Raw genomic sequence first — 107093 nt, 5'->3', positions numbered from 1 at the left:
GGGTGAGATGAGGAATGGGCTGTATGTCTTAATGGTTCAACTATTACTGGAACAGCAGCAGTATCCTTAACCCAAAAGTCTAATAGACAACCTTATGGCATAGGAGATTAGGGAACATTAGTGAAAAAGGTTTAGTTGCTGGGTAAGCAAAAGGCTCTTGGAGGAGATAAAATAGAAGTTGGCTTTCTGTGATCACTGTATTATGGGAAGATGAACAGAATCAGATTTATGTGGGAACCACTTTCTAAGTCTATTTAGACTATATCCATTCAGATGTTTGGGGACCTACTAAACACCCATCTTTGGGAGGTTTAGATATTTCATCAGCATAATAGATGACTATTCTAGGAGGGTCTGGTGTCTATTCTTGAAAGCTAGGGGAGAAGCATTTAGAAATTCAGAGATTGGAAAGTCATGATTGAAAACCAAACTGGAAGAAAATTAGGAAACTTAGAACTGATAATGGCTTAGAATTCATAAATGAAGATTTTGATAATCTGTGTAGGGAAGTGGGATTCTGAGCATAGGACTGTAAGGCACACACCCCACAGAATGGTTTAGCTGAAAGGATGAATAGGACTATCCTAGAAAGGTTAGAAGCCTATTATCCTGTTCCAAGTTACCCACCAAGTTCTGGGCAGAGGCTGCCCACACTGCAGTTTACCTTATTAATAGAATACCCTCATCTGCTATTAGTTTAAAAACACCCATGGAAAATGGTCTGGGCATCCTGCAAACTATGTAACCTTAGGTTTTTTGGCTGCACAGTTTTTGTTCATGAAAAAACTATAAGTTACAACCAAGGGCTATTAGATGCATTTTTCTGGGATATCCTGATGGCATTAAGGTTTAAATGTTGGGATATTGGAGGGAAAAAGTGTATCATTAGTAGAGATATGTCGATTTAATGAAGATTGTTGGTATTTTGGGTCAGGAAAGAGTAACAATGCAACAGACAGAGGTCTTAATCTGGATCTAGGTGGAGAATTTTCAAGTCTGAACAATCCTGTTTCAGATTCCCATACCCAGAGGAAGAGTCTAGCTTAGGTGAAAATGGTGATAATGATGCTGATGGACATGACTTGCAAAATTATCAACTAGCTAGAGATAGGGAAAGAAGGGAAATTAGACCACCTGGAGTACTCACATGCTGACATGGTAGCATTTGCTCTTCAAATTGCTGAAGAGATTGATGATGAGCCTAGGACTGTTAAGGAAGCCATGATTAGTAAGAGTCTAGGGAATGGAAACTTGCCATGCAGGAGAATATGATTCTTTATCAAAAATCAGCCCTGGATCCTAGTTAACAAACCTGAAGGCAGTAGAGTGTTTTAAGTGTAAATGGGTTTTCAAAAGGAAAGAGGGAATACCAGGGGTAGAAGCACCTAGGTTTAAAGCTAGTTTGGTAGCCAAGGTTTTACACAGGTTGAAGGATTGTTATAATGAAATTTTCTCACCAGTTGTGAGACATACCACTATCAAATTCTCCTAGCCTTAGTAGCTCAGTTTGATTTAGAATTGGAACAATTAGACATCAAAACTGCCTTCTTGAAGGTGATTTAGAAGAAAGAATTCTGATGGAGCAGCCTGAATTGTTTGAAAAGGGTCTACAAACCGGTTTGTTTGTTGAAAAAAATCGCTGTATGGTTTAAAGCAGTCACCTAGGCAGTGGTAAAATAAAATTGACTGGTTATGGTGAATGCTGGATTTATTCGAAGTAGCTTTGATGGTTGTTTTATTTAATTGTTTGTATGGGAGTGCTACATTTATCTACTTTGTATGTAGATGATGCTTGTTGCTTGTAAGATCTTTCTGAAATTGCTAAGTTTAAGGAAGAGATGAGTAGACATTTGAAATAAAGACTTAGGGCACTAAGAAAATCCTAGAATGAATATTGAAAGGGATAGAAAGATTGGAAAATTGATCTTGTCACAAAAGGAATATGCTGGAAAGTTATCAGGAAGTTTAATATGAGCAATTCCAAACCTGTCAAAACACCCTTAGGACAGCACTTTAACTCAGTTCAGTTCAATGCCCAGAAACGAAAAAAGGCGGAAAGAACTGTATTCCGTATGCAAATGCAATAGGGAGCTTGATGTATTGTGATGGGTTGTACTAGACCTGATTTAGCCTTTGCAGTTAGTTCTGTAAGTAGTTTATGAGTAATCCTGGGAAGAATCATTGGGAAGCGTGTAAAATGGTTGCTTAGGTATGGGGGGGTACAATACTACTGGTATTGTTTACAGTAGGGAGCAAAATCAGGGAAATATCATGTAGGATATGTGGATGCTGATTATGCAGGAAATATTGACAATAGAAATCCATGACTGGTTTCTGTTTTTCTCTTTGGAATAATCTGGTTTCTTGGAAAGCTAACCTGCAGGCAATTGTTACTTTGTCAACTACGGAAGCAATAAACGTTCCATTACAGAGGCTGTTAAAGAGGCAATGTGGCTCAAGGAATGCTTGAAGAAATGGGTTTGAACCAGCAGCAGTTCCAATCAAGAGTGACAGCCAAAGTGCAATATTCTTATGTAAAAATCAGTGTTTCATGAGAGATCAAACACATTGATGTCAGGTTGCATTTTATAAATTTGATTGAAGATAAAGCATCAGGTGGAGAAGTTCCTGTCGTGAAAACCCTGCAACAGTTTTACCAAGTCTGTTGTTTTGGAAAAGTTAAGGCTCTTTAAGAGCCATCTTCACATTGAAGAAAAGTAGAAGGAATTTCCAGGGCAGTAAGTGAGGGCAATAATCAAGTGCCAAGGTGGAATTTGTTGTTGAGGTGGCATTGATTTATGCCATGTGGAACAAAGTTTGAAAAGGGCAGTCAAAGGTGTTTTGCCAAAAGCTAAGGGCAGTTCCGTAAAACTCCAGCCTTCAATAAACCTAATTTCTTAGTTTTTTTGTGTTCATTTCGTTTGGTCTGGAACTTTCTCTCTTGGTTAACAGAGAGAGAAAGTTTGTTGCAAGATGAGGATGCGCTGAGGTTTCGAACAGCGTTGATTGAATCTACGGTTGTGGTAGGTCTTAGCTGGTTTTTTTTTTCTGGTTCTTTGTTCTTCTGTATAAATAGTTTTACTAATGCTTGTTATTGGGTGTGTTTATGAGGGTGTACGAGATCTGGGTTTCAGAGGGGTATACACTGTGTAAAGGGTGAGCGTATCTCTGTAAGAATCTCTTTATTCTCATAGTGAAAACTTTCTTACTGCCCTGAAGAGTGGACGTAGTAATCTATAAGATTACCGAACCACTATAAATCTCTGTCTCTCTTTTTTCATCTTTATTTTGCTTCATATTATGTGGTTTAAAACTGCTGTTTATGTTCTATTATCTGCTGCTTGAATCTGGTTTTTTTTGCCTTATACTGGTTCTGTGATTGGTCTCTTGTTTCAACAGTCTTTGGTTTGTGTTTTTTTATTCGAGTGGCTTTATTTAAAACTGGGTTGATATACGTTACCAAGAAATGGTGGAGAGTGATCGAAGATTGTTTTCATGTTTATCAATTCTTCAAGGTTCCAGAATTCAACGAAAACATGCAAGAGAATCAGCTGTATCGCAAAGTCTATGTTTATTTAAATTCTTTAACATCCATTGAAGACTCAGATTTCACCAACCTTTTCACCGGAAAAAAGTCCAACGAAATCATCCTCGGCCTCGATCCTAACCAAATCATCGAAGATGATTTTCTTGGAGCTCGGGTTTTTTGGATAAACCAAGAAAAGAATGATACAAATGCTTGCAGAACCTTCGTCTTGAAGGTAAGAAAAGCTGATAAACGAAGAATTCTGCGTCCCTATCTCCAACACATACACACTGTATCCGATGAGCTCGACCAGAAGAAGAAGGATTTGAGACTCTACGTAAATATCCAAAATCATCATAGCCAAGAGGGACGGTGGAGATCTATCCCCTTCACTCACCCTTCAACTTTCGAGACGATTGCCATGGAGTCTGATCTCAAAAACAAGGTAAAATCTGATCTTGAGTCATTCCTTAAAGCCAAACAATTCTATCATCGACTAGGCCGTGTTTGGAAACGAAGTTTCCTGTTATACGGTCCTTCAGGTACAGGAAAATCAAGCTTTGTGGCAGCCATGGCTAAATTTTTATGCTACGATGTGTACGACATCGATCTTTCAAGAGTCTCAGATGATTCAGATCTCAAAATGCTTTTGTTGCAAACAAAAAGCAAGTCTGTGATCCTAATCGAGGATCTTGATCGGTTTTTGGCTAATAAATCAACGGCGGTGAGCTTATCTGGGGTATTAAACTTTATGGACGGAATATTAAATTCTTGCTGTCTGGAAGAAAGAGTTATGGTCTTTACAATGAACGGTAAAGAGCTTATCGACCCGGCTATGCTTCGGCCTGGACGCATAGATGTTCACATTCATTTTCCATTATGTGATTTCTCAGCTTTTAAAACATTAGCAAATAGTTATTTGGGACTTAAAGATCATAAATTGTTTCCCCAAGTAGAGGAGGTTTTTCAAAGTGGGGCAAGTTTAAGTCCAGCAGAGATTGGTGAGTTGATGATAGCCAACAGAAACTCGCCTAGTCGAGCCCTGAAATCGGTAATCACGGCTTTGCAAACAGACGGTGATGGCAGGGGGTCTTCCAATATCGGACGGCGATTGTATGATAGTTGGTCGAGGAAATCATTGGATGAAACGGGTGATTCTAGTTCGATGTTTAGGGAAAATACTGTGAAGGAATTTAAAAAGTTGTACGGTTTGTTAAGGATTAAGAGCAGTAGAAAAGCTCAATCGTGTGATTTGTCTGATGGGCAAAAGGAAGGCTGATCATGCGGTGGATATTTGGGGTCACGTGTTTCAATTGTCAATTGTAAATCGAGAAATGTGGATGAAATGTATCCAATGATGCTCTGGCAAAAGGGGGAGAATTATACAGGGCAAAAGTTTAGCATATAGTTGATATTCTGTCCTTGTTGCTTTAATGTTTTGTTGGTAGCTAATATTCAGAAATAGATTTTGTTGTAATTATTATTCTGTATTCAATTTTTTTGGCCTTAACAGCGTAACATTAATGGTTTATGCTTAATATGGAAAGCACTTCCAAAAAAGCAGTTTCTTTTTGACGAGTTTTTGGTTGTAGAATTAGCCTTATATTACATGTAAATTTTACATTAACACTGAATTTGATTATGTAAAAGTGAGATTGAAAAGAAATAAAATCTTCATGGAGATACGCTGGGACTGGGATATCTTAAAAAGATGGAACTGGGTAATTTTGTTTTGTTGTTAGATGGCGATACTGACGGGCCTGAAAATAGAGAACTGTGCTGGCTTTTTGCAAATGAGGACTCGGCAGAGGCACGTATCAACAAAAACAGAACTGTGATTTAAGTATGGAAATGGGTGTTTTTTCCTCATTTATGGTGTGATGCTCGACCTTTTCTGATGTGAAATGTAAAGAAGATCCAACATTTTTCTTCATCTCATCATTATTGATGATCATTTCACTCCTCTTGTTTTGGTCACGTTTCTTTAGTCTTTGGAGTTTAGGCGTTTAGAATCAACCCCCCGTCGGCAAATGAAATAACCCAACCTTGTGAGAGACGCTCATTTAATTGTAAAATAAATACGGGATTAGCGTTTCATAAATTCTGGTTTTTGGATGTTACTAGCTGTCGATGGATAATTTTATTACCTGTCAAAAATGGCAGAGACATTACCTGACCTTCATAATGTCCCACTATCAACAACATTTGGGAGATTGTATTGGACAAATATGGTCAATTTACTTACTAAAATTAAATTATGAAAAAGGCCTATATTTTGATTATGAATGAAATTGGTTGGTCCAGTTGATATACTGGATCAAGTTGGTGTTAGAAAAGAGATTGAGCAAGTTGTACAAGCGTATAGCTAGCAATAGCATGAATAACTGAATTTTTCTGCCACTCTAGACATGCCCCACCACCTCACGAGCTCAAAGCCAGCAGCCTGTGGGTTCCCAACTGCACTGCCTTAATAATGACCCCTAACGCACATACCTGCCTGAAATGAGTCATTATATATAAATTAATCTATAAAGTAATCTCAATTACTATACTTGTGAACATGAATGATGAAATCAATCCCAGAACATGTTCGGAACCGTGCATAATAATTCGATACACGTAAGCACGAATGAGAAGGTTCCCTAATCCCTACCCAATGGGGAACCTTCGACTCCACTCTATACGTACTTACAAGAAACCTTCTCTTTTTTTTGTCATTGAAAAAAATAAAAATAATTCAATTATATAAATAATAATTGTTGGTTTGGTTTGAAGGACGAGAGACAGAGCACTACTCCAACAAACATCATAGTTGTATCAGTTAACAAGATATAATTGAAGTGAAGAAAATGATTTAAGAATATAATTTTTTTTTTTTCTTCATTTTTCGGTTTGAAAAAGCTGTCTTGAGTTAGGTTGTCTGATGGTATCGCTTCTTTCATGATGGAAACACTTTGCATTTTATATTTGTTTTGATAAGAAAGAAGCGAAAGAGAACCAATCATTATTTACAGACCTAACGACTCCTTCATCAATGCATTATAAGTTACTCAAGTGGGGTATTCTGTCCATTTATCAAGATTACGCGGTAATTAATCAAAAAAGCGAAACATATAAAGCAGAAAGCACCCCCCCATTACTTTAGAGAGACAACTAGGCCCCAAAGCTTTAACATGAAACAGATAAAGCTAATCAATTTTGATTTTTATTCGTTTCAATGATGTCGATGACTTAAATTACATCCTTGTTAGGCCTATTCTACCCCAAATTATGCTCTTGACTTGACACCCTTTTTAAACTTCATTCTCATCATTAAAAATTATATCTTCACATTTTAAAGATAATCCAACGTAATCAACACACACTTGACTTGGCACCCTTTTTAAACTTCATTCTCATTATTAAAAATTATATCTTCACATTTGAAAGACAATCCAACGTAATCAACACACACTTTGTATCAAATTTTAAAAAATAAAAAAATGAAATAATACTCGATAGGCTGTCAGCTCAAACTTTGGGCTGAATTGGTGTCATGCTAAACAGAATTGGGCCAAGAATGTCCAAGACCCACTTGGTTACTCCTACTACCAAACTCAAAACGTTTGTATAAATGTGAAGACAAGCACAAGACATTTAAAAGACAAGCAAAAAAGAAAAATATACAGTGAAGCTGACTCATACATTGCCACTGGGACGCCTCGAAATTAAAATCCACAAGAACAAGTGGATAATTTCTTCATCTCACTAATTTCTAATTCAGGCCCAGATATAACATCAATCTTGGAACCTTTAAGCATGGCTGCATCAGTTTTGTCATTGCTACATTCCAATTCCTTCTTAGAAACCACGCTATAAATTTCTTCTAGTAGTCTAAGGAAAGCAGTTTCAACATTGTCCCCATTAAGTGCAGATGTCTCTGAGAAAAACAACCCTTGATCCTCAGCAAATTCAACTGCATCTTCTGTTGGAACTGCTCGAAGGTCTACAAGATCTGACTTGTTTCCAATGAGTATGATTCTAATGGAATTATCAGCATGGGCTCGGAGTTCCTCCACCCACCGAGCAACATGATCAAATGACTGCCTTTTTGTTATATCATAAACTAGCATTGCTCCTAGTGCACCTCTGTAGTATGCACTTGTCACAGCCCGGTATCTATTACACACAAACTATGCAATTAAATTCGATATTGAAACCAAATGTCAAATATTTATCTAATACAGAAATTTATATTGACAATATACTAACAAAGGCGAAAAAACAAAAAAATAAAGATATAAAAATATAAAAATATTTTCTTATTTTCTTAATAATTAATCTAATTGATGATTTTTTTAATGACTTTTATACATTGGTTTTGACTTGTTATGCTGGCATCTCTGATCTCTGATAAGATTAAGCTGTGTTAGGAAAAATGTTAAAAAGATGGTCAATTTCACAGAAATGTCTTTGGTTTATTGGTAATTGGCCAGATGAATTCCACAACAATTCGACTCCATTTTCTGTTAAACTGATTACTTCCTGTTAAGACCTTAGAATCACTCACATTTAAAATCTAAGCAATAGTTGAGGATTCAAGGAAAAATAATAATAACAATAATAAAAAAAAATACTCAGGAATTTAGGGGAAGAGACAGAGAAGGATGGAAGAAAAAACCTTTCCTGGCCAGCAGTGTCCCAGATCTGAGCTTTGATGAGCTTCCCTTTGATAGTGACAGTCCTAGTTTGGAACTCAACACCAATTGTTGATTTAGAGTCGAAGCTAAACTCATTCTTGGTAAACCTTGACAGTATCTGAGTCTTTCCCACCGCCGAGTCTCNTTGGCCAGATGAATTCCACAACAATTCGACTCCATTTTCTGTTAAACTGATTACTTCCTGTTAAGACCTTAGAATCACTCACATTTAAAATCTAAGCAATAGTTGAGGATTCAAGGAAAAATAATAATAACAATAATAAAAAAAATACTCAGGAATTTAGGGGAAGAGACAGAGAAGGATGGAAGGAAAAACCTTTCCTGGCCAGCAGTGTCCCAGATCTGAGCTTTGATGAGCTTCCCTTTAATAGTGACAGTCCTAGTTTGGAACTCAACACCAATTGTTGATTTAGAGTCGAAGCTAAACTCATTCTTGGTAAACCTTGACAGTATCTGAGTCTTTCCCACCGCCGAGTCTCCGATTACCACCACCTTAAACACATAGTCTATTTTCTCATGAAGAATATTATTCTGTTGATGATGGTGATTCTCAGTCCCATGATCACCATTCATCTCTTGATTCATTTTCACTGCACAAACTCAGAGTTAACCTAGAACACGAAGCAAGCTACCTGAACTCTCTTGAATCTACTTTCTTTTCTTCCACTCTACTGTCTTGGCCTTTAGTGTTAGCTTGGTGGTAAGTGGGAGTAAGTAAAGGGTCAGAAGAAAGATTGAAAAAGGATTGGCAGACAAAATTTGTTTCAAGGGTGGTCTCTACTTTCTGAGCAGTAAATGCGAGAAAAATATACCATAGTAACATTAATTTATAGTAATTGTTAATCTACAATAAAAAGAAAAAAAATGTAAAATATATAAAGTTAAATAAAATTATAATAAGGAAAATGTTTCCTATTTCATTTCAGTGACCGGTGAATGGTGAAAAAGAGAGGTTGTGGTTCAGTCCTTTTCCTATTTCAAAGCATTATCATGGAGGTTACCATGCAATGATAATTTATTAATTTATAAATTAACTTTTTAGTTCAAAAAAAATTGGGGGGCCTCAGTCCGAGCATTTTTGGTTAGTGGGAATTAATTTGGATTTGGAATTACGCGGAAAAAAATACTCGTGTCTTAATTCATGGCTTAATCAAAGGTTTAAAGCGGTTTTAAAAGTAATAAAGTAACAAGAGTTGGTACTTAATCATGGGATCAGCATCCTACTTTCCAGAATAGTAGAATTTTGTCATGCCGTTGAGGAGTATGGACATTTCAAGTTTCAAGACCTTCCTATTTTTATTTCTTAAATAATATTTAAATATTTTATCAGTAACATATTTTCTAGTTATTTAATAGGGGGAACGACTTACACATATCCAAAGTTTGTTGTATAGACAAAGTGATATCCAAAAGGTTTGGAAATGACAAACACTTACTTTCCGTCATGTTCTGTTAGGAATTTATATCTACTAAAAGACAAAAATAGTGAAAAGACTGAAATACCCACTGATCTCCATTCCCAACACGCGCCAGCAAGAGCTAGTGCCACTGTTTATCAACGAACTTAGCAGAAAAATACTAAATCCGATCAAAAAATCAATCGATGATGCAAGAGGGCTGTGCAAACGGGCTTGGGGTGAGAATGAATACGGAGAAAAAGATTTAAAATTTAAAAATTTTGTGATTGTAGATGAAATTACTATATTATCTTTTAGCAGACATAAATCTCTAACAGAATATGACAGAAAGTATTTGTTTATTATTTTTAAACCTGGGTATCAATTTATCTCTATGTCAAACTTTGGGTAGGTGGAAGTCGTTCGGCCATTTTAATATGGTTTATGTTATATCAATCTTATCTATATTGTATTTGTATTTGTATCCATTACATGTTATCATATCATGTATGATAATAAAATATTAGAGCGACTGGTAGATAGCTGATTGGTCCAGCGACTTGCCCATACTAATCAATCAAGTTGGCATTAAAAGAGGAATAATACTTTGGGTACTAACATATGGGTACTAATCTGTGTACTAACTAAAACATAGTACGAGTACTATGCATAAGTTAGTACACAGATTAGTACCCATCCATTAGTACCCATAGCATCACTCTTAAAAGAGAGGTAAGAGACAGCCATTATATTCTCTTAATCAGTAAGTCTCAATGTTCAGAGATAGCCATTTTACGAAAGGAATGTAAAGCAACAATTTATTCCCATGACCAATATATGAATTATGAAATACAAATCACATTCAAAATTTATTAGTTTTCCTTTTCTATTAATATTTGTTATAACGATGGGTTCCAGCTATTAGCTTTAATGTCAAACATGGTGGCTGCAAGTTCTATGATTGTTCAACAGAAGAGGGGGAGAGAACCCATAACATAAACAACATTTGAAACTTCTAAAGCTTTATTTAATTTATCTTTAGATGGGAAAAGTGGACCTTCTAATGTTTGCACCGACAGAATTTGTTACAGTGAATCACCAGGGACCCTACACCGTTGCAGGAAAGTAAAATGTAGAAAATTATACTTCAACTCGCAATGCCATTCACATTCAGCCATTTTCTTTTCTTTTTCTTTTTAAACACTTCATTTGACAGAAAGAGAAAGGAATGCTTCTGATATTGCCAAATGGGAGCCACCGTGCAATTGACCTTTGCTGGCTCTGCAAATCTCTATGTGGATTTCCATCATGGTCCAGTCTGGCTCCATGTAAACCACCTGAACCCAAAACACACACAAAATGAACCTAGCAGTGGCACGATTCATGAACATCGGCATACCATTTACATTATTTGCTCATGTCAATGATTGAGGTGAATCTTATTGCTGTTGCTTAACTGCTGACAGATTAGATTAACACGCTGACCCAAATCCATTTGGAGTGAGGCCGGAAAACTTTCATTGGGCTTCGGTTGTAGGCCTGCCTAAATTATAACAAAGAGGAGGGATTATCTTTTTTTATTATTCGTCAATTTTTATTTATTTTTAATGGTTAAGTAATTGTAATACAAATTATTTAAACTATCTCTGACTGAATTGAATAGTTCGATAGAGATTTTTGAATGTATTATTTAAGAGGTCTTAAGTTTGAATCCTTCTTCAAATGTTAATAAGAATAGATATTGAAGTTTTTATTCAACTAATAGTTTTAGGGTCTCGAAAGATTAATTGAAGTGCGCTTAAGTTGGTTTGGGCACTTTCTGTCATTAAAAAAAAAATAAAATTATTTGTCTTTAATTCAATAAAATTAAATGGATTTGGATAAAAAGTTAGAACTAATTATTTTTAAGATCAATAAGTTATTTTAATCTAAGCAAAAATTTATGCTATAATAGCTTGAGTCTAAATTAATTACTATTTTGCTATTGTGTATTAAAATTACCAAATTACTGTATATGAAATAAATCTTTTTTAAATTTTAATATGTTTATTTAAAGAGTAATGCTATGGTTACTCACCATCTTATTATCTTTTGTAAATATCGTATAGTATAGATATTATAAGTATAGTATCAATATTATGTATAATTTTAACAAAGATAATATACCGATCAGTAAAACTCGTGAGTAAGTATAGTATTTCTGTTATTTAAAAAAGGTTTCTCATTTTTTCCTTCAATATTAAATCAAGATTTCTAATGATGTATACTTCGGTTCGCTGGCTGGAATTCAACCACATCTTTCCGTGCTGCAAAAAACAAAAAAAACAAAATTCCAGATTTTCTCCCCCAAGCAAAAAGATTGGTTTTCTGTATGTGCTCTGATAATCTCCATGGATACTCTTTCAAGCTCTGTTTCAACTCTCAAAGTCCCGGTTCTGCACGCAACACCTCGTGAATTATATCACTTCAAAGCTCCCCCCGTATCTCACCAACTCCATCAACACCATTCCCACATCTCTTCAACAACTAAACCCAACAAAACCACCAGTTCCTTCCCTCACAAGAACCTTACTTTTCCATTAATCAGTTCCTCCGGGACCTCCTTCCCCAAGTCAGTATCTCCTAATATCTATCGAAGACCCGCCAGCGGTTATGCCGCCGCTCTTCTTGACAAAGCTCTATGCCACGGTTCACTTGAAGCAGTTCAGAAAGACGTACAAAGATTATTAAGGTTGTTCAAGAATGAGAAAATTCAAGCTATCTTAATTGAACCGCTTATGGGTGACAAAGAGAAGGGAGAAATTGTGAAGGAAGTGGTCAATACAGGGAAGATTAATAGATACTTGGCGGGTGTATTGAGGATGCTTATTGAGAGGAATAAAGCAGGGATGGTGAGTGAGGTTTTGGAGGAATTTGGGAGGATTTGCAATGAGTTAATTGGGACTAGAGTTGTTTTTGTATCATCGGTGAAGAAGATGGAGGAAGATGAACTGTTTTTGATTGCTAAGAGAGTGTAGAGGTTTAGTGGGGCTGCAAAGGTGAAGATAAAGAATTTGGTTGACCAGAGAGTTCCATCTTCTGTTGTTTAAAACAAATGCAACATATAAGTTGCTGCAAAAATTTGTAATTGATGTCGTTACTGCTGAATGAGAATTTCTGATATAGCTAGTTGAATTTGTATATCCTGTTAGATGAATCAAAGTTAGGTATCTAATTCAAAGCTCAATCTGACTTTTAGAGCCGCATGTCCTTCTATCTGATCAACAATTAAATCAATCTTTCTTATAATCCAACTGACTCGTTAGCTCATTCTTAAAATATAAATTTAAGTAATAAAATAATATTTTTAAAAGCTCATGAGTGTGAAAATGTCATTAAGTTTTGTATAGTCGTATATATTAACTCTATCCTATGCTACAAGTCTCCTTTCCCCTTTACGTCTTCTTAATAACCCCTTAAATTCAGTAACTTGAGAAGTAACCACATCTCCCAAAAGTGGTGGTGAGATGTTGCGTAACCACTTCTTCAAGATCACAATCACCTCCCCCGTCCACTCCATGCGGACCGCTCGTCATTCGCTTTCCACCGTGACACCACCAATCAAACCCTGGCCTCAACGCCTCTACCCCAAACGCCTAGTCTCCATGATCTCCCGACAACAAAATCTCGATCTTGCCCTACAAATATTCGTCTACGCCGGCAAATTCCATCCCAACTTTTCCCATACTTACGATACATACCACTCAATCATATACAAACTCTCTCGTGCTCGTGCCTTTGACGCCGTCGAATCTCTCCTCTCAGAATTACAACAAAAACCAGAAATTAAATGCGGTGAAAATTTATTCATCGATGTAATTCGTAGTTACGGACTAGCTTCCCGTCCTGAATTAGCTGTAAAAGCATTCTTACGCATAAAAAAGTTTAACGTCCAACGTTCGGTGAGGTCGTTAAATACATTGTTAAACGCTTTAGTGCAAAATAAGCGGTACGATTTGGTTCATTTAATGTTCAAGAATTGTAAGAACAAGTTTAACGTTGTTCCCAACGTGTTTACTTGTAACATTCTGATTAAAGCGCTTTGTAAGAAAAATGACGTTGAGGGCGCGATTAAGGTTTTAGATGAAATGCCATCAATGGGGATGGTACCTAATGTGGTGACATATACCACGATTTTAGGAGGGTTTGTTTGGAGAGGAGATATTGATGGTGCTAAGGGAGTTTTTGCCGAGATTTTGGATCGTGGGTGGGCACCTGATGCGACGACTTATACAGTTTTAATGGATGGATATATTAAGCAAGAGCGATTAATTGATGCTGTTAAGGTAATGGATGATATGGAAGATAACGGTGTTGAGCCTAATGATGTTACTTATGGGGTTATGATTGAAGGTCTCTGTAAGGGAAAAAAATCCGGTGAAGCACGTAACTTGCTTGATGATATGCTTGAGAGAAAGTATGTGCCGAGTTCATCCCTCTGTTGTAAGGTAATTGATTTGCTGTGTGAGGAGAGGAAGGTTGAAGATGCTTGTGAGTTGTGGAAAAGGCTTTTAAAGAAGAACTGTATGCCGGATAATGCCATTTCAAGTACACTTATTCATTGGCTTTGTAAAGAAGGGAAAATTTGGGAGGCCAAGAAGTTATTCGATGAGTTTGAAAGAGGTTCGATTCCGAGTTTGTTAACGTATAATACGTTGATTGCAGGATTGTGTGAGAATGGGGAATTGACCGAGGCAGGCAGGCTGTGGGATGACATGGAGGAGAAAGGGCACGAGCCGAACGCTTTTACTTACAACATTTTGATAAAAGGGTTTTGTAAGATCGGTAATGCAAAGGAGGGGATTAGGGTTTTAGAGGAAATGTTGGATAAAAAATGCTTACCCAATAAATCGACTTTTTCTTTATTGATCGAGGGTCTTTTTGAGTCAGGAAAGGAAGGAGAGGTTAGTAAGGTTGTGTCTATGGCAATGGCTAGTGGAGACGTTGACAGTGATTCTTGGGATTTTTTCTTGACTAGGATCATTGGTACTCTGGATAATGGGGTTGATACTCTGGATAGATTATTGGTAGAGAATGCTACTTAGACATAAGCTTTGGGCTCATGGTAAATTGCACATCTGGAGAAAGTTGGAAAATGCCTACACCCGGCCCTCAATTTCGGCATTTGGAACGACATTCAAAGAAAGACTTCTAAGACGATTTGGATTGATGACTGAGCATTTAGATCCAAATTATGTGAAGTAATTGAGTGCAGACTTGAATTGTGTGGACATTCGAATTGCCCTTTTTGAGGTGTCAAGATTTCGTCATGAGGGACTTAATCAACGAACCAAGAGGAGAAGTGGTGAGTAGTGGTAGCTCACCGTAGTTTGACGGAGACGTATTTAGAAGGGAGATTCTGTTGGAGATATATTATTGCAGACACACAGCAGACGTTTTGCTGACAATGGAAAGTTGATTGGCATTGACTGCAGCAGTGGTTTATTAGATTTTCTGAAGCTTTTGCCAACTTACATAAAACGCGTCATTGTTTCTCCAAAATTAAGTTGCTTTATTTTTATTTAGTGGGAACGGCTATGATTGTTCACAATGCAACTGTTTGAATTGCTGAAAATTATGATTAAAACGAAATGGAGCAAAGGACAATTTTGCTGTGGATTCAGGTAACCTCCAAGTAAACACTCGACTTCATGCATTTGTCCATATCAGATTGTTGGTTCTTTTTGCAGTTATGAACATTCCTAGGAAATGTTTGACCGACTTTACCTCAGAAACAATGGATTGCCGCAATTGTGGCCATAGACTAATTTCTGAAACTAAGTCATTGTTTCCTAAAATTATTCAACAGTCCAACTGGCTATTCATTTTTATGGGGGATACGATGCCTTATGATCTCAAAACCGTTTAGATATCTAATTTATCAAATTCAACTATACTGTTGGTTAGGATATTTTTTTTTGGGTATCCGAATGTGTCTGAATCAATTTATACGTATTTTAACTAATCCTAAAATTGTTGATCAGGACTTGCCTGTTGAACATTTGAAAGAGTAAACACGTTAATAATAAATTGTTACAAGTAAACTTTTCATTTCATTATTATCTGAGGAATGATACATGTACCTTTTGATTAGCTGTCCTCCCTTAACATCAATGTACACGTATACCATGATACCATCTTTCTTGTCTTGTCTTGTGAAATAGGACTAAATTTTAATAACGAAATGTTACTGATATTATATATGATGAAACAGACTTGAGTTGAGACTTTCATTTCCACGTTGAACAAGTCAATTCGCTTGTGGAATATAGTGAAGACTCAGCCATCTTGGATACTATTTTTCCAGTCCGCGTGTTTCTGTTCTGGGGCATTTTGACCTGTGTCAATTGTTCTAAAATTTCAACCTAAGGCCCTCCTTCAAATTAGTAACCCACCCAGTCATTTCTGGGCGCCTGGCCCAGTGGCCCTGCACTGCACTGCACTGCACTGTAACGTTCATTCACTATCTGACATGTATACAGTCTACGATAAACGTGTAAAGTCACTGCTGGAAAGAGCCGCATAAAAAATTAAACAGATACCCTTTTACCGCTCTTGCTTCGTGGTACACGAACAATTTAATTTCCATATGGACAGCTGTATTAATTTTTGGATAAAAAGAGTTTGTATAAAATAACTTTGAGATATCAGTATCATATAAGGGTCTACATATAACATTAAATTATGTAAATTCTAATACTATATAACATATTTTGTGATATATCATATTAGTTTGTATAAACTCTCTTTATTTATATAGATAACATTACCCTTAATTTTTTATAATAAGAGATTCTACCATAATAATGCAAAATATTGATTAAGGAGATTAGGTATATATTAATGATGTTTATGTCGCAAACTTAAATGCCTCACTAATAAAAAATAGCAATAGTACCACTTCACATAAAGACTAATTTACAATAATGCAAGTCAATTTAAGAAGTCCCTACTTCATCTTGTTTACCCTGAATAAAATTTCAACATTCGGCATTTGGTTGTTGAAAGCTTTAAAGAATGAAGGATGCACACCATCACACAAACTGACAACACACTGCAGACAATATATATATATATATATAAATAAAAAATAAAAGAAAGAGCCAGTTACAAAATTTGTGCTCCTGCTTCTTTCAGGACAAGGTAGTTATTTATACAAGATCCATTGGTTTTTTTATATGTATTTTTGTAAGGGGAAGTCACTTATGTTATCTATTACACAGGTCAAAAAAGGGACATGAAAAAATCCCTTTGAACAGCGCAGGGCCAAGACTTGGGAAAGAGTCTTTACTGTCTTAAGACAAGTTGTGCAGAATCAACAAATAAATTAAATTTAGTTGAAAAACATTAAATACTTTTATGTCAATTTTATATTTCTTCCTAGACTTCTAGTTTAGTTTAGTTTATTCGGGTCTCTCTGGTCCGGCGATTGCTCAAAGGCTCGTGCTGATCGGGATATTTTTTTTTTTCCCGGAAAAACAATTTGGTATATCATCTGAAGCGGGCGGTCGTACAGGGATTTTTCACGGACATTAACTCATTGTTTCAGGTATCCCTCTTTCTCCTATATTGTCAGAAGCTCTTGTTTTAATACAATTCAACTTATTGGGACTCTGTTGACCATTTTGGTCTTCGCTTCTGTTCTGGTTTGGTTTTGCAAGTTGCATTTTGAAGAAAGAAAATTGGAACTTTTGATTTTATGATCTCATATGTTGAATTTAGATTCAAATTGACCGTTTATACACTGTTTGTGTTGTTGGACTCTATTGAAGCTACCGATGCTGCTTAGCTGAGGAGAAAATACAGGAAAAGAACAACAATTTTTACTTGATGTTAGATTTGGATTTTATTTTATTTAAAAAAAAAAAAAAACAACATAAAAGATTATCTGGGCACGGCTGATTTGAATTTTTAAATTTTTTAGAAATTTGATTCAGATGTCTTTTGTACTGTCAGATAGTCTTTTGTACTGTCAGATAGTTCTGGAAAAGAAAAAGCTAATATTTTTTTGCTTTGGGTTTTTATTTTTATTTTTTATTAAAATGAATAATTAGGCCCAAAACAGTATTCGGCATAGCGGGTTACCAGTTTTAATGGTTATCAAATAATGTAGAATCTTAGACTCTTAATTTTTTTTGTCTTCAACATTTAATGTCTTGACATTCAGTTATTTGTTTTCCCTATTCCACCATGTTCTTTGCAACTAATTGATGGCGTAGTTCCATTAGTATATGAGTTTAATTTTGAATATATAATTAGCATGAAGTTGAAAGTTATAAGCTCATAGCTGACAGTTTTATTTCAAATTGGAAATCAGTGTAGGCATATTTTGTGAAAAGCTTGAAGGTGGTTTAGGCATCTAAGCTGTTCTCAGTAAAAATGCTCAGACTATTGCCTTGCATCCTTTCTAGTCAGTTATAAATGGGAAAAGAGCGTTTTGCTTCCTAGACTTAGTTGGGTTGTAACATTATGGCACTAGATGTGGTTACTAGTGCCTCCGCTGTTCCAGCTTCAGAAGTCCTTTCTCAGATTATAGAGGCCATCCTTGAGATGGTGGTTGCTGCCAACAATGTCTTCGTTAACAAGGAGAGTTTTATTGAAGTTTCGACTTATTTAAAAAGGATTGTCCCAGTCTTGAAAGAGCTGAATAAAAAAGATCTTGGTAATTCTGAGAGCTTAAACAATGCGATAGAGATTCTTAATCGAGAAATAAAAGCTGCAAAACAACTTACGATGGAATGCAGCAAGAAAAACAAAGTGTATCAATTGATGAATTGTCGAGCAATAGTTAAGCGCTTAGAGGATGCAACTAGAGAAATCAGCCGTGCACTCAGTCTTATTCCTTTAGCCTCTCTAGATCTTTCAACAGGTATAATTGTAGAAATTGGAAAGCTCTGTGAGAATATGCAGACAGCTGAGTTTAGGGCAGCTATAGCAGAAGAAGAAATTCTGGAGAAAGTTGAATCAGGAATACAGGACAGGAACATTGATCGTTCTTATGCCAATCATTTACTGTCTCTCATAGCAGATGCTGTTGGTATCTCAACTGAGAGGTCAGCATTGAAGAAGGAGCTCAATGAATTTAAGAGTGAGATTGAAAATGCCCGACTGAGGAAGGATCAAGCTGAGGCTATACAAATGGATCAGATTATTGCTTTGTTAGAAAGAGCAGATGCTGCTTCATCCCCAAGGGAGAAAGAGATAAAGTATTTTTCCAAGCGGAAGTCTTTGGGTAGTCAGCCTTTAGAACCTCTCCAATCTTTTTATTGCCCAATCACTCGGGATGTTATGGTGGACCCTGTGGAGACTTCGTCAGGACAGACATTTGAGAGAAGAGCAATAGAAAAATGGTTTTCAGATGGGAACAAATTGTGCCCCCTAACCATGACCGTTCTAGATACATCAATTCTTCGGCCAAACAAAACTTTGAGGCAGTCAATTGAAGAATGGAAGGATAGAAACACCATGATTACAATCGCTTCTATGAAATCAAAACTGATGTCCGAAGAAGTGGGAGAAGTGCTTCATTGCCTGGAACAGCTACAGGATCTCTGTCAACAAAGAGACCAGCATCGGGAATGGATAATTTTGGAGAACTACATACCAAGTCTTATTAATTTACTTGGTTCTAAAGATCGTGATGTAAGGAATCAAACTCTTGTCATCCTTCGCATTTTAGCAAAGTATAGTGATGATGCAAAGGTACCTAACTTAAACTACTCTTTTTTTTTTTTTTTTGTTTCTGTGGTTTGACTTTGTAACAAGGAGTGAGAATGTTGCTTTGCAAAACTTTGTTTAGTGTCAAGGTCAATATGTCATTAAGTGTTTTCACGAGTTTTTTTTAAATTTGTTAGATAGTCTGGACATGTTTACTTAGAATATCTTTATCTTTGCATTGATACAAATGTTTGTATTTTCTTGCTCTCTCCTCACATGTGAATTTATCTGTCTAATGGGTAACGTGAGGTAGGTATACTAATTTGTACAATTTATGTTACAATTGTTAATAGAAACTTAGAAGAAAAAAAAAATGACTGAATTTTATTTTTCTAGGATCATACTTTATTTCAATGCTCATCATACTGACAATGCTAATTTTGTCTACTTTGGTCTAGGATACTCCTGATATACAGGCTGCTTTTGCTAACTGTGATAATTTGCAATTCTGATGTGTATATGATTGTACTTAGCAAAAGTGCTGATCACTTTCTTAGATTTTATTTTCTCTAATAACTGAAAACATGCTGCAGGAAAGACTAGCAAAAGCTGATAATGCAATTGAATGTATTGTTCGATCTCTTGGACGCCGTATTGAGGAAAGAAAATTAGCAGTTGCATTATTATTGGAATTATCACATTATGATGCGTTACGAGACTGCATTGGCAAAGTTCAGGGCTGCATTCTTCTCCTGGTGACAATGTCAAGTAGTGATGATAGTCAAGCTTCCAGAGATGCACAGGAGCTATTGGAGAATCTCTCATTCTCTGACCAAAATGTGGTTCAGATGGCAAAGGCAAATTATTTTAAACATTTGCTGCAGCGACTCTCAACAGGTCTTTTTTTTTTTTTTTTTCACATGACCTTTTAGCTTCTTTGTCAACTTCAGTCAATTTAGTTTTTCATGAGTGGCCTTTGTACTGTTATTTTCTTTTGAATAGTTTTTTATTTATTTTCTGTTGGAAATTAGGCAAGTCCCCAGTGCAAATTTAATAGCTGCTTAGGGTAGGTAACCACTTATGTTTTCTGAGGTTTTTGCAACCAAATGTAACATTAGCCTGCAAAATATGTGGGATTGTTCAACTTTGAACTTTTAAGATTGAAAGTTTCTTTCCACTTGAATAATGGTAGTCTAGATTATAAGATGGATTTAGTGCTGAAGCATTTGCCTCCAATTAAATCATCACTTGTAATCTTTTTAGAGTATAATGACAAACGATTTAAAGGTTGAGGGTAATCTAATGACTTAATTGTCAGATCAATTTCATACGCAAAAATTTTTTACTCATGTTTCAATGTCACTGGTTCATTGTTTGTGCAGGTCCTGAAGATGTTAAAATGCTCATGGCAACAACGTTAGCTGAAATGGAGTTGACTGATCACCATAAAACATCTTTGCTTGAAGGAGAAGTACTGGGTCCACTTCTTCAGTTGGTCTCTCATGGTGACATTCAAATGAAAAAAGGGGCTGTTAGAGCTCTTCGGAACCTTTCAAGTGTACCTAAAAATGGATTGAAGATGATAAAAGAAGGTGCAGTGGGCCCATTGCTTGATCTCCTTCTCCGTCACAGCTCATCATCCTCAAGCTTGCGTGAGCACGCAGCGGCCACTATTATGCACCTTGCTGTATCAACAATGTCTCAAGAATCCAGCCAGACACCTGTGTCACTATTGGAATCCAATGAAGATACTTTTATGCTATTCTCTTTGATAAATTTGACAGGGCCTGATGTGCAACAAAGGATTCTCCAAACCTTCAATGCCTTGTGTCAGTCTCCCTCTGCAAGAAATATCAAGACCATGTTAATACAGGTATCTCTTATGGTGGAAGATGTGTGTGTGCATAGGTGCTTGTGAGCTCTGTGTTTGTGTATGTGTTCCATATCCAGAAGGAAATAACTGTTGTCTCTTGTTGGGCGCAATTGTTATATACTGACAAATGTTAATTGCTCTAATTTATGGATTGCAAGTTGAAGTTAGATGGAGTAAAGTTTGTATTGAAGTATTATTTGTTAGTCTACAGACTACTTATTTTAGACCAAATGTATGTTCTGTGGTTCCTGGTATAATCAATTAAAGCTTTTTTATACTTATCCGAAATCTGGCTCCTGAAGATTTTAATCTAGTGATAGGGTGTTAGCATTTCCCACTACTCTTAAGATTGCGGATAGATCTTCAGGAAAAGACAGAGGGAGAAGCTAGAAGGGCCAGTTTCATACATAAGCACCATTTCATTGGGCATCTTTCTTTTTTACTTTACAAACTGGAATACTGCATATGTCAAGTCCTTCTATCTTCTCAATACTAAAAAGAATTATGAATATTGGCAGTGTTTTGTATTGTAGGGATCCTTATTGACTACTTTTGATGACTCCTAGTAATATATTATCATTTTATTTTTTGTTTTGAGCCCCATACCGCATCTGAATATCTTCTACGTGCTTTAACTTTCTTTATATGATCAGTTCTGTAGAATATCATTGGATAAATACTAACTGGTTTTAATGGCATGAAGCAGTGTTCAGCTATTCAAATACTAGTTCAGCTATGTGAGCATGATGACCAAAATATCCGACCAAATGCTGTGAAATTGTTCTGCTGCTTGGTAGATGATGGTGATGAAGCTATAATCCTGGAGCATGTTGGTCAGAAATGCATCGAGTCCTTAGTCAAGATCATACAATCTTCGGACAATGAGGAAGAGATTGCCTTTGCAATGGGAATTATCTCTAACCTTCCAGAAGTGTCCCAGTTCACTCAGTGGCTTTTGGACGTGAAGGCACTTTCAATAATTGTGAATTCTTTGAAAAATGGCAGGCAAATTGATCCAAATAAAAGTCAGTTAGTTGAAAATGCTGTTGGAGCCATACGGCATTTCACTTCTCCGACAAACTTGGAGTGGCAAAAGAGAGCAGCCGAAGCTGGTGTTATTCCCATATTGGTTCAGTTGCTGGAATTTGGAACCAGCGTGACAAAAAAACATGCAGCCATTTCTCTTGCTCGGTTTTCAGAAAATTCACTTCGGCTGACCCGTTCAATACCAAAGCGCCAGGGTTTCTGGTGTTTCTCGGCTCCACCAGAAACTGGCTGCAGGGTTCATGGAGGATTCTGTGCCGTTGAAACATCCTTTTGCCTTTTGGAGGCTGGTGCAGTTGCACCACTTGTGAGGGTTCTTGAAGAATCAGATCCTGGAGCCTGTGAGGCTTCTTTAGATGCAGTACTGACTTTAATTGAAGGTACAAAACTTCAAAGTGGCAGTAAGGTGCTTGAAGAAGCTAATGCCATAGACCGGATGATAAGATTTCTGAGTTCCTCTTCTCCCAGACTGCAGGAAAAGGCTCTGCATGCTATAGAAAGGATTTTCCGACTACCAGAGTTCAAACAAAAGTATGGGAAATCTGCTCAGATGCCTTTGGTTGACTTAACACAGCGGGGCAACAGTAGTATGAAGTCTCTTTCAGCCAGGGTACTTGCTCACTTGGATGTGCTTCACGATCAGTCTTCTTATTTTTGAAGAAATTTAAAGTGGCTTTCAGCTATATGAATTACATAGTTATAATAGGGCTGAGGAAACAGATGATGGTGCAAAAGTCTCCTTGATGCTCTAGCTGCGCCAGAATTATGGACCAATTGGCGGATGAGTATGCACGAAAAAGCACGAGAGTTTGCACTTCCCCATGGATGGTGATAGTTCATCTCAAAGCCCAAATGAAGTTTGCTGAACCATATTTCTGTTCAAAGCACTGCATATGCAGTCTGTGCACTGTGGTTTTCGGCCGTTGGAAACTTGTACCCAAGGTGACCTGGACATATTTTCATGCTTTGGTTGTAAAGAAAAGGTTTGTTAGAAGGGAAGTTTAATCTGTCTGTACAGTTGAAGCTCAATTGCTGATGGATTTCTTAGAAGATGACGAGAAATCACTGGAGGCCACCACTAGCAGAAGCAGAGTAGTCACTCATAGTTTATTTTTTTCCTTTTTTAATTTCGTAAAATATTGTTTATTTATTTATTTTCTTCTCTTGCTTTTTGTTTTATAAAGTCTTAAGTCTTGAATGTATCCAATCTCTATTAGAATTGAACTTGAGTTCATCAAAGCATTTTTACAATAGTAAGTTACAATTTTACCTGCCGTGGTTTCAGGCTTCTGAGTTCTGAAGTATCTAAAGCTCTTAAACGTCTTATCGTTCTTCTGTTTTGACCCAATCATACCTCTTGATTTTTGTAAGCCCAGTCTATTTTCTAGTCTTCCAAACACGGCGACGACGTTTTATTTGGGAAGAAATGCCCATCTAGAAATGATTAACGATCAACAAAACTATGGACATTCCTGTTGCCTCAGTTCCTATCACATTACTGGTTATGTACTAACAAGTTTTTCAGTGATGCACAAAAGAGAACTTGGTATGAACCAATTGAAACAAATCCATGCCTACACCCTAAGAAATGGCATTGACCATAACAGGTTCCTCATAATTGAGCTCCTTCGAATCCCAAACATCCCTTACGCGCACAACTTGTTCAATCAAATTTCAAACCCAAATGTCTTTCTTTACAACAAGCTCATTCAAGCCTACTCTTCTCAGAACCAACCTCACCAATGTCTTTCCCTCTACACCCAAATGTGCAGCAAAAAATGCTCCCCGAATCAGCACTCTTACACCTTCCTCTTCACCGTTTGTGCTTCACTAAACTCCCTTCCTCATGCCCAAATCCTCCATTCCCATTTTCTTAAATCCGGATTTCAAAGCGATGTTTTCACCTTGACTGCTTTGGTTGGTATGTATGCGAACCTACGCTGTATAGAATTAGCACGCAAGATGTTTGATGAAATGCTAGTTAGAGAAGTACCCACTTGGAATTCAATAATTGCGGGCTATGCAAAATGTGGTGATATGGAGGGAGCATTAGAATTATTTAGGTTAATGCCAACTAGGAATGTGGTTTCATGGACAGCAATTATATCCGGTTTTGCCCAAAATGGGCAGTATGCTAAGGCCTTATCGATGTTTTTGAAAATGGAGGCTGAGAAAGATATTAGGCCTAATGAAGTTACCATAGCTAGTGTAATACCAGCTTGCGCAAACCTTGGTGCATTAGAGATTGGAGAGAGGATTGAAAAATATGCAAGAGAGAATGGTTTTTTCAAGAATATATACGTCAGCAATGCTGTATTGGAAATGTATGCTAGGTGTGGAAAAATTGATGTGGCAAAGAAGTTGTTCAATGAGATTGGTAAGAGGAGAAATTTGTGCTCTTGGAATTCTATGATCATGGGTTTGGCTGTCCATGGAAAATGTAATGACGCTCTTGAGCTCTATGAGCAAATGCTGGTACAGTCTTTTTGGTTACTGTGATATTTCTTTTCTTTTATTGTATTTTGAAATTTAGTTTTTTAACATGTTTGTATTGTACCTTTATGTTTTTGGTGGGTGGTAGCAGAGGGAAGGACCTGCACCTGATGATGTTACATTTGTCGGACTTTTCTTAGCATGCACTCATGGAGGCATGGTAAGAAAAGGAAGAGAACTTTTTGGATCAATGGAGAAAAGGTTTAATATTACTCCCAAACTGGAACACTATGGATGCATGGTTGATCTCCTGGGTCGTGCAGGCCAATTACAAGAAGCTTATGATCTTATACAAACTATGCCTATGAAACCAGATTCTGCGATATGGGGTGCTCTTTTAGGAGCTTGCAGTTTTCATGTTAATGTTGAGTTGGGTGAAATAGCGGCTGAGTCTCTCTTTAAGCTAGATCCCTGGAATCCAGGGAACTTTGTTATTCTTTCCAATATATATGCATCAGCAGGACGGTGGGATGGGGTTGCAAGGTTAAGGAAGGTAATGAAACGTTGTCAGATTACAAAGGGAGCGGGATATAGTCTCATTGAAGAGGGAGGTGATATTCATAAATTCATTGTAGAGGATAAAACGCATCCTAAATGTGATGAGATATATGCCCTACTGAATGAAGTTTCAGCAAAAATGAAACTACCAAGATATGTAACTTACTTTAAAACTGAACTTGAAGAGCTATACCCGCTGGAGTAGAAATCCCCTTTGTATTATGACGCCTTGGAAGTTTTAACCCTATATTTTTTTATGACTTTTTGATTTTACACTCTTTATTAAAGGGGGTTCGTGTATCCATGAGGGTGTAATGAATACTCCTATATTTTTCAAGCCTTGGTTAAATCTGACTCTAAATATGATACCTTTTCGTGCTTTACACCTGTATTGTTACTTTTCCTCATGGTTAACACAGAATGTGGCACAGGATTAAAGAAATTTGATTTTTATAAACCCAAACCAAACTTGAATGTTATATAGTAATTCTGGAAAAGGAACTGAATATGGTAAATCCACATTAATCTGCTGAATTGAGCAGTGATGTCTGTCGAACACTTTAACTAACCATTTCTTCTACGGATCTAGTAAACAAAGGTCAATGGTATCTTTGTTCTTCAAAATAAAAACATATGCTTTACATGAAAATATAAATAAATAATTTATCAAAGAATTTAAATTAACAAAACGCTGAAAGATATATCTTCTGATCTGTCAGTGTCAATTCTGAAAATTCTCCCAAGCCGTTCACAGACTATTCCCAATCATGATGTCTTCTCTTTCTTTGCCCCACGTCTTCTACTCCTTCCCACAAACTTAAGAAGCTCGTCTATAAGAATGACAGGTGCCGAGACTAAAATGACCAGAAACCATTCATTCAGACTTAATGGAACAATACCAAAGACGTCTGCAAGGAGGGGAACATAGAGTATGAGGCAATGGAGTCCAAATGAGAATGACATGGCAAATAAAAGCCATGGATTCCTCCAAGGTGGCATCGTCACCAAGCTGTTATCTTCAGAGACGGCATTCAGGGAATTGAACATCTCAATTGCCACCAATACAGAAAGTGACAGAGTCATTGCCTTAACTTTACCAACGGTAAAATAATCACAAGGGTTAGAGAAAGTAATCACCCGTCCCCCACCAACCATGTAGGGAGACACAGTGAAATTGGACCATGTAGAGCACTCCCCCCAATTCCGGAGCTGAAATAATGAAACAAGTGTATGTCCATCGTCAACAAGACTGATACCCATTAATGAACCCTGAGTATACCACAAGATGAATACACCAACGGTTGCTATTCCCACATAACTACCAATTACCTGCGATTGACCACTCAAAATATTAAAAAATATTCAAAGTAATCAGAACACATAAACATCCCGTACATTATATTCGAACATTATAAAACTCAGCATGATATGCAAATACAGAAGATATTCTAATCAAAATACACTCCTTTAATACATAAATAGATAGAAAAACAATATTTTAATACGATTATGAAAATTCAAAGGCTAAATTACTTTACCAAATACTTCTCTGGTCCTTCATTTCTCCAAAGCCATATTATAAGCTGATTAGTCAATCCTACATATCTACATTTTACTATTATTAAATCTTCATTGTTTCATTGTTTCTGAATAATCCATGAAAAGAACAATTTCAATTGGCAAAATTAAAAATCAAAAACAGTGTTCCATTTGTCAGCATTAAGAGGTTCAAATTCCAGTTTGTTCAAGTAAATGCCAAATGCTATTATGAAGTTCTTATCAAGAATAAGGATTTTGATTATACTAACCAAGTAGCGCAATAGAACCCATGAATTTATTAGAGCATCATCACTTCTGCGGGGTGGTTTCCGCATTATATCAACATCAGGAGGGTTAAAACCAAGAGCAGTTGCAGGAGGACCATCAGTAACCAAATTTACCCACAGAAGCTGCACAGGTATCATACATTCTGGAATCCCCAAAGCAGCAGTCAAGAATATGGATATCACTTCTCCAACATTGGATGATATCATATACCTACAGATTGACGAGATGAATATGCATTTGTAGACCACTCAAAGGAAGACGATAAGAGAATAAAGATTTACCTGATAAAAGCTTTCATGTTATTATAAATTGAGCGACCCTCAGCGATAGCTGAAACAATGGTGCTAAAATTATCATCTGCCAAAACCATATCTGAAGCTTCTTTTGCAACCTGGAATATTAAACACAAAGAGTTCCCAAATTAGGAAAAAAAATCAAGTTATTAATTCTACAGTAACTAGACATTCAATGTCCATCCTTTGGGCAAAAAGTACAAAAGTGCAACAAAATAGAAACGTTAAAGAACTACGTTACCTCAGTTCCTGTGATGCCCATAGCAATTCCAATGTCTGCCAATTTGAGTGCNGATAAGAGAATAAAGATTTACCTGATAAAAGCTTTCATGTTATTATAAATTGAGCGACCCTCAGCGATAGCTGAAACAATGGTGCTAAAATTATCATCTGCCAAAACCATATCTGAAGCTTCTTTTGCAACCTGGAATATTAAACACAAAGAGTTCCCAAATTAGGAAAAAAAATCAAGTTATTAATTCTACAGTAACTAGACATTCAATGTCCTTCCTTTGGGCAAAAAGTACAAAAGTGCAACAAAATAGAAACGTTAAAGAGCTACGTTACCTCAGTTCCTGTGATGCCCATAGCAATTCCAATGTCTGCCAATTTGAGTGCAGGTGCATCATTCACACCATCTCCAGTCATTGCAACAACTTCCCCCATCTCCTTTAGCATCCTCACAATTTCTTGCTTGTGCCTAGGCTCAGCACGAGAGAAAACCTTCCCTCCGGGTTTTGACAAAATTTCAACTTGTTGTGTGGGTGAAAGAGCCATGAACTCTTTACCTGTAAAACTTCTTCCTCTAAGATCCTCACCTCCAGAAAATAATTTAATTTCCTGACAGATAGCCTCAGCTGTGGATTTATTATCCCCAGTTATCACCATAACTTTTATCCCAGCTGCTCTACAGTCCTCAATTGCTTTGTCAACTTCATCACGAGGAGGGTCCTGTCAAGATGTGTTTAATAAGCAAGAATCTTTGAAATTCACAAGTCAAACAATATTAGTTGATGTGAAACACAAAAACAGTGACATGTACTCACCCTTAGACCAACAACCCCAACAAAAACTAAGTCACTTTCAATAGCGGAGTAGCATGCTGGATCAAGCAACTTCTTGTGGGCGGGATGATTCTCGGCATAATAGTCTGAAAACTCTCCCAGCTCATCCTTATATGCCAACCCTAAGCATCGCAATCCCTTTGAACTCATCTCCAAGTTTCTTGTAAGCAAGAGTTGCCTACAAGGTTCATCTATAGGAATAAGAGATCCATCTGCAAGTTGCACATGTGAACTGCGCTCGAGTAAACTCTCCACAGCACCCTGCAAATTCAATCATTAAATCAAGTGTAGAAGAAGGCATTTTGGTTTTGATTGTTTTACTACAAAGCATACAGTCAATTGAAACTACTTAATCTCATGTTTCACACAGAACAACATTTTAGGATGCCCAAAAAATCATTGTTTCAGCCTTTTAAAAAGTTTACTCAAAAGTGAAAGCTTACAAAAGACAAGTCAACGTTGTCAACTTTCAGCTAAATGTAACTAGCACCTAGAACAGGCATCACTTGTCCAGGTGAACAAATTTCAGATGCTTTGTCTACTCAAGTTAGCAAGCTCTAGCTGCAGAAAATGACAAAACTTTGGAGCTTAACTACTTCCATTTAATATTTTCACTGTCTTAACAGTTGCAATAAAACAATGTCAACATAAAATATGTTAAGTTTGTTACTTCCAGTTCATTAAATTTTCAACTTACAAAAGAAAACGTTGACAAGTAAAATATCTGCATTTTTGTCATCACTCATTTAACCACCAGCAACCTTAAATAAAGATACAAATAAAAATTCGGATACCAACTCTATAATAGCCACTTCTCTTACAGCAAAGCTAGCATAAAGATAAAAGTGCAAATCACCTTGACAAGTAGTCGATTATGCCCAGTAGACTCCCGGACAATAACGCTCATTGATTTTCGGATGCGATCAAACTCCAATGTAGCTATCCTTTTTGATCTTTTTGTCCACCATTCACAGCAGCCTTACATAGAAATATCATTTCAGGAAATTTAAATAAAAAAAATAGCAGAAAATGCAGAATTTAATCTCAAATAAAAAAATTTCCACTCACCTAATTTAACCGTGCTGTGGTCAATCAAATAGTTCGCAGCAAGCTGTATGTCACGGATCTTGTTTCTTACCTTAACATCTGGAACTCCCATCTTTTCAACTAAAACCTTTAAAGCTGCTTCAGTGGGTAAACCAGTAGCTCGAAAGAGACGGCCATCGCAATGGATCCCAGCATCGTTACAAACAGCACATATTTCTGCCATGGCTTGCAAGTTAGCATCCATATTGTAACATGTCCAATCAACAATTCCACCATCCTTGGGATCATAAGTTGTTCCTTCAACGTGGAAAATCCTGGAAGAAGTAGTTTTTCCACCCAAAGTGAAGAATTCTGACACAGACATCTGATTTGTGGTCAGTGTCCCAGTTTTATCTGAACAAATCACAGTTGTACATCCCAAGGTTTCCACACTGGGAAGTTTTCGCACAATAGCATTCTTTTGTGCCATTTTCCTGGTACCCAGAGCTAAGCAAGTCGTAATTACAGCAGGAAGGCCTTCTGGAATTGCAGCTACAGCCAGGGCAACAGCAATTTTGAAATAATAGGTGCACTTCTCAAAAGAAAATCGGATGTTTGCAGGCCATCCATCCACAACATCCCATGAAAGAAAATTCTTGTAATTTATGATCCAAACAACAAGGCAAATAAACCCAATTGCAGTAGTAAGTCTGCTGCCAAATTCATCTAGCTTCTTCTTCAAAGGGGTTTCACTCTCTTCCAAAGATGCCTCATGTATTTGCTTCTGTATCTTCCCAATCTCAGTGTTCATACCCGTGCTAATAACAATACAAACACAACTCCCATTCACAACTGTCGTGCCAGCAAAAACCATATTTTCTTTAGCCTGCAACTCACAGTCATCAAGGAATACAGGACTAGTACCTTTCAGAATGGGCATTGCCTCCCCAGTCAATGAGCTCTGCTCAACTCTCAAAGTTGAGGTTTTCAAAGCTGCAATTCTCATGTCAGCAGGCACTTTGTCCCCAACCCTCAGTTCCACTATATCCCCTGGAACAAGTTCTTTTGCAGGCAAGTCTGGCACAAGATACCCATCTCGCAAAACCTTCCCAGATTCACATTGCATCTCTTTGAGGGCTTCAAGAGCCTTCTCAGCATTGCTCTCTTGCCACACCCCAACAATGGCATTAAGAACTAAAATCAGCACTATCACAAATGGTTCAACATAGGCCTCAAATCCAGACTCCCCAGATTCACTACCATGTAAATAAGCTAAAATGAAGGATATAAAAGCTGCAACCAAAAGTATCTTCACAAGCGTATCATCAAATTGATCTAAAACTAGCTGCCACAGAGGCTTCCCCTTCTCCTTGGCAAGCTCATTCCATCCGTATCTCTGACGCTGCTTTTCAACATCATAAGAACTCAGTCCCTTATCCATTTTCACATTGTACTCTTTCAAACACTGCTCTACTGACCAAGACCAAGCAGGGAATGGTTTTTCCTCCATTATGATTCCAATTGGAGTTCAAATAATCCCTCCAAACAAAAAATTAGCAAATATTCCGAAGAATCACATCAAATTCCTACAAAACCTTCAAACACGTGAAGCAAAAATTTCAGCAAAAGCACGAACGACACATACTCAAAATATAATTTCAAAACTACTATGAATAAAGGAGAACGAAAATGCATATAGTTCACCAGGAAATTTTAAGTTGAATATAAAAGTTATAATTATGAAGTATAAGCACAATTATGCACTGCTTCTTTAATATAGAAACCAACCACCCTACTAAAGCACGATAATGGCTAATCTTAGAGTTAAGCCCATCCACCCACCCACAAAACCAAAATAAATAAATATAAAGGTGGTTTAACGAAATTAAAGGGCCAACAAACCAGACAAAACTAGTCTGCAAAACAACCAACAAAGTAAAAACCAGAAAATAACTGAAAACATAACCACTTACCAACTTTGAAGTAACCACTGTTATGAAGCATAAATCTTGTATAAACGTTTCCACACAATACAACTAAATACTCCAAACTTAAGCGTAAACAGAGCAAAACGAAAAAATAAGAATAGAACATTTAAAGAAGATGAAGAATAAATAACTTACAAGTAAGATAGTGGCTTGGAGAGAAAGCAAAAAGAGAAAAAAAAAATCTTGTTGAATTGTCATCTACGACTAAAATTTAGCCTGAGAAAGTAAGAGGAATATATACATAATTAAATAAATGTAGAATTCTCTTGCAGGCTTTTGAACTTGTATGGCTCCAGTCTTCTTTTTTTCAAAAAAAAAAATAATAATGTAGTGGAATTCGAATTTGAGACCTTTGCTTTGGAATTTTCTTTGCCAGTCGGTTTTTTTTTTTTTTGAAAAGTACCTTACGAAACAACCCTGGTGAATTCAGAGTATTTACATATTCGGACCCTCGTGGCGCGGTTTACTTGTAGGCTGTAGCCGTAAAGAAATTGTGACCGCAAGCTGGTTCGGAAATCTATATGTATAGTGTATGTAGGAAACACTAAACAGACAGCTCTGTTCCTGTTCTGTTTTGTTTTTTTAATTCAATAATTGGTGAGAAACTTAAGACCTTTTTTTTATATATATAATAATCTTAAATATTTGGTTCATACTAGAGGGCCAACTAGAGAAGAGATCTTGCTTCTATTTCGCATTCCGAGAAAAGATTTTTCTCAAATGGGTGATCAATTTTTTTTATGTGGTTGTCGGAGTTCTAAACACTTTTTCCTGTTAGATATTTTATCCTTTTTAGGTGATTGAAAGGCCAATTTCATATAAATAGAAGAGGTTTCAAGGCCAAAGCACTTGTATAATAAGAAATTAAGAATAGTATATATATATAGAGTATTTTAAAATCTTTAAAATATTAGGTATAAAATGAACTTTTTAGTTTAATATGTATGCATTAGAAAGTAATTGCAATGAACATTTTATTAAACAAAGGTAATGGAGAACGGTGGCAAGCTGGATAGAATGTGAATTAATAAATTAAATTAGCAATTGTTTAAGAGGAACCAGGCTTCCAGGAAAGTTCTGTGTGTTTACTTAATGCCTGCAAATATTTAAGAAATGGAATGAGATTATTATATAATGCAAATGTCAATGGCATGGGCCTCGTTAAGCCATTAGTCTACTTTGTTAGGTACTTTATTTTTAAAAGAAGTGTGTAATGCAAGTAAATTAATATATAACGCCTAAGCTACCCAACTTTTTCGGGTTGGTAGTGTTGGATACATTTCATATCAATTTTAATCTTTTTCTTTAGTTATAATGTCTTAATTATTGACGGAATACATTAATTATTTATAATAAATAAAGAAATGTATGTGCAGATTGAGTGTATTCCAATTTCCATATTATGATTATACGTTGTGATTGAGATTATTTATACATCATACGCATACATGAAGAAGATGAACCACCATCTCATTACAACTCAAAAACTCTAATAAATCTATCAATAACATATTCTCTATTGTTACTTAGTTTCTATTTATATTGAAATTAAATTGGTTGTTCCATCACATAGAATATATCTTTTACAATTTGATTTTAATATTTTATCGATAAGATTCGATTAAAAGAAGAGGGGCCAACGTTTTCCTTATGTAATGGGTTAGGTACATTTCTTTTATTTTCCTTTGATTCAACTCAATCTCAACGTCATTGTAATTTTCTTAGAAAGAATGAGAAAAAGGAGTCAGAGACTTGAATTATTTTATATATTTTTTTTTATTTACATTATCCTTTAAGAATACCTAAGTTGGGGCAGTTTGGTCATGTAATTATCAAGTCCAGAAGAAAAACGACAACGAGGGACCAGCGTTTGACGGTAACTGTGCATAAGGAAACATGTGGCCACTTTATTTTTGTTGACGAGGGTGAGAAGATTACTCACACTGTGCCGAGTTTGACGTTTGAATTTGAAAGTGGTCATCATATAAATGTGCATTTGGGGAACCAGACAAGCCCAACTAAGGTTTAGGATTGGCTGCTTCAAAAGGTAATTATCATCTTCTCATTAACTCATTTCTTCCTCAAACCGTAATGGTCGTGACTTCCTTTATTGCTACATTGACTTTACAGTCACGTTATTCTTAGTATGTTCAATATTATGAATAATGTGAATAAAGAAAGCAACACTTACCACCCAAGGTTTGATGAATCTATAGTTCTCACCCATGGTTTCATAAATTCCATATTTTTACCCTTAAATCAACAGAAAATTATTTAATTTAATGGTTAAAGAGTAAAATGGTCAGCACACAACTGTCTCACGTCTATTTCTCCCTCCTTTCTCTCCTTCCTTACTCTTCGGGATTTTAGTTGGATCTTGCACCAAAATCGGTAGAAATCATCTCCTCATCACCGATTGCACCTTTCCGCAAACTTAAATGGTTTGTTTTCAGATTGATCTTGCATCGTTTTTGCATTGTTTGTACGACCCTCAGCCTTGCTCGATCGATTGTGCTTATGCTCGATCTGGACGGTTTCCAACGTCAATTAAACCACTTGACTCCATCCTCATCTTCCCCTCACCGTCCTCTTTAAAACACCCACTAGCACTACCACCAATAGCTATCGTTTCCACCTTCCCCGACTGCATCTCTCCATCGCGACGCGCGCTTGAGTTTGTTGCGTTTGCGTTGAGTCCGCCATTCACCGCCAACATCAACTCCTCTCTTCTCCCCTGACACATCGATTACCATCTCAGGTCACACTGGTTGCCATTTCCTACTCGTGATTGTCATTCATTTTCCAGATTGTGAGTGGGTGTTGGGTTTAGGTGGTAGTTTGTGGTTGAATTTGTGAGTAAATTTGGTGGTGGTGAGGTTGACTTTGGGGTTAATAAGGATTGCAATGGTGGTGGAGGTGGTGACTTTGGGGTTTCAGTTGTGATGGTGTTGAAAGGTGGTGGTGGCAGTGTAATAAAAAAATTAAGGACAGTATGGTAATAGCATTGTGTGAAACTATGTCATAAGTAAAAATGCATTAACAATGTTAATTTAAGGATAAAAATCTAGAATTTATAAAACTTTGGAAACTTTCAGATTCGCCAAATCTTGGGTGGGTATATGTCTTTTACTCATGTGAAAAAGGAAAATAAAATTAAAGCATTTCTCCCCATATATTACATTGGGTGTTATGTGCCCTCTAATTTACTTTAATAATCAATTAAGATAGAAAGAAAAAACATATATGCGTATTAGGTTAACATAAAAGTAGCTTATATATTCTTTATTTGCTTACTCATCACGGTGTTAAAGGAAAAAAAAAAAATCATTGACCAACCCAAAGCCTCCTTGACTGATAAAAGTAGATTCATGACTCATGACTCATGAGGCTGGTTAAAGACCCTAATCAGAAGCTTCTTGACCTATTAAAAGAAATGTCTCCGGTCTAAGCCCAACAAATAAAGCCCAAACAAAACATCATGCTTTACCAATTTTATCAGGGTCAAGCGATAAAATCCAACGGCTTATACTGCGTCACCTGGATCAAGAAACGACTCGGATCATCGTACGGACACGGAAAACTTTTGCTAGCGTCAAATTAGGGCTGCGGTTATAAATAAGCACACAACAAACTGTTGCTTCACCAACTTGCCCTTAAGTTAGGGTTTTCTTTCTGTCGATTAGAAATATAGCTTTTTAGGTAAAATTATTTCCTGACCACTACTTTATAGGCTAATTTTTTCTACTCATTCTGGAATCTTTAGCGAGTAGTGAAAGATTATCAAAATAATATTATTCTATTGTTCGCTTTGATTTTTAATATTATTTGCGCTGATTGTAGACTTTTGCTCGGGTGAAGTTGTTGTTGCTGCTGAAATCGCGATGTCGAGACCCATTTTCGTTGGAAACTTCGAGTACGAGACTCGCCAATCTGAGCTAGAGCGCGTCTTCTCCAAACACGGAAGGGTGGAGCGAGTTGACATGAAATCTGGTAAACTTTTGTCCATTATACGTGTTTCAAGTTGTAAACGGTTTTGTATACTCCAGTCACGAACTAGGTTTTACTCGAAGTAGTTTCTCAATAAAAAAACTCGTTGCACTCATAATGACTTTTGCAGTATACTTTACTATGACGATGGAACTGTGGAACCAACTCAACAGCCCCCTTTAAGGAAAAGAAAAAAAAAAAAAAAAAATTAACAGCCCCTCCACGGGTGCAGATTTAATTGAGAGACAAATTATTTTCAGCAAAGAGTTACAATTCCAGCGTAGTCAGGGGACTNCCATTATACGTGTTTCAAGTTTGTAAACGGTTTTGTATACTCCAGTCACGAACTAGGTTTTACTCGAAGTAGTTTCTCAATAGAAAAACTCGTTGCACTCATAATGACTTTTGCAGTATACTTTACTATGACGATGGAACTGTGGAACCAACTCAACAGCCCCCTTTAAGGAAAAGAAAAAAAAAAAAAAAAAATTAACAGCCCCTCCACGGGTGCAGATTTAATTGAGAGACAAATTATTTTCAGCAAAGAGTTACAATTCCAGCGTAGTCAGGGGACTATATTTCTGCATTTAAAAGCCTATAGCGGCAGAGAAGCTAAAGAAACTGAATCTTGATGATCAAGTTACGGCTTGTAGGTTTTGCACTATTTAGTTGAATCGTTTCGAAACTAAAGTTGAGCAGGACTTCTTTTTTATAGTTCGAAGCTTGGAATACTGAATTACTGTAGTTTAAAAGGTGGATTTGTGTCTGACTATTAGGTGCGCCTTGTTTGCTATGCTTATGCGGAGTTTTCAACTTCTTTTCTTTACAGTCCATGTAGAGTTTCTGTTCTTGACCCATTCTTATTATTTTTTCTTCACTCTTTTTTTTTTTTTTCCCCTGTTTGTGGATAATTTTTTTTGTTGGGTCGAAGTTAGCATCCCTCATTTTGTTTTGTCAGGGCCTTGCATTGTTGTTAATTGTCCCGATCTTTTGAGTGACCTATGGCTTATACCACGCTGTTGACAAGTATCTTATATTCCTTGCACCAGGATAGTTGTTAATTGATATTTGAATAGATAGGGATTGTTGTGATTTTATCACCTTATTGGACTGCGATATGTCACTACTGTTGTAGCGATAATATCAGGGCCACTTTTCTTATGAAAAAAAACCTCTACTGCATCCTGGCAGAAATGAAAATGGAAACCTGAAATTTTGAATTTATTTGGAGAAAATCTCCATATTAAGTGTTTGTTTTGACGCAGGAACTTCTACTAAAGGAAATTGAGCTTCTTTCTGGGCTCGCCAACTTCTCTACAAAATATTCTTATTGCAATGGAAACTTCCCTGACTGCTCTCCTTCCATTTACTGATGGCATCATCCTGCATTTTCATCACACGATCATCTGTCACTCACCCACCTCACCGCCCAAGTTTCCATTTCACAAGAATGGTCGTGGTGGGGAGCAATCAAATCATATGTCATACCTACCACCTTTCACTATAGTGGGATCAATGAAATCTTTCATGCCATGCCTTCCATTACTGAATTCGTGCTGTCTGAATGGTGAAGCATGCTTAGCAATGACGTCTCAGACCTGAAACCTTGGATTTTAAATCTTTAATAGGCCATCATCTTGATTTAGTTCATCATGCAACGCTTCTACATCCTTATGTGCATCAGCCTTCACGTATTTGCAGGTGTCGTATATTTTTGGTCCATTCAGGGGAAGAAACCCTGATTTGGCTGATGTACCACAGGTTGTGTGGATGTAGTACTAATGTCCTGCATTATTACTTCTGCCTCTGATGTTGGTCACGCTATTGCAGGCTTTGCTTTTGTTTATTTTGAGGATGATCGAGATGCTGCAGATGCCATCCGTGGACTTGATAATCAACCATTTGGTTACAACCGACGGAGGCTGTCGGTTGAGTGGGCTAGGGTGCGTTATGGTTCTTTCTGGCTATGTGGTTCCTTTAGGTTTCACATTTTTCTGTATGTATGGCCTCACAGTTATTGGCCTACCTGTTGTTGTAATCAATTATTTGTATGGCTTATTTCAAGATCAACTCCATTTTAACTGTCAAGTGATAAATCTCTCTTTCATCAGGGTGAGCGTGGTCGGCATCGTGAAGGGTCTAGGTCAATGGCAAATCAGAGGCCCACTAAAACCTTGTTTGTGATTAACTTTGATCCTATTCGAACAAAGGAGCGGGATATAAAAAGACACTTCGAGCCCTATGGAAATGTCCTTCATGTTCGGATTCGACGAAACTTTGCATTTGTGCAGTTTGAGACACAAGAAGATGCAACCAAGGCCCTTGATGCTACAAATAGAAGGTTCTTATCATATGCTTGGTTGTTTCATTGCTTATCACTTATTGTGTTCATGGTTTTTGCTCCTAACAAAACCACTATGCACTGTGCAGTAAGTTATTGGACAGGGTTATTTCTGTTGAGTATGCTTTAAAAGATGATAGTGAGAGGGATGACAGATATGATAGCCCTAGAAGAGGTAGTTATGGTAGGCGTGGGGATAGTCCATATGGGAGATCACCAAGTCCTGCTTATCGTAGGAGACCAAGTCCAGATTATGGCCGAGCCCGCAGCCCAGTTTATGATCGGTACAATGGGACAGTGTATGACAGGCGCAGAAGTCCTGATTATGGGAGGAACAGGAGTCCAGTGTATTACAAGCGGAGAAGTCCTGATTATGGGCGGAATAGGAGCCCTGAGTATGACAGATACCGCAGGTACGTAGTCACTTGTCAGTAACCTAGTGGTGAGCTTGTTTGCTTATTATTTATTGACATATACATATTCATATACGTCTTATAATCTTTTTTATTTTTTGCCTTGAATCTCCTTATAACAGCCGATCACCAGTTAGAAGGTCAAGAACGTGAAAAATGTGCATTCTGGGGAAAGAAGTGTGCTCTCGTACCATTTTATTGTCTGGCCGTCCGCGGTAGTTCTGAATAGTTGTAGAATTAGCATTTTCTCAGTTTGAGATATCAATTACTGATTGTATTTGTATGTTTGGTTACTGGTTTTCCTGGATTTGAAGACATTAGTAATAGAACCTATATATATATATATGTGTGTGTGTGTGTGTGTTTTGATTGTTATCTTGTCTTTCGTTGGCTTAATACTTGATTGGGGATATTGACCTGCCTTTAAATCCTGTGGAACTCTAACCCTAATTCCTGCTATTCAAGTTATTTACTCTTTTATCCTTTTATGTTAAAATTTTAAATTGTGAATTTAGTAATTGAAAAAATAAAGTCAAGCTATTAGCTCGGGATTGACGGTAAAAATAAAATAATAAATGTATTTCAGCCCAATCAAGGCGGGTTTGGGTTAATTATCCCTCATTAATTTACTGGTGGATCCGTTCGATGAAAGTTTTTCAGTTTGCTTGATAAAGTTATGGTTTGATAATTGATGAAATTCAATATCTGCATCAGCTCTTCATGCTTGCTGTGAAGTCTGGTATCATGTAAACCCCTCTTATTGTTCCCATTAATTCAAACAACTTTGACAGCATATGAATTCCAGCAAATGCTGTAAATGACTTGCTGATTGTCAAATCATAGATGGCTTGACGTGGAATTTTTTAACCCCAATAATTGGGTGAAGATTGCGGTTTCGGAACGTCTCCCTAACATTTTTGTTTGATAACTGTTTAATCTCTTTGCTACAGGGTGTTGTGATAATGGGGTAACGACTTTGGATGGAGGATTTTCATGAAGGCCGTCTGTTTCGGTTTTTGCTTTATTGAGTGGGTGTATGGAAAAGTCTTTAGTCAAGTCATCTCTTGGCGTAGTTGTGTTGTTTGGTATAATAAGAAGTCTATATATATCACCCAAAGAATAACGCTGTCAATGCCCTTTTAACGTATTTCTTTTCTAAGATGCAGTTTTAATTATCTAAGAAGTTGAAAGGGAAGCTGTTAACCTTAGAAAAATCTACAAACATAGTTCCTGGTGATATTCATTTACTCCCTATAGCAACTTTGTTAGAATTTCACCCTTACCTTTTTCAAACAACAGAAAATTGTAACTGAATCTGAAAGCAGCGACTCTTGTTGGTTGTGTGTAGCTAAAGCTAAGATTGGATTTGGTAATTAGGGTGCAATATTCACAAGACAGCGCAATGCATTTTATGAATTTGATTATTCATTACGAACAACCTCTTCTTACAATTACAACCAGATTGATGTTGAAACCAACAGAAATTATCAATCACTCACCAAATAATAACACTTAAAAGAGAAAAAGAATCAAGATGAAGGTTTGGTTAAATCTTGTTGAAGTGCCTTGTCTAGCCAGGCCTCAGCATCCTCCATCATTCCAGGGCTAAGTCTAACCATTAAGATGCAGAACTCAGTCTCGTTGAGTGCTCCATCTCCATCAAGATCTCCTTCTTTTACCATGGCCTCTGCGTCCTCTTTTGTCATCCCCTCCATCCCCAGATATGCTGAATTTTCCCTTAGACTCTCCGGCGTTATCAGCCCCCTATTCAGGTCCGACAGAAGTCGAAATCCCCCACATAATTCTGACACAAACGTCTCTACGTCAAGCTTCTCAGCCATCACTGGTAATAAATCTTCATACTCGCTTGTCATGGATGTTGCTTTCGTCGATGTTTCCTTCTTTTCCATAACTTTTTTTTTTTTGGTGGTCAAACAGCTCCCCTGCTTTCTACTGTATCAAAAACTCAGAATGGTTTGCCTACAATAAAGAATTAAAAAACAAAAGAAAATGTTATGATATGACAAACGGAGTTAATAATGGAAGATACACATTGGAGTTCGAGCAGCCTTTATAAGCATAGAAAGTTTCTATTGCGCCACATTCTTGATGTGAGTTGAGCTTGACTTGTATTGTGTCATTCATCTCAACCGTCCATTTTAGATACTTGCTTAAATGACAAATATAATCCGAATATTTAATCCTAAAATATTTGCATTAAATCATAAATCTATTAATTTATTGAATTTGATAAAATTACAACTTTACACGTCTAGGATCATTTGAAATTGGACGGTTCGATCCATAGAGAACAAGACACATGTATGGCTCATGATACAATAAAATTATGTGTTTGTGGTGGTGCCACCACTTAATAAACATTCTTGAAAATTGAAATGAATTTTATTTTCCAATTGAAGGGTTTCGAGGAAAGTGCAGGGAGAGAGAATAAGGGATAGGGATAGGTAATGTTGATGGAGGAGTTGAAGGAATTGCTTAAATTGTCCGATGTTCTGCTTCTATGAAGGTTCCTTTCTGTTCAATTTGATTTTTGGATTCTTCATTTATGTCAATTATTATTTGCCGCCTTATTTTTAATTTCATAATAAAAAGACAAACAATAAAGCCAGACTTTGGACATGGCCTTGGCGTCCCCTTTTCTATCACATGGTGCATTATAACTTCATGTGTTCTGCATGCATCTAATAGATGCTTATCGAGAATTTCAAAAAAAAAAAACACTTTCTATTTGACTAATGATCGTCAATTCATGAATTTGAGAAATGTCCATCAAGCCCTACCAATTTCCATGTAATTTAAATTATTTGGATTGATGATTCGTCAAATAAAATTTCTTCATTGAATAAAGTGATCACCGTAGTAGACCTTTTATCATATACTATGTGTATTGTGATGTACGTGGTCAGTGCGATGGGATGGGCCTTGGAATTGAAAGAGGAAATTAATTTCCATAGAAAAGACAAAAGCAAGAAGTTGTAAATCACCAGGAAGTTTCCTTCAAGTTGGTAGTGGCAGGGAGGATTTAATAACTTCCACCCAGCGTCAGTTCACAATTTCACATGCGATGCAGTAGCTGGTGTTGAAATTCAAATAATATTTGAATGAATCAGTTTCTGATTTCAGAGGTACAGCTATGGTTGGCTAGTGTTACGGGCTGGAGTTTTACGCCCTAATCTATTAGGTGAAGAAACTCCCCTATTTATAAGTTCAGAATCTCCCTAATACGATGTGAAATTCATTATATTCTTTTCCACCCAATCCTGTGACGCTCTCGTCAGACCCTTTGCCTACCCAACTATTTCACTCTCGTATGGACCCACAATCACACGTGGGCGCTTGACGGAACATCAAAAGATAGATTGAGTCTACTCTGATACCACTTGTTACGGGTTGAGAGTTTCACACCCAAAAGACTAACATATTAAGTAGAGAGACTCCCCCTATTTATAAGCCTAGGATCTCTCCAATACGTTTTTGATATGGGATTCGTTACACTAAGCCCTTTCAACCTTTTAGTAGATTCTATCTACATGATGTAATTAAGGAGATAAAATAAAATAGTTTAATTTTGAAAGAAATAATTTACAGAAGGATATGCCTACTACTAAATTGGTTTTTCCTTTCTTTAACTTATACGATTCCTCTTTAGCTTGACATTATTTCCCCTCCAAGATCTCTTTCCCATCAGAACCAGAACCAGGACCACGGAAAATAAATTAGCTTTGTTTATTGTTGAATTAAACTATGTGGAAAACTGCATATGTTTGATATTTTCCTTGGAAAACACTAAAATGAAAGTAATATATAATGTAATCCAGCTCCTGATTACTAGAAAATGGACTGAAAGATCATGTTAATAAGAACTGACTTTGAACGAATTCTTTTCCTCCCATCCATTTTCTCAGCATGAAAGCAAAAAGTAACTGTCAGCTAATATTCATTCCGTGTGCAATCCGAATGAATTTATAAACACCAGCATTTACAATATTATCCACACACAACATATGGCACTTATGCCTTGACTTCCATATGTGATGAAAACCATTCACTTGAAAAGAATTAATTCTTCTGTACAGGTCCAACATGAACAGACTCAAGATCACTGATAATGGCTACCAATTTTCTTTGACAATCTTGAAATTCTCAAGCACAACTTTGCCTTCCTTGTACTTCTGTGATTCATCATAGGCGCGTTCATACTTCCAACCCAAAGTCTCTCCACAATCAGAGCAGAATACATCAGCAACTGTATGGAGACCAGTTATTAGATGCCGGTTCTCTTTCAGCCCTTCAACGATGTTTATTGCGTGGCTAAATAGAAAAGCTCTACCACTGGTTGCCTGCCCAACAACAAGATTCAAAGTCAAAGATAACAGAGCTTTAAAGATTTATATAAAAAAAAAAACCTCAACAATTAACATAACCTTCAATCAGATTAACTTGTATAAACTGATTAGTTTACACCAAATTAGTTTAGTAAAATTGGACTCTATTTATTGATATCAGATCAGGTGTTGATTCTAAGTGTGATGATATGGTTAAACCCCATAGGCCCATACTACAGAATTTGCAGAAAATTCTGATCAGTGAGTTGAGATCACNAGTATGTTCAATATTATGAATAATGTGAATAAAGAAAACAACACTTACCAAGGGTGTTAACAAGCCAAGCCGAGCCGAACTGAATTTTTGGTTTAACAAGCTCGGTTCGTGAAAGAGGAAGAATACTCAAGCCTAGCCGAGCCACACATATAATGTGTGGCTCGTGAAAGGGTTTGACACATTTCGAGTCGGCTCGCAAGCCAACTCCAAATAATTCAATTTTTTTTTTTTTAAATTCAAAACTTTTTTTTTTAATTTGTTGGGCAGAATTAAAGGCTGTTATCTGTTAATTAGCTTTTTGCATTTATTACATGTTCATTTTTTGACACATTAATTTATATGAAAAAAAATTAATATTTTTATATATAAAGTTTTACTTTTTGATATTTTAATGATAATGAAACGATTAAAATTGGTGACCTGCACGCTGCGTTTTGGTACCCATAAAATGATTTAACGCACTTCTTAAGCCCTAGTGTTTGTTCATATTGTAACTCTATTTGTTCTCCATAAACCCTCGAAGAGAAAATGGAGGAACAAGAAGAGCCAGCCTCATTCAATCACATATGGGTTTTACAAGCTACCAAACCGAAGAACAAAGCCAAAACAAACACCTTACCCATAAAATATTTATAGACTTTGAAGAAACTCAATACTCACCGATTAAAATCCGACGAAGATGACAAAGATTCGATGAGATGACGAAGATCTGACGAAGATGACGAAAGTTTGACGAAAATGCGATGGAAACTTTGTGCTAATGATGGAGAAGAAAATTGTGAGTTTGGGAGGAGTTTCAAGTTTCAACTTTTACGGCAAGGGTTCATCTGGCGAAGGAATTCGACGATTTGGGGATTTTAATAACGGGGCCATTTTGTTATTTTTTAAAACTTGTGTTGCATAACTTTCAATTAAATCCCAGTACTTTAGAAAACCTAAAAAAACCCGCCGATATTTCGGGCCAGGCTCGGCTCGTTTTGTCTCACGAGCCGAGTCGAGCCGACTCATTATCAGACGAACTGAGCCGTTAACGAGCCAGACTCCAACCGAGCTGAGCCAGCTCTCAAGCAGCTCGGTTCGTTAAGTAGCCCTAACACTTACCACCCAAGGTTTGGCGAATCTACAGTTCTCACCCATGGTTTCACAAATTCCATATTCTTACCCTTAAATCAACAGAAAATTGTTTAATTTAATGGTTAAAAGGTAAAATGATCAGCACACAACCGTCTCACGTCTATTTCTCTCTCCTTTCTCTCCTTCCTTACTCTTCGGGATTTTAGATGGATTTCAGCCAGATTTTGCACCAAAATCGGTAGAAATCATCTCCTCATCACCGATTGCACCTTTCCCCAAGCCTAAATGGTTTGTTTTCAGATTGATCTTGCATCGTTTTTGCATTGTTTGTACGACCCCCAGCCTTTGCTCGACCAATTGTGCTTATGTGATCTGGACGGTTTCCAGCGTCAATTAAACCACCTGACTCCATCCTCATCTTCCCCTCGCCGTCCTCTTTAAAACCCACTAGCATTGTCACCAATATCTATCGTTTCCACCTCCTTGACTGTGTCTCTCCATCGCGACGCGCGCTCAGTTTGTTGTGTTTGCGTTGAGTCCGCCATTCAGCGCCAACATCAACTCCTTCTTCTCCTACACATCGATTACCATCCAGGTCACATGGTTCCATTTCTACTCACATTGTCTTCATTTTCCAAATTGTGAGTGGGTTGGTGGTTTGTGGTTGATTTGTGAGTAAATTTGGTGTGGCGAGGTGAATTTAGGTTAATAGGAGCGATGATGGTGGTGGAGGTGGTGACTTTGGGGTTTCAGTTGTGATGTGTTGAAAGGTGGTGGTGGCGGTGTAATAAAAAAATTAAGGACGTATGGTAATAGCACTGTGTGAAACGTATGTAAAAATGCACTATGTCATAAGTAAAAATGCATTAACAATTTAATTAAGGGTGAAAATCTAGAATTTATGAAACCATGTGAAAACTTTCAGATTTGCCAAATCTTGGTGGGTACATGTCTTTTACCATGTGAAAAAGGAAATAAAATTAAAGCATTTTCCATATACATTGGGTGTTATGTGCCCTCATTTTACTTTAATAATCAATTAAGATAGAAAGAAAAAACATTATCTATTAGGTTAACATAAAAGTAGCTTATATATCTTTATTTGCTTACTCATCACGGTGTTTAAAGGAAAAAAAAACAACTTTCCATTGACCATTAAAAGAAATGTCTCCGGTCTAAGCCCAACAAATAAGCCCAAACCAAACATCATGCTTTACCATTTATCAGGGTCAAGCGATAAAATCCAACGGCTTATACTGGTCACCTGGATCAAGAAACGACCCGGATCATCATACGGACACGGAAAACTTTTGCTAGCGTCAAATTAGGGCTGCGTTTATAAATAAGCACACAACCAACGTTGCTTACCAACTTGCCTTAAGTTAGGGTTTTCTTTCTGTCGATTAGAAATATGCTTTTTAGGTAAATTATTTCCTGACCACTACTTTATAGGTAATTTTTTCTACTCATTCTGAATCTTTAGCGAGTAGTGAAAGATTATCAAAATAATATTATTCTATGTTCGCTTGATTTTTAATATATTTGCGTGTTGTAGACTTTTGCTCGGGTGAAGTTGTTGTTGCTGCTGAAATCGCGATGTCGAGACCCATTTTCGTTGGAAACTTCGAGTACGAGACTGCCAATCTGAGCTAGAGCGCGTCTTCTCCAAAAACGGAAGGGTGGAGCGAGTTGACAGAAATCTGGTAAACTTTTGTCATTATACGTGTTTCAGTTGTAAACGGTTTGTATACTCCAGTCACGAACTAGGTTTTACTCGAAGTAGTTTCTCAATAAAAAACTCGTTGCACTCATAATGACTTTTGCAGTATACTTTACTATGCAATGGAACTGTGGAACACTCAACGCCCCCTTAAGAAAAAAAAAAAAAATTAACAGCCCACTCCGGTGGAGATTTAATTGAGAGGCAAATTATTTTCAGCAAAGAGTTACAATTCAGCGTAGTCAGGGGCGTATATTTCTGCATTTAAAAGCCTATAGCGGCAGAGCAAGTAAAGAAACTGAATCTTGATGATCAGTTACGGCTTGTAGGTTTTGCATCTTAGTTGAATCGTTTCGAAACTAAAGTTAGCAGGACTTCTTTTTTATGGTTCGAAGCTTGGAATATGAATACTGTAGTTTAAAAGGTGGATTTGTGTCTGACTATTAGGTGCGCCTTGTTTGCATGCTTATGCGGAGTTTTCAACTTCTTTTCTTTACGGTCCATGTAGAGTTTGTTCTTGACCCATTCTTATATTTTTTCTTACTCTTTTTTTTTTTTTTTTTTTGGATAATTTTTTGTTGGGTCGAAGTTAGCATCCTCATTTTGTTTTGTCAGGGCCTTGCATTGTTGTTAATTGTCCGATCTTTTGAGGACCTATGGCTTATACCACGCTGTTGACAAGTATCTTATATCCTTGCACCAGGATAGTTGTTAATTGATATTTGAATAGATAGGGATTGTGTTGATTTTATCACCATTGGATGCGATATGTCACTACCTGTTGTAGCGATATATCAGGGCCACTTTTCTTATGAAAAAAAAACCACTGCATCCTGGCGAAATGAAATGGAAACCTGAAATTTAATTTATTTGGAGAAAACTCCATATTAAGTGTTTGTTTTGACGCAGGAACTTCTACTAAAGGAAATTGAGCTTCTTTCGGGCTCGCCAACTTCTCTACAAAAATATCTTATTGCAATGGAACTTCCCTGCTGCTCTCTTCCATTTACTGATGGCATCATCCTGCATTTTCTCACACGATCATCTGTCACTCACCCACCTCACCGCCAAGTTTCCATTTCACAAGAATGGTCGTGGTGGGGAGCAATCAAATCATATGTCATCCTACCACCTTTCACTATAGTGGGATCAATGATCTTTCAGCCATGCCTTCCATTACTGAATTCGTGCTGTCTGAAGGTGAAGCATTCTTAGCAATGACGTCTCAGACCTGAAACCTTGGATTTTAAATCTTTAATAGGCATCATCTTGATTTAGTTCATCATGAACGCTTCATCCTTATGTGCATCAGCCTTCACGTATTTGCAGGTGTCGTATATTTTTGGTCCATTCAGGGGAAGAAACCCTGATTTGGCTGATGTTCCACAGGTTTGGTGGATGTAGTACTAATGTCCTGCATTATACTTCTGCTCTGAGTTGGTCATGCTATGCAGGCTTTGCTTTTGTTTATTTTGAGGATGATCGAGATGCTGAGATGCCATCCGTGGACTTGATAATCAACCATTTGGTTACAACCGAGAGGCTGTCGGTTGAGTGGGCTAGGGTGCGTTATGGTTCTTTCTGGCTATGTGGTTCCTTTAGGTTTCACATTTTTCTGTATGTATGGCTCACAGTTATGGCCTACTGTTGTTGTAATCAATTATTTGTATGGCTTATTCAAGATCAACTCCATTTAACTGTCAAGTGATAAATCTCTCTTTCATCAGTGGGTGGCGTGGTCGGCAGTGAAGGGTCTAGGTCAATGGCAATCAGAGGCCCACTAAAACCCTGTTTTGTGATTAACTTTGATCCTATTCGAACAAAGGAGCGGGATATAAAAAGACACTTCGAGCCCTATGGAAATGTCCTTCATGTTCGGATTCGACGAAACTTTGCATTTGTGCAGTTTGAGACCAAGAAGATGCAACCAAGGCCCTTGATGCTACAAATAGAAGGTTCTTATCATATGCTTGGTTTGTTCATGTCTATTCACTTATTGTGTTCATGGTTTTTGCTCCTAACAAAACCACTATGCACGTGCAGTAAGTTATGGACAGGGTTATTTCTGTTGAGTATGCTTTAAAGAGATAGTGAGAGGGATGACAGATATGATAGCCTAGAAGAGGTAGTTATGGTAGCGTGGGGATAGTCCATAGGGAGATCACCAAGTCCTGCTTATCGTAGGAGACCAAGTCCGATTATGGCGAGCCCGCAGCAGTTTATGATCGGTACAATGGGCAGTGTATGACAGGCGCAGAAGTCCTGATTATGGGAGGAACAGGAGTCCAGGTATTACAAGCGGAGAAGTCCTGTTATGGGCGGAATAGGAGCCTGAGTATGACAGATACCGCAGGTAGTAGTCACTTGTCAGAACCTAGTGGTGAGCTTGTTTCTTATTATTTATTGACATACATATTCATATACGTCTTATAATCTTTTTATTTTTTGTTGAATCTCCTTTAACAGCCGATCACCAGTTAGAAGGTCAAGAACGTGAAAAATGGCATTCTGGGGAAAGAAGTGTGCTCTCGTACCATTTTTTGTCTGCCGTCCGCGTAGTTCTGATAGTCTTGTAGAATTAGCATTTTCTCAGTTTGAGATATCAATTACTGATTGTATTTGTATGTTTGGTTACTGGTTTTCCTGGATTTGAAGACATTAGTAATAAACCTATATAATATATGTTATGTGTGTGTTTTTGATTGTTATCTTTCTTTCGTGGCTTAATACTTATGGGGATATTGCCTGCTTTAAATCCTGTGGAACTCTAACCCTTTCCTGTATTCAAGTTATTTACTCTTTTTCCTTTTATGTTAAAATTTTAATTGTGGATTTAGAATTTAAAAAATAAAGTCAAGCTATTGCTTGGGATTGACGGTAAAATATAAATGATTTTAGCCCAATCAAGGCGGGTTTGGGTTAATTTCCTCATTAATTTCTGGTGGATCCGTTCGATGAAAGTTTTTCAGTTTGCTTGATAAAGTTTTGGTTTGATAATTGATGAAATTCAAATCTGCATCAGCTCTTCATGCTCTGTGAAGTCTGGATCATGTAAATCCCTCTTATTGTTCCATTAATTCAAACAACTTTGCAGCATATGAATTCCCAAATGCTGTAAATGACTTGCTGATTGTCAAATCATAGATGGCTTGACGTGGAATTTTTAACCCCAATAATGGGTGAAGATTGCGGTTTCGGAACGTCTCCTAACTTTTTGTTTGATAACTGTTTATCTTTTGCTACAGGGTGTTGTGATAATGGGGTAACGACTTTGATGGGATTTTCATGAAGGCGTCTGTTTCGGTTTTTGCTTTATTGAGTGGGTGTATGGGAAAAGTCCTTAGTCAAGTCATCCTTGGCGTAGTTGTTGTTTGGTATAATAAGAAGTCTATATATATCACCCAAAGAATAACGCTGTCAATGCCCTTTTAAGTATTCTTTTCTAGATGCAGTTTTAATATCTAAGAAGTTGAAAGGAAGCTGTTAACCTTAGAAAAATCTACAAACATGTTCCTGGTGATATTATTTACTCCCTATAGCAACTTTGTTAGAATTTCACCCTTACCTTTTCAAAAATAGAAAATTGAACTGAATCTGAAAGCAGCGACTGTTGTTGGTTGTGTGTAGCTAAAGCTAAGATTGGATTTGGTAATAGGTGCAATATTCACAAGACAGGCAATGCATTTTATGAATTTGATTATTCATTACGAACAACTCTTCTTACAATTACAACCAATTGATGATGAAACCAACAGAAATATTCAATCACTCACCAAATAATAACACTTAAAGAGAAAAAGAATCAAGATGAAGGTTGGTTAATCTTGTTGAAGTGCCTTGTCTAGCCAGGCCTCAGATCCTCCATCATTCCAGGGCTAAGTCAACCATTAAGATGCAGAACTCAGTCTCGTTGAGTGCTCCATCTCCATCAAGATCTCCTTCTTTTACCATGGCCTCTGCTCCTCTTTTGTCACCCCCATCCCCAGATATGCTGAATTTTTCCTTAGACTCTCCGGCGTTAGCCCCTATTCAGGTCCGACAGAAGTCGAAATCCCCCACATAATTCTGACACAAACGTCTCTACGTCAAGCTTCTCAGCCATCACTGGTAATAAATCTTCATACTCGCTTGTCATGGATGTTGCTTTCGTCGATGTTTCCTTCTTGTCCATAACTTTTTTTTTTTTTTTTTGGTGTCAAACAGTCCTGCTTTCTACTGTATCAAAAATCAGAATGGTTGCCTACAATAAAGAAATAAAAACAAAAGAAAATGTTATGATATGACAAACGGAGGTAAAATGGAAAGTACACATTGGAGTTCGAGCAGCCTTTATAAGCATAGAAAGTTTCTATGCGCCATATTTGATGTGAGTTGAGCTTGACTTGTATGTGTCATTCATCTAACCGTCCATTTTAGTACTTGCTTAATGCAAATATAATCCGAATATTTAATCCTAAAATATTTGCATTAAATCATAAATTATTAATTTATTGAATTTGATAAAATTACAACTTTACACGTCTAGGATCATTTGAAATGGACGGTTCGATCCATAAGAACAAGACACATGTATGGCTCATGATACACTAAATTATGTGTTTGTGGTGGTGCCACACTTAATAAACATTCTTGAAAATTGAAATGAATTTTATTTCCATTGAAGGGTTTCGAGGAAAGTGCAGGGAGGAGAGAATAGGATAGGGATAGGTAATGTTGATGGAGGAGTTAAGGAATTGCTTAAATTGTCCGATGTTCTGCTTATGAGGTTCCTTTCTGTTCAATTTGATTTTGGATTCTTCATTTATGTCAATTATTATTTGCCGCCTTATTTTTAATATAATAAAAAGACAAACAATAAAGCCAGACTTTGGACATGGCCTTGGCGTTCCCTTTTCTATCACATGGTGCATTATAACTTCATGTGTTCTGCATGCATCTAATAGATGCTTATCGAGAATTTAACAAAAAAAAAAAAAACACTTTCTTTTGACTAATGATCGTCAATTCATGAATTTGAGAACACCGCCCTACCAATTTCCATGTAATTTAAATTATTTGGATTGATGATTCGTCAAATAAAATTTCTTATTGAATAAAGTGATCACCGTGTAGACCTTTATATCATATACTATGTGTATTGTGATGTACGGTCAGTGGACGGGATGGGCCTTGGAATTGAAAGAGGAAATTAATTTCCTAGAAAAGAAAAAAGCAAGAAGTTGTAAATCACCAGGAAGTTTCCTTCAAGTTGGTGTGGCAGGGAGGATTTAATAACTTCCACCCCCGTCAGTTCACAATTTCACATGCGATGCAGTAGCTGTGTGTGAAATTCAAATAATTTGAATGAATCAGTTTCTGATTTCAGAGGTAAGCTATGGTTGGCTAGTGTTACGGGCTGGAGTTTTACGCCAATCTATTAGGTGAGAAAACTCCCTATTTATAAGTTCAGAATCTCCCTAATACGATGTGAATTCATAATTTTTTCCACCCAATCCTGTGACGTCTCGTCAGACCCTTTGCTACCCAACTATTTCACTCTGTTGGACCCACAATCACAGTGGCGTTGACGGACATCAAAAGAAGATTGGTCTACTCTGATGCCACTTGTTACGGGTTGAGAGTTTCACACCCAAAGATATATAGTACAGAGACTCCCCATTTAAAGCCTAGGATCTCTCCAATACGTTTTTGTATGGGATTCGTTACACTACCCTTTCAACCTTTTAGTAGATTCATCTACATGATGTAATTAAGGAGTAAAATAAAATAGTTTAATTTTAGAAAGAATAATTTACAGAAGGATATGCCTACTAAATTGGTTTTTTCTTTCTTTAATTATACGATTCCTCTTTAGCTTGACATTATTTCCCCTAATATCTCTTTCCATCAGACAGAACCAGAACCACGGAAAATAAATTAGCTTTGTTTATTGTGAATTAAACTTGTGGAAAACTGCATATGTTTGATATTTTTTCTTGGAAAACACTAAATGAAAGTAATATATAATGTAATCCAGCTCGATACTAGAAAATGGACTGAAAGATCATGTTAATAAGAACTGACTTTGAACGAATTCTTTTCCTCCATCCATTTTCAGCATGAAAGCAAAAAGTAACTGTCAGCTAATATTCATTCCGTGTGCAATCCGAATGAATTTATAAACACCAGCATCATTTCATATTATCACACAAACATATGGCACTTATGCCTTACTTCCATATGTGATGAAAACCATCACTGAAAAGAATTAATTCTTCTGTACAGGTCCAACATGAACAGACTCAAGATCACTGATAATGGCTACCAATTTTCTTTGACAATCTTGAAATTCTCAAGCACAACTTTGCCTCTCTGTACTTTGTGATTCATCATAGGCGCGTTCATACTTCCAACCCAAAGTCTCTCCACAATCAGAGCAGAATACATCAGCAACTGTATGGAGACAGTTATTAGATGCCGGTTCTCTTTCGCCCTTCAACGATGTTTATTGCGTGGCTAAATAGAAAAGCTCTACCACTGGTTGCCTGCCCAACAACAAGATTCAAAGTCAAAGATAACAGAGCTTTAAAGATTATATAAAAAAAAAAACCTCAACAATTAACATAACCTTCAATCAGATTAAATGTCTAAACTGATCAGTTTAGTAAATGGACCTATTTATTGATATCAGATCAGGTGTTGATTCTAAGTGTGATGATATGGTTAAACCCCATAGGCCCATACTACAGATTTGCAGAAAATTCTGATCAGTGAGTTGAGATACCTGAAATCCTTTAGAAACAATGTCATCATGAGTGATACAAGATCCGACACTTGTAGCAGTGTACATCCTATTCCCAACAAATCTGCCATTAAGGAATATGCTCAATGCCGGATTGCTGAAGCTGATCACTTTATTGCTGCATAAAAATCAAACAAAAGAAAAAGAGTCGGATTTCAATTGCTTTCTGAGTGTAATCAACTAGCAAACAAAGTTCTCCTCCAATGAATCTGGAAGAATTATTACTGTAGATCACCTTTAAAACAAAGTTTCCTTGAAAATATGACAACAATAAACATTGTGGGTCTGATTAATGATTGAGAAATATTATATCAAAAGATAAAAAATTTAGATGGTGATTGAGTGAAGATTCCAAACAGATTTAGAAATGGAATAAACAAAAGGGGTTGATGAAGACAGGATTGGCAACAATTCTGATATTACAAAGAAAATTTAAAAAGCAACATCCAAGATTATAAAATGTTATACAAAAACTATTGATGAGGAATTATTACAATCGGCCCTTGTTTGTGGTTGGAGAACTAAGTCCTCTTAGTTTTGTCCACCAAGAAACTCACACCTGTACTTAAAAGGAAATAAGAAAACAAAAACCAATGAATTATCATCATTTATAGCTAGAGATTTGTCATGTTATTTTGTCTTCTGTGCTTGCTTGTATATGTATCAGAGACAAAGGGTGGTTATCATTTATTATTATTATTATTTGACCTTTTGTGAATTGTGATAGAGTTTATAGGTTAGATTTGACGGGGAAAACTAAGATGAGGCGTTTTTCTTTTTCAAACCTCTGTGGAATGAGAAAGAAGTAGAAGAGAAAAATATTTCGTGTTCTAATTTTATCGAGGAGAGTAGCCATGAATTATGTTCTTTTTATATTTATGACTAGAAAGCAAGACAAGAATCAATGTAAAAATTGTAATTTTCTCATTTAATCATTCTCTTAGTCTGTTCTATCTTCTTCTCTTAGGAAGCAAAAAAGATGAACACACTGCAATTTGATTCAGGGTTCATAAGTTTAAGCCACAATTAGCCACCTTGATATAGACAACTCAACTGCAAAGACATTTGATTGCCAAATGCTGACCAAATTAGAAATCATCTTTTATTTGTTTGCGTGAAGAAAACTTCCAATTCTAACCTAACGAAGTTTCTCTTCTACTTCCATCTAATTTCTTAGCAGAAAGTCAATCATTAAAATTTTTGACGAGAAATTTGCAGTAGATAAACAGCCACGAAGCATAATGGCAAGTTGAAAAGTAGATAAAGAGATAACATAATCAATTGAGAAACATGTATTGAAGCATCACAAAACTTGACTGAACTGGGATAGTGGCATAGTGCTCCCAGTTTCCATGGTACTGCTGCAATACTTAAATAACGAATTTTGATCCTCATGATCTTTGATAATATTTGTATAAATAATTAACATAAAGGGTCCATGTAGTGCGTTTTCGCTCGCTTAGTGGTAGGGCATATCTTAAATATGATAAAGAAGGTTTTGGGATCATTATCCACTAATTTAAGAGGTGGGGTTGGTGTAAAGATGAAAAATTAATAAATAAGGCTCCACGTCTTGATTGAAAATGATTAAAACATGAAATCAAAACTAACTGATGCCGCTTGCAAAAGATTTTGAATATTCAATCATAAGTGACTTTAATTTAGTCGCTAATGACTAATCCAAGAACTTGACGGGTTACTTTTATTAAATACTTGGCACTTTGCTTCAGCACAAACAACCACAATCTGGTAGAGAATATTGTGAACATTCCAGAATCCTGATTCTAAACATCATCAAACTTCCAAGGCTAAAATTCATTCACGTAACTCGCTATTTTAGAAAAAAAAAAAGTTGAATTTTAAAAGAGAAAATAGCCTACAATAAAAATCGAAGTCCATACCTGCGGCATTGAGAAAAGCATCAAAGAAGCACTTCCTGATCCTCCACTGCAATATTACTTCATTTATAGTGAGAAGAAATGGCCAAATTATGGAAGAGTTGTGATAATTTTCTTCGTTTTTGGAACCGTGAGGTGATATCATCAACAAATCTAAGCAAATCGCAAAAATATGTTAACAAAATGATAGACTTTTACTGAAAAAATTACGCTAACGTAAAGAATGGTGAAACCTTTTCCCAAACAAGTCTCTTTTATAAAGATAACAATAACCCCAACAGATTTACAGGTTAACAATAAATATAAATAAATCTTATGATTTTACAGTTCCCAAGAGTACTAATAAATGGAAATTTTGATGTATAATTTAATTTATTAGATTGAAAAGAAGTTAGCTGATTGGACTCAAACACATCGAAGAAAAATCAGTACCTAACTCCCAACATGTCTTTGATCAATGTGTTATGACACGTTGGCACTTGCAGGGTTTGTAAAAGTATCACTTAGTCCAAAACATTTTCTAAAAGTGATTTTTCCTCCTTATTGCTAACTGACGTTACATAATAGTTAACGAAGAAAGGGTACCTCTGAGATTTCATAATGGCACAATGATACACAAAACCTAAACAAAACCTAGAAAGATTTCATAGTTCATCCCCCGTCTAAACTTGTCGCCATGCCGGCTACTAAACATAGGGGGCGTACCTGATTCGGAAGATGGCACAAGGCACGGCAACGCAGCGAGGCCAGGTACTGTCCATCCGTGGCGGTAGCGAGGCCCATTGCAGCCTGTGAGCGCCCCAGCAACGCTACAGCGGCGCGGCGTCGCGTAGCCCAACCGGCGCCGTTCCCTTGTACAGCCAAGAGTTACTCATTCTTGATTTTGATCCTGCGTAGTTTTTTTGATATTCTTATTGGATCTTGAAATTTGTTTTCCCGGTGGCGTTGTGGGTTGAGGAGGTTTACTGTTGTGTGTTTACATGGTCTGAATGGTGGTATTATTGCTGGGGCTGCTGCCATGGATGGAGATGAATGGGGATAAAGGGAAGAGTGCTTTTCTGCCGGAGATTAATTTTTTTTGTAGTTTTATATTTTTTCTACTGTTTTCCCTTAGCGTTGCCGATGGGAAGTAAGAATTAAAAGGGTATCTTTGTATTTCGCTACGATCTTATCAGGTATTAATAACGGAGCTTAACAGTAAGGATGTAAATGTTACTATTTTGAAACGTTTTGGTACGGAGATTATAAGAGCCTGGGGAGCAATGATAATTTGCACTAGACCTAAAGTGCTCTTTCATGGTCAGGTCTTATGGTGAGCCATTGGTGAGTGGTAAGGTGTCATATGAGTCAGAAAAAAGTGGCTCTATGTGAATTTCTTCTCAAAGTTAAGTAGGCTTCAGTTGGACCTGGAGATAGAATGAAGAGATGGAACCTATAAGGTCAGAGAATATGAAGCACCACAGTGAATATAGGTTTTAACTTTTAAGTAATGGGTAGGCCTGTCGTTTTCTCAAATTTTAGACACACCTGTCAAATTGTGGGCAGATAAAAGGTTTTAACTAGTGAATTTAAAAGTTTTAAGCCGTTACCTACACTTGTTATTTCCCTAAATCAAATAATTACAAGGGGTGCACAATTAATGATAAAAATACTTGGTGCAAATAAATATTCACAAAACTTGTACGCATAAGGAGATTCCTCAAAAGTTAGGGGCTTTAGATTAGTTACCAAATTCTTAAACACCCACTCGTTTTTCCTTCAATTTGTATTCCCTGGAACGAAAGTTGCCGAAATTAGGGTTTAGTAAAACCCAACCAAATCCGTCAATTAAACCCAGAAAAAAGCATTTCGCATAAACGGTTCATAACGTATGTATACGATCTTTATATAGATCGTTCTTGGATTTTTAGCTTATGTATTTATTGATTTTAATTAAGATACTTCTTGGGTTTTGATAATAGGAGGTGTTAATATTAAGAAATTACAATGCAGATTGATATAAAGAGATGGAATTTTGTCCTACCTGTGGTTCGATGTTGCAATACGAGTTGCCACACTTGGATCGTCCTTCAAGATTCGCTTGTCCTTCTTGTCCGTACGTCTGTAACATGGAGAGTAGGGTATGTCCTCTTTTTGTAATATCTAATTGCTGCTGCACTTTCTTTTTCTTCTTGTTGATCTAGTTTGTATGGCCTTTATATTATCAAGGTTAAAATCAAGAGAAAACAACGTTTGGTTAAGAAAGAAATTCAACCAATTTTCACACAAGATGCCATGATGGATGGCCCCCAAACTGAAGGTGAGTTTTCGGTTCTCCATTTCGATTTTTATTTACTATTTTCTGGGTTTAACCTGTTTGCCTTTTGTAGTTACCATCTTTCTATGTTAAAGTTTCTGTGTTTTTTTATTGATACTCGGTTCTTATATATTTTACAATTTTGATTCATTCATGATCATTGATATTTTTGTTTGAATTTCGGTGTCCAATTTTATTATTGGTAGTGCATATGGGTTGGTGGCCAGTAGGAATTCCAAAATTACCAGTCATTTCTTTTGCACTTGCTGTGAGAAATTAAAGAGAAAGGCTTCATGTGAATTGTGAAGTTCATATACTCATTACCCCAGAAAAAGAGGGAAAAGAAAAGGCTCATTCATATATATATGTACGCGACACCAATTTTTGGCTCTATATAGAAATAGATTGATCCAATGATCATTAGAGAAATGGAATTCTATTGACCTTGAGTTATGTTATCTTAGGCCATATAATATTTGAATAGCCATTAACCCAAAAAAATTAACAGTTGGGATTATAGTGCTTAGATTTTTATGTGATAACCAGTGAACTGGGTAAATGACATTTGTTCTGGAGTTCAGAGTTCGTGTTTTAAGTGGTGGTTACTATTGTTTTATTTCATTAGAAGATTGTAGATTTAATTCCAAAACTTGGTCTTCTCAATTTTGTTGTTGTTTGTGGATCATTTGATTCATTTTGCTCCCTTTTTCCTTTTTTTTTTTTTTTTGGCAGTAACATGCCCTAATTGCAAATTTGGGAAGGCTGTTTACCATGAACTCCAGACGCGATCAGCTGATGAGCCGATGACAATATTTTACATGTGTGCAAATAAAAATTGTAAACACAGGTGGAATGAATGAGAAATGTGGAAACAAGTAAAGAAGACTGAATGTTTCTTATTTGTACCCTTTCTTTTATTTTCTTAATAAAAAATGGTTCATTGGAGTATCTAAGTATCGATTCCAATGAATTTTTGCTACCAATTAAAGGGTTCTAATTTATTGGGGTTTGGACATATAGCCAAACCCCAGTAAAGTTTATAGCAATCAAATTTAGTTTATGCTTCAATTTGTAGTAATATGGCCTGGATCTGATTGATTAGTTATAGTAAGACTTCATTTGATTTTGTTTTAAAAGATTTTACAAATACGGGTTCAACCCAAGACAATCTTCGGTCCATTCTTTCCAGGATTGAAAAATAGATGCATAACATTTTTTCCTCAACAAGAAGACCCAGAGATACAGAATCTCACCGCTCTATCACCGATCACCTCCCATATGAATGAGCTGGGGATGCAAGGTTGAGCCGTGAGGCATATGCTTATGAAAGCTGCTCGTCCATACTCACATAAAGGCTGCTGATCGTTTTCAATATAATGCGTTGAAAGCCAGTATAGGACTTCATCAAGCAAACAGAGAGGCACATCTGGATCTTGTTTAGAAGAATTTTATATCAAATAATTTATGAAATTTTATTATGTGAAAAGCAAACTTATCACTGGTCTAGACCAAGAATGAGAAATAATAATAAAAATAAAATAAAAAAATCCTAGGCATTAGTTTGTTTAATTTCCAGAAATTTAAGTTATCTACATGCAAGTTCAATTGAAAACTAAGCTTGCCGTCCACAAAATGCAGCAAATGACATGAAATCCCATATAGGAGATCGTGGTTATTATCACAGCTGGTGGAAGTTAAAAAAAAAATATGGACAATATGAACATCAATGAAATGATATACGTTCTGTCAAATGCTTTTAATTAATTTACAGTCAGTTTCTTCTTTGCCATCCATCTCTTTTTGGCAGCCTCCAATGCTTCTTCCCTCATCTTAAAAAGTTCTTCAAACCAGTGCTGATATTGAGCCACAACTGCATTCATTTCCATCTTTAGCTCATCGTAATCTTTGTCAGCCAAACACAGAGATGAACAACTGCTTGTAATGCTCAATACTCCACTTAAGTTAGGGAATGATAGTTCTGAATTTTTCATAAATTCATTCAGGAAGGTACCTTCTCCAGCATCGCTATTGTATCTTTGCAATTTACAATGATCATAATAGAAATCTCCAAGGTCTAATTCGAAGGCGTAACCGTTTAAGTCTTTACAGCTTCCACCAACATAATAATCAGCAGGTTCGGATGCTGATCTATCATTTTTGGCAGAAGCACCTTCAACAAGGATATCTGAACTAATTGATGCTTGTGATTCTTGATCTTCAAAATTAATCAAACTGGGAGAAGAATGATAGTCACCATCAAACATGCGTTCTCCTTGGGCTGGAATAAGATCTCGAGGATTTGTGCCATGTCCAGAAACATCTTGCTCCACCGCAAACTCAAAAGGAGCACCAGTTTGCGTTGTATCCCGGAGCGTTGTCATTGAAGTTTTGCCATTTCCTTGGACTGGGGACCCACCATTGAGACTTATTGCTGCTCCAACCGAGTAACCTGATGAAGGCTTCCAACTAGGCAAAAGTTTCATTATCAAATAGTCAATAAATTCAGCTATGAAGGCCACATCATGATCTGCCAACTCTAGATGTTCAACCATCTCACCCGCCACTGAGAGTGCAGTATCACTATCAAGATAGAAGAGGAAATGTATATTCCTCACTCGACCTAACTTAAACAAAACATTTCATAAGTTATGAAACAAGAATAAGTAACAAACATTTCAATAGGCAAAATCACATACCAAACAAGTCGGCAATACGTAAGGTCAATGAAATTGAGGTGTCATCATTTTTCGTCCCACTCAACCTAAACTCATTGTTCCTATGGGTCCTTTGATATTCCAAAACTGGAGAATGTGGACTTCCATGGTTGCTATCAGTAAATGTGCTTAAAGAGAGCTGCTTATACTCGGGGTCTAAATCCATGGATAAAGGACCAGACTTGGGTAAATTAATCAATTTCAGGTCTTGGTTAGGTAACTGCAAAGGGTCACGGGTGGGTTCCTTTGGATTCTCAACTTTAAGGAAGGGGTCTTTCAGAAGATCTTTTGCTGACAATCTCTCAGAGGCTGGAACGAGACATTTCTCAATAAACTCCCTAACTTGGGGATCAGTCACCTTAGCAAGGGAAGCAGGTTTAATGCCCTGAAACAAAATGCAAAAGAATTGATTAAAATTTAAATTAAGCTATCACAGAAAAGAATTTCAACAAAAAAGAACCCATACATTGTTGAGTGATGATTGGTTAACTTACAGAGGTAACCTTTTTATAAATTTGAGCTGGATTTTTGCATTCGCTATATGGATACTCAATTGTAACCATTTCTATTACACACATCCCAAAAGAATATATGTCAACGAGTTCATTATATTCTTCTTCGTAAAGCTCTGGAGCCATGAATTCAGGAGTTCCTAGATAAAGAAGGGAAAAAAAAATTCATTTCTCATTAATTCAATTTAATCTAAAACATAGCATTTGAAGAATAAATATTTTACCAATAACACTTTTGGCGGTAGGTTGCTGCATGATGGTTGCCAACCCAAGGTCTCCAATTTTAAGCTCTCCATGATTGCCGTTAACAAAAATATTGTCACATTTTAAGTCTCTGTGAATAATAGGTGGATTGTGACTGTGTAGATAGACTAAACCACTGAGAATCTGCCTGGCCCAGTTCTTTATGACCTTCATATCAACATTCTTATGCTTTTTACGATATCTAACAACCAAAATGTAAGCAATCACTTCAAAAGCTCAGAACATAATAAGAAGAAAAGATTGGGAAACAACCAAGAAAACATACTGCCTCAGATTCCCAGATGTGAAGAGCTCAGTGATCATGTTAACAGTTCTCTTTTTGTCATCCACCCATGACTTGTAGAACTTAATGATGTTTTCTTGCTTTAACGATTTAAGCAAATGAACCTCCGAATACAACTTCTCCAAATCTTCTGGAGACTGCAGAACATCATCGATCTTCATGCGGCTCCAGGCAACTTCTATACCATCAACTTCATCAAATGCCTTGTAACTGCAAATGATACAACCAAGTAAAAGAAGAACTATCCTTAATGCGCAGATCAAAATAGAGACCGAGAGAGAGAGAGTGGAAGATAAGGTTGGAAAGCGTACACAGTCTTAAAAGCACCCTTGCCCAAGACCTCATCATACTGTTAGAAAAAGAACAAAGGAAAAGAAAAGAAAAAATCAATAAGGAGTTCCCATCTCTAACCAAAAAACAAAAAAAAAAAACAAAAAACAAAAAACAAAAAAAAAAAAAGATTCAAGGCCAAACAAGACACATAGTTCCCTTTTCAAGTTCAATGGCATAACCTTAACATGAAGTCGCCTTTATTTGCTATTTGAACCGGAAAACGGAGCTACGTAAGGGCCAGAATGAAGACTTGCCCCAAGACCCTTGCATTATGGAAATGCTTGTGTTTGATGTGTGATTAAAAAGTTACAACAGCGTCTGTTTTATATAAGTTAAATCTTCCGAATACAATTTGTTAAATCACTGACTAAAAAATCATATTAATTAATTTATACAACATCAAGAGATCCTGATAACATCAGTTCTAAAATAGGTTGAACTTTTGCAATATTTTGATACTGTAAATGATATAGCAGAGGTGCTGGCACACACTCCTACAGATATTGATATTCAAAAATTTTGGTTTCGGCTTTTCAGTATTATACTGATATTTATGTTTAGGGCGTCTAAATCTCACATTCTACATACATCAAAATCAGCAATGGATTAAATGAAAGTAATACAAATTAATAACTAAAATTTCCACTTTATTATTTTCGTTTTTCAGCTTACTATCCTTCAATCGCCTCCCTAACAGAAATTTCTGCTGGGACTCTGCTTGAACAGTTGAATCATTCTTTTTTCGTATTTGAAAAAAAAAAAAAAAAAAAAAAAAAACAACGCAATAGTTGCATACCCTAGCGTAACGACCAGTGGGATCTTTTTCAACAAAATCAGAGTCGCCTCCAGAGGAATCTACTCTCTCGAACATTCCTGATAAGAACCAAACTGCCACCAAAAAGACAAGGAAAATAATCTGTTTAATATATTTCTTTTTTAAATTTTGGATTTCACCTATCAAAGAACGACGCCGATAAGAACGAAACGAAGACTTTGGTGTTCTGAGGTAATGAAAAAGGAATCGAATGCCGATCTCAATTGGATTCGGCATCCGACTACAATGTCGTTTCTCAGAGGCAATGAACCTGATCTTTTCATAACCCCAATTCTCCTCACACCACTCAGCTCCTTCATTCTCACTCTATACCCAGCCCCGCCCAATGCTCCAATAGCATTATGCTCCTCAACCTAAACCAAACCAAAATTAAAAAAAAAAAAAAAAAAAAAGGAAAAAAAAAAGGAAAACGAAGAAAAAAGAAAAGAAAAAGAAAAAGAAAACAAACTGAGAGCAATTATTTGTTGTGAGAAAGTGAAAAAAAAAAAGAAAGCAGAAGTGTTTTTCAATGAAGAGATGAAAGGAAAGGAAGTAAAGACGATTGTGGCATCCCGTTATGAGAGATTGAGAGCGCGAAAAAACAGGAATGAACCAACACTTGTACGGTCTACATGTACTGTAAAATAAACAACGTGCCTTATTGCTTAATTTTGATGGAACGAATTAAACGGCTACGCTTTCTTAGGCCGCCAGTTATAACGACCTCGTATTTGTTGTGTTGTTGGCGCCAATGATTTTAAAATTTATTGTATTTTTAATTTCCTGTTATGTGGTATCCATCTTTATTTTGCGGTTGAGCTAAATGGATTGGCTCGTAACGGATGATTTTGGTAATCGTTTTCAGAAAGTTCATTGCTAATGTTACAGGTAATACTATTTTAAGCAAACTTTAAGAGTGATAAACGAAAGTGCGTTTCATCTGCATATGCGATTTACCAGTTTCATTACATTAAAAAAACTTCATTCTTATTCACTGTATATTACCATAAGTCATCTTATTGACCTTAAGTAAATTTATTATAATTAATTAAGAGTTATTCCGTTATGTCATATGTGTAAACATAAAGTTAGCTAGTATTCTTATCGAGCCGATACTCTTGTTTACAAGTCGGTAACGGTTAAAATTAATACACATATTTTATAGTGTAACTTTCACGTGCTTAAAACATAAGGTGTCGTGTGTAGTTGGTTATCACGTCAGTCTAACACACTGAAGGTCTCCGGTTCGAGTCGGGCGACGCCATTTTTCAAGTTTTTGAAATCCAATCCCTTTTTTTTTTTTTTTTTTTTAAATTTCACATTTCGTCCTTCATTTTGTAAAATTCACAATTCGTCCTTTTTTTTAAATTACTCAATCCGTTTGTTTTTAATTTCACCATCCAATCCCTATTTCTCCTTTTTTGTTTTTTTTTTTTTTCATAAATCTCGCAGTCCAATCCCTTTTGTTGTTGTTGTTGAGTTTTAACTTTTAACCCTTTTTTTTAAGTTCCACAATTCTTTGTTGTTGTTGAGTTTTAACTCTTTTTAAAGTTTCACAATTCTTTTTTCCAAGAGAGTGTTTGGGTTTACACACATTTTGATTAATTTTTAATTACTATGATCACTTATTGTACTGATCCCACCATTGTGATACTCTATCCCGATACTCGCCCTATCACTTGATATACCTAAAGGTGAAGTTTCAAGATTCGTTTGTTTATAATTTCACAATCGAGTCCCTATTTATTTATTTATTTATTTTTGAGTATGACTTGTGTTATTACAGTAATGCTATCCATTCTTACTAACAGCCTTACAAATTGACATGGCAGTTGATGTGGCAGATGCCATCTCATCCGCCATGTCACTCACTCGCCACGTCAGTTCCTTGTTTCCCTCCAAAATTATATATCAAAAAATTTCGAGAGACGAACACTAAATCAGAAATTGATTTCCCTCCCCCTAAAATTGGAAAATATCTCCCACCGCCGACCAACCACAACCTTCTCCGCTGCTGTCAATGTTGGATTTTAATACAAAAATTGGCAGCGAAACAGCAGCAGCAAACCAGTGAAAGAACATTAATGAAACCGCAGAAGAACAACAGTGAAACAACAGGAAAATGTCAAGTGAACCGCAGGAAAAACAATAGAGAGACAACAGCAAAATAGCAAAAGAATAGCAGTGACACAGCAGGAAAACAGTAAGAGGACAGCAGGAAAACAACAATAAGAACAGCAGGGTCAAGGCGTGCAAAAGCACTGTCCTTAAAATCAGAATTCCGCCCCTACTGGAAGAATCTTCGTGGTGCAAAAAGGCTCAACAGCAGATTGACTTCCAGGATACAATGACGAATCTCCTTTTAGAGTGCACACTCTAATAGAGATTTAGAACAATATAATGAAAAGTAACAGTGGTGAAGAAGAGCTGGAAAGTTAAAAAAAAAAAAAAAAAAAACACAGAGGAAAACAAGGATTTTTCAAGTGAAAAATTGTGTGTTTCAAATGAGAAAACCACCCCCTTTTTATACTTAAAAATCTGCCCGTTTTCCCTTGCTGTAACCGAAGTCAATCAATTGCTTTTAAAAGCATAACTGCTCATTTGAATTGCAATAACTTGGAACAATTCAATTGCTTTTAATACGTAACAGTCCAAAAAAGCAATATTCAATTGCTTTTAACACATAACAGTCCAAAAGCAATTAAAATTTGGTATTTTGAAATACCATAACAACAGCTTTTATCACAATCCCTCACATATTTCAAAATAACCAATCACCACTAATTATAGAATTTAATGTTTATGAGTTGGTGTCTTTCAGACTATGAACCAATCATTGAGTAACTAAACGTGAGTTACAGAAATTTGGTGAAACTAAGTTTCTATGAACCAAAAATTTCTTTATGTAATTCAGAGGATTAGTTCCTCACACTAAATTCTCAATATTGTATATTGTTCTGCGGTTTAGCACTTTATGGCCCTGTGCTAGCCTGGATTTCATGAGTGCTCTAGAGATGTCTGCCTAAGCTCTCATAGGAATCGACCTAATTCCACACTCACATAGGTGAACCTCCATAAGGTGTGAATTGCAGGTTTGCACACCACAATTTATATTGGCTATGGATTTCATTAAGATTAATTTTATTCAACATTATTCACTGTAATCAATATTATCTCGCCATAGGGAGGACTTTCTATATAAAATTCGATAATACTTATCAAGACAACAAGTGACTTGTTATTACCTTATGAACCTACTTCTTGGGATCTCCAATCACATAGGTAGGGTTACCATCACTCTTGCCTTATGCTTTAGGCATAAGTCCCATCCCCCTCGACGTGTATTCTACTAGCCTCTTACTTAGTGGTTTAGTCAGAGGATCGGCCAAATTTAACTCTGACTTCATAAAATCTAGGCTCACTACCCTAGATTCTAGCAGATGCTTTATAATGGTATGTCTTATCCGGATATGTCTGCTTTTCGCATTATAAATTTTGCTCTTTGCTCTCGCTATTGCGGCCTGACAATCACAATGGATTGATACTGAAACAGGAGGGTGAGTTTCAATGGGAAGATCTGCAAAGAAATTCCTTAACCACTCGGCCTCAGAACATGTCTTTTCTAAGGCGATAAGCTCAAACTCCATGGTAGACCGAGCTATGCAAGTTTGTTTGGAAGACTTCCATGACACAACACCTCCACCAAGTGTAAAGATATAACCACTTGTGGATTTTATTTCATCTGAATCTGATATCCAATTGGCATCGGAATATCCTTCTAATACAGGTGTACTTCCAAACATTAGCCCATAATCAATGGTGCCCTTCAAATATCTAGCAACTCTATCTAATGCTATCCAATGACTCTTATCAGGATTATGAGTATACCTACTCAATCTAGTGACAACATAAGCAATATCAGACCTTGTACTATTCATTAAGTACATAAGACTAGCAATGATTTGGGCATATCTATTTTGACTCACACTGTGTTGTGTATTTTTCTTGAGTTGAGTATTTCCATCATAAGGAGTTGAGACGAGTTTACTTTTTAAATACCCAAATTTTCTTAAGAAATTTTCAACATAGTGTTGTTGTGATAACTTAAGACCATCATTTATCTTAATAATTGTAATCCCAAGAATAACATTTGCCTCTCCCATATCTTTCATATCAAAATTTGAGGCAAGAAACTTTTTAGTCTTAATTATCACATCCATATTAGCACTAAATATTAACATGTCATCAACATAGAGACATATTATCACATCAGTGTTGTCTTCAAATGATTTAGAATATACACATTTATCTGAATCATTAATTGTATACCCATTTGAGACTAACACTTGGTCAAACTTCTCATGCCATTGTTTTGGTGCTTGTTTAAGTCCATAAAGAGACTTTACTAGTTTGCACACTTTATGCTTATTACCTGGGATAAGACAACCCTCTGGTTGTTTCATATAAATTTCTTCATCCAGGTCTCCATTAAGAAAAGCTGTCTTTACATCCATTTGATGTATATGTAATTTGTAAATTGCAGCTAAAACAATTAACACTCTAATTGATGCTATTCTTGTTACAGGAGCATAAGTGTCAAAATAATCTATATCTTTCTTTTGTGTATAACCTTTGGCAACCAACCTTGCCTTGTATTTACCAATTGATCCATCGGTCTTTAATTTCTTTTTAAAAATCCATTTGCACCTTATTGGTTTAGTTCCTGGAGGCAAATTAACTACTTCCCATGTATGATTACTCATAATGGAATCAATTTCATTATTTACTGCCTCTTTCCAAAGGGATGCATCTCGAGAAATCATTGCTTCCTCATAAGTCTGAGGATCATTCTCTGTAAGAAAGATATAGTAATCATCACCAAAACTTTTGGCCTTTCTAACTCTCTTACTTCTCCTTATTTCTAACTCTGAACTTTCAGAAGAATTCCAACGAGTTTTATTTTGAGGTAAAGCTTTTTCACAATTGATTTTCTTAGGAAAAACATTCTCAAAAAAATCTGCGTTTTTAGATTCAATGATTGTGTTTGCATCATACAAACCAACCTCGTGCTTTATTACCATGAATCTATAAGCAGCACTATTCTGAGCATAACCTACAAACATACAATCAATAGTCCTGGGTCCTAACCTTTTCCTTTTAGGTTCAGGAATTAGGACTTTAGCAAAACACCCCCACACTTTAAAATATTTCAAGTTAGGAACATGACATTTCCAAAGTTCATATGGTGTTTTGCCTGTTTTCTAAAAAGGAATTCTGTTTTGTATGCAACAAGCTGAAAGCATCGCTTCCCCCCACAAATTAAAAGATGCTCCAAAACTAATCAACATAGCATTCACCATTTCTTTTAAAGTTCTGTTTTTCCTCTCAACAACTCTATTAGACTGTGGAGAATAAGGAGGTGTAGTCTCATGTATAATACCATGATCTCTACAAAAAGAATCAAAGTTATTTGACTCATATTCACCTCCTCTATCTGTTCTTAACCTTTTAATTTTCTTATTGATTTGATTTTCAACTTCATTTTTATATGTTAAGAACATTTTAATTGTTTCATCTTTACTTTTCAATAAGTATACTCTAGTAAATCTAGAGTAATTATCAATAAAAGTTATATAAAACTTTTTCCCTCCTCTGGTCATGGTTTATTTCAAATCTCCAAGATCATTGTGAATTATACCAAGAAGCTCATTTTCTCGTTCTAGAACTGGTTTACAAGTCTTTTTAGTGGATTTAGATTCCACACACACATCACATTTATCAATATTTGAAATATTGACATTTGATAATAAACCAGGTTCTTTCATCTTTTTCAGATAACCATAATTCACATGACCTAATCTACTATGCCATAAATCTATTGAATCAATAATATAAGCAGAAGAAGATGCATTTTCATTCATAATAATATTAAGTACACAGAGTTTAAATAACTCTCCAGAACAATACCCCTTCCCAATAAAAGCCCCATTCTTGGACATTATAATTTTGTCACCCTCAAAGGAGACTTTCACTCCAGCCTTTCCCAATACATAAATAGATACAAAATTATATCGAATGTTTGGAACATGTAAAACATTACTCAGTGAGTGGGTTTTCCCAGAAGTAAGTTTGAGAAGAATTTTCCCATTTCCCATAACAGGAGTAGAGCGGGAATCACCAAGGTAAACACATTCTTCTCCATCCCTCACTGGTATATATTCATAGAAAGAATTTCTATCTCCACAAATATGCTTTGTGGCCCCAGAATCAATTATCCATTCTTTCTTTTTAGCAATCATGTTCACTTATGAGACAACCACAGCAGCAATAACATCATCTCCCTTAGCCAAATTGGCTTTAGGAGGATTTTTGTTGTCTCTAGTTTTTCTGTATCTGCATTGGCTGGCAAAATGTCCAGTTTTCCCACACACAAAATAGTGTCCTTCTTTTTGAAAGCGTTGAAGTTTTTGTTGTTAAACAATTTCTTACTATTGTTCTTAAAACTCTGCGGTTTCTTGTTCTTAAGTTGAGGAGGAGCCACTTGGTTTTCAACAACATTAGCCTTGGATGTCAATTCCTTGGCCTTATCGACTTTATCTCTAAGCCTATTCGTCTCCTCAATCCTAATATGTACTATCACATCTTCTAAGATCATTTGCTTCAGATTATGTTTCATACTATTCTTATAATCTCTCCATGAATATGGAAGTTTATCAATTAAAAAACAAGCCACAAAAGTTTCAGGAAGAATTATTTCTTCATTTTTCAAATCATTTATCAATAAATGATAGTCATGGACTTGCATGGATACCTCTTTTTCTTCTATCATTTTAAAATCTAAGAAGTTTTCTATAGCATATTTTTGTGATCCGACATCCTTAACAACATATTTCTTTTTCAGGATTGCCCATATATCATGTGCAGTCTTATAAGCGCAATAAACATCATAAAGCTCATTTGATAATGTACTGAGAATAGTATGGCGACATACCTTATTTCCTTTCTTCCATGTATCAAGTTTTTTGTCAAAATCATTCATTTCAGGTTTTGGTTCTTCTGTTGAGAGATACTCTACAAAACCGAGCACATCCAAGGAGTTGAATACTTTTTCTTGCCACCTCTTGAAATGAACTCCGGCAAAAGGCTCAATTTTGGAGATGTCAGGAAGTGAGAATTGCAGCGTCCATCTTGGAAAAATTCTGATCTTAAGATTGTTGGATTTTAATACAAAAATTGGCAACAAAACAGCAGCAGCAAACCAATGAAAGAATAGTAACGAAATAGTAGAAGAACAGCAGTGAAACAGCAAGAAAATATCAAGTGAACCGTAGGAAAAATAGCAAAGAGATAGCAGCAAAATAGCAAAAGAATAGCAGTGAAACAATAGGAAAATAGTAAGAGGATAGCAAGAAAATAGCAGTAAGAACAATAGGGTCAAGGCGTGCAAAAGCACTGTCCTTAAGATCAGAATTCCGCTCCTACTAGAAGAATCTTCGTGGTGCAAAAAGGCTCAACAGCGGATTGACCTCCAGGATATAATGACGAATCTCCTTCTAGAGTGCACACTCTAATAGAGATTTAGAACAATATAATGAAAAGTAACAGTGATGAAGAAGAGCTAGAAAGTAAAAAAAAAACACGGAGAAAAACAAGGATTTTTCAAGTGAAAAATTGTGTGTTTCAAATGAGAAAACCACCCCCTTTTTATACTTGAAAATTTGCCCATTTTCCCTTGCGGTAATCGAAGTCAATCAATTGCTTTTAAAACCATAACTGCCCATTTGAATTGCAACAACTTGGAACAATTCAATTGCTTTTAATATGTAACAGTCCAAAAAAGCAATATTCAATTGCTTTTAACACATAATAGTCCAAAAACAATTAAAATTTCAATTGCTTTTAACACATAACAATCCAAAAGCAATTAAAATTTCAATTACTTTTAACACATAATAGTCCAAAAGTAATTAAAATTTGGTATTTTGAAATACCATAATAGCAGCTTTTATCACAGTCGAATGAAAAATATGACCACCATCGCCGGATATTGTGGGCCACGCGACCGTTGAGATGTCTGGCCAGGCGGATTCACTCTGTCTCACTGAAGTCCGTATTCCTCTCTCTCAATCTCTCTGGTGAGTTCGAACTCCAATCAAACTTGCACTCCAGCCAGCTTTCTTGTCTTCGCATTACATTTGTGGGTCATCTTTAGCCAAACTTTCAGAAAAAGCCAGTTTGACTTTGAGGTGTTGAAGTTGCACCATATTATTTTTTCTTCTTTATCATTTAGAATTTTGTGAAACAAGAGGTAATTGATTTGAGTATTGTTGTGGTGTCATTTACCATAGGGAAGGAGCCAGAAACAAAGGCTATTTCAATTTCACTTTCTCTACTTTCTTCTCTAATTTCTCTTTATCGTCGTTGATTTCCATTGGTGTGAGTCCATCGTCGCAAGACTGAGTTCGTGTGTCGGTAGAAGGGTTTCCGGAACTATTTTTCTTTTCAGCCCATACATTGAGGCTCTTAGCTAGAATGTTAATGTTAGTCAGTTGATATTGGTCTCAATTTTGTTGGCATGTAGAACACTTCACTGAACATGTCTTTACATTTCCCAGGATTACAATACAATGTCAGTCGCTTATAAGCCATCTCCCGCATATGAAAATTTTTGATTGAAGTAAAATGTTAAACCAGTACAGGTAATGTTGTCATACTAAAATTTTGAAATTTTGTTTAGTGACTAATTCATATGATATCAATGAATAATTCCGAGAGTGGTAGTAAATCTGTAGCAGGTGATGCTAGTTTTGGTTAGTAGGTGATGAAATTGCTGCTCAGGTGTGTTTGTTGGCTACTGGGGTTGCAACTGTTAAGTGTGTGTGTTGGTTTGCTTATTATACCGCCCTGCAGTTTTGTTTTGGTGATTGGGTTCCTCTAGTAGTTGTTTCAATTTACACTAGGACTTTTTCTATGAAGCAAAGCCTCTTTTTGTCGTTGGTTTTGCTATTTTTTTGTATAGGTCCGGAGTTGTATGTGCTGGGAAGTTATCTGCAATTTTGCTGGCTGCTGCTGCTATTTCTTCTCCTTGTTTTGGTTGCATTAATGTGCAGGTTTTTTGTAGTTGTAGTGCTGGGTTTTTGGGTTCTTTTTGGTGGCTGGTTTTAATGTACAGATTGTGCAGTTGGTTTTTGTTTACCAAAAGACATGCATTGTTTTTGTGCTGTTGGTCATTTTTTGTATAATCCTCTTTGAGGCTAATTAGATGATTCTTATGGATTGTAAATTCGTGCCTCCTCTGTTGTTTTTGTTTTGCTTGGTTTCTTGCGTTTGTCCAAGGAACTTGACTTTGTAGAGGTCCTCTTATTGGGATCTCATTTTTTTTATGAGTAATGCTATATGTACAAACAAATCTTATAAAGATTTGTGTACAAAATGATGTGGCATAAAATGAATAAAAGAGTGAATATGATAAGTTTGACTTTTTGTATTCACTCTTCTGTTTATTTTTTGCCACATTAGTTTGTAAACAAATACAAATCTTTGTAAGATTTGTTTGTATATCTAACATCATTGTTTTTTTATACTTTATATTATTAATGAAGTAGTACACACATTTGTTTCGACAAGCTTTTGACGTAATCTCATTTTGACAGGAGTTGTTAGAAGGTATGAATTTTCAAAGTTTATGACAAGCTTTTCATATAATCTCATTTTGACTTTCATTTGTATACTAAAATTTTTTAAGTGATTCAAACACCTAGTGTGTTATTGAGTTGAAATGTAAATATTTACGCTTTATGGTTTGTGGATGAGAATAGGCAAGTGATAAACACAATACTTATTCATGATATTGATATAATCACTACAAAAAGAAGAAAATGATGGTGGCTTTATTAGCACTTGCGTCAAGCATTAATTGAGCACTCCCAAAAAATGCCAACTAATCTGATGTAAAGTGCTTCAGTACATTGCTTAAAGCTCTATTAAGAATAATTCGTGTTAAAGTAAACTTATAACTCAAATGCAGTACCGGGTTTATTATGCAAAACGTATAAGTTTACATTTATATAAGTCTAACATACATTAAGAGCAGTGAAACTTAAAAAACAATGGATACAGGTGTGAACTGATCACAATCCGAAACTTGTAGTCCAAAATTTTTCTTGATGTGTATCTCAAAAGCAACAAATACATCACAAAAAACAAAAGGTGGATTTAAGGTAAATCTAGAAGCAGGTTTTACAAATATCCTCAGAAAATATTGTCAAGTAAATCATTTTCTGCATATAAACTTGTAACGCCCCACTTGAGGTACGTAGTTATTGTTTCTTCTTTTACTCTTATTTGAGTTGGTTTCTTGGTAATATTGTTTGGTTGACCTTTGATTGAGTGTTATGTTGAATACTTGCCCTGAAATTGGTTGAAAATAGAAGAAGTTCAGTATTCCAATCTTCGCCGTGGCGAAGAGGTGTTGAAGCCACGGGAAGCTGCTGGACAGTTTCGCCGCGGCGACAGAAGCTTCCTCGCCGCGGCGACAGGCTGACCAAAATGTTTGTTAAGTTTTAGATATTTTCTTCCCTAAGGGCAATTTGACCATTCTACCCCTAATTAGCAGGAAAAGTGGGGAGTAAAATGTAAGGAATTTTCATGGAGAATATGTTGCTATGGGGGTGTGTTTGTAATGAATCAAAGGATATAGATAGAATTCCCAAAGAAGAGTAAGGGCAAAATGGGAATGCTTGTGTATAAATTTCATTAAAAGGAATTAAGTCATTGCAAACCCTTCATTCTTCTTCTCCATCGCCACTCTCCTCTCTTGCTTCCTCTCAATTTCTCTTTCTTTTGATCAAGGAGTTTTAAAGGGCTTTTGGAGTGATTTGGGGTAGAAAATCAACCTAAGGCATCCTAAGGTAAGGATTCTTGCTTTGGTTGTGAAGTCTTGTGAGTTTTGGTATATATTTGAGTTTTGAGGGTTTTTGTTCTTTTGTTTAAGAGTAGAGAAAAAGTCAAGCAAACCAAGTGAAAGGAAGAGTTAGTGAAATCTCTCCATAACAAGGTAAGTAAATCCCAACCCAAGTTGAGATTTGAGAATTTTCTTGATTAGGGTTTTGATAGCACTTATGTATGTATGTTATATACATGTTATATGCCATGTTATTGAGTCTTAAATGGAGATTTCTAGTGCTTGGTGATTGTTTATACATTTCAAATATAAGAAGTGAGATGTGGGTTGGAAAGGTAGTTTGAGATAGAATCGAAGGATATTGAGGAATCCTTTTTTTGAAGTGTCTTTCTTTGGCAGGATTTATGGCTATGTGAGGGGGTTTCTCCCCATTTTGGATGGTTAGAGAAAGACTTAGAATTATTGTTATAGTAGAGTTTTATTATGCACTTGAATTGTTTGATGAAATGCCTAATAGAGGTTTGAGTATGAGTAGTGAACCTTAATTCTTGCAACATTGCATGTTGGCATGTCATAATTGCATTAGTGGAGATGAACCATCCATAGGCACTAATTGTGCATTGAGAAATGACCTAAGAAAGAGTAAGAAACTTTGTGTATGCAGTTGCTCTATGAGTAGAGAACTTTGTGGGTGTAAATACTCTAATGGTAGAGAAAATGAGAAGTGCTAGAGTAGAGTGAATGAGAAGAGTAGTAGAAATGGGTTGATGCTTTGTGATCATCACCCGATAGTTATGAGAATCGGAATGATGCTTTGTGATCATCACTCGACTAGCCATTAGAAAAGGGTTGATGCTTTGTGATCATCACCCGACAGTGATTAGGAACGGGTTAGTGCTTTGTGATCGTCACCCGAAAGTCATAAGGAACGGGTAGGTACTTTGTGGTCTCCACCCGATAGTTACGAAAACCGGGTAGGTGCTTCGTGATCCCTACTCGGTAGTCACTAAGAACGGGTTGATGCTGTGTGAACTCCACCCGACAATCATGAAGAGTGAGATGGTGTTGTGTGAACGCCATCCGGCCGTGCCTCCGGTAAGATGAGGACATGAAATTTAGTAGGAAACAACAGAAAATGTGAGGAAAGAATTAAGAGAGATACATACGGGGATAAACAGATAGAGGGTTTTACTTACTGAGCATTATTTTGTGCTCACCCCGTTATTTTTCTTTGTGGATGCAGGATCTAGGTGATGATGCAGTCGGAGGGCCGTCGGCAAGCGAGGAGCAATAGCTACACTATTTCCCCTGTTTTTGTCTTTTAAAATGGCTTTTTGTAAATGGTGCTCTTTGTGTATAAAAGACGTATTACTTTTAATAAAAAGAAAAGTTTTGGGCCCATTTTCTATTGTTATTAGGCATGCATTGTACTAGATTTCAACAGTTGTTACAAAACTTGAAGAAAAGTTTCACTTCAGGACAGAACTCCAACAGAGAGGACATGTCATAAGCTTTCAATTTCTTCGGCTTCTAAGTTTCTTCTTCTCTTTAGAAATGAAATACTTTTATAGTAAACTACTAGTAGTCAAATAGAAAAACGAACTACCACATTAAAAAAATTAAACAGCATAACACCAATGCAATCCACTATCAAAATGTTTATGAAAAGGTGCTGCCCTCAAAGCTTAACAAATTCATCCCCTTGAATTGTCCTCAAAGCTTAACAAATTCAACAATGAATAATTCAAAATGTTTATGAAAGTGTTTCATTTATTTTTATATAATATGTCTTGACTCCATTTTCAATGTTTTCTTTTTTAACAAAAAGTCACATTTAAATAGCAAAATATGCTTTTGAGATCTTATAATGATGTTAAAAGTTGTTGCCAAATAGTTGAAAATAATTTTACAGCTCAAATCCACTAATTAGTTAATTAAAATCTAGCCTCCAAATTCAGTTGTATCCAACCCACAAACTCAAACCACAAGCCATTCTCTATAAGATACAATTGAAAGAATATTTAGAGAAGAATACCATAGACCTACCACCACAGTTAGTGTTCATCCTGTACAAGTTCCTCTTCTTTCTTTATGATCGATAAAGCTTCAATAACGGCAAAAAATGGATCTTAGTTTCTTACCCACAAGTAAATAAACAATTCATTAGCACTTTCAGTTAAATAGAAAGTCATAAGATTTACTATGAGCAAAGAAACACTCTATTAATACAATTGTTGGTATTAACCATTTCTTGTACAATATTTTTGTCAAAACAAAATATGATCCTGTAGCATAACATTGGAATCAACATCAAAACCTTGAAGCATTTGAAAGCCTAAATTAGGAGCAATAAATTACATCAATGAAACAGAGCTCAAACTTGTCAGACACTAGCTTTCTCAGCACAAAACTTAGAAGCAGAAGCCAAAAACTCAGAGGTGAATTTCAAATTACAATTCTAACCATCATCCCCACCATAAAAGTACCTACTCCCACGCCCACCAAATTGGTCCTCTTCTTCTTCAAACTCACACGGTCACACCCTACTCTTCTAGACATAAACCCAATAATCTCCTCAAGTTCCTCAATTCTCCTCTTCGATTCCGCCTTCTCCCTCTCCATTTCCTCAATCTTGGATCTTAAACTCGCCATCTCCTCATTCGCAGCGTCGATCTGTTGTAGCAGCCGCCTCTCCTCCACCTGCTGCGTGTTCTTGTGAGTAGCAGAGATCTCCACCACCCTCACATTCGCCTTTGAGTCCTCCTTCCTCGATGACTTCATCTACCTTCGCCATTCACTAGCCGCTTCGAAAGCTCCCTCACTTGAGATTCTGAAATGGGTATCAACAAGAGAGACTTCTGCGGAAATAAAGTTAAGAGTAAAGAGAAACTTAAACCGATATATAAGAGAGAAGTTTCTTCATTTCATGGTTTTCTTCTTCTATCTTGGCGGTGGAGGTGGTAGAGATAGGTTGGTGGTGGGAGAGATTTTTCAATATTAGGGGAAAGGTTTTCAGAAATTGATTTATGGTTTATTTTTGATAAATTTGGGGAGGCAAAACTTTTGAATTTTTTTTTTTTTTTTTTTTTTGGGGGCTTTTGGGGAACTGATGTGGCAAGTGGATGATGTGGCAGATGAGGTGGCATCTGCCACGTCGTCTGCCACGTCAGTTTGTAGGGCCGTTAGTAAGATTGGTTTGTAAGGAAAGCATTACCGGTGTTATTAACCCTTTTCTAATTTTAGTTTGAAAAATCGTTTTTTTAGTTCACTATCCGGTTGGAATCCGGACGACGCCATTTCTTTGATTTAACAATCCGTTTTAGATTTTTGCCCTTTTTAATTTTAATTTCACACTCAAAATGAGTTCATTTCTCAAGCTCACAATGGAGTCCGGGCCATTTACATTTGTTTTGAAATTCACAACCCGGTAAATTCAGTTTAATCATTGTTCTTGCCTCTTGGTTTATATCTCTATTCCCACAAAGCTCGCTACACAAGTACACAACTAGCACAACGCTTCAGTCAATTCTTCCTAATTTTCTGGAGGGGCTACTGGAAATGGAATCCCAAAGTGAAGGAAAATTTTCTAGAACCAAACAGAAAAGAGTCAAAGTTGACTTAGCCGCAATCTTGCGAAAATCATGGTACCATTTAAGATTGTCGGTGAGACATCCTTCACGAGTTCCAACATGGGACGCTATTGTCCTTACGGCCGCTAGCCCCGAGCAAGCCGAGCTGTACGAGTGGCAGCTCAGGCGCGCGAAACGCATGGGCCGGATCGCTAGCTCCACTATCACTCTTGCCGTTCCCGATCCCGACGGCCAGCGGATCGGGTCCGGTGCAGCCACTCTCAATGCCATTTTCTCCCTCGCTAATCATTACAAGAATCTCGGACACGATCCTGGCTCAGAGGTACCTTTAATTTTAATTAAAACAATTATTATCATCATAAGCAGAATAAAAACGTGAATGTCTAACAGTGTGGAGCTTCTAATTTACCATGTGTTGCAATAATCAAGTTTTAGCGTAAAAAGAGATCTTTTTTGTTGTAAAATTGAACAATTAGCAGAGTTTGAGAGTCATGAGTTTTTAGAATATACAGTAGTGATTGCATTATGTTATGAGAATATAGCAGTTGCTGGCCTTTAATGGGATAGATATGTTGAACAGGTGGGAAATGCAAATGGTGGCAGTTCTGGATCTTTTGTGAACAATGAAGATTCACTTATGGAAATGGTTAGGTTTATAGCCAAAAGGCATATACTACTTCTTCATGCTGGAGGTGACTCTAAGAGGGTCCCATGGGCTAATCCAATGGGGAAAGTATTCCTGCCACTACCATATTTGGCAGCGGATGACCCGGATGGGCCTGTTCCGCTGCTTTTTGACCATATACTTGCAATTGCTTCATGTGCAAGACAAGCTTTGAAAGATGAAGGTTATTTGTCTTGTTTGTTACATTGGAGTAAAAGTTGAAAATTTTGATCTAGATTAATGATGTGTACGCACGTGTGCTTTCTTAAACATTCATAAAATTTAGGAATTATAATTTTCTGTATCTTGCAAATTGTCTTTGGTTTGTCATGCAGTATCAACTATCAAAATGTTTATCCAATTCAATTGCTGTAAAATGGCTGCATTTTTGTCACATTGATATGCATCATGGAAGACTTGTTGGTAAACAATAATTTTTTTTTCACAATTTTGGATATTTACTTAGAGAATTTTTTAACTTCACAGGTGGAATATTCACTATGACTGGGGATGTTCTTCCTTGTTTTGATGCCTCAACCATGATCCTACCAGAGGATGCATCCTGTATCATCACAGTTCCCATCACCCTTGATATTGCATCTAACCATGGTGTTATCGTGGCAGCTAAAACTGGGATTTTCACTGAAAATTATACTCTTAGTTTAGTTAACAGTCTTCTGCAGAAACCAAGTTTAGAGGAGCTTGTCAGGAATAATGCAATTCTAGATGATGGTAGGACGCTGCTTGATACAGGAATAATAGCAGTTAGAGGGAAAGCATGGGTTGAACTTGTTACTCTTTCCTGTTCCTGCCAACCAATGATTTCAGCGCTACTAAAAAGCAGAAAAGAGGTAGGTTACTGCCTTTCAGTTGGCAATGCTATTTCTTGGATCGAAATCAAATTATATTATTCCAATGTTTGTTAACTGTATCCGCTTATTCTAAACAGTTTCATAACACATTATCTCTGAGTTGGAACTTCTAACTTTTAGTTAAGAAATACAAAATAGCTATTTAATTTTTGGTGTAAAGTCTCTTACATGGGTTTTATAAGTAAGGTTATTGGATCTTGTTATAAACATTCATCTTACACTGACAGTTTCCAATATTGGAATCCTTGTAGATGAGCTTATATGAAGATCTGGTGGCGGCTTGGGTACCAGCAAAACATAACTGGTTGAGACTACGCCCTTTGGGTGAAGAACTGGTCAGCAAATTGGGAAAACAGAGGATGTTCAGCTATTGTGCATGTATGCTAAACACGGTTTGAAGAATCAAATCTTGTTATTCTTCTGTTTTCCCGTACTATATTTGGAGATTCCTTTTAGTGATGTTGTCCTTGCTTGATTATTTCACTGCAGATGAATTGTTGTTTCTACATTTTGGAACCTCAAGTGAAGTTTTGGATCACCTAAGTGGAGCTAGTTCAGGACTTGTAGGTCGAAGACACTTATGTTCCATCCCAGCAACCACTGTGTCTGACATTTCAGCATCTGCTGTTGTTCTTTCTAGCAAAATTGCACATGGTGCCTCCATTGGGGAAGATTCTCTTATATATGATTCTAACATTTCAAGTGGAATACAAATTGGTTCCCAATCTATAGTTGTGGGTATTAATTTCCCGGAAGACACTGGTGTAAAAGCAGAAGGTTCATTTAGGTTCATGCTTCCTGATCGCCATTGTCTTTGGGAGGTTCCCTTAGTAGGATGCACTGAAAGAGTACTTGTGTTTTGTGGCCTCCATGATAACCCAAAAAATTCACTTTCCAAGGATGGCACGTTTTGTGGGAAACCTTGGGAGAAGGTTTTGCATGATTTAAGCATTCAGGAAAGTGACCTGTGGAGCTCAACAGGTGGTCAGGAAAACTGCTTATGGAATGCAAAAATATTTCCAATTCTTTCTTACTTTGAGATGCTGAGCTTGGCAACTTGGTTGATGGGCTTGAGTGACCAAAAAACTGAATTCTTGCTTCCCTTATGGAAAAAATCATGTCGTGTCAGTTTGGAGGAGTTGCATAGGTCAATCGACTTTTCAGAAATGTGTACTGGGTCCAGTAATCATCAAGCAGATCTTGCAGCTGGAATTGCCAAAGCTTGCATTAATTATGGCATGCTTGGACGCAACTTAAATCAATTGTGTGAAGAAATTCTTCAAAAAGAACTGTCAGGAGTTGGAATATGTAAGGACTTCCTCAACCTATGTCCCAAACTTCTGGAGCAGAACTCTATGATTCTTCCCAAAAGTCGGGCATATCAGGTGCAAGTTGATCTGCTCCGAGCATGCAAAGATGAGATAAAAGCTTGTGAGTTGGAGCATGAAGTTTGGGCTGCAGTTGCTGATGAAACTGCTTCGGCTGTGAGATATGGATTTAGAGGTAGGTCAGATGCTCATACTTTAAGTAGTGTCATGCTCATAAAATACTAAAAGTTTGATGAAAATAAGCTACAAAAGAGTGGCCAATCTTAATTTTCACGTGTAATTAATCATCATTACTTATAGGACATAGTTTTAGAAGCCCCTCTTTTTTTTTTTTTTTTATTGTTTATTTTTATGTTCTGCAGACCACCTCTTAGAGGCTCCTAGCAGGGCTGCTCTAGCATGTCAGAACAAAGACATTGATGACTGCATGAATCAGTCCTTCCACCAGAAAACAGTGAAGGTTGAGTTACCGGTTCGTGTAGATTTTGTTGGTGGTTGGAGTGACACCCCTCCCTGGAGCTTAGAGCGTGCTGGTTATGTCCTTAATATGGCTATAAGTTTGGAAGGTTCTCTTCCAATTGGGACAATCATAGAGACAACCAAAGAGAATGGAGTATTGATCAGCGATGATACTGGAAATGAGTTAAATATTGAAGATTGCACCTCTATTGCTACTCCCTTTGACCACAATGATCCATTTCGGCTTGTCAAATCAGCATTGCTTGTGACTGGCATTGTTCATAAAAACATTCTTGCATCCATGGGCTTGCAGATCAGGACATGGGCCAATGTTCCCCGCGGTAGTGGTTTAGGAACTTCTAGTATCTTAGCAGCTGCTGTTGTGAAAGCACTACTACAGATAACTGATGGAGATCAAAGTAACGAAAATGTTGCACGACTTGTTTTGGTATTAGAGCAGCTCATGGGCACAGGAGGTGGCTGGCAGGATCAAATTGGAGGTTTATACCCAGGAATTAAATTTACTTCAAGTTTCCCTGGAATACCCTTGCGGCTACAAGTCATCCCCCTTTTGGCTTCTCCTCAATTGATTTCGGAGTTGCAGCAGCGATTGCTTGTAGTATTTACTGGCCAAGTAAGCATTCTAGCCTTTCTTTTTCCTTCCACCATTTATTGGGCATTGATTTGGGATTTATTTCTGTAAAATAAAAAATTCAAAGATTTTATTACATTGCAAGACAAGTTCATATATATTGAGCAACGTTTATACTTTGAGTAAAGTTGCTAAATTTGCTTAGAATCTGGGTTACATCTGATGTTAGCCTAACTGCTGAAGTTGATTAGTTGAGGAAGTGGTAAGTGTTATAGCAAATTGTATGAGAATCCCTCCGAAACATGTGTGAGCATGTCTCTTGGAATTTGACCCTACAGTCGCAGTTAGTTTTCCCTCTAGGATGAATCCCCTGCAGTTAATTTGGAAAACCAATAATTGGTTACTGAGGCTTGCATAAGTCCATATTGCTCTTGATTTTGAGTAGAAGACTTGGGAGTTCTAATCCATTATCCCAATTCTTCATTACTTACCCACCATAAAAGTACATAAATATTTAGTTAATGAAAATATGACTTAATTCTCACTGTTTTCTATGCCATAATCATTTAGTAGTTAACATTATCATGTCTGTCATGGATGCTAGACTTGTGAAATGTTCTTTGTTGTTTACGCCTAGTCGTAGAGAGAAACTAGGGTTTCTACAAGGCAATAGTTTTAAATTTATTGCACTGCCATTTACTTGATTATATATATGAACTTGAACTATGATGCTATTTGTTCTAGTATTTATGTGTTAGACTTGCCTATGATGAAATCTACAACTGCTTTGCAGGTCCGACTTGCACATCAAGTGCTACAAAAGGTTGTAACTCGATATCTTCAGCGGGATAACCTTCTTATATCCAGTATCAAGCGACTGGCTGAACTGGCAAAGATTGGGAGAGAAGCTTTAATGAACTGTGACATAGATGAGCTAGGCGATATAATGTTGGAAGCTTGGAGGCTGCATCAGGAACTGGATCCTTATTGCAGCAACGAAGTTGTTGATAGATTGTTTTCGTTTGCCGACCCCTACTGTTGTGGATATAAGCTAGTGGGTGCCGGTGGTGGGGGCTTTGCATTATTACTAGCCAAGAATGCTGAGTCTGCAGTGAAACTAAGACACGGGCTAGAAGATTCGAAGTTTGACGTGAAACTATACAATTGGAACATCATCTTAGAATCTTAGAAGCGTATTTGTATGTAGATATGTTATAAGGAGATTGCTCATTATTTATTCTCTTATGGACCCAAAATATTCTTTATTGTAGGTCATGTTGATCTTTGAAGTCATTGTTATGCAAGTATTGTAAGGCACGATTAATAAAATTCAGCAGCCTGCTTTTGTCTGTAGATGTTGCTTTATGTTGATAAATGGTAAGTTCACAGGCAACGGTTTAACTAAGATTTAAAGAGGAGGAGACGCAATAACTTTCTTGTTGAAATGATGCCTGACAAGTAGGCCCAAGCATATCTTGCTATAATGGCAAAGAATCCAAAGCGCTTTGGATGGCATTTTCACCGACAAAATTAGCATTGCCTTTGCCTCATCAATAATTATGAACATCCTGAAATTTGGATTTGCCGTAATTAACGATAATGCCGATCAGCCGTCGATCAATTACTGTAATAAAACGATGACCTAAACCTGGTCCCCTTTCAAGCTCTGGAACACCGTAAAATTCCAGTCTTACCCTCCAGTCTTCCCGAGTCAAGAGAACAAAACGAATAAGGTGAAGTAAGCATGCAGATCCATTCATCACAATTTCTTTATGATTATGACCGTTTAAAAAATAAATCCAAAAAATTGATATCAATAGGTGACAGTTGTTGAACTGACTGCTCGGTCAGCCACTGATATGTCGCCACATCAATGTAATTATACTTTTTAATTGAGCCCTAATTATGTGGGGTCAATTTTTGCTTTACCAAAAACAAGAAATAGTGCTGACTTCAACTGGATTTGCTTGCTACAGAGAATATAGAGTAGAGGCAGAGAGAGAGAGAGAGAGAGGAGAGGAGAGATGGGTTTGCTCACAAACAAAGTAGAGAGAAATGAAATCAAGGCGGGCGATCATATCTACACTTACAGAGCTGTTTTCACCTACTCTCACCATGGTATATCTATTTTTTGCTCTGTGTGTTTGCGTTTGTGTTTGTGTTTTGACTAACTAATTACAATCTTCTTAGATTATTGCGAAATTTTGCAATGTGGGTTCTTCATGTAATGCTCCTTTCTGGGTTTTGTATTTAGTTTTTTATTTCCCATAATTTTGGCTCCACCATTTTGTTTAATTCATTTTTTCTTTTTGTATTTCCACCTTTTAAACTTATTTTCCCCAGTTCATTGTGTTTTGTTTTATAACGTCTGTCTGCAAGGACGTTCTTTCTTTCAACTCCTGTTATGCAGATTATTAACTTGCTTTTTTTTTTTTTTTTTTTTTTTTTCCTAGCTGAATTGGCTTCCACCGCTTCGCATAATTAAATAAAGAGGGCAATTAAATAAAATAAAGATGAAATGAAAATGCAAAATGCAAAATAATATTAAATAAAATTTCGCTATAATATCTAAAAGGGCCTACAGATTCAAGACTTTGTCCATGTTGGTTTTTACTTATGCTGATTATTGAGATCCTTGGAGTTGACTGAGAAAGTAAAACATCTGTGATCTGTACAGTCCATGTGGATCTTCTAGTATTCAAGTTTGGTCGCTGAGATAGGGTAAGAAAACATAAGAAAAGAAAATTTGGAATTTAGTTAATTCTGTATTGCTGGGGACTTGGGAAAGAGAAACCTCCTTTATGAGCGTGCCTTGTACAAGTAATTGGGCTGGTTAAGTTTTCGTATTTTGTAGATATAAGATTCAGATAATGAAAGATAAGTGTTCAAAAGTTTTAGTATAATTAATGATCTTTAAATTCAGTAGTCCAGTTTCATTTTTCCACGTTTTTGCATCAGTGTTCCTAATTTACAGATCCTGGCTGGTTTTTGTTGGTGCTTCGTCTCCACACTGTCTTGATATAGGAGACTGGCTCTTAGTAGCATCTGTTAAAAGTAGATGTTGTTTTATACTGTATTATTGGATGTAAATGTAATTGGAGTGTAAATGCATTTGGCTGACTGATAAAAATTGGTTTCCTTTTGAACAAGTTTCATTCTCTGGTTGGAGATCAAACTTAATCATGAGTTGTGTTGGATACCGGACCATACAGGTATCTATGTCGGGGGAAGCAAAGTGGTTCATTTTAGACCTGAATGGAACTTAAATTCAAACCAGGAGACATCTGATTCACATGATCCAATGTCGATCGCTCCACCATCCTGCCCAACTTTTCCTGATTGTGGATTCAGGCAACCTAACAGTGGAGTAGTCCTGTCTTGCCTTGACTGTTTTCTTGGAAATGGATCACTTTATTGCTTTGAATATGGAGTTGCCCCGTCAATTTTTCTTTCCAAAGTACGTGGTGGCACTTGCACAACTGCAAAAGCTGACCCACCCGAATCTATTATCCATCGAGCTATGTATCTTCTTCAAAATGGTTTTGGTAATTACGATGTGTTTCAAAACAACTGTGAGGACTTTGCGCTGTACTGCAAAACAGGTCTTCTGATTGTAGACAAGCTGGGGGTTGGAAGAAGTGGTCAAGCTTCTTCTGTGATTGGTGCCCCAGTGGCTGCCATTCTTTCTTCTCCACTGAAGTTGCTGATGCCAAGTCCTGTCGGTGTGGCAGCAGTTACTGCTGGCATGTACTGTATGAGTAGGTATGCAACTGATATTGGTGTTCGCTCTGATGTGATCAAGGTAGCAGTGGAGGACTTGGCTGTGAATCTGGGCTGGCTTCACCATCATGAGGAAACAGATGAAAACAATGAAGCTTCTAACAGACAGATATCCCAGGTGATATGAGTTCCATCATTGTGCATGTAGAACGGCGTACATATACTATTTGTTACCAGCGTAATAAGCATTTTATGTCATTGATAAGTGAAATTATGATGTTGGGTGTTTGTTAGGTGCTAAAGGGCCAACAGCTCTTATCAAATAGGAAAGATCAGTGTACTCCTCCTATCTCTCCCTTTCTCTTTTCTTAACGTTATTCTACAACTGCATTTGGTTGTTTAAGTTCTGTATCAAGTGTTCAAAAACTTAGTGTGATTGTGGTTTAAATAAAGTCGGGCATTTGGTGCTTTGTTGTTAAACATAATTTCTGTTTTGATCTTATAATGGTGTCCCATAGTGAAAGACATTAGTTATTCACTTTCAAATTGAAATGGTATGCCAAGTAGTTCAAGCAATACCTGTTCTTTAGAGATGCAATATCATACTATCTGTTTGAGAAATAGAAATGGTGAATTAGCAAAGTATGTAAAGAGAGAAGATTAGATAGTATTTATAGCATAGAACTTGTTGGAATGAAAGCCTAACATGCTCCGTTCAAGGGCAGTGTATTGTAGAAGGGTTCAGGCTGAAGCTTATTGTTCCTTGAGTAGAAAACTTTTCTCAGTTTTTCTCAAACTGATACATTGACATTGCCAATATCACTATTTAGAGACAATCTTTCGGAATCTAGTTTCTAGAGTTTTCCAGATCAAAATATTTCCCATGCATATAGGAGTACTTCATGTTAGTTGAAGGATGACGAGGAACGCAATTTGGAAACTTTATCTCAAAGCACTCTTGAATCTGCCCAATGTCATTAAACAAAATTTCTTATCTGAAAGTTCAAAATTTGATACAAAATTTCAGTCGTATATTCTGTTTTGTTCCTTTTTTTTCTTTTGTTGTATAGCGTTTAGAAGTGAATGGGATCCACCAAGAATTAAATTAATTAATGCCGCCTCTATAGCAACGTGAAGTCGTAGAGATCGAGAACAAGATTGTAGAAACTAAGTTAAGCCATGAAAAGTACGATAATACAACATAATAACATATACAGCGGAGATTACATAGTGTGGACCGCATAATCCAAGTTGGTGCATTGCGTGGTGTAATGTATTAACTTTATAACCCAAAACAAACAATCTATTTCTTTAACCTGCAATCCTTACTGTACTTATTAATCATAAGTAAGAATGTAAGATGGTACAATAAACACAACATGTTAATTTACACGAGACTAGGTGATAAAGTTGGTGTGTTTCTTAGGAGAGAAAAAAGGCCTCTCTGGATTTTTTCCAATTTCTAGAAAGCTACTCACGATAAACTTGAACCTTTCGTGGGGATCATCACGCTCTCAAGATCTTGGTTACTACCTGGAGTGAGCTCCGTAATGGAGTGCTTATGTTTGGGCTTCTTGTCAGCAACGGGCTTGAATTCTGCAAGGGTAGCCAATTCATCAACTGCTTTGACAATTCCTTCTAGTTTTGCTGCATTTTCAATCAACAAAGAAACTAAAGTGACCAACGGAAGGATCTCCGTGAAGGGTGTTATAGTGATTTTTCTGATGGGCTCTGCACTGGCATCTCCCGAAGCTTCCACAGTTGATGATGGAGATGTTAAAACGTGGTTAGGAAGAGATTTCAAGGCATTTTTTAGTTCTTGTACTGCAAAATTCATCTCTGCAACCAAGATGTCAATTTTAGATGATTTTGTCATTGTTTTCATCGTAATGCCTAATTCTTCCAAGACAATCGAGGAAGTGCTACGCAATCTTAGACACTTATTTTTCAAATGCTTCTTATGGTGGGGAGGAGCCTGCGGCCAAAATGATAAAGATCAGTTCCTGGACTTCTATCGACCAAGGTTAAAATGTCAAAGATTCATAAAAGGATATGATTTTCATTTGAGTTCAATCTTAACAGAGAAATTAATCTGAAATTTTAAGCTATCAGGAAGGACAAAAAATAAAAAAGACTTCACATGAAACTTTCTGACATTCCTCTTAACAAATATATGAAGTACACAACTAAATTAAAATAATATTTACTCGTAAACTCATATTTCTGTGAAATTTAATGGTTTACCTGAATTTTTGAATTTACACAACCATTGAGGGTCTCGATACAATAAGCGCAGTTACGCATGGAAGCCCCAATCTTAAGATACTGTTTCCATGGATGTCTGAAGTTGAAACGGCCATGTGCTGGTTCCCATCTTGCAAAGTTGGCCTGCAGATTTATATCAATCAAATGAAAACTTAAGTAGTCGGTATAACAAATATAATTATGATCAACTGGAAACAAATTAATTATAAAAAACCTAGATCTACCATTGATTCTTCTGTTGCCTTTGAATTAAGCACACATTTATAGCCTTGTATTTTCTTGTTACAATCTTCATCGCTGGCTCTTGAAGTTCTGTCATCTCTGAAGTACTCGGTTACACACTCTGCAATATTCAACAGAGAAAAACCCATGACATCATATACTTGGTTTTAAAGAATATGGGAAACTTGAAATTATATATACATACCATCCAAGGAATAGGCTAGTTTTTCGAAGTTTCGACAAATAAGTTGGTGAAGCTCAGTTCCTGCCCAAATGGGACAGAAAAGCATGGTTATAAAAATGCACATGGAGGTTCCAAAGGCTATCGTGGATAGTCTTTGGCGAGCCATTTCAAGTAATTTCTCCTCTCGATAACCGGATATTGATATAAAGCTGAAGGTAAGGATGAAGATCATGGCACCGTAGTCAAATCTGGCTTTAATGGATGGAATAAATCGAGAGAAGGTTGCTGCTGAAGCTGGAAAGAAGAGGATCCCTATTAGTATATATAAAAAAAACATGTGTGGAGAATATTATCAAAAGAAGTTAATTTATTCACTTAACTTACCTAAAAGAAAAACTGAGATTCCAAGAATTACAGGCTCGAAGTTTTTTCCCGAATGACTAGCAATCCAGTGAATACTAACACCAAGCGATCCAGCGATAAAGGTTCCTGTCACTCTATTGATGCATTTATAAAATGTTGCACCTGCAGTGAAATTAAACAGTGAATATTTAGTATTTGAATTTCATGGCCAATTAACCACTGCATGATCAAGTATAGTAACATGCATAGAGAGGTCTCATGACAAAGATCCGAGAAAGTGAAATAATTGAAGTTGAATACCAACCTATAGTGGACTCAAAAACTACCACTACGGTCATAATTGCCCACATAGCATTCCCTCCCACACCTTCATACAAAGGCCTCATATAATAAAACAGTGAAACAATCGAAATGGACAATCCTACTTTAACACCATGGATGACTTTCTTAGGGTCAGCAACACCTACATCCCAAGCCTTCTTCAAAAACTTCCAAATTTTCATAACCAATCCTTCTAACAGACTCTTCAACCCCAACCAGACTCTAAGGACTGCCCCAGATTCTGACTCTAATCCTTCTGATGTTCCATCAGGTACATTTATTCTCCATTCCAGTTTGCTTGGCAATTCCTTCCCCATTGTCAAATGTTAAGCAACAGGATAACAAGAGGGTCAAAATAGATTGTTGATACAAGATGGATGACGGGTTTTATATATAAATAGTTGTGTTCGGGAGATTGTTATAGAGACTCAGAAGAGTTCCTTGCTGTATTGTACGTGTTATGGAGACTCTGGTATCTTTTTATAAGAAGTGATAAACTAAGCTTTCAAGGTTTTCTGTTGATAACTAATCGACTAGGTTGTTGTGAACAACAATTGTCACTGGCCATGCATATATATATATATATGGCAGTAGTCTTTGGTTACTTAAGATTGATCATGGCGACATATGGAGGGAAGCGCGCGCAAGAAAGGTTAGAAGATTATGGTAGGTAATAGTGTACACTTGTGAGAATATTAATGGGTGGGTCGGTGAATAGAGCATGAATTAAGTAATAAAATCAAAGGACAGATATGCTCGTGCTTCTGTCCCTTTCGATAAGTGGATCACACACAAACATCATCTCACTTCCCATGAATAAGCGAAGCTCAATTTCGTGCGTGGTACTCTACGTACTTATCAAAAGCATGTAATTAATGGTTGATTTTCCTTTTTGTTTTTGGTTTTTTTCTGATCTCTTGATACTTGAACTACTGTCAATCCTGGCTTATGCTAAACTCAAAACGACCAATTAATTAATAAACATGGCACACTGAACTGAAGTTAATGAATCATATTATACATATAATAAGAAAATCTTAATTATAAGGAATGACATGCGTCTTCTTCAGCAAGCGCAACTTGAATTATAATATTATTCCAGTTTCCTACTGCAGTGAACTAAACAAACTTGCAAATCTGGTGTGGCAAACAGTTAATTGGTGAGAGGTCGAGAGAACCTAATTTCTGGTCCCCTCTCTCAGTTGTGAGACCTAATTTCAGGGGATTTTAGTGCGTGTAGATTTTAGTGGAAATAATGCTGTACTTGTCTTTATAGCTTATCACTATACTGTAAGATGAATTATTTTAATGTCCTTAACTTTAATCATCAATGAGTGTTGATTGTCAAAATTAGGTCACGACGTTAATTAAAACTTTCTTACTTTTAATGGATTCTTAGTCAACTGATTTAATTTGATGAATAATACTAATTTGATACATAGTTACGTGTGTTGAAAGGCATGCAGCAGCGTAAGTGTCATCAACGCACAAATGAATTATTGGTGCAAATAGGTCCTGTGGGTGGGTTCCCCATGAATTGCCCAAATTAAATGGGCCTAAATGTTGGAGGCCCAATTAGTGACGTTGTGCTTGCTAGCACGTTGCTGTTCGTTCTAGTTATTATTATCATCGCCGTAGTAGGAATAATGAATATTGGATAGGAGCTTTCATTTGAAACGCCACGCCATCACCGTCATCATTGAAACTAGTTGATTTGGATTGGATTCCAAGAAATAAACATCGCAAATATCGACCTATTACTCCTACTGAAATAGAATCTTCAAATCCAATCAAACAGAGCAGAGATTGATTAGGGTTTTCAATTTTTAAAAAGAAAAATTAGAAATAAAATATCATATGATGGCGAATCTGTATGTCAAGGCGACGCCACCCCCGGATCTGAATAGAAACACTGAGTGGTTCACGTATCCAGGTGTATGGACCACCTATATACTCATACTATTCTTCTCCTGGCTAACCGTTCTCTCTGTTTTCGGTTGCTCTCCTGGCATGGCCTGGACCATCGTCAACCTCGCCCATTTTCTTGTACGGTTTATTTTCGATTCCTGTTAGCTACTAACTCTTTTCTTATTCCTTCTTTTGTATTTAATTTTTGAATCAATTGTTTTATTTGTTAGGTTTACTTTCGGATTGGATTTTGAAGGTTTGGATTTTTAGGGTATTAAAATTGAATGTTCTAGTTGGGTTGGGTTAGGTTGGTGTATGGTTGAGTGAATAGAGTTAAGCGTTGTTGCAATATGTTCGTTTGGAGGAGTGGATTTTGTCATTTTTATTTTCTATGGTTATTGTTTTTAGTGAATTAGGATTTAATTATGTTCTGCCTTTTAGATTCCTCATAATGAAGGAAGACTTGTAACCTTAGCTAAGTCAATTAGCTTCATTATATTATAGTTTGATTGAGAAATTTTGTTTTCTCACTTATCGAATATGGGACCAGAGTACCAAATGAAGCACTAGGGTCCCTGTTCCAAGGCTTCTATTACAGATTGAAGAGATGGACATCTTATTTTGCATTTTGACTGTTACTGTCTTATAGAACTAGTGAGATTGAGTGAATTTAGTGTTTGGTAATTCAATATATCTAATAAATGATTATTTTTTCTGTAAGAATTATGTTTTATAAGTTGTAAGTTTACTGTTCTGTCTATATTTTTCTATTTGAATTGGCAGCTGGATTGAATATACTCTTAGTGGATTAAAATTTATCGTGGCAAAGATTATTTTGCTGTCTGGTATCATCTTCATGAATCTTGTTTCAGCTCTTTATTTTATCACGGGGTATTCTCTTGCAGAGGACATTATTTGACTGTATTCCCTGTGGTTAACCTTGTGGAGCTGTTAATATTTCATAATTTTTTTTTTTTTTTTAAGATTTGTTACACTGTAACCTATATTATAGGTGCTGTTTCAATTTTTTTTATTGTACTCCCTTAGGACAAGAGTAGAGTTCCAGTTTAAAATCCTACTGTTTTTTATGGCTTGTTCATCATTTGTTGTGTATGATTTTCCATGGGCTTCTCATGGACTAATTAGCTTATAGCATCTTAGGAGTTTGGTTCTTGAGGTGAATGGCATGTTTTCATCATAAGGAAAAGCCAGAAAGGTTTTGTTTTTAGTTTATTCAGCCATCCATTTGAGTCTTGTTAATGGTGCCAAGTCCACTAAGTTTCCTCTAGCCTCGGGTATGTTGCATGCAACATTTGAATTTTAAATTTTCACAAACAAATTTTCATGTCAAATATGGCATGGCATAAATGTGGCAGTGATTTTGCATTATAGTGTTGCATCCTCATCTTATTTGAATNATGAAACTATATAAAAATAGGTAATAAATAAAATTAGATTAAATATAATAAATCATTATAAATATTTGTAATATATATATATTATACATAATATGTTAATGTTATGAAACAAAAGTTATACATTCGACATTATATATTATACATTATATATGGTATATATTTGACATTATACATTATACATTATATATGGTATACATTTGACATTATACATTATACATTGTATATTATATATGGTATATACTATATAAATATAATGTATATAACATATGTATATATTAGGGGTGTTCGTAAGAACCTGTAGGAACCAGAGCCATTGGGTACCTGGGGTTTGGTTTTGGTTCCTACCCAGAACCGATCGTCAATGGGTACGTTGTGGTTCCAAAAATCTGGAATCGATGCTGTACGGTTCCGGTTCCTACAGTCAAGAACTGGAATCGAAACCGAGAACCAAGACTGAAATGAAATGTTATTAAAGAGTGGGGGGTTATTGTAATTTACTTGCCACATATAAAAACTTCAGATTAGGACAAAAAAATTCATTTTCTTTCTTCCCTTCTCATGATCTTCGTCTGCTCTTGCTCTCTGTCCACTCACTTCAAATTAAGGCAAAAACTTCAGCTTTTTTTTCTTTGCAAAAAAATTCATTTTCTTTCTTCCTGTCTCACGATCTTCATCTGCTCTTGCTCTCTGTCCACTCACTTCAGATTAAGGCAAAAACTTCAGCTTTTTTTTTCTGTTAATTTGTTTGGTTTTGTGAAGCGTGATCCTTGGAATCTAGAAGAAGACACTAAAGCACTCCAATTTCTTAAGGTAATTTTCATTTCTTTCTTTTAATTTTATTTTTGAATTTTATTTGACTATAAATGAACTCTATATCACACAATACCCAACCTGTGATGTGTATACTGAGTAATTATTGTGTATAAAGTCGTTATCAAGTTAGCTGCGGGTTTATTTGTGATGGATTTGATTTTATATATCTATTCATTTTTCTTATCATAGTGATATTTGAAAATCCTTAGCATTGTTTCGGTTTGTGAACGTCTCTGATTTGATGTTGCTGTTACTTTTGGTGATATCATAGATAAAATTGAAAACCCTGCCTTCTTTTGCTCTGTGTGTCGACAAATGCATAGTTGATGTTGTGGCGCCTACATTTGTGCTGGTGTGTGTAGTGTTTTAACTTGATCTACAGATCTAGAGTAACTTCATTTCTGCTTTAATTTGAATTCTAAACAGTTTTCAGTTGCACACATTTTACATAGAAATTCCCTCAATGTTCGTAGTGCCTTGTTTATTTTCATAACCTTTAAAGTCCACTGTTTTAAGACTTTTCATGCAGTGGTAGGTTAAGATTAATCACCTCTTTTTAATCGTGGTATCAGCTATGCATTCTTACATGATAAGAACGAAATGGGAGGCATTAAGGAAATTTGCATCCATGATTGTTTGTATTATTCACAACACTGATAAACACTTTATGTGCCTTTGTGCTAATTATCTACTTTTGCCGATAAATATAAGGTGGTGGACAATTTGTTTTCATTCTAACTGATGTGGGATGCCACCTCAGTTACCTGACAAAATCATTGCATATGCTTCCTTTGGGTCCACATTACACCAACCTGGCTTGCTAACATTTGTCGTGTAAATGTTGTCCTAAGTGAGGAATCTGCATGTACTTACTTCACTTGAAAGCCACATGCCTCAGCAACAGAGATTCTGGTGTTCTGGTGTTGAAACAACCCATCTCCCATATGGTTGTTCTGGTGTTTTAAGGTAATTGCAGTCCAACTGGATATCCCTGTTTATTTTGGTTAATAAAGATTCTTCTTTTCATAACGTAATGGGTCCTTGTTTATTTTGTCAAACTTCCAGTTAAGCAACACCAGTACTTCTTCTTATCAAACAACCTCAACTATTTGTTTCTTTGTATCCATAGATATCCCTTTCAATAATTCAACTTCTTTTTTTAACAGTGCCCTTATATATATATGCTGGATGCATGTCTTGGATCTGTTTTCTTTCTTTCTCAAAGGAGAGAATTAGCAAGATTTTACAGATAGCATATTCTGAATATTATAACAACATCAGATTTAATAAATTATCCCTGATTCATTTGGTTTGGTATTGGTGGGGTGCATGCATGTCTAAAATTCTTTCTTGATCACTTTCGGAGTTCTTTAAGTACACCCATTGTGGAAGCATTAGTTTGTGCACAAGATTGGTTGAGATATGCATATACCTCAACTACTTTTGAGGATTACTTGATGGATGCAGAAAGTTATGACTCAAGTAACAAAATAATATCAATATTTTATATTCATATTTAGTTAATTTATTCCCAAATTATTGTGTTCAATACTTTGAACTTACTAATTAATTTTCTTGTATTTGTTTTGTAGAAATTAATGCACATGAGGCAAGCAATTTAGAGCATGGAGCATGACATATTTTTAGTTTTTCATATTTGGATGTTGTTAATTGTTATGTTAGTTATTTTATATGTTATGTAATTTCATCGTTTTAGTCTTGGAGTTTATGAATTTGTGATTTTCAATGGATTATTGTAATATTTTAATTTTGAATTTGTGATTTTCAATGGATTATTTTAATTTTGGAGTTTGAAATTTGAAATTTATAATTTAATTTTGTTAACGAGTGCCAAATGTGGGGTATTTGTAAGTTTTTAAGAGTTTTTTTTGTCATTTTAAAAGCTTTTTTTTTTTTTGGGGGGGGGGGGGGGTAATGACAGGGTACCCAGAACCAGAATCAGAATATCTAGGAATCGGAACCATCAGTTCCGGTTCCAAAATTTAAGGAACCGTCGGTTCTGGTTCTTTCCAAAAGTGTAGGTTACTTGGAACCGAACACCCCTAATATATATTGTACATTATAATTTATATATAATATGCTATTATCTATAATCTTACATTAATACATAATATATATGTAATATATTATTTGTTGTTTTGATTGATTATAATGAATCAATAAATCACTATAATTTTTTTTTTTGGTCCCTCATTGAATAATTATTTCAATTCTATTATCTAATTGTCCTTGTTATATTGTGACAGCTATTTATTTAGAATTTATTATACTATATATGGTAGTTATTTATTTAAAATTTATTGTAATATATATGTATAATGTATCATATATGATACATTATTTATTAAAGAGACATTATATATGTATACTTATTACTTAATACAATAATACATAATATTATACTGTTAATATATAATATATTTATATATATGTATAATGTATTATAATTATCATTTTGATATTTGGAATCATTATAATCATTAATTTTTTTTAGTATTTTGATATTTGTAATATATTATCAATTTAGTATGATAGTTTTTATATTTAATATGTGCATTATAGATTTGATTTCTTTTTTGATTATATGGTATTTACGTTTAATATGTATATTTTATATTTATTTATTTATTTATTTTTTGGTTAGTATATATAATTTGGAAAAAAAGATAATAAAACTAAGGATACAAAAATACAAAAAAACCGCCCAAACGAGGAATTCGAGGACCTGTTTAGGGAATGGGTTTTTTTCGGGGATTCTCAGAATTCCCTGAACGGGCTTTGGGCCGAGATTGGGGAATCCCGTTGGGCTTCCGGGCCGAGGCCAGAGATAGGGGTCCCTGGCCCCGCCCCGACCCATGCCCATCGCTACACAAGACATGTTTCATACACAATCATATCAGTTCAGTTTAAGGTTACATATACACTACACGATTAGCTCTTCTACTGTGAGGATATTATTAAATTACATGTACATGTGCAATAACAAAATTAAGTCATCATTTACACAGTAGTCTCCAATTTGCTGCATAATAACCAGAAAAAAAAAAAAATTCAGATTTACATTGGATGATTTTACTCCTGTGTCATCAGAAAAAAACTAGCCATTGCAATTGAAAACTATCAGAAATGGTAAAAAATTGGTTGAATGACAAAATGAAATACAAGTGTGCTTGCATAGATCAATTCTCCTAAAAGAATTATTTACTCTCTGTCCCAACAATAAGCTGAAAAGACTCATGAAGGTCAAGAGCACATCGTGTTGCACAAAAAATTTGGCTTTTTGTCCGTGACTTGCTCAGAGTAGGAGGTTTCTTGAACTGTATCACATCGATGTCTCTATAACTTCCATGAGTCGGTTTGTCGCCTTATGCAGGAATAGATTTGTTAATGCGTGATTTTGATACCAACGAAACATATGTGTGAAATGTTGAATTGGCCCCCAAAAGACACACATGAATGGCTTGAAAAGATGAAAATAAATGTAGTGAGAAAGGGGTTTTAAAGTAGTTCGGATGCTAAGGAAGCAAATCCTACGTCCACTGATGTTTTTATTAATGATAAGGGTCAGGTCGCTTTAGACGACTGACTTTACACTGATAATACAAGGTATTGAAGGCTGTCTTTTCTAGGGAGAGAGAAAGAGCTTTTTTCTTTTCTGTAAGATTAAAATGCGTGAATCCCTTTAATGAGAGAGGAGCTCCAATTTTATAGTGGGATGTCTTGAGGTAATCATCATTGAATCTGCAAGTTGGTGGGATGATCCGTGCAAATCCTTCGTTTAGAGTAATTCACGTGATTTGTTGCAGGGGCTGGACACGCGGGGTCATCACAACTCCTCACTAGCCTGACGTGCACCCATTACTCTGATGGAAGCAAGCTGTGGGTGCCACCATGATCACACGAAGCAGTTGCGTCAGTAGGCTCTTCCCGAGGCCTGACCTTGCGCACTTAACTGGATGCCACATCAGCCCTAAGTTCCCAGGCGTAACAAGATTATCAAGAACTATTTGGTGAATAATTTCAACCTCTACAGTACCATACAATGATGTTGGACAATGTTATTTAAAAACATTTCAAATTGAAATATTCAATCTTATAAACAGAAGATAACAATAAAAAATTATTGTAATCTTCAGGCTTTTAAGAATTCACATTTTTTATTTACTTTGACAAGTTCAGATATGGATAAATTTGTTACAATCTCAAGAAAATAATTTTCTATTAAGCCACTGTTGTTCCAAGTAGTATCAATAATGATGTTTTGCCTGCAACTTGTAGTTGATGAGCTATCAAGATTAGTTACTCCACTTTGAAATATACTCCATTATTTGGTAGTAAAAAAATCTGGCACTTAAATTTTTCTTTTTACAGAAATCTCACTTGAAGAAGTCTTTTGAAAGAGTCTCCTCCACAGATCATGTAGGAAATTTACTTCCCTTTCTTTTAGGTTAAGGTCATTGCTTAACTCAAGTCACATTAATTTATTTTACAAGTATATTTGCAATTGAAATTTCGCAAGCACATCATAATGAATATACATGATAGGAAAATTTCAGTAAAAATAATATGATGATATCCGGATGCAATCGTGCCTATTCAATTCTTTTTCTCATTGAAGTCTTTCTCAAGATTTTCCCATCAGATCAGGCCGGCAATGAACTTTCTGCCTGCTGCAGCTGTAGTTGAAATTTATAGGCTAAGGCCAATATCTAACATGCTCGAATTAATTTAAAATTACAATTGGAAGTTGAAGATTCTACAAGTGATGCTTCGTAATATTTTCCAATTATAGTAACATTTAAGATAAATAATATACTCATCTCCTCACTGAAAACTGATTCAGTTTTATCCTAACCAAGAAACGAAAATGTTTTTGGGGATTCTAAAGCAATTGATCTTTGCATTACTTGGCATATTAGCCACAACGTCAGTTCTGATTCATGCACAAAATCAAACAGGTTTCAAGAACTCCATCTTTTTTACTCGTAGTTATTCATTATGTATAATGAGTCCCTCTGCTAATTTCTCTTTATTTGTCTCGGTCTCTCAGGTTTTATTAGTATAGATTGTGGAATACCAGAAAATTCACCCTACACTGACAAGGTAACAGGCATAAATTACATTTCGGATGCAGCCATTATAGACACTGGTGAAACCCACAGCATATCACCGGAATACAGGAGTGACACCCTGGAACAACAGTTCTTGAACGTTAGAAGCTTCCCTGAAGGATCAACAACCAACCGAACAATCAGGTAATGATTAGTAATTTTTATATCTCCTGAATTATATATGTTGGTCTTAATTGGTTACTGAATAAAATTATGTTTCAATAAATATAGGTACAAGGATGATGTTTGCGATCGAATATGGTTGCCAATCAACTTTCCCTTCTGGACAATAATAAGCACAACGAAAACTGATCTTCTTGAGAACAAGTTTGATGATGACCAAATACCAACTTAGTGATCTATCTCACTTTCCTAAACTGATGAGCACTGCCGTCACGCCTGTGAATGCTAGCGATCGTTGACAATTTTTTGGGAGGCCAATGAAACTAGATTGTATCATCTATTTCTGCACATTGCTGAAATTGAAGAATTACAAGACAACCAGACTAGAGAATTTAACATCTCTGCAAATGGAAAGGTTTTGTATTGGGAATTTCATCCCTTCTCCTTCTATACAAGATCAGCATATAACTTGTTTCCCTTCAGTGGAACGAGAATTGACATTTCAATGAACAAAACTGAGAATTCAACTCTGCCGCCTATCTTAAACGCCCTTGAGATATACTGGTTAAACGAATTCTCACAATTGGTAACAGAGGAACAAGATGGTATGTTTTCTTTCCTTTTCTCTTCTGGGTTACGATCAATCACTATGGTTTTTTATTTAATCCTTACCAAAATTAATCTGTGTGTAAATGTTAGTTGATGCTATTATGAATATCAAGACAAAGTACGGAGTGAAAATATCAAATTGGCAAGCAGATCCATGTATCCCTAAACTTTTCATCTGGGAAGGTCTCGACTGCAGCTATGATTCTGGACTCCCAAAGATCATATCCCTGTATGTATACACATTTAAATCAAAAGGCATCCTATTTCTTGACCTTGATCGAATATTGTTAACAAAAATTATTGATTGTGTCGCTCAAGCAGAAATTTATCTTCAAGTGGATTGTCCGGGGAGATAAGTCCTTATATACTCGGTCTCACATCGATTCAATCTTTGTAAGCGTCTCAGTCTCACATAAACTTGTAAGTTTGCCAATCTGTGAGTGATAAAAATCCAGTCACCTTAACATTTTCCATCACCATTCCAGGGACTTATCAAACAATAGTTTGACAGGATCAGTGCCTGAGTTTTTTACACAGCTACAATACTTGAGAGTGCTGTAAGTTACTGGACATATGACAGTAAGAAAGGCTAGCTTGTCATAGTTAATTATATAAAAGAGCATCACATTTTAACTGTTGCAGGAACTTGAAAGGAAACAATCTCGAAGGCTCAATTCCAGCTGGACTAAAAGAAAAAGTAGACAAGGGTTTGCTGTTATTAAGGTTTATTTTCAGTCCCAAAAAAAATGTTGAGACTTAGTACACAGCTGGTTTCTAATCATCTTCTGTTGATTCTAGTGTGGATGGAAATTCAAATCCTTGTCCTCCGGGTTCATGCAAAGAGCAAAACAAGTTTAAAATTGTGCCTGTGGTGGCATCAGTTGTTTCCGTTTTGGTAGTTTTAGCTGCAATATTGGCAATTTTGTGGATCCACAGAAGAAGAAAAGGTACCAAAAGTAACAATTCCTTAACAAAAAAAAAAAATTATAATTGAGAATTGATGCTAACTAAGAATTTTTTGCAGTGGGGAAGAAGGGGTCATTGGAGTTAAAAAAAAGAAGGTTCACATACTCAGATTTGGTGAGAATTACAAATAACTTTGAGAGGGTTCTCGGGAAGGGAGGATTTGGAGCAGTCTACCATGGTTACTTGGACAATACTCAAGTAGCTGTTAAGATGCTCTCGGCATCATCAGCTCAAGGATACAAGGAGTTTCAAGCTGAGGTACACAAATTTTTTTGCTATTAAACTATTTTACATATATACTAAGATATGGACTTTTCTGTACAGGTTGAAATTTTACTCGAAGTTCATCATAAAAATTTAACAAGTCTTGTTGGGTATTGTGATGAGGGCAAAAATATTGGACTGATCTATGAGTTCATGGCTAACGGAAACTTAGAAGCACATCTCTCAGGTTTGATAAAATTATTTTCACTTACTACTATATTTCTTTTCATACATATGTCTTGATAACTTATTCAATTTAATTTTTTACGGTTTCGTATACTATCTATTGATCAAATTATGTTGTTTGATGGATATGAAGAAAAAAATGAAAATGTCTTGAAATGGGAAGGGAGACTACGAGTAGCAACAGAGGCTGCACATGGTAAGGAACTACCTGATTATCAATTTTCTTTTCGGTTTCTTTCAGTCTAGACTTCCAAGTGATTTCAAACTTGTATGCATTGAACGCAGGACTCGAGTATCTGCATAGTGGTTGTAGGCAACCCATTGTACACAGAGAATGTGAAGTCTACCAACATCTTATTGAATGAAAAATTTCAGGCAAAATTATCTGATTTTGGCCTTTCCAGAATCTTCCTAGTTGAAAGTGGAACTCAATGTGTTAACAAATAATATTGCTGGAACCCCTCGATATCTTGACCCTGAGTAAGTAGATACATTCTTATGATCTTAAATTGCACAACCGTAAATGAAACAAAGTTAGCTTCATGATCTATTGGAAATTAAGATCAGACATAATCATATCTTAAATTTGGTCCTTCAGGTTCTATATATCAAACAGGTTAACAGAAAAAAGTGATCTGTACAGCTTCGGAGTGGTTCTCTTAGAGATAATTACAGGCAAACCTGTCATTGAAAAATCCCTTGAGAGGACACATATTAGTCAGTCGGTGAATCTCATGCTTACAAAGGGGGACATTAAAAACATTGTTGATCCAAGATTCAAAGGAGATTTTGACATCAACTCTGTCTGGAAAGCTGTAGAAATAGCAATGGCTTGTGTTTCTCGGGATTCCACCAAAAGGCCAACCATGCATCAGGTAGTAATGGAATTAAATGAATCTTTAGCAATTGAGATAGCTCGTGCAAAGGCAGGCAGTAACAATAAATCAAAGGACCATAATGCAGTGATCACTCTGAACCTGAATACTGAATTATCTCCAGTTGCAAGGTAGTGCTTTCTCTATACATGTTATGCACTCATTTCAATGTTTTAATGTGCAGGGTTTTAGATCTTCTTCCAGTTCGGTTATCTTGTACCTCCAGGAAGAAATAAAATTGGAAGAAACTGTACTCCTATTTTGCTTAATGTCTTAAACCACGTTTATTTTCTGTGATATCTAGTATATATGGGCGTCAATGGATCTTTTCTATTCATTAAATCGTAAGGTTAATTGTAGTATATAGCTAGCACACAGATAAATGAAAGCACAGATGATATTAATTTAATGATACCATCAACTAGGAAACATAAAATACGTATCGAACAGAACTGGAACTTTTATGTCAAGAAACAGAGAAGACAACAAAGGATGGTTCTGAAATCTTATTTTTTTTCCCATCTTGAACACCATAATCAGTGTCTAATAAATGAATTTTTAGTCGACGAGATCCTTTCTTGGTCCTGAGTTTCAGTTTCACACAATCAAAATGAACTCAAGCTACCATCCAACTCAAAACAACTGAAGTTGAAACTAATAACTATGAAAAAGAACAGAGTACTCTGTGCTTACTGCCTGACAAAATACAAAACAAAGAAGAACAGACTACTCTGTTGTTACCGTTAAAAATCAACTCTGCCTCTCTCCAGTGGTATGGCAGTGGGCAATGTCCAGAATCTTCTTCCTTGCTCACGCCGCTCGTCATTCTTGAAGGAAAAGAAAATCTCATTGACATGCAGCAAAGATTTTCAGTGCAAGTGGGAGATCTCTCTGGAGAGATTTAGAATTGGTTCTTTACCGACTTAAGCAACTATAAATAGCCCCACTTGGTTCCACTTTGATGATGTGGAAAACACAAGTGTCTAGGTGCTTGTGTATGGCGAGTGCAAGTGAGAGTCTAGTCTGTCTTCAAGTGTCTTGTTTATTGTGTCTAATAATGCAAAGTTATTATTAACTACACGTGCTCAAATCTAACAGTTACATCGATAAATATTAATATTCCTTACTTGGCTTCATTATAGACATTCAAATGTTGCTATCACCAAATAATTCCATGATTGCATGTTTATTCAAGATTCTGTGTTATCGATGAACTTGAATCTCCATACTGAATTTTCTCCCATTCTAAGGTAGTACTTTCACGAAAGATATCCCGCTTCACTATGCATAATTCTCATGTTCTATTTTGTGGAACATACATTAGCATAAGAAAACAGAGCTGCTGCAGTTTTTGAAAGCAGAACAGAGAAGAATGCTGCATTATTTGGTTTTTGACATTTAACTGTTTCACTGATCACCAGCACTAGTTAGCCTTGAAATGCATACAAGGGCCATTTTCGTCACTGCACAATATACATTTTCACAACCAGGGATGCATGTATGAATACGTACGTACTTAAATTCTGTACACATGAAATAAATAACTATAGATATGTGTTTTACTTCTCCAAGTATCTATATATGCAGTATGCTACCTAAAGGAAGTAAAAAAGTTCTGAACTCTAATGAGAAAATGTTTCCTAACAATGGTACCACTAGTTTTTTATGACATGACATGACTCAAAAGTGCAGAAAAGTTGTTCAAAAAATGAAGTAATTAGCCCACTTATCAAAATATAAAGCTCTAAAATCTGTTCGTGGCTAATCTGCGACAAGAAGGTATGATGGCCATTAAGAAGAATTAAAAATGGTGTAATATAAAATTGGCTTGGTATGAAGATGCTTAAATTACCGTTGAAATTCGCCAGAGTATGCTATTTACTGTAAACAAATTGCAGTGAGGTATAATATATGCCTTATAAGTTCAACTGAAATTACCATGCATATTTTTTTCTTAGTCGACTCTAAACAAATTGCAGTGAGGTATCAATTCCCTGATATAGAATTTATATTCTTCAGATAACACTCATTTTGTTACTTCAATATAGTGTTATTGAACGAAATAGAGACAACAACAGGAACAAAATATAATAGTAAAACAAATCAAACAGTCAACAAAGAAAATAATACACGCGATTTACCCTGGTTTACCCAATGTGGACTACGTCCAGCTGAGTTATTATTGTTGCAATATGCCTCACCTCTCTCGTTTACAATAAATGAATTGCTCTCTCACCCATAACAAGAGAAAAGTATGATTATATACTAGGTTTAAAAGACTAAATCTAGTTTTACAAGGATTCCTATTCCTAAGCCCAACCCAATAAGGAATTAGTAACTTAAAAGAAATCCTACAGCGGTTATACATGGAAAAGCCCAAAACCGCCTACGGACTCGGAGGCGCTGCCCCTGCGACCACCGCGGAGCGGGGCACCCGCCTGCTGACCGAGCAATAGGACCCCCGAGTGCGTCTCCGTTACCCATTAATGCTGAAGTAGTCGACAACTCCAACAATTATCTCCTATCAATAAAAGTTTTTTAAAAAAAAAGAAAAACATAAACTTTACTGGAGCTGATTATTTTGATTGTATTTAATGTCAATTGTCTTTTTATCAAATTGTTACTGACGAAATTCTTTCAGTACATTAGCTTATTGCATCTCTTGGAACTGTACAAGAGTTGTTGAAGATCAAGTCATGTTCACATGATAGTGTGAGAGGTTTGATTTATATTTATAAGCAAAATAAAAATAAACTGTTCTTATTTACTTTCCAACTAATGAAGCCGACCTCTAGTCAATGTCATCAATGAAAAACACAAAAGTCTTCTGTAGAACTCTCCTGTGAAACACAAATTGGCAACGACTTTTCTTTCATTTGAGCTATGCTCTTTTTCCACATTTGTGTTACACGCAAAATTGACCCCTGTAAAATATACTATTCATTTATGGTTGTTTACATGACATGGCACTATAAATTTTACGATTATATCTGCCTTCTTCAACTTGAAGAAATCAAAGTAGCAACGGTGATGTTAAAACATTTAATGTTTGAATTCCTATGCATAGTTGCTCTTACAATGCAGTTGGTTCATGCTCAGAGTCAATCAGGTTTCAATAACTCAATCTTAACTATCAATTTTTATTTCTATTTACTAACTATATTCATTTACTAATTTCTCTGTATCTTACCACACCTTTCCCAGGCTTTATTAGCATAGATTGTGGAATATCAGAAAAATCTGGATATACTGACAAGTTAACAGGCATAAATTACACTTCTGATGCAAGTTTCATAAAGACTGGTGTTAGCAAAAATATATCACCAGAATACAACGATAACACCTTGGAACAACAATTCCTGAATGTTAGAAGCTTCCCTGAAGGAATGAAAAATTGCTACACTTTAAAACTTGCACCGGGCAACATTAAGTTTCTGATTAGAGCAAGATTCATGTATGGAAATTATGATGGCCTAGGGAAAGTGCCAAGCTTTGATCTCATTCTTGAAGCTGATGTCTGGGATTCAGTGCAAATGGAAGATACATCCACTGTTGTTACCAAGGAGATCATTCACATCCCCAAAAAAAGTTATGTATATGTCTGTCTTGGAAACACAGGCTCCGGAACACCTTTCATTTCAGCATTAGAATTAAGGCCCGTCAGCAATTCCACTTACCAAACTCAATCAGGATCACTACTACTCTCTTGGCGGTGGGATGTTGGTGCAACAGACAATGGAACATTCAGGTAAATTATTTTATATCATCAAAATTTGGTAATTAGAATCTTGATTTCTAAGTAAAGCTCTATGAAACAGGCACAGAGACGACCCTTTTGATCGCATATGGACCCCCTACAACCGCAACAACTGGGTAGCAATAAGTAACTCGCAGCCTGTCGATTCCAGTACAAACATTTACAGGCCACCATCTACTGTCATGAGGACTGCAGTTATACCAGCAAATAGAAGCAGTTCCCTGCAGTTCGATTGGGAGCACTCGGATACGACATCCAGATTTTATGCCTACTTCCACTTTGCTGAAGTTCAAGAGAATCTAGGCAATCAGACTAGAGAACAGGCCATCAACTTAAATGGAAGGACCTGGCGGAAACCTGATGTTTATGAGTACTTATATGCAATAACCATTTCCAGCACAGCGCCCATAGGAGTAGACAAAATTGAGTTCTCAATCATCAAAACTGGGAATTCAACCCTGCCACCCATGCTTAATGCTTTGGAGGTATATGCCGTAAAGGAATTCCCACAACTGCTAACAGACCAAGAGGATGGTATGTTCTTCTAGACAATTTACTTTTTTATCAGTTGTGGATGTTATTGTCTAGATTTTCCTTCACTGTTTATTTTTACTTTTGTCCCCCTATGTTTCAATTCTTATTCTTTATATATGCGTATGTGCAACTATTAGTCAATGCTGTCACGAAAATCAAGTCAATGTATGGAGTGAATAAAAGTTGGCAAGGAGATCCATGTGTCCCTAAAGATTATCTGTGGCAAGGTCTTAATTGCAGCTATGATGATTATAGTCCCCCAAGGATCATTTCCCTGTGAGTCCTCGCCTTTAAACTGCCATATTAGTCTCAATTATGTTAACTTTGATCCATGTGACACTTCCATATTTTAACAAACTTATTGGTCATGCAACTAGGAACTTATCATCCAGTGGAATATCCGGTGAGATATCTCCTTATATATCCAGTCTCGCATTAATACAATCTCTGTAAGCATCTCTGCCTTGAATCAACCTATAAGTACTCAAATTGTTGATGATGGAAGCCAAGTCAGCTTAATATCATCAATCACCATTTCAGGGACTTATCGAATAACAACTTGATTGGACCAGTGCCTGAATTTCTGTCACAGCTACCATTCCTGACGGTTCTGTAAGTTTTCTTTATCAAGATTATGATGGATAAGCATAGTTCCTTTGTTGCTAAAAGAAAATATGAAAAAAAAAAAAAAAAAAAAAAAATTAGGGATCATCTTTATTCTTTAGTATTCTCTTGCAGAAACTTGAGTGGAAATAAACTCGAAGGTTCAATTCCAGCGGTACTCGTGGAGAGAAAGCACAATGGTTTGCTATCTCTCAGGTTTGATTTACTTTCAAAGCTATAGCTAGATCTATATGATTAAATTTCTCAACGAGTACTGCATTTTCTTTTCCCAAAACCGAAAAATCATCCATATGACCATATTCAACTGAATAATAAATCTATATATCGACTACTTGTAGCTGTCAGCACTACATATTATTATTCAAGTGTTACATTAACAATTCTCATTTTTTTCAAGTATTTTTCTAGTGTGTACGGAAATCCAGATCTTTGTCCTGAAGTTTCTTGTAAAGGCAGAGAGAAAAATAAGCTTATTATTCCAATAGCAGTTGTTCCAATAGTTGCAGTAGTAGTTTCAATATGTATCATCCTAACTGCAATTTCTATTTTCTGGAACTTCAAAACAAGAAAACAAGGTACAAAACGCCACAGATGAAATTATTAAAATTTTTTGAACATCAGCTCGACTCATGTTTATTGAATTTTATATTGTTTTCCAGTTGGGAAGAAGAATGAATCATTGGACTCGAAAACTCAACGGTATACATACTCTGATTTAGTGAGATTTACCAGTAACTTTGAGAGGACTATTGGGAAAGGAGGATTTGGAACAGTTTACTATGGATACTTGGATGACACTCAAGTAGCTGTGAAGATGCTCTCTCAATCATCAGTTCAAGGATACAAGCAGTTTAAGGCTGAGGTATTTAGACTAATTTAATTGAGAAAAATTCAACTTCCTTATACTAGACTGACTGAAATGTGTCAGTTGCTGTACAGATTGAACTTCTTATGAGAGTTCACCATAAAAATTTGACAACACTTGTTGGATATTGTGATGAGTGCACAAATATGGGATTAGTCTATGAGTTCATGGCTAATGGAAACTTGCAATCACATCTCCTAGGTTGGTTTTGCTCATTCGATAGGATTTTTATGAAGTTTAAGATGCTTATATTGACTTCGGAAAAAAAAAATCTTCATACACAATTTTTTTATGGATACAGAAACTGATGCAGATACCTTGAGTTGGGAAGGAAGACTTCGAATAGCAACAGAGGCAGCACAAGGTTACAAATACTCCGATTTGCAATATTCTCTTTTCAACATTTTCTTCCTGTCTTTTCTATCTAAGAAGTGAACTATTGTGCTTTGAATTTAAAATGTAGGATTGGAGTATCTGCACAATGGTTGTAAACCACCCATAGTCCACAGAGATGTGAAGTCTGCAAACATCTTATTAAATGAAAAATTCCAGGCCAAATTAGCTGACTTTGGTCTTTCCAGAATTTTTTCAGTCGAAAGTGGAACTCATGTGTCCACGATTGTCGCTGGAACCCCTGGATACATTGACCCTGAGTAAGTAGATGTGACTAATGCAGAAACTTCAACCGTTATGCACATTTGCAATTTAGGGCTATGAAATTAGCTTGTAATGTCAAATTGCACAATCATTGTATGAAGGAAACCTAGTCTCATGAACTGACTCTATTTTTTCCCTCCCTACAGATACTATATATCAAACAGATTAACTGAAAAGAGTGATGTATATAGTTTTGGAGTGGTTCTTTTGGAGATAATAACAAGTAAACCTGTCATTGAAAATACGCTTGAGAAGACTCATATAAGTCAGTGGGTGAGTTTCATGCTTTCGAAGGGGGATATTGCAAATATTGTTGATCCGAGACTGCATAGAGATTTTGAGACAAACTCTGTCTGGAAAGCTGTAGAAGTAGCAATGACTTGTGTTTCTCCAACTTCTGCCAAAAGGCCAACCATGAATCAGATAGCGGTGGAACTGAATGAGTCTTTAGCAATGGAGGTAGCTCGCAAGATGGGCAAGGATGCCAAATCAAGAGATTCTATGTTATCGATGAATTTGAATGTCGACACTGAATTATCTCCCATACCAAGGTAGTACTTTTACAATATGTATCCCACTTAACCTTGCATATATATTTTCATACATGTAACCGGTCTTGGACCAATGTTCTTGTGTACTTGAAGAAACATAAAGAAATAAGGCAGCGATGTCCTACTTTGTGTAACATACATTAGCATATGAAATAGAGCTGCTGCAGTTGTTGAACCAGAACAGAGAAGAAAACGGCACTATTTGGTGTTTGACCTTCAATTCCTCCACAGATTAGCATTACTAGTTATCCTGAAATGCATAGGATTGATTAAGGGCTGTTTTTTTTTATAAATATTCATAACCAAGTTTGCATATATGAATATTTACTTAAAATATCTATATCTCCTAATAACTACCTAGAGGAAGAAGAAAAGTTCTAAACTCTAATGAAACAAGAAATGGTTTCCAAACAATGGTATCACTGGTTTTTTCTTTTACATGACATTACTCAAGTGCACGAAAATGGTTCAAAGAATGAAGTTTGCAGTATTAAGTAATCTGGTACAGTCATCGAAATATGGGGTTATGTATTTCCTCCTCAGGGTTTGACGGAAGTACTAAACACACCCGAAAGTTTTGGATATGCATCCAGAAAATTGATTACTTTACCAAGGGTACCTTTTATCTAATAATAAACCATAAATTTAATTAAATTACATAGTAAAAATTGAATAAAATAAAATGGGAGAGTGAAGTATAATCAGATCAAGAATACTAAAGTCCTTTTGAAATAAAGTTTCAGATTCTTTTCAGTTTTTATTTCTTCAATTTCTATTTTAAATAAATAAAAATTTAAAAAAAACTGAAGAATACATAACTAGACAAAGGGTATTATACTATTTATATGGT

General features: G+C 36.2%; 17 protein-coding genes, 1 long non-coding RNA gene and 1 pseudogene across 23 annotated transcripts; 12 read left to right on the top strand and 7 right to left on the bottom strand.

The window, feature by feature from the left end:
- Positions 1–3356: 3356 nt before the first annotated feature.
- Positions 3357–5021, top strand: LOC116142128 (AAA-ATPase At2g46620; the record flags this gene model as incomplete). Its single annotated transcript, XM_031427572.1, has 1 exon — positions 3357–5021. A coding segment is annotated over one exon (1449 nt), but the record flags the coding sequence as incomplete, so codon positions are not given.
- A 1945-nt stretch (positions 5022–6966) lies between these two features.
- On the bottom strand, positions 6967–9009 carry LOC116142098 (ras-related protein RABA3-like). 2 transcript variants are annotated; one of them, XM_031427548.1, is made up of 3 exons: positions 8680–9009; positions 8187–8323; positions 6967–7684 (listed from the first exon to the last, which is right to left on the bottom strand). In XM_031427548.1, the coding sequence occupies exons 1-3, from the start codon at positions 8809–8811 to the stop codon at positions 7234–7236; spliced, it is 720 nt and encodes a 239-aa protein (XP_031283408.1). In that variant the 5' UTR covers positions 8812–9009; the 3' UTR covers positions 6967–7233. The 2 variants fall into 2 exon arrangements, with proteins under 2 accessions (XP_031283408.1, XP_031283407.1); XM_031427547.1 differs by lacking the exon at positions 8187–8323 and having other exon boundaries at positions 8543–9009.
- Positions 9010–11894: 2885 nt separating this feature from the next.
- On the top strand, positions 11895–12803 carry LOC116142100 (ATP synthase delta chain, chloroplastic). The gene has a single exon (XM_031427549.1). The coding sequence runs from the start codon at positions 12014–12016 to the stop codon at positions 12638–12640; it is 627 nt and encodes a 208-aa protein (XP_031283409.1). The 5' UTR covers positions 11895–12013; the 3' UTR covers positions 12641–12803.
- Positions 12804–13092: 289 nt separating this feature from the next.
- On the top strand, positions 13093–15400 carry LOC116142097 (pentatricopeptide repeat-containing protein At5g16420, mitochondrial). Its single transcript, XM_031427546.1, has one exon. The coding sequence runs from the start codon at positions 13130–13132 to the stop codon at positions 14705–14707; it is 1578 nt and encodes a 525-aa protein (XP_031283406.1). The 5' UTR covers positions 13093–13129; the 3' UTR covers positions 14708–15400.
- A 1465-nt stretch (positions 15401–16865) lies between these two features.
- On the top strand, positions 16866–23508 carry LOC116142161 (U-box domain-containing protein 44-like). The gene is made up of 5 exons (XM_031427596.1): positions 16866–17211; positions 17980–19364; positions 19913–20216; positions 20702–21192; positions 21899–23508. Exons 2-5 carry the CDS (start codon positions 18132–18134, stop codon positions 22892–22894), a joined length of 3024 nt encoding a protein of 1007 aa, XP_031283456.1. The 5' UTR covers positions 16866–17211; positions 17980–18131; the 3' UTR covers positions 22895–23508.
- A 35-nt stretch (positions 23509–23543) lies between these two features.
- On the top strand, positions 23544–25587 carry LOC116142162 (pentatricopeptide repeat-containing protein At5g08510). Of its 2 annotated transcripts, none has more exons than XM_031427599.1 (2): positions 23544–24711; positions 24821–25587. In XM_031427599.1, exons 1-2 carry the CDS (start codon positions 23677–23679, stop codon positions 25430–25432), a joined length of 1647 nt encoding a protein of 548 aa, XP_031283459.1. In that variant the 5' UTR covers positions 23544–23676; the 3' UTR covers positions 25433–25587. The 2 variants fall into 2 exon arrangements, with proteins under 2 accessions (XP_031283459.1, XP_031283457.1); XM_031427597.1 differs by having other exon boundaries at positions 24818–25587.
- Positions 25588–25690: 103 nt separating this feature from the next.
- Positions 25691–31717, bottom strand: LOC116142163 (calcium-transporting ATPase, endoplasmic reticulum-type). The gene is made up of 8 exons (XM_031427600.1): positions 31561–31717; positions 29480–31032; positions 29268–29389; positions 28394–28672; positions 27915–28298; positions 27662–27771; positions 27036–27264; positions 25691–26556 (listed from the first exon to the last, which is right to left on the bottom strand). Exons 2-8 carry the CDS (start codon positions 30945–30947, stop codon positions 25993–25995), a joined length of 3156 nt encoding a protein of 1051 aa, XP_031283460.1. The 5' UTR covers positions 30948–31032; positions 31561–31717; the 3' UTR covers positions 25691–25992.
- A 3282-nt stretch (positions 31718–34999) lies between these two features.
- LOC116142179 (serine/arginine-rich splicing factor RS31-like) lies at positions 35000–38509 on the top strand. Of its 2 annotated transcripts, XM_031427618.1 has the most exons (6): positions 35000–35124; positions 35266–35415; positions 37243–37355; positions 37524–37753; positions 37843–38166; positions 38289–38509. In XM_031427618.1, the coding sequence occupies exons 2-6, from the start codon at positions 35307–35309 to the stop codon at positions 38317–38319; spliced, it is 807 nt and encodes a 268-aa protein (XP_031283478.1). In that variant the 5' UTR covers positions 35000–35124; positions 35266–35306; the 3' UTR covers positions 38320–38509. The 2 variants fall into 2 exon arrangements, with proteins under 2 accessions (XP_031283478.1, XP_031283479.1); XM_031427619.1 differs by lacking the exons at positions 35000–35124; positions 35266–35415 and adding an exon at positions 36697–37113.
- Positions 38510–39545: 1036 nt separating this feature from the next.
- LOC116142172 (calcium-binding protein KIC) lies at positions 39546–40326 on the bottom strand. The gene has a single exon (XM_031427608.1). The coding sequence runs from the start codon at positions 40074–40076 to the stop codon at positions 39696–39698; it is 381 nt and encodes a 126-aa protein (XP_031283468.1). The 5' UTR covers positions 40077–40326; the 3' UTR covers positions 39546–39695.
- Positions 40327–42055: 1729 nt separating this feature from the next.
- LOC116142127 (protein yippee-like 5) lies at positions 42056–44317 on the bottom strand. The gene is made up of 2 exons (XM_031427571.1): positions 44133–44317; positions 42056–42576 (listed from the first exon to the last, which is right to left on the bottom strand). Exons 1-2 carry the CDS (start codon positions 44315–44317, stop codon positions 42300–42302), a joined length of 462 nt encoding a protein of 153 aa, XP_031283431.1. The 3' UTR covers positions 42056–42299.
- A 1142-nt stretch (positions 44318–45459) lies between these two features.
- Positions 45460–48080, top strand: LOC116142126 (annotated as a pseudogene).
- A 3904-nt stretch (positions 48081–51984) lies between these two features.
- Positions 51985–55290, bottom strand: LOC116142201. Its single transcript, XR_004129965.1, has 4 exons — positions 54968–55290; positions 54266–54415; positions 52347–52923; positions 51985–52107 (listed from the first exon to the last, which is right to left on the bottom strand). It is a non-coding gene; the product is annotated as an uncharacterized LOC116142201 (long non-coding RNA).
- A 224-nt stretch (positions 55291–55514) lies between these two features.
- On the top strand, positions 55515–57633 carry LOC116142197 (DNA-directed RNA polymerase III subunit RPC10-like). Of its 2 annotated transcripts, none has more exons than XM_031427647.1 (4): positions 55515–55730; positions 56253–56382; positions 56471–56561; positions 57291–57633. In XM_031427647.1, exons 2-4 carry the CDS (start codon positions 56269–56271, stop codon positions 57416–57418), a joined length of 333 nt encoding a protein of 110 aa, XP_031283507.1. In that variant the 5' UTR covers positions 55515–55730; positions 56253–56268; the 3' UTR covers positions 57419–57633. The 2 variants fall into 2 exon arrangements, with proteins under 2 accessions (XP_031283507.1, XP_031283506.1); XM_031427646.1 differs by lacking the exon at positions 55515–55730 and adding an exon at positions 56002–56130 and having other exon boundaries at positions 56255–56382; positions 57291–57630.
- A 483-nt stretch (positions 57634–58116) lies between these two features.
- LOC116142194 (probable serine/threonine-protein kinase WNK10) lies at positions 58117–61873 on the bottom strand. Its single transcript, XM_031427641.1, has 7 exons — positions 61461–61873; positions 60643–60680; positions 60314–60541; positions 60009–60229; positions 59767–59924; positions 59255–59657; positions 58117–59178 (listed from the first exon to the last, which is right to left on the bottom strand). Exons 1-7 carry the CDS (start codon positions 61713–61715, stop codon positions 58319–58321), a joined length of 2163 nt encoding a protein of 720 aa, XP_031283501.1. The 5' UTR covers positions 61716–61873; the 3' UTR covers positions 58117–58318.
- Positions 61874–75614: 13741 nt separating this feature from the next.
- LOC116142159 (bifunctional fucokinase/fucose pyrophosphorylase) lies at positions 75615–81239 on the top strand. Of its 2 annotated transcripts, XM_031427594.1 has the most exons (7): positions 75615–76293; positions 76552–76819; positions 77122–77486; positions 77759–77885; positions 77997–79010; positions 79198–79928; positions 80680–81239. In XM_031427594.1, exons 1-7 carry the CDS (start codon positions 75940–75942, stop codon positions 81073–81075), a joined length of 3255 nt encoding a protein of 1084 aa, XP_031283454.1. In that variant the 5' UTR covers positions 75615–75939; the 3' UTR covers positions 81076–81239. The 2 variants fall into 2 exon arrangements, with proteins under 2 accessions (XP_031283454.1, XP_031283455.1); XM_031427595.1 differs by lacking the exon at positions 76552–76819 and having other exon boundaries at positions 76162–76293.
- A 268-nt stretch (positions 81240–81507) lies between these two features.
- Positions 81508–84055, top strand: LOC116142182. Its single transcript, XM_031427625.1, has 3 exons — positions 81508–81619; positions 81863–82004; positions 83099–84055. The coding sequence occupies exons 2-3, from the start codon at positions 81911–81913 to the stop codon at positions 83791–83793; spliced, it is 789 nt and encodes a 262-aa protein (XP_031283485.1). The 5' UTR covers positions 81508–81619; positions 81863–81910; the 3' UTR covers positions 83794–84055.
- A 1025-nt stretch (positions 84056–85080) lies between these two features.
- Positions 85081–87278, bottom strand: LOC116142125 (aluminum-activated malate transporter 10-like). The gene is made up of 6 exons (XM_031427570.1): positions 86945–87278; positions 86662–86802; positions 86299–86571; positions 86096–86214; positions 85851–85994; positions 85081–85581 (listed from the first exon to the last, which is right to left on the bottom strand). Exons 1-6 carry the CDS (start codon positions 87276–87278, stop codon positions 85081–85083), a joined length of 1512 nt encoding a protein of 503 aa, XP_031283430.1.
- Positions 87279–96673: 9395 nt separating this feature from the next.
- Positions 96674–99390, top strand: LOC116142124 (LRR receptor-like serine/threonine-protein kinase IOS1). Its single transcript, XM_031427569.1, has 12 exons — positions 96674–96960; positions 97055–97193; positions 97286–97357; positions 97450–97521; positions 97607–97687; positions 97763–97911; positions 97989–98188; positions 98255–98381; positions 98514–98576; positions 98666–98703; positions 98796–98860; positions 98979–99390. The coding sequence occupies exons 1-12, from the start codon at positions 96861–96863 to the stop codon at positions 99388–99390; spliced, it is 1518 nt and encodes a 505-aa protein (XP_031283429.1). The 5' UTR covers positions 96674–96860.
- Positions 99391–102272: 2882 nt separating this feature from the next.
- LOC116142203 (putative leucine-rich repeat receptor-like protein kinase At2g19210) lies at positions 102273–106471 on the top strand. Its single transcript, XM_031427651.1, has 13 exons — positions 102273–102364; positions 102460–103003; positions 103074–103546; positions 103684–103822; positions 103924–103995; positions 104087–104158; positions 104285–104365; positions 104579–104745; positions 104830–105032; positions 105110–105236; positions 105337–105399; positions 105499–105688; positions 105839–106471. Exons 1-13 carry the CDS (start codon positions 102286–102288, stop codon positions 106245–106247), a joined length of 2619 nt encoding a protein of 872 aa, XP_031283511.1. The 5' UTR covers positions 102273–102285; the 3' UTR covers positions 106248–106471.
- The last annotated feature ends 622 nt before the right edge of the window (positions 106472–107093 follow it).

Source organism: Pistacia vera, unplaced genomic scaffold (assembly GCF_008641045.1).
Source record: "Pistacia vera cultivar Batoury unplaced genomic scaffold, PisVer_v2 Contig405, whole genome shotgun sequence".
NCBI classification, from domain to species: Eukaryota; Viridiplantae; Streptophyta; class Magnoliopsida; order Sapindales; family Anacardiaceae; genus Pistacia; species Pistacia vera.
Note: the sequence above shows the minus strand (reverse complement) of the source record. Positions and strands in the feature narration are given on the sequence as shown.

Coding starts and splice junctions, on each gene's coding strand:
- LOC116142098 (XM_031427547.1), bottom strand. CDS start 8,811: ATGAATCAAGAGATGAATGGTGATCATGGGACTGAGAATCACCATCAT. Junction 7,685..8,542: donor GACACTGCTGGCCAGGAAAG/GTTTTTCCTTCC, acceptor TGTGTGTAATAG/ATACCGGGCTGTGACAAGTG.
- LOC116142100 (XM_031427549.1), top strand. CDS start 12,014: ATGGATACTCTTTCAAGCTCTGTTTCAACTCTCAAAGTCCCGGTTCTG.
- LOC116142097 (XM_031427546.1), top strand. CDS start 13,130: ATGTTGCGTAACCACTTCTTCAAGATCACAATCACCTCCCCCGTCCAC.
- LOC116142161 (XM_031427596.1), top strand. CDS start 18,132: ATGGCACTAGATGTGGTTACTAGTGCCTCCGCTGTTCCAGCTTCAGAA. Junction 19,365..19,912: donor AGTATAGTGATGATGCAAAG/GTACCTAACTTA, acceptor AACATGCTGCAG/GAAAGACTAGCAAAAGCTGA. Junction 21,193..21,898: donor TCAAGACCATGTTAATACAG/GTATCTCTTATG, acceptor GGCATGAAGCAG/TGTTCAGCTATTCAAATACT.
- LOC116142162 (XM_031427597.1), top strand. CDS start 23,677: ATGATTAACGATCAACAAAACTATGGACATTCCTGTTGCCTCAGTTCC. Junction 24,712..24,817: donor AGCTCTATGAGCAAATGCTG/GTACAGTCTTTT, acceptor GGTGGGTGGTAG/CAGAGGGAAGGACCTGCACC.
- LOC116142163 (XM_031427600.1), bottom strand. CDS start 30,947: ATGGAGGAAAAACCATTCCCTGCTTGGTCTTGGTCAGTAGAGCAGTGT. Junction 28,299..28,393: donor TTGGGGTTGTTGGTCTAAGG/GTGAGTACATGT, acceptor ACATCTTGACAG/GACCCTCCTCGTGATGAAGT. Junction 27,265..27,661: donor AACATGAAAGCTTTTATCAG/GTAAATCTTTAT, acceptor GTCAATCTGTAG/GTATATGATATCATCCAATG.
- LOC116142179 (XM_031427618.1), top strand. CDS start 35,307: ATGTCGAGACCCATTTTCGTTGGAAACTTCGAGTACGAGACTCGCCAA. Junction 37,754..37,842: donor CTTGATGCTACAAATAGAAG/GTTCTTATCATA, acceptor TGCACTGTGCAG/TAAGTTATTGGACAGGGTTA. Junction 38,167..38,288: donor GAGTATGACAGATACCGCAG/GTACGTAGTCAC, acceptor TCCTTATAACAG/CCGATCACCAGTTAGAAGGT.
- LOC116142172 (XM_031427608.1), bottom strand. CDS start 40,076: ATGGAAAAGAAGGAAACATCGACGAAAGCAACATCCATGACAAGCGAG.
- LOC116142127 (XM_031427571.1), bottom strand. CDS start 44,317: ATGCTAGTGGGTTTTAAAGAGGACGGCGAGGGGAAGATGAGGATGGAG. Junction 42,577..44,132: donor CCATTTAGGCTTGGGGAAAG/GTGCAATCGGTG, acceptor TTTTTTTATATA/AATCTTTAAAGCTCTGTTAT.
- LOC116142197 (XM_031427647.1), top strand. CDS start 56,269: ATGGAATTTTGTCCTACCTGTGGTTCGATGTTGCAATACGAGTTGCCA. Junction 56,383..56,470: donor TCTGTAACATGGAGAGTAGG/GTATGTCCTCTT, acceptor TATATTATCAAG/GTTAAAATCAAGAGAAAACA. Junction 56,562..57,290: donor GGATGGCCCCCAAACTGAAG/GTGAGTTTTCGG, acceptor TTTTTTTGGCAG/TAACATGCCCTAATTGCAAA.
- LOC116142194 (XM_031427641.1), bottom strand. CDS start 61,715: ATGCCGAATCCAATTGAGATCGGCATTCGATTCCTTTTTCATTACCTC. Junction 60,230..60,313: donor ACATCTGGGAATCTGAGGCA/GTATGTTTTCTT, acceptor TTTGGTTGTTAG/ATATCGTAAAAAGCATAAGA. Junction 59,179..59,254: donor ACGTATTGCCGACTTGTTTG/GTATGTGATTTT, acceptor TGTTTAAGTTAG/GTCGAGTGAGGAATATACAT.
- LOC116142159 (XM_031427594.1), top strand. CDS start 75,940: ATGGAATCCCAAAGTGAAGGAAAATTTTCTAGAACCAAACAGAAAAGA. Junction 76,820..77,121: donor ACAAGCTTTGAAAGATGAAG/GTTATTTGTCTT, acceptor TTAACTTCACAG/GTGGAATATTCACTATGACT. Junction 79,011..79,197: donor TGTGAGATATGGATTTAGAG/GTAGGTCAGATG, acceptor TATGTTCTGCAG/ACCACCTCTTAGAGGCTCCT.
- LOC116142182 (XM_031427625.1), top strand. CDS start 81,911: ATGGGTTTGCTCACAAACAAAGTAGAGAGAAATGAAATCAAGGCGGGC. Junction 82,005..83,098: donor TTTCACCTACTCTCACCATG/GTATATCTATTT, acceptor CGGACCATACAG/GTATCTATGTCGGGGGAAGC.
- LOC116142125 (XM_031427570.1), bottom strand. CDS start 87,278: ATGGGGAAGGAATTGCCAAGCAAACTGGAATGGAGAATAAATGTACCT. Junction 86,572..86,661: donor AATCTCAGTTTTTCTTTTAG/GTAAGTTAAGTG, acceptor TCTTCTTTCCAG/CTTCAGCAGCAACCTTCTCT. Junction 85,582..85,850: donor GTGTAAATTCAAAAATTCAG/GTAAACCATTAA, acceptor TTTTGGCCGCAG/GCTCCTCCCCACCATAAGAA.
- LOC116142124 (XM_031427569.1), top strand. CDS start 96,861: ATGAACAAAACTGAGAATTCAACTCTGCCGCCTATCTTAAACGCCCTT. Junction 97,358..97,449: donor CTCACATCGATTCAATCTTT/GTAAGCGTCTCA, acceptor TCACCATTCCAG/GGACTTATCAAACAATAGTT. Junction 97,688..97,762: donor AAGGGTTTGCTGTTATTAAG/GTTTATTTTCAG, acceptor TGTTGATTCTAG/TGTGGATGGAAATTCAAATC.
- LOC116142203 (XM_031427651.1), top strand. CDS start 102,286: ATGTTAAAACATTTAATGTTTGAATTCCTATGCATAGTTGCTCTTACA. Junction 104,159..104,284: donor CTACCATTCCTGACGGTTCT/GTAAGTTTTCTT, acceptor ATTCTCTTGCAG/AAACTTGAGTGGAAATAAAC. Junction 105,689..105,838: donor CCTGGATACATTGACCCTGA/GTAAGTAGATGT, acceptor CCCTCCCTACAG/ATACTATATATCAAACAGAT.